Source organism: Marmota monax, unplaced genomic scaffold (assembly GCF_021218885.2).
Source record: "Marmota monax isolate L192 unplaced genomic scaffold, Marmota_monax_Labrador192_F-V1.1 WCK01_AAM20220418_F8-fsc00009, whole genome shotgun sequence".
In the NCBI taxonomy this organism is placed as follows: domain Eukaryota; kingdom Metazoa; phylum Chordata; class Mammalia; order Rodentia; family Sciuridae; genus Marmota; species Marmota monax.
Genome location: NW_026694710.1, coordinates 18049444 through 18171339, shown reverse-complemented (window position 1 = coordinate 18171339; position 121896 = coordinate 18049444). Strand labels below are relative to the sequence as shown.

Sequence of the window (121896 nt, the reverse complement as noted above, 5' to 3'; positions counted from 1 at the left end):
GACTGTCCCTAGTTGTCTGGTACCTGGCCTTGGGGCCATTAGGACAGGGGACAGTGGCCCAGAGTGTGAGAGCTGGTAGAGGAGAGGATTGGGGGATGGGTCTGGTTTCTGTAAATGAAAGGCCACAGGCCAGACATTTGCTCCCCAAAATTGTTAGCTCAATCTGGAAGGGGCAGTCAGTCCCCCAGGGACAGTGGCCCTGAGATGTCAAAGCTCCTGGGCAACTTAACGAGACCCTGTCTGAAAATAAAATGAAAAGGGCTGGGGTGCAGCTCGGTGGTAGAGTGCCTGCCTAGCATGCCCTAGGCCCTGGCTTCAATCCCCAGTACAGAAGAAAGAAAGAGGGGAAAAAACCAACAAAACAAAAATACATTGTGAATGCCAAAAGGAGCCATCTCTTATCCCTGTGGAACCCACACATTAGGTGGGTACGGAGGGGTTTTACAGTACTCAGGATGGTGAGGAAGCTTCTGGGCTCCGGAGGGTTAGGCGACACACATGAACAGCTTGCAGGGTTAAAGTCTGGATGTCCTCAGTTTTCAGTGATGGTGGCTTCTGCTTTGGGGATGTTTTCAAGCCTGTAGCTTGGTACACATACAACGGTCACATTATTAGGTTTGCACTTACTGGTCTGAGACATCTGGAGCTTGGGAGCATCCATACAATGCTCCCCAGAAACGGAGGACTGATGGCACACAGCTGCCCTGAGGGGCTGAGTTCAACTGGGGCTCTGGGGCGCAGTTGGGATAAGGAAGCCAGGCTGCGCCTCTTCTCTTCTTAAGGGCTTGGGCTTTGCTTAGAGTTGATATTCTTATGAGGGGGGGAAAAAAACAACCATCTAGCTTCACTTGCTTTTAGTTGACTTAAAAATCACTAATTTGGGAGGTCGCACAGCTGGGCAGTACGTTATTAGGCCCTGGCTTTGCTGTAGATCACACCTCGGTCACGGAGGTTAGGACAATACAGCGGCCCAGGTCTCTCTTTCTTTTGCTGAAAACACTGACACCTCCCGTGGGCCTGAAGATGTCTGCTGGGTGACTGGAACAGGATGAAGAGACTCAGCACCTTTCTTTATACTGTCTGACTCTTTTGTTGCCTTAGCCTTCAGTTCAGATTCAGCCCACCTCTGCATATAGTGGACATGCTGATCACAAAGCCCCTGTGTCTCCCACAGACCCCACTAACTTCTGCAGATGGAACTGTGTTTTAATGCACTTTGGCTCATAGAAATCCCACCCAAGGGGGCTTTTGGCTTGTAATGTGTTTCGGTGACACACCTTTCACAATTTCTAAAGTGCGGCACTTCCATTAGGAACAGTCAGTGTATAAAACCCACCACCCCAGCCCTGAGGATGTCAGCCATAACAGGGAGCTCACGGCAGGCGTACGGAGGATGTGGAGCGAGTGGAGCCCAAACGCACCCACAGCGGAGGGTGCGGCTGCTTTGCAACACAGCTGGTCAGGTCCTCAGAAGGCTGAACAGTTACCACAGGGCTTGGCAAGTCTGCTCCTAGGGATGCAACCAGGAGAATGAGAATGGATGTCCTCTCTCCAAGAGGCTGTGCCTAGATGTTCATGGCACCTCTACCCATAACAGCCAACAAGTGCAACCACCCAAAGTCCTATAGAAAAAGGACTTTGAGTGGTTGCACTCATTGGCTGTGGTCCTATAGAAAAAGGACCATATTCATTCAGCAAATAGTATTCAAAAAGAAAAAAAAAAAGGATGATGTACTGATGGAAGCTACAACGTGGATAAAACCTTGAAAATACTATGCTAAGTGAAAGCGGTCAGTCACAAGACGATGTGCTATGTGATTTCACTGGGAGGAAATATCCAGAACAGGCAATGGATAGCTAGAGGGCAGAAGAGAGGTGGCCAAAGGCTGGGGCAGATGGGCTGAAGAAGGACTGCTAATAGGTACAGGGCTCCTTCTGGGGTTACTAAAGTGTTCTAATACTGAATATGGCAATGGTAATAAACTCTGTGAGTACTCTAGAAAACATTGAATTGCATAATTTAAATGGGTGACTTGTACACCATGTGAGTTATATACCAACAAAAATGTTTAAAAAATCATCAAAGTTCACCACGTGTATACTTATAGAAGTTTTATCAATAATTGTTAAAACACAGAAACAACCAAGAAGACCTTTAGTGGATGGATGGATAAACTGGCCCATCCATCTTATGGAATATTGTTCAATGCTACAAAGAAATCAGCCATGGAATCATGAAAAGGCACCATGAGCCTTATATGGGAAAGAAATCATTGAAAGACTGTGTGGTATACAACTCCAACTATGTGACATTCTGGAAAAGGCAAAAGTACGGAGATAGTAAAAAGATCAGAGTTGCCAGGAGTCAGGAGGGTGGGAAGGATGAGTAGCTGGAATAGAAGAGTTTTAGACAGTAAAAGTATTCCTTACAATGTTAGAATGGCATTATATACATAAATGTCAAAATCCAAAGAACGGACACCACCAAGAGTGGACCAATTGGAAATCATGGCTCTGTGATGCAACAATGCAGTCTCATGGACTGTGGTAAGTGGTCCACTCCGGTGGAGATGTGGCTGGTGTGGGAGGTGGTGTGTGTTCAGGGCAGGGCATGTGAGAACTCTTAGTACTCCATGCTTGATTTTGATGTTAACCTAAAACTAGACTAAAAATATAAAATCTGTTTTTTAAAAATTACATGATCACATGTGGTTCAACAGTTTGACTGATGTTCTTGGTATCTTGGTAAAGATTTTCTTTTCACATAAGTAGTTTCACATTATAGTCTCTTAGCCTGTTTTTTTCTTCACTTAACATATTGTGAACATTTCTCTATATCAATAAAGATTTTACTATATTTTAAAATATCTGCATGGAAATCATCGTGTGGCTGAACTATAATTTAAATAAACTCAGCATGTTTTAGACATCATCATCATTCGATTTGTTACAAAGAGGATTGTCAAAACAAGCCCTCTACGTTCTTAGACTAAATTCTTATAAACAATAAAAGAGTGATATTTATTGAGTGCTTACTACATGTGGGAATTGGAACCAAGTGCCTCATTCAATGCTCAGAGAACCTTAGGAAGCAGGTACTGTGATTAATCCCATTTTACAGATAAAGCAGCTGAGACTTGGAGGTGGCAAATGACTTGCCTCAGGTTAAACAGGCATTGACAGTAGAGGCTGTAACCAAATTTAGGTTTATCTGATTCTAAAACTTGAGCTATTAATCATTTTGGACCCCTAAATGTAATGAAGTAGTTTATGTTTCTTTTATTTATTTTTTGGTACTTTCTTTCAAATAACTCTCCAGAAAAGACATATTAATTTATCCTCCCTAGTAAAAATGCAGAGAAGTGCTCATAATCCTCATCAACACTGGTCCTATAGTTCTTTGTAATCTTTGTGCTAATTTGATAAGCAAAAGAAGTCTCAATTTCAATTTGTGCCTTTTAGTTTGCGTGAGATATTGCATATTTTGTTTATTGACTGTGAGCCTTTATGCTTTCAAGAATGAACTGGTGAACATGGCCCTGTACCACAGAAAGGCTCAGATGGAGGATACAGGGTAATGGGGCTGAGGGTCTACAGCTAGGTTACTTTAGACTTGCATCTTCTCTCTGATTCAATCTTATCTATAAAAGAGGGTAGATTTTTAACAGTACCCAGCTAAAGAAGCGTGTGTGCAGAATGAGTGCCCAATGCACTCAGAGGACTTCAGCAGACTCTGGTCACTGTAAGCCACACCCCAAACACACAAACTCATATCGTGTGCTGTAACTCCCTGGCTGCCCAAACACAATGAATGAGATCATGGGATTCAGGCTCTCTGTGAACCGTAAATGGCTATTTAAAAATAAGCCATTTATCATTTGATCTTAATAGCAGAAAGGAAAAATGGCCCAAGCTGGGGTGAACCTCAGGGTTGGGAAGTTGGCTTTGGTGATCTAGACCAAGGTCATCAAGGCATAGAAGGTTCTACTTCTCAGTTAGGATGCCACTTCCACATTGAGATAGAGCCTGGACTTTCAAATGGGGTTGGTTGGCAGCTTGCTAGGGGGTTATCCTGTGGCCTAATGAGATAGTGGAAAGTCAAAGGACTTTTGCAAAGTGGAGGAAAAGACTGGGTTGCCAGCAGTCATCTATGTCAGAGTGACAGAGCTAATTGTTGCTGTTTTAATTGGGAAATCACAGGATCTTAATTCCCAGTGGCCGAGAGGTCTTTTCTCATGGGCATCCCACGAGATAGATGCTTCATGAACAGGGTTTCTGGCTCCTCAGAGGTGGTGGGACCAACCTGGAGCCCTGGGCCAAAGACCTGCATTTGGGTGAGTCTGGCCTTGGTCACTGGTGTGGGAGGTGTGACCAGGGCAGGTCACCTCACCTTTCCAGGTCTTTTTCTCCTGATCTGAGAAATGAAAATAATCAAACCCATTTCACCTGTTAAGAACAACATCCAGAAAGTATTAGGCCCTAACAAAAATGCACAGATTTATCAGCCTCATCGTCACATTTTGATCATTTCTCTCAACTACTGGTCTAGGGAGCCCTACCTTAGCAGACAGTGGAGATTTGTTTCTTTGTTTGTTAATTATTGACCACTGTTTTCCAACAAGTCTTGGAGAGAGCATAGAGGAATAAATAGTACATCCTTATTTCCATAAATTCCACAGTGAGTTTTAGAGGGTGAATTTCGTAAAATGGCCCAAACATGAGACCATTTATCCCTTCGACTGGAGAAGGAGAGAGGAAAGGTACCTGCTAAGACACTTATTCCTTATTCCCTGTAACCATGCAGCAATCCTGGGAGGGTGATTTCCAGTGTACTCACAGAGGAGAGAGCTTCAGAGAGGTGGCACTGCTTGACAAAGTTTCCATGTTAGAGTAGAGTGATGCCTCCCTCCAAAGTCCACGCTTGTCCCACTACCTCCTGTGGTCTTCCAGAAAAGAGCCCATTTTGGAGAAAAGGAGATTGAGTTACCCAACATCTGAACTGTTCCTTAAAAAGTCGATCCCCAAGAGTTCTGAAATCTCCCAATAAAATGTAAATCAGGGAACAAATCTTCCTCGGGTTCACACGCTCAGTGACCCCAGGCAGAGTGACCATGGTTCACAGGATCCTGGGCTGTAGGAGGCAGCTGAGAGATCACCTGACCTCTCTGCTTCAGGAAGGTGCTGCTCAGGTCTGTGGCTGTCTCCCATCTTTATACCTTATTCCTTTGTTGTTGTTGTTCTTCTTCTTCTGAAATAGCTGCCGGGGAAGGGCTTGGTCTTTCGTACTTACTAGCCTGACACCTAAAAACAAAGACTACAGTAGAGTCCTCTGAAGTCCCAAGTCTAGCATGGATTCAAAGGACAAGACAATGGAAGAGAAGAGAGCACTGAAATTTACATTACCTCAGGACCACAGGATGTGTCAGTCACTAATTGGTGAATGTGTCCAAGCATCTGTTCTTAGGATATAAGCAGAGAAGGCAGAGGCCTAAAATAGTCGGGGAGCCTCTGATGCTCTATAGTTTTGCTCTACAGGAATTCAATTTTTCCGAGACCTAATCCAGAGCCCTCGAATATAATCTGTTATTTCTCCATCCACAGCAGTCTTTTCTCATGGGCATCCCACATGAGAGATGCTTATGAATCGGGTTTCTGGCTTCTTATCAAAGACCTTGTAAGTACTTAACATGCTAAAATTTCCTTTCTTCTTTCCTTCTTTGTAAATGGCATATTGCAAGAGTACAAATTGATTTCTGAGTTCCACTGAGGACTTGGCCTAATCTAGGGACAGCCAAGAATTTCTATTATTTTATGAACTCATTTGGATGCCCTAAAGATTGATTGAATTCCTTAAATTTTTTCAGTCATCAAGAAAAATACCAACATCAGAAAGGATACTTAGAGATATAAACATCACTAAATGATGTGAAAGAAATAAAAATTGCTAATATATAATAGCAAAAATATTTATTCATATTCTTACAACTAGGTACCTCTTTGCAAATTCCTGTCAAGTTGGCAAAACAAGGCAGACACGCATCCAACCCGGGGCTGGCAAGAGTGTGGGGCTTGGGGCACATTCAGACGCTAGTTGCCTCTGAAAGTCAATTAGGTAACATCCAGCAAAAGCCGCTTGGTCCAAGGAATTTCTGCTCTGGGAAATTATCCTAAGAAAATAATCAGAAAAGTGCCCAATGCAAAGGAATTGGTTAAACAAATTATGGTCTGGTCATACATGAAATTCTATGCAGAAAATATTTTAAATGATTGACAGGGAAGAATGCCCACCATGTGTAAAAGAAATGGAAGATGTTATAAGATGTCTTACCACATGCCTGTGTCTTCTAATCAGCATGATAGAGTCTCTCTGAAATACATTTGCACACGGATGCCTACATCTGTGTATATAATATCAAAAACTATTTGAAGGAACATGCACCAAATTAGATGGTGCATGAATGGGTATTCCTCTCAGAGCTGCCACCTTTTTCTTAACTATCTTCTGCCTTTTCTATAGAAAATGTGTATTACTTGGGGATCTAAATTGATAATTGCTTTTAAAATATGTGATACTTGCCATTGCTCTTCCCACCCTTCCCTCCTTAGCATGGACACTGCCATGCTGGGCGTATTCTACATGCCGACTGAGAGCTCTTTGTATTAAGCACTTGCTGACCTATGGTGACCCCCCCCTTTTTTTTGGTACCAGAGAACCCAGGGACACCTAACTACCAGGCCACATCACCAGTCCTTTTTACTTTTTGGAGACAGGCTCTTGCTAAATTGCTGAGACTGGCTTAGAACTCACAATCTTTCTATCTCAATCAGCCTCCCAAGCCACTGGATTACAGGGTGCCCCACCATGCCCATGGGGGCCCTCCATTTTGGCCCTAGCACTGCACCTGAACTATTGCAAAACCAGTTTGCAAAACTATTGTTTTTGTGGTAGGCACATGGGCATCACCAGTCCTGTTATGCCCACCTTTCAATCTTGAGTCAGGAGTCAAGGAGAGACTATTTGGAAAGTACCAGCCATCATAGAAGTCCTTGTTGTTCTGCCTCTTGCTTCATGGTTCCTTAAGAAGAAAGAAGATGGCTCAGTGATATAAGCAGGATAACCAGAGTAATCTATTCATAATCCAATTCTAAAAATAACTCTCAGCAAATCCCATCTATGTAGAATTAGAATCGTATGAGAGTCTGGAAAATGTGAACTGAAAGGAAGGCAGAAAGAATGGAAAATCTGTTAACTGTGCATGCTTTTGTTAGAAAACGTTTTAAGGGGAAAAAAAGTCTTATGGGTGTTGGTCGCAGCTCTCGTGCAGGGCGGTGCTGAGGTCCGTAGGCATATGGTGCTTAAGAAGCAGGGCTCTGTGATCAGATAGACCAGGGTTGAAATCTTGGCACTGTCACTGCCCATCTGGGTGACTTAGTTGAGAAAAGAGCCTCCCGAGTCTTAGTTTCCACATCTGTAAAACAGGGACTTTAAAGGGACACTGTGCAGATTAAGTGACACAATGAATTAAAAGGGCCTTTGTTATGGTTGGATCCTCTAAAGGCTCATGTGCTGAAGACTAGGTTCCCAGCTGGGGATGTTGATGGGAGCTGGCGGGAACCTTAGAAGTGGGGCCTGGTCGGAGGAAGTAGGCAGTGTGCCCCTCAGGGGCATCCTGAGATCCCTGCCCTTCTCTCTCTCTCTTTCCAGCCACCACTAGGTGAGCAGTTTTGCTCTGCCAAGCCCTCTCCTCCACGGTGTTCTTGCTTCAGGCCCAGGAAAAAAAAAAAAAAAGATCAGGGACTATGGATTAAAACCTCTGAAACTGTGAGCCAAGATAAACCTGTCCTCCTTTAAGTCGATTTATCTTTGGTGTTTTGTGGCAGAGCTGGAAAGCGATGAACACAGCCTTGTAGGATGGATTGTGGTCAATGTTTAATAAGTACTGATTTAAACATTAATAACACTATATCTTTTATTTCAAGACAAAGCTAGATGACAACTGGTGGTTAGGGGTGCAGGAGAAATGAAGCTTGCCCTAGGAGAGAGGGTAGATGCCTTTGTTGGAGCCCTTGGATACCCAGATTCCATCATCCTAGGACCTGCGCCAACTCGAGCCTCTCTTTGAAGGAGAAATGAGAATTGCATTCATGCCCATTGTATTTGCAAGGGAAGGTCATGTTCCTTCCTGCTATGACTTTTAACTGGAGAATGGTGCTAAAATTCAGATCTTAGATGTCTCTTAAAGGCCCTTCAAAGGCCAGGGTGGCACTCCTGGACCAACCTTCAGGAGGCAGAAGGCCTTTGGGTCATTAGGCTGTGCACTTGAAGGGGATCATGGGGCTCCAGTCTCTCCTCTTCCTCTCATTTTTTGCCTCCTGGCCATAGTTTTGCCCCTCCATGTGCTCCTATCATGATGTGCTGCCTCAGGACAGGCCCAAATGACCAGGGACTGAGACCTCCAAAACTATAAGCCAAAGAACCCTTTTCTCTTCATTGTCTCAGGTATTTGTTACAGTGACAGAAAGCTAACAGATGTAGAATCCAAACTCGCTTGGCATTAGTTCACCTCACCAACAGCTTCTCTTCCAGTCTCCAATTCTCTGTCCAGCCCTCCTTGACAGGTGAGCTCAGCCCAGTCTCCTGCTACTCAGCCCAGGGCTCACAGATGTGGCCCTTCCGCTTTCCCTTAGGGAAATGTAGTTTTCATTCTGCCCCCACCCCCAGCAAGGGCCAGCCTGACTCTAGGAATCATTCTGGAAGAATGACAGAGTTGAGGGGTGTTGGTCACCATGGTTATCCAGCAAGAAGCAAAATCCAACGAAAATCAGCTTTGCCTGCTAGGCAGCATCAGTATGGAAGAAGCAGAAGGAGGAGGCTGGGTTCCGAGGCTCTGTTCCGGGTCTGGATGGCTGAAGCATGCTGTGGCAAGGTGTCTGCAGAGGCTGGGCGGCTATGCCCCCGGCCGGGTGGTTCCTAACACTGCCCTGGTGTGACTTCAGGTCCACCGAGCCAGTTCACTTCTCACAAGCAGCCCCTCGCTGGCCTCCTGCATCCCATGACAGCTGCCTGCCTCCACTTGTTACTAGTCCCTGGACTCTTGGAGCTCCACTTCTCATTGCTACACTTCACATGGCGGCACATCATACCCAGGTCCCCAACTGCCTTGCATTTCTGTCTGCTGACTATAGCCCGCACACACCTGGGCAGCCGTGTGCTTGCAGGTCCTGTGTCTCCACCTGAATAAGTTTCCTTCTCTTTGTGCAGGTCTCAGCTCCCATGTCACCTTGAGAGGCTTTCTCTCATCACCCAGTGCCAAGGAAGCCTCAAGTCCTAATCACATTTCCTGTTCTCTTTGTAGCACAGATCACCTGAAATAACAGCTCACTCATGTCATCTGTGAGCTTCATTGGAATCCAAGCTTCTGGGACCCTGCCCACTGGACGGTCTCCTCCCAGAGTCCCCTGCAGAGCATCCTGGGCTCAGTTCTACTTAGTGGGAGTGTCTGTTCTCTGCGCAACTCCTTGGTGTTACAACTTTGGAATGCCCATGGCATCTTGACCCAGTGCATGTGATTTCTGTTGTCTTAACTGAAAACTTCTGTTTTCTGGGGATGGGGACAGAGCCCTGAGCGAGCAGCAGGAGGAGCAGAGCAGGTGGGGGGAAGATTTAGAAGCAACTCCTCATGGTCCTAACTCTATTCTGTCTCTGTCCAGCTGCCTGGTCCTGAGAGAATGATGGCAATGAAAGGTTTTAAGTCAAATGGAGGCATCTGCTAGAGGACTTCTGACCCTCGAATCCTATTTTAGTCTTCTCAGTCTCTCACTCTGGGAAAAGTAGACAGTGGTATGTTTGGACCCATAATTCTGAGGTCCAGACCCTGGGCAAGGACAGGGTTATCATGTTAGTGTGCCCCAGAATCACCTGGAGTTTCTGATTTGGCAGGTTTGGGTGGGACCCCGAGATCTGCATTTCCAACCTGTTCCAGATAGTGTGGTGTGGCAGCCCAGGGCCCACACCAAGAAGCCCTGACCTGGGCATCAGGCAATGGGGGTCAGCACTTTGTCACTCACCCCTGCACTTACCCGGTTTCAGGTGTGTTACCTCACCTGCTCCCCACAACCCTGAGAAGTGGAAACCATTAATCCTGGTTTACAGATGTGGAGACAGGCTTGCCCCACACTGAGCAAGTACCTGATGGCAACATCACAGCCAGCCGCCCTCCCTGAGCTGCCTAGAGGGGCACAGATCCTTGACATGGGTCATCCAGGTTACCCTGCCTGCATCCCTGACAGCCTCACCTCTCTGGTGCGGATGGCCCCAGATGCCTCCTCGGGGCCTCCATGTCCTCTTTTCCCTCTTCCAGAAAAGAGCTGATAGCATAGAGAGGGAAAGTGCACCAGCTTGGGGATGGGGCTGGCCTTTCTGCTCTGTTATTTACTACCTGCAAGTAAGTAAATGACAAATGGCTGAACCCTTCTAAGGTGCAGTTTCTTTTTTTTTTTTAACTTGTAGAATGAAATAAAGAGTGTACTTCACAGAGATCTAAAGATTAAGTGAAAGAACGCAGGTGAGCTTAGCACTGAACATGAAAACAGAAGCTATTAGATAATAACCCTTTATGAGGCCACCGGCCTGCCTTTTCCAACACATTGATCTGATCATAGCACTAAGTATCTTACAAAGATTTTTCATTCATTTGACAGTTGTAACAATCCAACTTAAAAATCCCACTTACAATTCCTCTCTGTCCTTTGCCTACAAAATCAGAGCTAAGATCCTGAACAACAGTTACCTTGCCAACATCTAGCCCCTGCCTGCATCTCCACCTTGCTGGACTGGAGCTTTCCTCCTCACGGTCTCAGCCCCAGGCTGGCAGTTACGCACCTGTGTTTACCAGCCAGTGGCTGAACCCATGCAGTTTTCCGCCTTCCTCCATACCAGCCTCACCCTTTCTCCCCTCCTCATTCACCCAATTCCTACTCCTTTTCCAAAGCAGTCAAAGTACACTTCCTCTACAATGGTGCCTGTTTTATTCACCCAATACTTATTGGCTGCCTTCAGGTGCTTGGGCTACAGCAATGATTGTGGCAGAACCTGTCTGAATGAGGCATTCTGCAGTCACAGAGGCCTCTGTTCATGATTGCACCCCAATTGCTGGGTTTGTTTAGCAAATGGTCCCCTGACTAGACCACAGATAAGCCACGTGATCACAGAGCATTGCTTATTTCTGTGCTTTGCAGAGATTGTGCAACTAATACATATGGTATAAGGAGTCCGACAAGAAGATATTTGTGCATTTTCCTTGTTATGCATTGCACTCGCCTGGTTAACCTTAACATCAGCTATTTCTGGCTTTCTCAGTTTACATTCTTATGTAGATGTATCTAAAGTGAAATGACAATGTGCTTCCTGAAAGGAGTTAGTTTCGAAATTAACCTTAAGCTCGCTGCTTTGCAGGTTGATCATCTGCAGGAGGTTATTCATTCTGTGATTCCTGCTCTAGTCACTCAACTAAAATGTCCAATGTGCTCTATCCCCGTTTTCTCACCTGCCAAAATGAAAGTTGCATGTTAAAAGCAAAATGCACAGCTACAGACGCCTGCCTTCCTTCACACTGCATGCCTTTACAAACAGCCTGAGTGCGGCTTCCCTGCAAGGTAGAAATGGGCCTTCCCCTCACTTGCCATATGTTTACCTAGCTTTTCTTCTTGTCATTTAGAAAGGCAATACCTTGTTTGCTCAGCGTGTCAGTATCAGCTGCTTCCTACAAGCCAGCTTCTCAGGCCACTGAGACCACCTTAGAACGTCTATTTCTTCTGAATGCCTCCCCTTCTCCATCACACACACATTCCTTGTGCCAGGCCACTCCAGAGCGGTCCCTTCACGATGGCTTGCAAAGGCCCAGTCTACCTGGGCAGGGAGACGTACTTTCCTGGCTTACTCAGCCCCTTTGCTCCTACTTCTCTGAGCCTGGGCTGCTCCCACAATTTGCTCTCTTACCGTGGACTTCCCTGAGAGATGAGCGACAAGGCGTGTCTTTAGTTAGGTAAGGGTGTATGAGCAAACACGGCTCTGCCACTTCTGAGCAAGTTCAGCGTTCAGTTCAAAGGTGTTGGAAGTCCGACCTCGGAAAAAGTGGGGCAGAATGACCTCCACCTTCTCCCCTACAGTACTTTCAGAAGCACATGTTGAGAGTTAGGTCTAACACCTCTTCTTTATGTGAGGATCTCGCAGAAGACCCTTTCACATTCCTCAGTGTACTAACCGGGGCTTCTTTGTGTTAACACTGACCCGCCACACTCAGTGGCTTCAAGCCAAAGGCATTTCCTGTTTCTCCCCTCTCACATACAGTCTGAGTTTTCTCAGGTGACCAGCAACTCTGCTCTTCACACGCAACAGGGACCCAGGCCCTTTCTCCTGAATGACTTGCCACCCGAAGTGCATGCTTTTATCTTAAGATCAGGGAGAGGTCACCACCTTCTCTAGGTTCCAGCTGGTAGGAAGGTGAAAAGGATCTGTCACTTAAGGTTTCTGCCCTGAGAATGGCATATATCCCTTTAACTGAACTCCCTGTCAACTAGTCACATGGCCACACGAGACAGCACAAGGGGCTGGGAAATAGCCCCTAACTAGGAGGCTCGAGGCCCAGCTATGACCCTATGCATATGTCCAGGAGAGATTCTGGGAACAGTTAGTAGTCTTTAGTGAAAAAGCACTTTTTAAAAATTTCTAACATTTATTTTTTTTCTACCTGTATTAAAAAAAATTATTTATTTACTTATTCTAATTAGGTATATATATGCATTCTGATTCATTGTATACTCTTTCTAACATTTCTAACTTTATATAATTATCTTACTTTAATAAGCAGACATAACAGGAAAAAAATCAGCTATATGTAAAAATGTTAACAAACTACATTTATCTTAGGGCTGAAACAAGCCTGGGAGGTCACTTGGTATTGCACTGACTTGTTGCTGTCAGTCTTCGCCAGGAGGCAGGGGCCTTGCTCGTTGCTGACCCTAATTCTCAATGGTTTCTGACACTTGGGTTTCTAAACAAATCTGTGTGGAAAAAATAAATATATGAAGTTGAAAATCAAACCATAGTGATTTTAAATTACATTGGAACTTATCACCTCTGCTGAGTTATTAGAAGTGGCAGGACAAATTCTGAGGAGCTAATTATAGCAAGTTTCTTTCATGCTTATGTATCACGAGTATAAAGTCTAAACAAGAAGCCTGGACAACTCATGAACAACATATGGTATTTGCACTTCCATTCCAAAAGAAAGGCTAAGAAGGGTCCAAATCATGCAGGGCCAAAAGCCCTATCCTGAATGTGGCTCCCAGATATGAAAAGCAGCACATGTGTGACATTCAGGACCCCTGCAAACATAGACACCTTTATGTGCTGAGAGGTATTACAGGGTCTTTGGCCAGGTCTAAAACTATCCTTTCAAAGACAAAAATGTAACATTTTGCCACCATCCAGGACAAAAGAATAATTAAGACAAATTAAGACTATCAAATTAAGACAGTCCTATCATTTGTAAATTAGGAAAAAATTCATATTGTGGAGTGAGTGGGAAATCTACTCCACCAACACAACTTAAGTAAACGTCATTAAAATAAATTCAGTGACCTTTTTAAAAAAGATTACAAAATTGAATTTATTGAGTTTCACACAAGATGCACTTATAAAATTAGTACTGAATGCCATTATGACAGAAGAAACGAGTATCATCCCACACTCCCAAGGGCATCTGCAAAGGAAACGAAAATCTGAAGATGACAGCACAGTAACAGTCATTCAGGCAGAACCGGCAGACCAAAGCCACACTCTTGCTCTGAGCCGGGCTGTGTTTGGCAAAAGCTCTCTCCAAACCATTCCTATTCACCATGAGCGCTGTTCCTTTTGTTGGTGAGAAGGAGATGGAAAAAAAGGTTTTAAAATGGGCTACACTGAAACATACACAAAGCAATTAAAATGTTCATTTTTAACTTAAAAATACATCTCGGTTTCACAAATGTATGTCTGTACAATCTCTTCAACATCAATCTTCAGATTTCTTTTGTTTAGTGCAAAACATTAAAATTCACTTTTGTACTTCAAATGAACAAGCCAAAGCATTAAAGCTTGCTTTATATTTTACCCAGGATAGACAAATCACCCCCAATTTGCCTTTTGCATAAATATACTTGAAACATTTGCATAAAACAATTTCAAAAATGAAACACCAATGGAAATAAAGTGATCAGTACCATCTTCTGGACAGTTCTGTAATCAGAAGTGGTCAAATTTTTATAGAAATGCTGAAAGGATTCTCAAGATAAAATGGGGTGGAAACAACCTGTCCTGTAATGTAGGCTGTGACAAGCAGTAAAGCAGAAGTGGAATCTTAATTTCCAACAAAACCAAAAAGCACCCTCTGATTGCTGTTCCCAACATCCACAAACGCCTCACACACACAGATGGGCGTCCACACCCAGACACCCCCATTCACTTTCACAAGGGGTCCTCTCCCAGCACAGGCTGGCCTACAGTGTAGGTTCGGCCCCTGGCACCTGCCCATGCAGAACCCAGACCCCGCCTGGGCACAGGTGCACTGCTGACGAATGAATGAAGAATGCATCTTATAAGCCCAAGCAAGAGGATGATGCCTGATCCACTTGGAATATTTACTTTGAAACTGTTACTTAAAAAAATCCAGTTAAAGTTGATAGTTTTGAATTTTGTACACTGACAATTTTTCAGCCTATTCAACACCGAATCCTTTAGCTGATGAAATGATTAGTTTTAAAGCAAAACCAGTTAACTATACCTTAAAGTTAACACTGCTCTGCCTTTTCAGTAAAAAAAAAAAAAAAAAAAAGTGCTTTTTTATAAGGAAATTTCTATTTTATCCTCTGCAATTAAATGAAACACAGCTCACATTTTGCTTTAAAGAGTAAACTGAAAAATTATAAAACATTTTCTCAGTGATGCATAACTTTCATTAATTAATTATTTTCTTTTAAATAAATGAACTGGCTTAGGGCGTTTTTTTTTTTTTCTCTATAAAACGCTACTATTCATCATGTCTTATTTAAGGTAGCCTTTTATTCTGATTAATTCAGATATATCTTCAAGGATTATTCTGGTGGTAAGAACATTTATCTTGACTTATGTTTAATAATTTTAATGCTTTGGCAGATGAAGTAAAGTCTGAGAACTGTCTATGAAAATGGTGCGGCTGGAGAGTCATCATGGTAAGAGCTCCACAGCTGTCCAGGTGTACATCTGCATTTTGAAGAGGCCTGGAGACAACGCCATACTCTAGGAGCCCAAGTGACAAGCCAAGAGCTCTTGCTCCTGGCCACACAGGGGAAGTGCTTGTCTCCGTCAAGTTTCCCAGAGTCGAGGCCGGAGGTTGCTGCTGTTCCGTGATCTGACCTTTGGCCAGACCACATTATTGGAGGAGAGATACTAAGATTTGCTTGCCATTAATAATTTAAGTTTTTAAATAAATATTCAAGTGCCATGTTTAGCATCCGTCTGTCCTGGCAGCTCAGCACTTGCTGCCCAGGGCCAGCATCCTCAGCACAAGCCACGGAATTCAGTCAATTCGGTTTCCACAAATTGTGAACCTGTCTATCTCTAACAAATCTTTCTTTGAGGATCTGTGTTTTAATTCAGAATTTTCCTGCGTTATGTCCTTTTCATCACCATCTGGAGTTGTCAGAAACTGATCAGAACTGCTGGTCACAAGTAGTGGTATGACATTTTCCTTCTGATGAGCAGGCTGGCTGGTGACTGAGGCAGACAGGTTTTCCTCTGTGGAAAGTCCTATGGAAAAGGAGAGCCATTGAATTAGAAAACAGGTTCCCCTCAATTCACAGTAACCATGAGCTCCTCAATACCTGTGTTTTCAATCGTGCTGAAAACAGTGTCCATCTGCCCTCTTTGGAAAAAACAAATGACCAAAGTGCACACTGGATAAGCAGCTGTGATTTACAATAAAACTCAGAAGCTGCCCTACTGCTCACTCAAGATTTTCTGGAAGGGTGCATTATTTTGATCACGTCACACAAAAAACACTGTAACCCTGTTCTGAAGAGACCCAACTCTGATACCAAGGCTATTTCCTAAATGGCCATATCCTAATGTGACTGTGGCCAGATCTGAAAAACCAGCCCTGGCTCCTCCACTCAGGCTGCTGTAGTCATTGTAGCTAGACAGAGGGCAGAAGCACTGCTCCAGAAGTCCAGGTCAGTGGGGAAACCCACCCATCACCCAGTCAAGTCCCCAGTGTTTGTTTTAAGCCACAGGGATCCCCGAGCGTGGCCCTGAGGACAGTGGGGCTGGGCTTGGGCATGAACATTTAATCCTTTTGAGATTGTCTTCTTTGGGCCAAAAAAGGAACTGCTCACAAACTGCACCTATTACAAGTGCGATGAGTTTTGCCATCTGCATACACCTGTTGAACCACGGCCATCAAGGAGGCAGTGTATGCACCCAGATGCCTCTTGGGGTACCCTCCCTCTAGCCCTGCTGTATTCTGTTTCTTTTAGAATGAACGGGGTTAACTCTGACCCTGTCTTGAGCATGGCCCCCATCTACCCTTTCCCTGCCTGACTTCATCGCCCTCCAGAATGGACTCTAAGTCTGTGGTCTCCTGACCTCTAGGACATTCTTTGCAGACACTGGTCTAATGTGTACTGCCCACATGAGCCCTGACCGACGGCCTCACATTTTATATGCTTCCAAGTTTTATCTTCCCCCGTTAGAATCCTCTTTAAACAAGACTGACACTTATTAATTTCTTACTATACATAAGAGAACGTGTGCAGACCCATTATGAGCTATCTAGTTAGGTGAAATAAATGCAATCTTACTAACAATACTCGATATATTCTTTTTTTTTTTTTGTATGTGGGGGTAGGGGATTAAACTCAGGGGCACTGAACCACTGAGCCACACCCCCAGCCCTATGTTGTATTTTATTTAGAGACAGGGTCGCACTAAGTTGCTTGGTGCCTCGTTTTTTGCTGAGGCTGGCTTTGAACTCTCCATCTTCCTGCCTCAGCCTCCTGAACAGCTGGAATTACAGGCATGCGCCATTGCGCCCGTTCAATATGTTCTTTATAATGGAAAAAATTAATTTCAACTTTCTATTCCAGCTGCTCAGCTCCCCATGAGGCACATGCAATGAGCACAGCCTTTGCCTCTGCCCAGACTCTGGCCCAGCTGTCTCCCCTGCCATCGAGAGCTCCCCAGTCGCAATACAGAGCTGCCAGCTCTCTGGAACCTCCTCAGGCCTCTGTGACTTCAGGTAACGCTGGCCCCTTCCCTCAGTGTCCTTCTCACCAGACCCCACATGGCCTATTTCCTCTCATCCTTCAAGATATAGTCCAGGCAAGGCCAGCTCCAGGAAGAATGTGCTCCCATGCCCACCAGTCCTCTCGCCCATCTGGTTCTCACTTGTGTCACCTCGCACTGGCGTGGAGGTTCACCTGCATTACCCCGCACTTGCTCCATGCATTTAAAAATAAATCATATAAACTCAAAGTCGTATGAGCTGACACCTATGTTAAGAGGGATGCCATCCAATGCAAACATTGAGCCTGGCCTCTGCCCTTCCTTGGAACCCTCAGGCAGATACCTGGAACCACCCTCGCTCTCCTCTCTTCCTCACACTGTACCATCTACTTACCAGAGTCCTTCCCTCATCTTCCAGACCTACCAGAATGCGGCCAGGCCTTCTGCTCATGCCACCAGACCCTGCTTTGCCAGGCAGCCTCCGCTCTGCAGCTGGCCTGGGTTACTCTCCTGAGTCTGCTGTCCACCAACTTGAGAATGATCCTCTGGGAACACCAGCTGCTCGTCCACCATGCTAAACCCTGCCTTGGCTCCTTCCCACTCTGAGACCAAGCTGAGGTCTCACAAAGGCCTGGCCTTTGTTGTCCTTGAATCCACCAAGCAGCTCTGCTCAGCGCCGTCCCCACAGCCACAGCTCTTCCCTTTGAGGGTCCACCTCAGCTCCCTGCAGCTTTCCACCGAGCCACCTGGCAAGGTGCACACTTTTTTCTCCCCACCCCCTCCCGACCATGTAGCATAAGCTCCACCAGAGAGGGGAGCTGCCATTCCCTGCAGATCCCCTGGACCTGGCATGTAACGGGCTCAGAGGTACCTACTGACAAATGAACGAACCAATGTAAAAACTCAGAGCTCTGTGTCAGTAGATCTGTGACGAGATCTAAAATACAACTGTTAAAAAACCCAACTATTTAAAGTGAAAAAATTCTTTAAAGTCTGCTACACGTTGTCAAACAGTGACTTTCATTAGAAAGAGTTCAGACAACTGGCTGAAAATGGTTCAGGGGTGATGAAAAGCAGCACATGTACCTTGTGAGGGTCTGCATTTGTTGTGTGGTTTGCTGGATGGTTTGCCCGGAGCGCTGGCTGGGGGAGGGTCGAACAGCTTGTCCTCCATTTTGGCCTCCTTCACATACTGGCAGGACTTCCCCAACAGCACGATGCTATTAAGTATTTTCAGGGATATCAACCTAACAATGGAAACAAAACAAATGACCGCTGTTAGAATTCATGGAAATACCACGCCTGCCATCTCCTACTGTTGCTAATAGGAAGGTGGGCCTGGTGAGAAGGGGTGGGCCCATGAGCCAGGACCTAGCAGAGGACACAAGTTCCTCAACCAACGCCCAGAGTCCCCAAAGCTTCTGTCACCAGGGAAAACTTTTGATAAAGTCCTTAGTTCTGTGCCATTAATCATTACCAGTTAGAGGTCTTCCCACTATTAAGTAATTTAACATTTATTCTCTTACTACAAAACAAATACATTTAATACATGCAGATGAATAAGAAAGAAAATTGAAAAATAACGTCAATCCCTGTGGCATCTGGTACCCTGTCCTTCAGTGTTTGCTCTGGGCACACATCCTCTTGTTCTTTCTCACTGTGCAGAAATGGGGCCCTCACAAAGCAGGAGGGGACTGGGAACCCCCAACAGGACCCAGAACACCAACATGGGGTCCTGCATGGATCTGAACTCTAGTTGGTGATTTCTGCACACACAATTCCAACTAACCAAAGGTTTTCAGGTATTTATACATATGCTTCACTTCTAGTTTTGTTTATGTGAAAAAAAAAAAAACCCATTAGAACAATTAACTTGTTAAACAAAGAGGAGAACAATTACAGCAAAACCACTTGATAAACTTGGCACATGCTGACTCTGAGGGGTGAGAATTTGTATGAGAACAGGAGGATCTCTTGTTTTTTAACGTCAAAAATCTGAAAAGAGTTAACTTAATAAAGTAATATTGTCCCCTCCAAGACTCATGCTGAAATGCATTCCCATTATGAGCTATTATGTGGTGGGACCAGGGGATTAGGGCTCTGCTCTCTTGAATGGGTTAATGGGATACCTCAAGAGGGAGTCTGCTATTAAAGCCACTTTGATTAGGTCTCATACTTGCTCCCAGTCTCTTGCCATGTGATGCTTGCATGGCCTCAGGACTCTGCCAGCAAGAAGGAATCATCAGATATGACCCCCAAAACTTGAACAAGAACTGTGTGACAAAATAAATCTCTTTTCTTTATAACTTACCCAGTCTGTGCTATCAGCAACAAAAAACAAACTAAGTAAAGCAGTTTTGTGTTCATTCAATAGTAAATGGTATGCAACCTGATCAGAATTATGTCTTGCTGTGGGCACCACCGCCACCAGCCATTTAGCCTCAACCCAGATCTGTAGGGTGAGGGCCCAGATGGGCACTGTAGGTGCTGGCACGCATATTTATTGCTCCAGGTGCATGGGGGAGAACTGACTGTTTCCTGGCTGCTTCGACAGAGTGTCTTGTGCTGCACCTGCCACAGACCAGCAGTATGTGGGTAGCAGGCAAATGCAGAAAACACTCAAACATGTAACTGAAACCTAGGGATGTCCCTGGAAAGCAGACTTCATCCTCGATGAGGCCCTTTGGGGATCTATAGCTGGGATGATCTTGCTCTGCTTATTCACCCCCCCACTCCTCTGGAGATGCTCAGATCTGAGCCCCCCAGACTAACACTCCTCAGCACTGGCTCCTATGCACCCTTCATAAGCCAGGGTGGGGACAGGCTGCTCAGTTTTCTTTTTGAGTACTACACCCTGATCCCAGGCTAGGCTACTTGTATCATCAGTTCACTTCTTGAGAAAACCGACAGCGACAAAACTGCCATTTCATATTGTTATTTTCTTCTTACCTTTTACGACTTATCTTAAACAGTGTGAGTTTCACTTTCTGTATATCTTCCCCAACAGAATATGAGCTACCTCAAACCAAGAGATCTGCAGGTAAGGTTCAGCCAGCAGATGAGAAATGCCATTCCTGCTTCACTCCTGAACTGATCTGACATGGCGCTAGAGTGTGCTAATAGTTAAATGTGGCAATACCAAAAGGTCAAAGATGTTTTTAAACATGGAAAAAAGTCAGACTACAAAGGTTGACTTTTTTTCATAAAAGAAAATATGGGGGAAACATACTCTTAAGCAAAAAGGGCTTAGAGTAAGCCTCCACTGAAGAGTAAAATAAAATCTAAAGCACACAGAGAACAAACGCATGATGTAGGCACTACTCACTTCCATTGCATCTTGCATTTATTTACACTTAAAATCATTTTCAGGAATAGGCCATCTTACCCAAAATAGAAGAGTATGACACAGGCATATGACAGGATTCCTTGCACTTTAATTGAGCTTGTTACAACTCTGATGAGCTAGCCAGAAACACAACAAAACACACAGAAAAAACACAGAAGGCTTATTAGTTAATGTTTAAATAGAAGATTTCAGCATGCTGATTTCAACACTGTAGGCACATGCCTGTGACCTTGGTCTAACTCCAAGGACAGCTTTAGATCTGCCAGTCCCTGTCAGGACCTGCCTGCGCATGACAGCTTCTGGTGGACTCAGTTTCTTCAGGCAAGTCTGGGATGTGGACTATCAACTCTCTAAAGGCAGACCTTAACCTCGCGCACTTGACTGATGCCTCTGCTTGTACCTGACAGATACGCTGATCAGCTGATTTTTATAACCACTTCTGGAAAGCCTAAATGAATTCATCTTCTCACCCTGGTTGCTACCAGAGCTGGATGGACCCACGTGGTGGGCACTTCCCTGTCTACCATCCTTAACTTCTTCAAGAATTCCCAATAACTTGCAGGGAACATGGAGAAAAGGGAACCTTCGGAAGTTCATACTGTTTAAAAAAATCTAAACACTATTAACAAATAAATTACTTAAAGGTTGGGAAAACTTCTCTTCTGGATAATTACAATTAAATACCTATTTTCTTACTTATCTTGCAGAAACACAGAAATAACAGCATTATCCTTGGAATTCTGATGAATAAATCTGGCTGCACCAGTCAAGGGGGAATGTTTACACATTTTAGATGTGCCCACAGATGAAGGCCCAGTGGGACGACTACATGGAAATTGAGAATCAGGAGAAAAACTGCTCATCCAGTAAAGTAGAGCTGTTTAATGGAAGAGTCTAGCAGGGTGTCTTAAATATCATCAACATACATTCTTAAAGATATTTTAAAACACAGGATTAGTTAGGGGGAATGGATGTGTTCAATAAAGTTTCACTATGAGGAAAAAAATGGAAGCCCTCCCCTGTAACAGCCTCTAACAGGAAAATGACTGTTGCCATTTAGTCCAACACATTCTGCAAAGTCAGGGAATCCACATTTACCCTCGCAACTGCATATATCATGTTCCCAATTGTAGAAAACAAATTAGAAAAAATATTCTATTCTGTCAATCTCTTAAACTTTGACCCAATATTTTTTCTTTAAAATCTTCCATTTTCCCCAAATTCTAAGAGTTCCTTTTCCTAAGCAAAAACCTCCTGCTTTGTAATGGAATAACAAGCTATTTATGTAATTAAAAATATTTAGAACGTGGTTATCTGGAAAGTCATATTGACATTTAAGTAACATAAAATCTATTCTTTAACCATCATCTGAAAAAGGATAGGCAAGCTGGTCTAAGATTCAGCTGGCTGCACCACAATTTGCTGATACATTTCCCAGTTGATTTGCCCAAGACTGTTTCTATAAGGGAACTTCAGATGCCTTTTGGCAAAAAGATGGTCAAGTTTGTTTTGACACAAGAACAGGTAGTCAAGAAGGAACATAATCAAATACAGGTACAGTCAGCAAATCTTAATTAACATTACAGTCCAATGTAGCTAGCAACTATTTATAAGACTGTGCTGAGAAGTTCATTAAAAGGATCAGAGGTGGCAACTTTTTTAGAGTTGATTTGAATTTCAGAACTATTTTTATTTTAAAAATGGTATTTCCTATGCATAACAGCAGGAATTTTCAATGAAATTAAAAAAAAAAAAAAAAAAAAAAAAAAAAACTTTAGAAGTGGTGATTACAGCTGGGTGTGGTGGTGCATGCCTGCAATCCCAGTGGCTCGGGAGGCAGGGAAAGGAGAATCTTCAGTTCAAAGCCAGCCTCTGCAAAAGCAAGGTGCTAAGCAACTCAGTGAGACTCTATTTAAATAAAATACAAAATGGGGCTTGGGATGTGGTTCAGTGGTCAGGTGCCCTTGAGTTTAATCCCAGTACAAAACAAAAACAAAAAACAAACAAAAAGAAGTGGTAATTACAGCAGATACCAAAATATGCCCTCATTGGGCACACTGTAGTTGGCTTCTAATGTTTTAATAACTACAAATACCATTGCAAGTGCTTAGCCTTGCCCATCAATCACTGCATGCCTTTCATAACTATCTCCTTAGGATAAATTCCTAGAACCAGAATAACTGCATCAAAGTTGAACACTGTCAAATTGCCCTCTAGCAATGTTGGATCAATTTATGTTGTAACCACTATGCATTCCAGTGGTCATGTCAATGTCCACCGCTAGAGATATCTGTTGAAAAAGAAAAATCTCTGCCAAAAGAACAAAAAAGAATATCCTCACTTTTAGAAAAGCCACTTACAAAAACAGTTCCTTCTTTACCACTTCATCTGAAAGAATAATGCCATTATTTAAAAAAAACAAACTTCTTTTCTTCCAAGTTATTTAATTTTTAGATCCTATCCCTCTGAAGCAAACTTACTGATAATTTATTAATGTTATATAATGATGACTATCTCATTTAAATACAGACACACATACTGAACTTACTAAAACAGCCAGTGGGAGAGGAATAAAGCCCATCCGTCGTGCTACCGAGTCACTGTAGTCAGTGTACGCCTGCAGAGAAAGGAGAGGAGGGTTCAGATTCTCTGGAATTTAACCAGCATTTAAAAAGTACTGTTCACTCATCCCAGCACATGTTATAAACAGGTGAGGCTATGGACAGGAAGAGAACCTAGTGCCTGTTCTGTAATTTAATAAGATGATGTGGAAATCTAATTGTTCACAAGAAGTTTTAAATGCAAAATTGTGTGTTACAGTGCTATAAAAATCACCCACTATGTAATATAAGCACTATTGCTGTGTAAATGCTTATGTACAGAACAGAGGTAAGCAGAAATGTGGTTTTCCTTTAACTAATATTTTGTGCTAAATTTAACCATTGTTGTTAAAGGGACTATGCCTTAGATAAAATGCTCACATTTTTCTGTCGGCTACTAACAAGGTCAAAAGCAAGGCTGGCTCTGTATTCACTGTAGACCTAAAGACAAATAAGAGAGAAATATTCAGTAATCTCATGCAAATATACCATGTGGAAAGATTTAGACTTTGTAAATAAAATGTTCAATAATTAACCAGGAACAGATGCTAATGACCAGACCTCTGAACACGGACTATTTGTCTTCCTGAAGTAAAGGTAAAACACAGCCTCGATTTCCCTGATCTACTATATGCATAGGCTTTTTAAAGGGTTCTTTTCAAAAAGGAATAAATATTCAATGATTTATGATCCAGAGAGTTTAGAATTTGGGGAAGCGAATATTTTAAAAGTAATGCATGTGTCAAAAAGAATTTTGAAATTTTAAATGAAATGAAGAATTTAAAATGAAAGTTTAAATGAAATGCTGAGTGTGGTGGAACATGCCTATAATCCCAAAGACTCAGGAGGCTGAGGCAAAAGGACTGCAAGTTTGAGGCCAGCCTCAGAAACTTAGTGAGACCCTGTCTCAAAATAAAAAACAAAAACAACAACAACAAAAAAAGGGGGGGGGGGCTGGGAATGTGGCTTAGTGGTTAAGTGCCCCTGGGTTTAATACCTGGTACAAAAAAAAAAAACAGTTATGATAATCACCTTCTTAGAAAAATGGATGCCAACATTAATATTGATAGGGAACAGAGTAGTGCTACAATTACAAGTGCACTATAAACTCGTTTCCACTAAAAATTGCACAAAATACCTGAAGCTTATTAAATTTGACTTCAGATGCAGAGAAAATGATCCTATGAAAATGGAATTATTCTCTACTGAGGCCAAGAAAGGAAATGGTAAAATCACTTCATCAGTAAAAAATTTCCTAACCATACTTTCTTCTAGTATATCAAATCCTTCAGAAACTCACGATCAAATCTTTGAACTGTAGCAACTGCATTCGATTTTAAGTCGTTAAACAATAAGTGTCAGAGTAAAAACTGTAAATTAAAAGTACAACTCAATAAAATCCAGAAAACTATTAAACTAATACTCATTTAGGACAAAGCCAGGAACGTCTCAGGAACCTCTTCTATGGTTTACTATTTATACAAATAAGCCTACAGCCCCTATTTCCGGAAATTCTACAGAATATGATTGCAATGTAAAACAAATTCTTTGAAGTTTCATCAAGTACTTTCACAAGAAAAATGTATGGTTTGAATTTAGGAACCAACTGATAATCACAGAAAAAAAATCAATTTTGAAATAGAAAATATTTTAAAAGCTACCCTGAGAGAAGTTCTGATGTCTTATTTTTAAAATAGACACAAAATGATTTTAAAACTGAAGTGGACAGATAGTGATAGTGGTAACAGTTTATGAAGATTTTGAGTTGGTGACATCTGAGCTCAATTCCTAGCTGAGCTGCACATTTCCAAGCATGGAATTAGGGCTGTTCAATACTGAAGCAAAACCATTCAGTAGTGTAATAATTTTTACAAACTTAAAATTACAATATTAACTTTAAAGTAGTAGTTATATCCTATAATCTCCGTAAACACAATAAACCTAAATTCATTAAGAACTTCATAATATTAAGCAGTAAACTCTGAACACTGAATTGCTTATAGAAATACATACATCTGCAGTAATGTCATTGAACTTGGTGATAAAGGCATGCTTTACAATGTCCACAGCAATTTCTGAGGCAATCACCATACAGACATCTGGAAACAGCACCCAGAGATGATCTATACAGTATAGAGAAAAGACAGATAAGTACATCTCTTAATATGAGCAGAATCCAACCTAAAATCTCTACAGGGCAAAACTTAGTATTTCAGTTAAACCTTTATCAAAAAACAAACAAACAAACAAAAAAACACAACATTTTACCAATTTTAAGGGCAATTCATCCAACACATAGTCACTCAGTATTTTCTGTGTTCCTAGCACTGCTTTGTCCGCAGGCCATGTTGCCTTTGAGGAGCTGACACCTGGGCATGACCAGGTTAGGCAGGTTCCTTAGGAAAGCCTTTTAATTCTGTAGTTGCCTCAGTTGACAGTAAAGAGCTCACAGAGATATGCTGGAGTCAACTGAGCACATCTTTTCCTTTTTGATTTAAAGATACTTAACGATCATTTATTTCACTGTCATATGGATGCAACTTCTTGTTATCTGCTAACATTTATGATATTTACTAAAATATCAATTCAGTACTAAGTAGCTGATAAAAATAATACCCACAGATAACCTCCTAAGACCTGGAGGAAGGACTTAAGAGTGGGACAGAACAAGAAAAGGATGGCTGGAAACGCTGGCGAAGACCCATGGAGACCAAGGACCTGGTGGCTGCAGCTGGCCACGCGCTGACGATGGACGCCAGGCACTGTTCCGAGTCTGGCATCATGGTGAGGCTCCAGAAACCAGGGGACCTCTTTCAACAAGAAACTCTGCAAGTTTCTTCTTCTTTATTTTCTGCAGGTCTGGTGACATCTGAACTCAACTCCTAGCTGCACTGAACACTTCCAAAGCATGGAACTAGGGCTGTTCAATACTGAACAGAGGCCTATACTACTGATACCTATCCCCAGTCATTTTTATTTTTGAGACAGGGTTTCTCTAGGTTCCTGGGCAAGCATTGAACTTGTGATCTTCCTGCCTCATCCTGAGTAGCTGAGTTCAAAGGCATGGGCCACAGTACCCAGTTGTTTTTAATTATATTTGTTCCAATTCCCTGATCTACAAAATAAGGATATTAGAAGTTGTCTACATTCCATTATGAGAATTAAATAAGATTAGAGTATATAGCAATGTTCCTGGCACACAAAATAGCTTGTTATTTTTTGGTTATTAATTATCCTGGGCACTTAGTAAAAGCTTCTACAAATGGTATTTTGGTTTTAAAAAAAGCTAAAATAAAAGAATGAAGGATCCACCAATAAGCACAGTGTCCCTTTGATCATTTTATCTTCACAGTACTGATGAAGGAAACTTAAGATAACCCGTTGAAAGTCACAGTACAAATGAGAACATTACTTCGAACATGGAGGTGTTAAGAAGCTTGAGTATTTGTCCTTTTGTGTAACAACTCTGTTCTGGGATTAATGACCCCACCTGGGGTCTGTGGGCTATACATATCCACTCTGTTTCATGAATACTGCTGACCTACTGATACTACCATTCATTAAAAGATTCCAGGTACACAAAGAATGTGTGTGTGTGTGTGTGTGTGTGTAGGACATTCCCTGCCACAAATTACGTGGCTTTTGGGTGTATTTAGATTAGAATGCATACCACTTAAGATCGATCATTTGAGGGGCTGGGAATATGGCTCAGTGGTAGAGCGTGCATGTAGCACATATGAGGCCCTGGGTTCAATCCTCAGCACCACATAAAATAAATAAAATTAAGGTATTGTGTCCAACTACAACTAAAAAATAACTATTAGAAAAATATTTTTAAAAATCTATCATTTGATGTTATAGTTTCTTTAAGAATGTAACTTCTGGAAACTTATTTCCAAGATCAAATGTATATTTTATTTTGTATTTCTTTCTGATTTTTCAAAGGTACCTGGAAATAAGCAATGAAATAAAATAAATTAATAAAAGGTACTGGATGCCTAGAACATCCATGATATTGGGAGTGATAAACAGAATGCAAAGCATGGCCAGCATCGTTAAAAACTGTTTGTTTTTTTTTTTCAGCACTGGGCGAAAAAATTCTCAATTACTTGAGATATCTGATTGTTTCCCACCCAGCCCACTTCAGTATCGTAACAGCCTATTTTTCTCCCCTACCTGAGTCCAGCATTAAATGTCTTTGCACTTCTGATATTTGCCACAGTCCCTTGCCTTGTGCCTGGCCCTCTGCACCTGCTTGGGTAGTGTCTGCTGAAGGAGGGTGAGAATTCATGGACTGTGTTAACTTCCTGTGAGCCTGAATTCAGAGATACATGAGGAACAAAATCTAGTGCTTTACATTATAATTCTTTATCCCTATTTGGCCTAAAAATTAATAGTGAACAGGTAAAACACAAATATTAAGGAAGAGCACAGAATCCTCCAGTCAACTGTGAAAATGTCAGTGTGTAGGTAACCACGGCTGAGTGAGGCCCAGGGCTGACTTCAGAGCAGGGTCTGCTCATCCACCACTATGTAGCTCCAGAGTCAGAGAGGCTTTTGGAAAAGATAGAATCCAACCACACCAGAAATCCCTGTCCATTTTCCTTTCTAATACCCAAACAAACAACGCCAGCCCTCCAAAATTCTCTGTAGTATTCATTTTATTCCATGTGAAAGAAAGATTTTGGTTTAAGAGTAAAATCACAAAACACTAAATTTGGTAAGAGCTAGTTACCTGGATTCCAAGAAAACTGCTCCATGTTCCTTAAACATACTATCAGCAAAAGCACATAATTTGTGAATCGTTCCTTGATATCTGAAAAACGAAAACAAACATAAGTACTATAATTCATATAGATAATAATACAGTACATATCTAAAATAGTTCTGTCAAAATCTGATGAAATTATTATGCTACATACAACTGTCTGCAAAACAAACAAAAAAACCAAAAATGAATCACAGAATCTGTGAGGCACTGGTTCCAGGAACCTGTATTTACAAAATCCAAGAAGCTCAAGTCTCTTATATGATAACAGTATAGTATTTGCATATAACCTACTCATATCCTTTCATATACTTATGTAAATGCTCTGTGAATATTTACACTGTATTATTTAGGGAATAACTACAAGAAAAAAACCCTATAATATTCCGACCAGATGTCATTTTTTGTTGCAGAATATTTTTAATCTGTGATTGGCTGAAACCTTGAGAGTAAAACTCAAATCGAGGGATGACTGCACAATATATACACACACACATAAACACACACACACAATGATGCAAAATTGGTAAGCATTTATTTCTTTTGGCAACATAATTCTTGTCTAAAAATTCAAGTTTTCTTTTTTTTTTTAACCTTTATTTTATTTATATGTGGTGCTAAAACTCAAACCCAGTGCCTCACACATGCTAGGTAAGCGCTCTACCACTGAGCTACAACCCAAACCCAGAAATTCAAGTTTTCTATAATACTCAAAAAATATTCAAACCATCAAACTGTTCAGACTTGGTCATTATTAAATCTTTCCAATGACCTCTGGGGACTTATGACAACTGTTTTCATTTTACGAAAGGAAAAAAGAAGCAGACAGTAAAACACAAGAATTTGAGTAACATAAAACCCTCATGTCCCAGACGACTAATCTGGCAAACAGTAAGTACATAAGTACTGCCCTGATGAATCCCTTAGCTAGGAGAACGCTGGCATCACAACAGCATTTCTCAGAGTATATGTAGAACTTTGGGAAAAAAAAAAAACCAATTAGATTTCACAATGATACTTACCATAAATTAGTATACTACCTACTAATACTACATACTAATTTATGATAAATATCATTGGTCAGAATGAATTTAATACAAGCAAATAATTAAATTCTTGTCAAATGCTGGTTTTCACATTTCATCTTTCAGCTGTTATTTTCTAAGATACTATGTAGTTGAGTGATGGACAAACTCGATCTGGCTGCAGTAGGTGTGCATGCCCATGTGGGTTTCTGTTTAATGGTGGGGGCTGTGGCCAGAAACATAAAGCAGCCCACCTGAAAAGCTCTAGTATATCCTTTAGTCATTTCCATCTATTCTGCCACCTTAGCAACATTGTACTCTGTATTTTAATACCAATTTCATGGCCTATCATTGGTGCCCTTTTCTTCCACAGCAGAACTCTGGGCTCTGGCCATTACTATCTGTGTCTTCCCTAAATCTTCAGAGTCTTCAGGAGGTTGCTGAGGCCTTCCTTTGCAGAGTAGCTCAGTTCTTTGAGATGGGCTGGAGTTGCACCTCTATTGCCTTGAAGCCAGTGGGCACAGACTGCTGTTCTCTTTAGGAATTCTAGTGTTGTTCCTTATGTGAGACCATGTTCTGGGTGTAAGCTCAGAGCAGTGAGTCTCAAGGTGCAGAGCATAGATGTGACTCTCAAAAGGCAGGATACAAATAGAAGGAAGCACATATGAGGTTTTTAAGTATGTGAGTTTTGCCTAGTTCTAGATCAACACATCCAGTTTATTTTGTGATTTCAAAGGGGCCATAGGTTTAACTAAAGTTTGCCCTAGAATAATTGCTATCAAAGTGTGACACAAAATATATTCTTTGTTATTTAACTACAGTTAATTTTAGATTTTAATTCATGGGATTAAATTCAAAGGTACATTGGAATTGGAATTCTGTACAATTAACTATTTACAAAGTTGTCTCTACCTATGTGCTATAAGGCCTTTCTAATTTTCATAAACAATATTAACAAAGAAATTTATTTATTTTTGACCTGTAGGATATGGCTTATTACATAATTCTCTGGAAAGAAACTGCCTTGAGAAATTTAGAACATCATTTGAAACAACCCAAAGGAACTTTTATGAACTCTAATAAAATAAAGCAAAAACAAGAACAACATTTAAATTAATTACATCTGATTCTTGAATACATCACACTACTGACATGGAGAAAATGTGCAGTCATTCCAATTCTAAGCATGCTGATGAAAGGACAAAACACATCTTACTAGGGGGATACTTAAGAGAAAAATGATTTTAGAAAAGCATATTTCAAAATGATAGACTTATAAAATTCTGGTAGACAAATGCGATTTTATAAAATGAAGAATATGCACGATGTTAAGTTTAAAGATTAAAAAGGAAAGAACCACCACAAATAAGTATATTTTGATTTCAAGAACTCATTTATTAGTGGATGTGTAACCGATGTGATGCTGCAATCTGTATACGGGGTAAAAATGGGAGTTCATAACCCACTTGAATCAAAGTGTGAAATATGATATGTCAAGAACTATGTAATGTTTTGAACAACCAACAATAAAAATTAAAGACAAAAAAAGAACTCATTTATTGCGCACAGCTCAAATGTTTTTTAAAAAAGTTTTTGTTTGTAATAAAATCTTATATAAACAATGAAATGAAAATATATTTATATACCATCTCATTTCCAGAACAGTAAGGTTTTCAGTAAGATTAAACTTACATAGATTAAAAATCACAGCTTCTATAATGGGAATGTCTTCTCTTGCCTTTACCAAGGAACTTAAAGCAGTGGAAAGCAACCCTTTTAGGACATTCCTGACATTCTAATCAGGCAGCTCCTTTGCCCGCTGGAGTACCACTAACAGATACACATCAACACACTTAGAGCTGCAGTCCAACTGGGAAATGAGTGACTACCCCTCCCCACAACAGCCTTCAAACTGATGGCAGCCTTCCAGGCTTGTTAAGAGGATTAACTCTCCTGAAGGATCATTCTGAATGCAGTTCACATTATTAACAGGCAAAATTTTTCATTTTAGGCTTTCAAATCGAAAAGCCCTAGGTCCCACATTCAGCTGGTGCTTAAAATGAAGTGAGAAAAAGGATTAACTGTTAAAAGTCTGGTTTTATTAATTAAACTCAATTTCACTTGTCCTCAGACAATTCCTATAAAGAAAATGTATGTTCAGCTAATGTTGGAGGAATAAAGTCATTTTAAAACTCCCAAAGTCTTCCACATTAACCCAGGGTAAGAGACAGAACCTTATGCTACATATCTGGTAACTCAACTTCTCAGGGAGAAAAAAAATAAATCACAGGAAAATGCACACACAAAGATACAGTGCTGGGCACACCTCATGGTATGGCCATGACCTAGTGCAGAGAGGGCAAGAGCTGCAAAGGGAGACTCCTCATCCTCCCCTTTAACACCCAGTACTATTTGCAGTATTAGCATGATTGCCTAGGGCAGATTCTTGGGGTTTTAAAACTACCTTAGTATAAAGTTAATTTCTTATAAGAAATGAAGGAGTACAATGCAGACACTTTGTACTATAACATTAAGTATTTTATTTAACAATAAAAAGCAAAACTTTTTGTCCTAATTACTAACCATTTTAATCTGTAATAAACTCCTGAATTTTTTCTGAGCTGATATGAATACCTGAACAATACGTCATTTTTTTTTCAGAATTTAAAAAAAACTGAAGTATTGAATTTCTAATCTCTCTATGCTAAGAGGTTGTAATTTGGGAGATCTGTTTATGAAAGAGAGAAAAGAGATACTAATGATACAAAATGCTAGTGGCCAGATTTAAAAACCATTCACAATTTCCTTATAATTTTAAAGCCCGGATATATGATGACTGAAAACTTTTAAAACTTAAAATCTATGTAAGGGCACATACTCAAAGCAGGCTATTGATATAAATTAATAAAAACATAATTTCTGCAAAAAATAAACTTCTTACAGTTCAATCGATATGTACTATGGTTAATTATAAGCTACTAATCTTGACAACAAAATGCCTCCCTTGAGCAGCCCCCTTCTCCTTCCCTTTCATTCAGAGTCACAGCACTTGGCCCCACATGTGAAAGGAAAGAAACATGAACATAGAGACAGCACCTTCTGTGCTCAGAGCTCTGAGGGCTAAGGCTCATTGTGGTCCATGAAATCATCTGGACTTGTTAATTTTCCATTTGCTCTTGTGATCCCTTGCCTAATTTTCTCCTACAATGCTAAACATTTTTTATTTTTTTGCTTTATTATCTTCATCTGCTATTATTTTACTTGTCAAATACAGAGCCAAAATTACATAGTGAAATACAGATCTTAAGTATACAATTTGCTGAGTTTTGAAAATGCTTAATCTGTGTTGCCAATCTTCTAATAAATATGCCAAAGAGTTCTCTTACCCAGAAAGTTCCCTTATACCCCCGCATCAGTGCCTGTTCCCAATCAGAAGCCAGTCTTATTTCTATCATAAACTGTGTCGGATCATAAACCTCAAATAAATGAAACCCAATAGTATGTACTGTGTGTGTGTGTGTGTGTGTGTGTGTGTCTGGTTTTATTTTCCTGAACACAATGCTTTTGAGATAGACATAATAGGATGTATAATTAGTTCATATTTTTTCTTTCACTGTTGAGTAGTATTCTATGGTCTATTTTCCTATTAATAGACATTTCGGTTTTTGGCTATTGTGAATAAAGCTGCCATAATAGTTTGCAATGCTGGAATTACAGCATTGCTGTTTAACTATATCAAGAAAGAAACTGCAAAGAAATTTTCCAGAGCAGTTGTAGTATTTTACATCCACACCATACTGCCTGAGTGTGTCAGGTAATCCATATCCTCATTAACTGCAGGCACTGTCTGGACACCAGGGATCCTGGTGGGTGTGCTGTGATCCTTTGCCTTTCCCTGGTGATGTTTTTTCTAATAATGGTAAATACCTTTTTATGGGCTTCTTGGCCATTTATACATCTTTTACAAAATGTCTGATCTAGTCTTTTGCCCATTTTAAAATTATTTTTTCATAACTGATTGGTAGAATTTGTAATATATTCAGAAAATAAAAAATACAGTTTGCTGTATAGATGTCACTCTTTCAATAGTTTTTCATTTTCTTAATTTTTTTTTCCTGGTACTGGAGTTGAACTCAGGCACTTTACCACTGAACCACATCCCCAGCACTGCCCCTACCCCATTTTTTCTGATTTTGAGACAGGGTCTTGCTAAATTGCTGAGGCTGGTCTTAACTTGCAATTCTTCTGCCTTAGCCTCCAAGTCACTGGAATTACAGTTGTGTGCTACAATGCCTGGAATTTTTTCTTAATTTTTTAATTGAGTGTAAGTCTTTAAAGTTCAATTTATTTCTTCATATGGTTAGTGCTTTTTGTGCATCCTCTAAAAATGTTTGTCTACACAAAGATTGAGAATATATTCTCCTAGATTCTGTTTTAGTGTTGATAATGTTCTAATGTTTTATAGCAATAAACCATATTAAATTAACTTTTTTAGGAGGGGGTAGGGTCAAAAATGTTTTTTAACCTTTATCCAAATCAGCTATATTTATGGCAGTCAACCACTTTGAATCAATTTTAATTAGAACTGCAAGTAGAATCTAATTGTACATACCACTATTTGACATTTGAAAGAGATTGTTCTTTTCAAACTTCTTGAAAACACTTCCTTTAATTTCAACAAACTGAAATGGAAAACAGAAATATCTTTATCATTGTAATAGTTTCAAAAATCGATTTGCTATATATAAATACTTCCTGGAGAATAAATATTATACAGAACAAAACACTTCATTTCATCTACAGTATCACCCCACAGTACTTTATAATCCCCAATGTAAAGTAGAACCTCATACTTACGTTATTAGACATCATGATAGTGAGCAGGGACTTGTTGTGTGAGTTGAAAGCTACATTTAGTGTTGTTGCCTGAACCATTATGAGAATCGCATGCAAAACTAATGGAATGTCAAGGAAAAACCCAAAATTTATTTCCATATTATTGATAGATAACACTAGAAAATTCTGAAAGTGAATAATGGAGAAATGACCATGCTTCCTAAACCAAATATATGTATTTTATTTTCTTCATAATTTCCCTGTCTGTTGTAGTTGACAAAAATTTGATAGGAGAAAAGGAATGCAATCCACATGAAAGAAGCCAAAGCAGAAAGGAGCTTCTGTGTATCCGTTTACTTAGACCCCAGTCCTCCTAACCAGTACGGTTCTGCTTTTTCTTCATCCCTGGAACGTGGCACAATGCTTGTGAAACATAACCTCAAAACAGCTGGAAAAATAAATTTATGGAATAAATTATCATAAATACTGAAAGAAGAGACTTAGAATATACATTCTGAATTAAGGTAATTTGAATTTAATAAGAAAAGAACATAAAAGCTGGTCTGGAAGTGATTGTCTTCTCTTTTCTTCAGGTAACATGGATTGTTAAGATAGCAAGAAATGTCTAAAAATTAATATGCTTTTTCATCTGTCATGCAGAATTCTATTCATATTACATATGGAACAGTTAATATGTTATCTAAAATGGTAACTGCTTTACTCCACTAAAGCTGGAACAAGCTTCTGCCCTAACAGGTATCTTTCCACTTAGCCCTTAACTTCTCAAATATGAACCCAATTTCTTCTAAGTGTCACTCTTTGACACTAAGAAAGACTGTGAGTGAGTCCTAACTTCACATGGAACTCCAGAGTAGGCATGCTTGGTGCGTGAATATGTGTGGGTACATGCACACACACAGACTTTAAACCAGGGATACAAACACACACACATACATTCTTATAAAGAATTCACGCCATAAAGAATATTACTCAGCCATAAAGAAGAATGAAATTATGGCATTTGCTGGTGAATGAATGGAACTGGAGACTATCATGCTAAGTGAAATAAGCCAACCCAAAACCCAAATGTTCTCTCTGATATACAGATGCTGACTCGCAATAAGTGGGGTAGGGAAGAAGGGAGAAGGGGAGGCTCACTGACTGCAGAAGATGGAATGGGGGAAGGAAGAGGGGATGGGAATGTGAAAGATAGTAGAATGAATCAAACTTAACTTTCCTATGTTCACATATGAATACATGAACAGTGTAACTCTACATCACGTACAACCACAAAAATGGAACGTCATACTTCATGTATGTATGTCAAAATGCATTCTACTCTCATGTATAACTAAAAAGAACAAATAAAAAATAAAATTAAAAAAAAAAGAATTCACAGACTTAAAAATAACGCCAACAGCCAGGGCCGGTGGTGCACACCTGCAATCCCTATGACGGGAGGCTGAAGCAGAACGATGGCAAGTTAGAAGTCAGCCTCAGCAATTCAGTGAGATCCTGTCTCAAAACAAAAAATAAAAAGAGGTGGGGATGTGGTTCAGTGGCACAGCACCCCTGGATTCAGTTATACCACGAATAGTAATTTTCCAAAAGTTCAAAGGGTCGTTGTAAACATGAGGCTCTTTAAACTCATTTCCAATTTCTATTAAACCAATTTCTCAAAAGGAAGCAGGTATTTTAACTTAATCTTCTGGATACACACATATATCTTTAAATCTATGAAACAACAATCCAAAAAAAAAAGGTAGAATACGTGCTGACTGCTGGAATTTTCAACAAATTTAAAAGGATACAGACATAAAGAACTGCCATGAAAAAATGAGGGATCACCCCGATGTGGGCTCTCTTTCTCTCCTTAGGCTCTGTTGCTGTCCAGTAGAGGGCATCCAGGATATCTTGTCCAAATGATGAAAACAGGCGGTCAGCAACCTACAGAGAAACGGCAAAAGACACTTCTTCACATGCCCTAAAACATGGTACAATTCAGTGTCACGAATCATCTGTGGGCTGTACGTGGGTCACCATGCATAGAAGCTGATGAATAGAGACATCTGGTATCTGGGAATGGTCAGTGGACATTTCCTCTGGTCAATTGCCCAGGGACAATGTGAATCTCTTTCCCACTCTGCCACGGCCCACACAGCACCTGAGATGGGTGTGACCTGCCAAGATGTCAATCAATCTGCTGACTGCAAGAGATCACAATGCAAGACTCCACCCTTGAAACCTTATCCCTGCCTTAAATAAACCACTTATCCCCTTAAATAAACCACTAAAGATATTTTCCTTTTGTCTAGTTCCAGAACCCATGTGGACTAGATCTATCAGGGGCTTTATAGTCTGTAAATATATTTCTGAGTATATGTGTTTTGTTACTTGCTAATTACCTGAGATTGTAGGTGGCTTGGATTCCCCTGGGCAGAAAGAACCCCACAAAGAGACATTGGCCATCATCCTCTGCCCTGAAAATTCAGATGCAACTCGAATACTCAAGACCTGCCTAATGATTTTTTTTTAAATACTAGTACTAGGTAAAGTAAAGAAAGGGGATCTTTATTTACTTATTCATTCATAATTCTTTATTCTCTGGCACATAGTAAGTACTCAAATATTTTTAGGACTTGAATTAGAATTTGTTCAATTTGCTGTTCATAACAAGAAAAGTCTTATATAGTGTCAATAATGAAAGTGGACAGGCACATCAAAATCATGGTGCCTCTGGTTTTACACTTTAAACTCAGCTTCAAACTTAAATTTAAGGACAACTATATCAGCTAACTCACTCTATGCACACCTAATATTTGTAAACAATGCAGTTGTATTTTGCTTGACATTTACTATATGGAATTTAAAATCTACAGATTTACTTCCTAAAGACATTTCAGGTATTGCTCTTCTTGAACTCAATGTTAACGCAGACACATGAGAAGAGGGAAGAACGGTATCACGCCACCTGGGAGTCAGCCAAGTGCCACCTCCTACGAGAGGCCCTTCCCAGACTGCCCCATCTTCTTGTGGCCCCCACGGCCTCCACGCATTACCTTGGTCTTTCTCATCAGTCTTCATGATTTTCTCACATTTCCTTGTTCACTGGCCCTCTCCCACCATACAGCATAAGCTCCAGAGAACAGGCTCCGCCCACCCCCATCTGAGAGGCCGAAGACTGCACAGCATGCAGGCCCTGCAGCTGAAAGTACTTGCTGACAAACACTCCTGAGGGAGCTCTCACCACATGCCAGACTCTATGCTAAACTCTTTGTATTGTCTCATCCAGTCCCATAACTTCCCTAATATCTCTACTCTACAGATGAAAAGTTGATTATAGATAATCGGCAATCAGTAACCAAGCCCAGAATAACCAGGTAATAAGAGAAAGCATCAGGAATAGATCAGGAGGGAGTTTGTCTCTAGACCTAGAACCTGGACTCTTACCTGCTACACTTAAGCCATATCATCAGGTAAGGTTACAAAGTTAACTATTTAAGCCATTTAAATTGGCAATTTGTGCATCCTTTTCCATGACTCACTTTCTAATAACAGCAACAACACTACCCTGGAAAGGGCTCTGTTGAGTGAGGAGATGCACACATGAAGTTTGGTGGCAGGAGAAGCCCTTATTTATGCCCTGCAGTCGCTATGAGGCTGGGCAGTATGGGAGGTCAGCAGGGCACTGGCAGGAGAGCAGATCAGCAGTAGCAGAAGAAGGGCAAGGCTCAGGCCTATGTTTCCATGAGAGGGTGGGGAGAGGCTGGGCAGCCCTGCTTCACAGACTTCACTCATACCCAGCTTTCAGCAACCTTTGCCCCTAAGGGGGCAAAGCAAGTGCACAGGCAACCAGCCTACAAACAGGAAGCTGGGTGTACACAAGGACAGCAAGGCTTCCATGGCTTCTGGAGAGACATGGGAAGCCCTCACCTGCATAGTAAGGCATCAGGAAGGCCTGCTGCCCCATGTCACTCCACCTGTCTATTTGTCAGGGGAAATGTCCTCATAGTAAGTTAAAAGACAGACCTTATAATGGTCTAAAAACCCCAGGTGGCTGGGGATGTAGGTAAGTGGCAGAGCATATGAGACCCTGGATCCCCACTGAAGAAAACAAAAGGTATAGGAAAATGTAATTTAAATTCCAAAATTATTATATAACCTAGTATAGCTATTTTTAAAAAGCTGATTAAGAGTCTGACTACAAAACAAAGTAAATTTTTGTAAAGTAAATGTGTAACTTCAATATTTTTGTTATAAATGTAGGTTTTTTTACTTTAAACTGTATAAAGTGAAATATCTTTTGTATTAAAAATATGAAGTTTTTACAGAAATTGGAAAACTATAAATTTCAAAGCAACTTAAAGTGTAAATCTAGTAGAGCAGAAATACATGTAATCACAGAATTTATTTATAGTCTTTAAAAAGTTCTAGTAAAAAAACACAACATGGATATCCAATGAACTTGCAGAACAAATTTCCCTGGCTTTTGACAGTATACATTCTCTAAGTGTGCTGACTCAGAAACATCCACAGTAGGAAAATTCCTGCATGCTGGAGGATACATCACACCCCAGCCTGCTGCCCCAAGTGTGTCACACAGCCAGTAGCTCAGGCATCCCCTCATTAGAAGCACAGATTCTCCAGGCCCACCCCAGATCTACCAAAGCAGAATTCAACTTAACAGAGCCCCAAGTGACTATCACATGTTAAAGGCCAGAAGCACCTTTACTAGACTCTCAGGCACGTTCTACACTGGGAGACTTGAGTCATGTGCAGTGGCCACACCTGTGCAGACAGCAGGCTAGACTGACCCTGCAGGGTCACAAGCACTCTCACCTCAAGCATGTTGTAGATGATGTAGAGCTTGATGACAGACTGCCCCCTTATCAGGTGGTACATCATAGAGTAGTCGACATAGTGCATCATGAAATAACAGATCACCAAAATGACGCCCTTCAAAATGTCACACACCTGGGCTGGCTGAAGCAAACGTCTGTCCCTGAAACATACAAGAAGTAATGAAATATGAGTCTTACTTTATGTGTTCTCAAAATACACAATCTTTACTGGACATATACTAGCAAAGGCAATGAGAATTAGGCTGACCTTTTAAAAACTTCAAGCTCACAAGAAAAGTCATACTAAATGACTACCTGACAGTATAAATTTTTCTGTCTACAGAATACAAAGATGTTAAGCCAGAATTACAATGAGAAGTTAGAAGTCTTCTTCACAAGTGAACAGAGGGCAGGTACCTGCTGACAGAGAGCCTTTAAGCAACCGTTTTCCATGATGACATAAGCCTTCCACCTACTGAAGCACCATCCTGCTGGGCCAGTCCTCTCTACAATGTGAGCATTCTGTGCGCACCAGTCTGCACCTTGTACTTTTTATTCAAAAGCATAACAGGTTTCTCCATTTCAGTTCACAAGGAACTCCTATTTCCACGGCAGCACAGCGTTCCCTAGGCAGATATACTATCACTTATTTAACACATCCTTGACAGATTTCCAATCTTTCCCAAGACAAACTATGGCACAATGCACATGTTATGTCTCATAAATATATCTAAATATATTCTTGAAGTTGGAGTTTTAGGGCTACATTCACTTGATATTTTGATAGAATCAGCTGACGTGCCCTCTGTGGGGTGTGCCCATGTACTCCTCTGCTGGCGATGTGAGGAGGAAGCCTGCAGTCTGTGTGCATCCAACAGTGTGAGACAGGCTTCTGAGTCTGCCAATCTTGGGGGTGAAAAACAGTATCCAGTGTAGTTTCAAAGTTAATTTCTCCCAGTAGGAGAATGAACATCATATAGAGTTATTTACCTTGCCTGTGAATTCTCTACTATTTTTTTTGTACTAGTTTATAGGGCAGTTCTTATACTAAGGAAGTTCTCTGTGATGTGAATTGAAATGAATTATGAAACTTTTCATAACTAATGAGAAGAATCACTTCTTAATTCTCGGGTCAGAGTATGAAAATCTAAACCTAATCTAACATGTCCAAGTAAAACATTTAAATAAGAGAGAACAAAACATAAATTAAAAAAGAAGAGATTTAAGGTCTCTTTCATTGGATACAGAATTCCTCTGACGAGGGTGTGAAAGATACTTTCTACATGTCTACTGTAGGCTTATTCCTCAAGATGAAAGATTCCTTGGACTCCCTTATTGGCAGCTTTTATTGTATAGTACACTCAATAAAAAGGCCTGAGTATTTCCCTCAGGAGCTGCACAGCCTTTTATTTCTAATTTTGGCAACATTCCAAGCAACAATACCAACCAGGGTGAGCTAATTTATTGACCAGTCTCTGGCCTCTGAACCACCTGATTACATCTTGGCATTCCTTGCTACCTGCACTCTGGGGCTCTTTCCTAACCGCTGTCCACCTCCACACCAGGGGCTCTTTCTTAAGTGTTGGCGAGGAATCTTTAAATCTTCCAAACTATCACCTGGAATACTACTTTACAAGACCATGTGATGGGTTCCAATTCTGTGAGCAGTTGTTACAGAACCTGTTTTCTACAATGTGAACTAAAGTTAAGAATGACCTTGGCTGATCTGTTTACATACAAAACATGGGATACTGCAAGTCCTGAAGAGGCGCAAATCCAGGATGGGTTACAAGTGGCTAGGAAGACATTCCAATGAGCCTACATGAGAGAAGGGTCAGAATGTGTCTAAGTCAGTTCATACGTCTTCAAACAGGCATGAAAAACCTAGTGAGATGATTCCTGGTAGTCAAAGTCGGGGCCCTGGGTAAAAGCACATCAAGGACGCTGAATCAATCCCTGTCATAGATTGGGATACCTAGGCCATACCCTTTCTTTTCCCCAATGTTGCCCCTTTCTCCCACACAGATTCCAACCCTTGTTGTCTTGTAGACCCCCAAATGAACTCCATCTCCCATATTCTACACACCCAACCCAGAGCACAGATCTCTGCCAAGGGTTACCTGATAGCTCAGGGAATTTCCTGCCCCTACCCACACAAGACTGAGAAAGAAAGAACTACTTCTGTCCAGAGTAAACACATTTTCAGTTCAAACGCTGAGAGAAGGAGAACTGTGAACACTCTTAAGTTCCCTGGCTCATGTGTGCCCATCTCCACTCTGATGGCCAGGAGACGAAGTGAGAGGTGTCAGCGCAGGTGGCACCCAGACCTCCTCAGAAACGCCTGTGCTGCTCCTCCTCCTGTGACTCATGCACGGCTCAGCACATGCTCAGCACATGGCACCAAGCATAAGGCCTTTGGATTTAAGGACTACAGGTCTTATGTTATAATTAAGAAAATGATGGGAACTAAAAGTAGGCTAATATTATTTAAATTTCGCTGATGACCAAAATGATTTTGTTTACTAACGAAAGTAGAAAACTACAGTTAGATAGAAGTCTCTTTTGGTATATGCCCAGTTGCATTTTTTTTATAAACATATTTGCAACTAAGAAACAATTTGGTAGCATACCTAAGAAGGAAGATCATTGGTGGAACTGAGATCCACCAAATATTGGAAATATATATCAAAATAATGTAAAACCACACTTTTTGAAACAAGATAAGTTAAAATTAATAGTAAACAACTTTAATTTAGTTTTATCTTACCTAGGATTAAACCAGGCTGTCAAGACAAAAGAAAGTTGTAAAAACGCTTTATGCTACAATTCAGTTACGACAGGGCACGCACCATTGCAGGCACTCCGCAGAGACCCCTGTGAGTGCTCACAATAGTCCACCACTATCCCAGTTATACAGATGGGTCAGAGGCAACTGAGCAGATGCCTGTGGCTCACGGTGAACAGGGTGCTCTGTGGTGGGGCAGGGCCAGAAGCTTGGCAGCCCTGTCCTAGAAGGCATGCTCTTCACAACCATCTATATTCACATCTTTTTACAAAAGAACTTTTAAGTTTATAGGAACCAACAACTCAGTGCTTTCTCTCTCACTAAAATTTAACACTATGCAACTTACCATCTGGAAAAACTGATATACCTCTCATTTTATTCTTTATTTCTAAAAATACAGGTAAAACCCTAAGATGATGTGTTTCCACTCAAACTCCTTTCCTTGCTCTAAAGAAAATCTTCCACTGCTAACACTGTAACTGGCTGCTATAGAGATGACCATGATTTTCAAAATTAAGGAATAGTATTCAAATAAAGAACAAAAGAAGTAGAACCCTTAGGAAACAAGGGTCTTGTATTCACCCAAATATCCTGGTTTTTGAAATGGAAAAGTTGCAAAAATAAAACACTGTTTCAAGATACCTATATGTATCATAGCCTAATAAGAAACCTGACCTCACAAATAAGTTTACTAAGTTACTACTTAAACCAATCACAGTATTTGTTCCTTCTTTGCCAAGATATTTTTAGATGACTATCTGGAAACATTTCAAACTCTGTAAGAAGCTTATCTACAGCCCTGCCAATCAACTTGGAATTGGTCTTTGAATACTGCAGGCTAACCAACATTTTTTGTTATAAATGGCTGTTAAATGGTATTTACTGGCAATTCCTTTTGCAAATATAGAAAATCCTAAGTGAAACATGTTAGGCAAAGTAAAACTCACTAATCTAATTTATGGGTTTGGCTGCATGTAATCAAGCAACATTAATAAGTTGTTCACCAGAACCTTAAAACATTTTCAAAATAAAGACATTCAATAGAAGTTTAATTTTCTATGTTCCTAAATTTTACCTTTTATTCCTACAATACTTCCATTGCTCTCTTACTAATTATTACAATTTACCATTTTATATTGCAGAATTTACCATCTTAAACACCTTCAGTTGTTGTGGAGGGCTCACAGGTATATGGGGACACAGCTACAGGTGGAGAAGATGATTTAGGTCAGGCTGTTCCTCCCTCTCTAGAGTCTACTACTAAAGTAACACTGGTAACGGATGGAAAGATCAAGAAGGAAGAGGCAGTGACAAAAATGAGCAAGGAGAATGGGAGAATCCTATTAATTTAAATCATTGTTGAAACAGGCCAGGGTATCAGCATGAGTTATTTCATTATAAAATACACAAACTGGATCTAGCTTTTTTTCAACATTTCAAAACATTTGTGGTATAATTGAAGAAGTGAAGAAATATAAGCACTATTAAAATAAAAAATTGAAAATATTTAAAATGGTTCATATTTTTGAAAGATAAGTCCCTTTATAATTTTAAAGTAAATTGGAATAAAGTACTAGGAACAAGATGTTTCCCTTAACTAGGAAACTGAGTTATTTTCAATATTAAGCATGACTGATATATAGGATTACTTAGCACTTTCACTGAATGATTAAAATCTGTATTTGGACCTTAAAATAATTTCAACCTATATTAGAAAACAATAATGGATTTTATAAAGCTATGTTCAGTAATTTGAAGTAATGTAAAACAAAGTGTTTACATGGAAGCCCTGAAGGTGTGTCACCCACTCTGGTGTTGGGGATGAAGGTATCTGCTGTCCAAACTAGATCAGCACGTGCAATTAAGAGCGTTTCACCACGCAATTTTCATGTTGGGAGAAATTATGGTCAAATTCTTCATTAACAAACATGGTCAAAGCTATGAGACCAAGTAAGGATGCTATTAAATGACAGGGAACCCCTTTCTGCAGCATGTTTCTGCGCCCAGATGGTTATGTGTACCTATGCTGTTACTTCTGCATCACAATTATAATTCATTGTACTGATGTCGAGTTGGCCAAGAGTATAGAAGGAAAAATCAGGGTTTACTCACCACAAGGAGTCCCTGTGCCACCACCTTCCATCCTATAAAGGAAGTGAAAGTGCTCCTCCCTTCGGTCTGATTTACGAAAGAGAAAGAAAGAGAGAAGGTTGTAATGTTGCTACGCTACTTAGAGCGTCATGGTGAGGAAATGGGACAACAAAACCTGAGGTTAGAAAGACTCTAGTATAACACACTGCTCTCCACCGGCAAGCCCTGCAGACCAGCCCTGGTCAGAGGAAGCAGCAGGCGTACTTCCTCCCCAGAGAGACACAATGCTCCCTACATGTGCTCTCCTGGTGGTGCCAATCACTTAGGCCAGAACCAAGGCTTAATTTTGCCTGAAAAGAGAAAACCTATTTATAATGCATATGTGAAGTTAATTTGGGGCAGAACTATCCTGAAGGAGGTAAGGCACATGGATCTCATTAAGAAACTCAAGCATTTGAAGTTCACAGTTTTCTTGGAGAAAAGTGCTTTTCTATGGGGTCAACTCTCAAAAGCAAAGACATTCTTGTCTCTTAAAACAAAGAAAGAAAATTTTAAAAAAAAGAGTCACTGAAGCCTCAAACAAGAGTTTGTGCCTAAAACTGGGGTGAGGGATCAGAAAATTTGCTTGTACATGTTTTATTTGTTCTAAGTAAAAGTTTCCTTTTACTGCAGCACTTGTTACTTAACCCTACCCAACTCACCACTAAGATGCTCTAGTAAAATGTTTTCAACAATAACTATACCTCCTGGCACCAAATTTTGTCATTTCCTTTATAATCTCCATCAACTTTCAACTCAAATGTGACTGATAATTTGATAAACAAAATAACATCACAAATTTTAGAAGGAAATGGGGCCCACAAAAATGCCAGGTAAATTAAAAATACTTACATAGTTGGCTAGTTTTTATTTGCTCTACAAGTAAATTTGGAAAAATGATGGTTGATATCTCATTAGCATAATACAGACCAGTCTGTTTTTCTGAAAAATAAAATCCTATCATTCTCCCTAGAAACAGACACCTCACATAATGAATCACAACTCATCACAAATTATTTGTTTTCCATGTCCTCAACCATTAAAAGATCACCTTAATTCAAAAAGTTTTGAAATATTGCTTTTAAAATGATACTACCCTATCTAGGAAAGGGAAGAAATATGTAAATGAATCTGCTTTTAAAGAATCTAGATGTATTTTTCTTCTCTATTTTTTTTTAAGTCTACTAGAAAACATTTGGGGGCAAAAATTTTCCAAGATCACTAATTCATTAGAAACAGATTCAACTAATTATTTTTGAGATCACCAAGGACAGATGTATACTTTTTATAGAGGCCTTCCTATAAACAAGACACACGGCTACAGACTCAAGATAATTATCCTGTCAACTCAAAATGGACAAAACTGACAGGGTCAGAAGCTGGCAGAAGGCACTGTGGTTGAGCAACTATGATGAAGGCTGTCTTACTAAAGGGGCTGCAGACTTCGCCTGGTCCTCTCCCTGGGTCAAAGTCAGAGGCTTTGCTCACTTGGTTGTCACCTCTGACAAAAAAAAAACTAAAAGCAAAACCAAAGCCAGAGCCCAAAACCATGGCAATTTTTCAGAAGATGTGGAAACAGATTTAAAGATTAAATTAAAAGATTAAAAAAGCCTTTCCCAAATGCCATACCAGACAGAACTCTAAGCCGAGGCAGCAGGAACCTCAACTAGGCAAAGGCAACACTATATCTCTACTATGGGTGTGCTATGGAAATAGTACTATAGGCTGTAGATAGCTAGTTATCATGTCACCATTTGATGAGTTTGACAAATACACTTTCCCCTCTCTTTTGAAATAATTTAAAAGAACTAAGAGACTAGGAAGATAATTTTTATGGTAAGAAGATTGGAATATGAGTGAGAAAAAGAAAACATTAGTTAGAAAAAAGTACACAAATAACTCCTTTGCTGGTTTCTTTAATTTCTTCTTTTCCCTTTGAAATAAAAGTCAGACTGAAGGAAAGAGCACTTTTGCTTGCTGAAAAAGATGGAACATAACATAGCTATAGGCAAGACAAGTCAAATAATCTATAACAGAAGTGGAGCACATTGGAAGGAAAGCTATAAGAAGGAAGAATTTGGCTTTCTACATAATCATTTTGTAAAAGTAAAATTTATTTTTATACTCCTAAAATATTTGAAAAGTCTTAGACTTAATATTAACAGTAGCTTTGTTTAATATAACTTTACACATTATCATGTAATTTTTGTGTTTTTAAAAATAATGCTCATTAATTCACATTCTCCTATGCATATGCCATGGAAAACAGATGTATGCTCGTGTTATAAACTGGGCATGTGTAATTCTCACATACTTCAATGCTAAGAAAACTAAGTCCAAATCAGATACTGATCATTATTTATCTCTTAATTTTTACTCTGATCTTTCATACACATATTTAGCTATGCAGTAATACTAATTGTGTAAATAAAATTTATTTTTAGTGCTATGAAAAAACATAATGCTCAGAGAATTGTTTTCTAAATTGCTCAAAGGAGATAAAATTGTAACACGTATTACTATAAGTACATACTTCTTTTGATATAGCTTCCTAAAGGCATTGAGATTTTAAGGTAGTATTTTCATATTCTGTGTCATCTAGCCTACCCTCACACAGATTACTCAAGAGTGCTGAAATTTTGTTACATAATTTTAACCAAATTTCATATTTCATCTGTATCATATAAATATTAATAAGTGACAGCATTAAATGTAATCTTTTAGTTAATCCCAATTGCATAGTGGAATCTTAAGTGAGTAACAGACTGCCCTCTAGCGTCCTTTCAGCTGTTAAACCTTGGAAACAAATGTGATTCAAACTAATTTAGATTGTAAAGTCTTTCAAACTAATATAAAAAAACAATCATTTTTATGTGCTAAAATATTAAAATATAATAAGGTTGGATCTAGGAGGCATTAGTCACTCAACAAATAGGAGCAGAAGAGTTAAGATTCCTATTCCTTGCAATACCTCTTTTAGTATTCAGAACAAACAAGACTTTTCTAGTGCTACTTAAGTGCCCTGCTTCCCTAAGTGACAAGGGACACACAGAAATGAGCCCGAATGTGGCACAGAGTAGATGACTGAACACAATGAGGTTTCAAATTAATGTTCCAAAAGAGACCCTTGGGAATACTGGCAAATCACTGTCACTCCATGTGGTCACCTGTGTGCTAACGGACGCAAGAAAGGAACCCGCTCTAGGAGGAGGAGTTGATTAAGCTCTTCCCATGCTTCATCTCATCATGCTAATAATCATCTAGAACATTCTAAGTCTCTAAATGCCATTCATAAGAAGGTGGCTAGAACACAAACTGGCTGATCTTGTCCACCAGAGGATAGTGAAGAAGTCATCTAGTTCATAACATAGATGTGAAAATCCCCACGTATTATTTTGTCAGGTAGTTTCATCTGATTATATCCAAATTTCCACAGATTTATCCTCTTTATGTAGCCATAGGTGAAGATTTTGCTAGATTTTGTTCTGGCTTTCTGACAAGGTTAGTAAAACATCATGAATTTATTGAGCTCACAACAGTAATAAACAATGAACTGAGGTGAGGTTTCGTTACTATAAAAGCACCATGCCACAACTGTCTTATAAAAGGTGCACTCATAAGAACAAGGCCTTCTCAAAAAATAAATAATCTATTAGAAATATCTTAAAGCTAACAGTTAAATTCCTAAGATGATTCTCACATCTGATTAACTTATGGTTAATAAAATATGTAACATCATTCACTATTTTTCTGGAAGGTGAGACAGATGAATATGTAAAGTATCATACATACCACAAACACAAGCTGAATTCTTATAACTTTTTAGTCCAAGCAATCTTACAAAGAATAAATTTTATTCTTGTCCCAATATGATCACCATGATCATTAAATCATTCCTATTTACAATGCAAGGATTTTCATATCAAAACTCTTAATTTTTGAAGAAACTATATATGTTAAGTTTATGCTTGTTTTCTCCTTTGAAGATTTTAGAGATCATAGTTCAAAAAAAATGTATATATATATGAAATTTTGTACAGACAAATATTTTTATAACTCAATTTCCATGGTTAATCCATTTTATTAATTATATATACAAAGAAAGAGTCACTACAGTAAATAAGTTTCATAAATTATTGTCCATTTTAGCAATCTTAAAACTTTTTTCAAAGTGAAATGCATTTAGTAAAGTGATGCAAGTTGGAAATGTAACTCAGAAACTACACTAAAAACCAAATAATAATGTTAATGAAGAGTAACTAAACAGAGTGGAGGCATGTTGACATAACTACACAAAGAAAAAAACCTGCAAAATCAAAGTTGCCTTCCAGCCTTAAGACCAGTAAGCACTAAGCTTCACACGGGCTCAACACTTTCACCCTACTCTGATTTGGTAGAGAAGAAAGGGAGAGAAGTTGGTATTTGTCTCCTATGAAACAGGCATTATGCTAGGGTCTCTTTACATCTCCCAGTCTTTGTGGTAAAGATACTGAGCTTTCAATATCCCTTTTTAAGCAATGAGAAAACAGGCTTAGAGAAGTCAGAATGTTTGCTATAACTAACCAGCTAACTAATGTTGGGTTGGGCTGTCCGACTCTTCCCATGAAGACAGTATCCTGAATGAATTTTTCTGCTGTCACAAATCAGGGGGGGAGTCTCACCTGTAATCAATAACTAAGACTCCACAGGCCACTAACATAGTGATTCTTAGATCAATAGGAGGAGGAACCCTGCAGTAAGAGCTCCTTAGAAGATTCTGGAATCACCCGCCTCCTACCACCCTAACCTAGAACCCAACCCTCTTTCCAAAAGGATGCCTAGCACGCCCAGGGACTTGGAGAAAAGAAAGGCAGAAGCAAATCTTTAACTCTCATTCTGGGCCTTGATAAAGTCTCTTGTAATAACGTTTTATTGGCTACAGCAAAAGTTTTGTTTCTGGGAAAAAATATGCATATAAAATGTATGATATTATATAAACATATAATACTCATTCAAAAGATAAACAATTTATGCACTAAGGGCTAAGGTGTGAATAAAACCATAAACTATCCTTATTCTAAAAATCCTATAACTAGTAAAAAATAATGAAATAATTTAGACACTTAAGATACTTAAGGATCTTAAACTTACCTTAAGCCGTAGCAAGGCAGAGTAAGGAGCCTGAACAGTGCCAGGAAAACTCTCAAAGGAAGCAGAGTGAACACATACAGAAATGCATCCAGGCACAGGAAGATGCCAAAAAACATGAGCTGCATTTTAAAAGGAGAAAAGGAAAAATAAGTCAAATATTCTTCAAACAGCTATAGATAAAAATTTCAAATAATCAGAAAATTTCTAAACTTGATAAGAAATTAATTTCTTACAACTTAGCTCAGGATACAGGAAATTAATAATTCCACTTGGGCACATGAACTACATTTTAATGACAGTACCTTTTCAAAGTCAGGTTTGTATTTCTCCAGAGTCATTGGTTTACTACCTATAAGAAGTCACTCACTCAAGACAAGTTGCCCTGGCCATGGCTATGCCGCGTCTGATGGAGCTTTCTGGGTACCTCCTCCCACTTTAAAGACATTACAGAAAACTTTTTAGGTAAAACTTCTTACCTCTTACTTAAATTTGTTATTTTCTATTTACTGGAGTGCTTTATAAAAGATTGAAAGAGTTAAAATACTATTTATGTTAAAAATGTGAACTGATTATTAACTTAAACACAATTTCATATACACTGAAAGCTGCTATATTGGGACGGTCTTATTCTTGTTAACTTAGGAACTATCAGCTAACTTTTTTTTTTTTTTAACTGTACCACTGCTCTTTTTTTTTTTTTAATCTTTAATTTGAACTGGCTTAGTTTTTTAACAGGAGCACATGTTAATTTTTTTATTGATTTTATTATTTTTTTTAAATACACAACAACAGTGGAATGCATTACAATCCTTATTACATATATAGAGCACAATTTTTCGTATCTCTGTATATGAAGTATGATCATGTCAATTTATGCCATTATACATGTACTCTTCCACTGTTCTTAGTCACCTGTCAAGTCCTTTCTAATTTTTTGGTAACATTATATATTTTTACCTGTTAAATCTGGGACTATATTTTACAGGAGTATAGAGTCTTGGTGGTTTGCTGAAGAAGACAGCCCAGACTAGTAAACTCTGTGTTCTAGGTGGTAGCTTTCGTCAGGCCTAACACACGAATGGAGTCTGCTTTACCAACCCTCATCGTCAGACTCTGCATCCCCAGAGTCAATACACAGTCCTACCTACAAATGATAGCTAAACTTCACACTGCAGCAGGCTACACCAGCCCCACTCAATTCATCTGTTAACACTCTAGCCTCCAGGAGACGGTCTTTAAAGAGGTAGCATGAGGTTAAAACTTTGTTAGTATGGGCCCAAAGGGAAGACCATGTGAGGACGCAGGAGAGGTGGCCATCAGTCAGCCAATGAGAGGGGCCTCTGAGGGGACCAAACCCACTGCACCTTGACCTCACCTTTCTATTGTCTAGGCCACTCAATCTGTGGTACTTTATTATGGTAGTCCAGACAAACTAATACACACATCTTTAAATAAAGGCATACGTTTTACTAATTTTTGGTAAGTGTCTCAAAAATATATTACACAAATATGTGTAAACTTCTTAAGCTGAATATGTAGATCCTAATAGTTTTTGTTCTGTTTTCAACAATTCAGACTCATATGAACAACAATGAAAGTACAATGTTAACCCAACAAGTCACATGCCACAGCGCAGGGGAGAGTCCTTGTTTTGCATCTGTATCCCTGATTTACCTACAAAGGAGAGGTGCACAAGACTGAGTAGTGGTTCTTATTTATTTTTCTCCTGTCAATGAGAAGCCTTTCCCTATCTTCAGGTGGACTGCCTGGTGGAGCACCCAAAGCAGAAACTTCTGGAACCTGCGTTCCCAGAAGGCCCTGTGGTGTGTGCGCAGGACACAGTACATGGGAAAGGGAGCAGGTAGCTGTCTCCATGGCTCTTGCTGGGCCAACACCCACTAGCTGCTGTTGTGGGCCTAGTAATGTGAAAGCCCGTGGGTACAGACAGTCAGCTAGCGGTCTGCATGGTGCTAAAGGCCGTGAGGACAAACTGTGTGTGCTGAGCACAGGGTGGTCGACAGCCAAACCAACGTAGGGAGACTGAGAAAAACTCCACAGAAGAGGAGACCCTGAAATGACATCTGAGGAGACAAGAGCATGTGCCCCACAGCTAAGAAGATGAGGCCTGTGGGGAGCGGGCCTCCTAGGGCACAAGGCATGGACACGCACACAAAGGGGACAAAAAAGATTTAAAATGTACTGTCACCTTTTGCTGTCTTAGAGGAACCTGAACTGGAATCATCCATGGTTGGCACAGGGACACAAGTCAGAGGACCACCCTTCCACATTAAAATCTTGTATAAACCCTGGACAGGCAAGTGTGCCCATACTGTGCTGGACCTGAAACTGGACCTCCAAGAGCCCTGAGCACAGTACACCACAACATGAAGTTGGAGGAAACAAGTGGCTCAACCTGAAGAAGTCATTGATGCACACAGGAACACACGACAGGAAGAAGAGCACGAGCCTTTTAGGGTCTGGTGAAATAGAAATGTGCCGCAACTCCAATACCTGCTGTTCTGATGTTACATATTCTCAGAAAACAGCACTTTTTAAAATTTTAGGCAAAACTTTCCTAAAAAAGCAAGCAAGATATAATTCTGAAAATATTCATCTGTGAAGGACATGAAGCCGCACTGTGTACCATGAGCCACTCTATGCAGGGTGGTGTCTGTGCCTGCTTCTCACTTAGCACGCAGAGACCCAGAAAGCCAACAAGTCATGCGTGGAAGGTGTCGGGTGCCGCAGGTGTTCTGGGGGGTGGCAGGTGCTCACTGCTTAATCCTCTAACACTCCTGAGGTCAATGTCACCCCTGACAACTCACCAGGAGCTCCTAAGGTGGAACACCTGCCCCAGGACATGCAAGGGTGACAGGAATCAGCTCAAGCTTGATGCCTGACCCCAGGCAGGCCCCAGGCCCTCCCTAAAGTAGTCTGAGCAGAGCAAAAGCTCTTACTATTTCCATTGGCTATAGAGGCTAAGGCAGTTTTCTTTCTGCTAACTGGTCTTGCCCATTGCTTGGTATCATACAAAATAAGAAATAATAGAAATTTAATGAGTCAATTTTATACAGGGCTAGTGATTTTACATATTTAGGTTTGCAGCTAGCTTTGTTATTAAGAATTAAAAGCTTTGAGAACATATTAATAATAACAATGTGCACTTCCATACCGTCAGCTAATTTGTATGGCGTCTTGATAAAATAGGTAACTACTATTTCCTTTTCATTTGGACAAATAACCATAAATAGGTTATTCTTCAGTAATGGCTAAAGAAAATTTTTCAGTAATGGCTAAAGAAAATTCCTCTCAAACATACAAGGTGTGACTTTAAGTTAATGAAATGAGCACATATGCCTTTGCTTCCCTTTTGAGAAGCACAAAAGTCTCCTGTTCTCCTTTAAATGCCATTTGAAACTTCAAAATAAATACAACATTGATGCTAAAATGCAAGAAGTACAATTACAATGATTTTGGAATACACCTCTTTAAACCCCGGGCCCCCTAAGTGGTGGTCACTCTCCTCCCAGGCCCCGCTTCTTCAGGTGAGCTGCACAGCCTCACCTCAGCTACCTGGTAGAGGGCTGTGCTCACTTGACTTGTTTTTCACCTTTACAGGGAAGGCCTTATAATGAGCGTGTCATCTGTGAATTAGCAAGTGCATGTCTAACAAAAAGCAGAAAACCAAAAATATGGCAAAGAACCAAAGCATAATGAAACACTCCAAGGAGAAATAGCAAGCTGGGCTTTTTGCATTCTGTGGTAGACACACACCCTATCTCAGGGATGGAAGACAAAATGCTACACAAGATCTTTTGTGAAGACCTTCCTAGGGCTGGCTCATTCTTTGATTTGTCCCTTTACCTCTCCCCTCACCATTTATTGTACAGCTCTGACAATGCAGACTGAAAGCTGAATAAATACATATTCACTACTTTAAGAAGGTCAAAGTTCTACAAAGGAACTTATTGCCCAAAGAAGAGGATTCAACTTTTAAAAACAACACACAGTCAGAAATGCATTTATATTGCAATTCACTATGCACCCAAAATATCAAAAGAAAAGCTTCACAAAGATAATACTATTATCCTAAGAAATACAGATTGATGTTTCCTCTCCCTTTTTAAAATTCATGACCCAATAAAGGTGGTAAACCAGTCTGAAAATCGGGTCCCCAAAAAGAAGCAGGTTGAGATTTAGTTCCCTGCCTGAGAAGCTATCACAAGCACTGGAGATGGCTCAAGCTGGCTCCAGGGAGCTTTGCAGAGGGCAGGGAGCTGGAACACTTTGGCATATTCTTTGAACAAAACTGAATTAAAAGCTCTGAGTTACAAATCACAGGCACACGATTTAAAAATCTCTTAAAATCCACTCTCAGAGTAGAGATTTATCAAATATATATGCATATGAAAAAATAATTATTTCAACATAATTGTCTGCTGATGAATGAGGGTGATTCTTGCTGTTCCTATAAGTGAAAACAATCAAAGGACAGAAACGTTCATGGGCCTCTATCTCTTGGAGGCCTTGTCTGGCAGGACCAGGACTTCAGGAGCCTCTGCAGCTGCTGGGCTGCAGTCTGCCTGTGCACGTGGCCTCAGTCACACTTCATCTCTGCTCTTAGAGGCAGAAAGCAGCACCCCACTGCCTACAGTGAGACTCAGGAGTCTGCCCAAGTTCTTGAGCAGCGCCGGCAGGGCCAGGGCGCCAGGCTGCAGAAAACGGAAGCACTACTGTTACTACTGACAATTGTCATTCAAGCCTTCCAGACTCAAACTCACAATGGATTTGCCATTCAATACATATTTTTAAAAGACTTCACATAAGTTTTTAACATCTGATCTTCGATGTTGAGAAAATGACAAAGTGGAAGTGCTTCGGTGATACACAGGTCAACAAAACATTGTGTGCCAGTAAAAATTTCTACATCTTGTTTTTATCACATTTATTTTAAATCAACTACTGTTGCTCTTACCCACTTGAAAAACCCTGCCTCAAAAGAAATAAACAAAAATACCAGTCTGTCCCCATAGAAAATGGATTTTTTTTAAAAAAGTCTTTATTTTCCCTTTTGAAAAATCTGTCTCCTTTAAATAGCATTTGAAATTTCAAAATAAATAAAACATTATGTCTAAAATGAAAGAAGCAAAATGGTTTTGAAATTCACAACCTATCTCTTCAGAGCGCATAGATCATCTTCTGAAAATTCTCAACGCCAACTCTCCCACCATGACTGCCACCACCCTGACTGAGGACCACAGGTCTGTGTGTGGTAAGAGAGGAGAAAAGAGTCTCAGAAAGAGGTCCCCTCTCCTGCCCCTAGTCTCTCTCTTTATAGAGCTCGAGTGTGTGCCACAGGATCCAGACCATATCTTGCTCAATCCTATACTGGGGAACAAAAGGTCTTTAGGAAAGGCCTTCCCCTGGAGCTGACTAGCTGTATAGTAAGTGCCAGTGAAGGAAGCAGTCACACTACTCTGGAAACCAGCTGAAGAGATCAGGTCTGTGCAGTCTGTCTGTTGTGTGGGGGGAGTGGGGCTCTGCGCAACAGGTATGAGGAGCAAGAGCTAGGAAAGCTCTCCCACGGAGGAGACAGGATGGGCACTAGATTCTGCCAGGCACAGTAAAGAGGACCAGAATTCCCAGGCAAAGAGAAGAGCATGCAAGGTGCAGTGTATTACAGGCTGTGAGGCTAGAACGTTAATTATTATGTAAGAGGGATGAAATGATCTTCTGTTAATTGCTAAGGAGCTCAAACTTTTATCCTATGCTCCAGAAATCTTCAACACACCAACAGACAGGGATCCATTATTAGAGAATGTCAAGCAGAATGGGCTGTCAACAAGAAAGTTTACAAACCACTGACTTTGAAAGCAATCGCTTCCAGATTTAAGGACATTCCTATCTAGAGTCATTTTCATTCACCTGAATTTAAAATATCCAGGCCTCCGGGAGATCTACACTCTAGGAGACAGCCAACAAAAGGACTAACAGCCAGACTCTTCTATGATAGGCAAGGCTACATAAACCTCTGTAACTATGGGAAACCAAGCAGTCTTGATAAAGGACTTCCTACTAATCACAATCTGCATCTGCACACATTTAACAGGATAGATTTCATAAGAGGAAAATAAAAAAACTTTTTTTTAATTTAGAAAGAACATGCATATAAAATTTTCCTACTTCTCTTATCTCCAATCCATGTTGAAGACTTACTTACTCCTCTGTGACAACCCACCAAGCTGAGCTATTTATTACAGGGGACAGACAGGGTAGTGAAGCTCCTGGGGAGGGCTGGGGTAATGGGGGAGCCTTCATGCCCCATAGCAGGCTGAGTCAATAAGCAGGGTCCTCAGAGCTGCAGAGTAAAAGGAAGCCGCTGCAGGTAGTGATCACACATTTCCCAGATTCACACACCTCCATTCTTGGGCAGTGATCAGCGGCATCACAGAAGGTGAGAGCAAACAGATGGACAGGTAAGAAGGGAAGTATCAGTTGGAATAAAGGATCATAGTGGTCTGGCAGAGCACAAAGCAAAGAAAGACAGAGGTTCAAGATTGTTTCCAAAGCTAACATGACAGAAATAAGTTACTAACAAACACAGCCCCACAGTGCCAAGTTCCCACATGGTCTTTAAATACCTCAGTGAAAGGGGCCCTGGAATTTTTCTTCGCTGGCTTGTCCAACATGCTCAAGAGCAAGCAGGGCTTCCCCATGCTGCAGAGGGCTTCACCCGGGCTGTTCCTCCCTCTCACTGGAGTTTCTGGAAGGGGCTGGGGCACTGTTAAGAGAGCTAAGACAACTGCAGCAGGAGCCTGGAAGCTGCTGCCACCACTGTCACAGCAGGAGGTGACACACCTTGGTGCCAAGGAGAAATCCAGCCATGGCTGCTGAAATTCTGTGACATCTGCACTGATTTTCTTCTGTTTCTAAGCAGCCATGCAGGGGGACATCTAGCAAGGCTAGGTTACAAACAATGGCTGCGTCATGAGAAGAATTTACAGGAATGATACTCCAACAAGTTTTCATGAAATTAGAAACCAAGCAGGTGCCTAAGAAACCACTGCCATAAACATGGGTGTCAGTAAGCAGGCTCTACTCGTTTCACAGTGAGCTCCAGGACTTCTATGCTGAAACAGAGGTAAAACGACAGACATTCCTACGTTTTCTTACAGGGTACCTCCATCTGACTAACAAGAAGGCAGCTCCATGTGATACTCTGATTAAGTTCATTATTTTGAAAGTCTCTGGGATCATTTTCCCTGGATGTTGACCTCTCTGACCCTCATAAAAAACGGCACTGAGTTCTCCCACTTGAGATTCTCTTCCTGGGAATACTTCCATGTGCAGGCAGCCCTCAATGTGCACAAGGGAAGGACTGCTGCGGACTTCAACCTCCTATAAGGTCCACCATGGAGAAGACACCCACTGAGATCCCCAGGCTCAGAAGGTTTTGTGAGCTGCTCAAGGACTCACAGCTAATCAACTATAAGCCTAGATCCCAAGCCAGGCAACCTGGCTTAGAGGACATTCTCTTAACCACTTCTCCTCCCAGTTCTCCATTAACAGTGTGGGGAAGGGTCATTCCATCTCCTTGGATATAAAGACATAAAGACATAAAGATATAAAGTTCACCAAGTGAACCAAGAGGTATTAGCAGCAGATCTGGGATAAGATGCTAAAAATGTGTGTGAGGAAGAGAGATCGGGGAGAAAAAGAAGTGCCCCCCTCAAATAAGAAGTTCAAGCATGAAAACAAAAATATATGAAAAGTTGGAAATACTACTTCAAACTAGTTGCCTTTACTAGATGTCACAGATGAGTTGTTAGTCCAGAGATGAAAGCACACAAAAATTTTCGGAGTTCTTTTCTTTTACACTAATAAACAGGTTTGGTAGGAGATACTGAGTTGATCTTTCTCTTGACCTTAAAGGACAAACATTAATTAGATGTTTTGTTGTATTTACAACCTTTAAAAAAACAAAGCTCTCTAATTTTCAAGTTTCTCTTCCTGAAAATATCATAGCATTTTCCAAAAAAAGATAGATATATTATATATTAGAATAGACAATGTAAACTAAAAGGAGACCAATAAAATAGAGTTAAAATTAATATTTATAATAAGAATATTAAATGAGAGCTTGCTTATATAAAATAAAAGTCTTAAAGATACCAGAGTAAATTCATGCTATTATGCAAGACATTTTAGCCTAGAATTAAAACCTAACTCTGCTTTGTTCTAAATTTCACTTGGCCTTAGAAGTTAAGGAGACCAATGAATGGATAAAGAAAATGTGCTACATATATACACAATGGCATATTACTCAACCATAAAGAATAATGACATTATGGTATCTGCTGGTAAATGGATGGAACTGGAGACTATTATGCTAAGCTAAATAAGCCAGTCCCCAAATATCAAAGGACAAATGTTTCTCTGATATGTGGAAGGTAATCCAAAATAAAGTGGTAGTGGGAGAAGGGAGATTAAAAAAAGAAGAAGAAAGAGAAGTTTTTAAAAAAGGGAGAGGGAATTTTATCACAATATAGGAAAGAACAGTAGAGGATGAAGGGGATGGAGGAGGGGGGAAGAAGGGATAGGAAATAGGAAGAACAGTGAAATGATTCTAGCCAAACTTTCCTATGTGTATGCATGGATGTGGTATGATGGGTCCCAGCATTAGGTGTATACACAGGACACTCATTAAAAACCAAACAAACAACAACTTCCCCCCAAAACTGTAAATGGATTTTAGAGAGCTTGGTGGAGTGCAGGGAGGGGAGTGAGGAAGGTGGGAAGTGCTGGAAACTGAATTGGATCGGGCTACGTTCCATGCTTTTGAGATTATGTCAGGGTGTATCCTGGTGTTGTATATAACTAAAAATAATTTTTAAAAAGTTTAGGAGAAATTGCTCTAAACTGACAAATGTAACAGCCTTTGGTCCATTTAAGCTTTAAATCTTCTTAATTGTTATAAGAAAACAAATTTTCCAAATATGCCTAAAACAAAACCCTTTTTCAGAAGAAAGAAATGATTTAGAAAATTACGACAATTGAATGTTAAGTGTTAATTCAACTTGTCTGATGCTATATATTTTACATTCATATAAATGAAATAAAAGTTTCCTAGACAATAGTAACCCTTAGAATGTTCTCTAATACTTTTCCTATTTTCTTCTAAATAAAAAAGGAAAAGGAAATCCTGATGGGCACTAATCATACAGATCACATGACCCAATAGGGTCTGGAGATGGACCCTGTTTAAAACACCTGCGGATGCTTAAGTCTCATCAAGACCTGGGGGGCATTTCCTCACAAGGCAGTTGAACTTCACTTGCCCCTGGGAGGCCTCAGAATCATGACTGGATGCTGCCACTGCTCACTAGTTTTGCCACGGGATGGGCAACCAAAGGGGTTGCTCCTTGAGGCAATGCTCTGGCTGTGTTGCTGAAGACTGAGGGCTGCAGGCAAATCCCTCTCTGTCCTCTCCAGAGAAAATGGGAGTTGGCACTGCTCAGATGGGTGGAGAAAACTCCCTGGGCTTTGGGGGTAAGTCCAGCCAGGTAAAGGCTGAATGTGCTGGCCTTGTCCTGCATGAACATAGGCGTGGGCAGACTGTCCCTGCCCCTACCTCTGCTATGCCCTCACACTTTCACCTCATGGCTTATCTCTCACTTCAAAGGATGTAAGAACTGATTTCACCTTTAATTTTCTTACAAGCAGAAGAAACTTTGCTCTCCCCTGACTTCCACCCCCAGACAAAATCTTAGACAAACCCAGTACATAAAATGCAGCTGGAAGGATGTGGCAGAGTCTCATGTGACCCTCCATCTCCTGGCTCACCCTTCAGTCCCTTGGATTCAAGTAGCCTCTACCAGACCCTCTGCCTCCCTAGAAAAGCAGCAGGAACTAGTATAGTGCCCGAGGCTCTCAAAGGCCATCAGACCACTGTGACATCTGTGTTCTCGCCAACCCTCCCTTGCTCACTTCACTAAATCCCGCCACAATATAAAACTTCCTAAAACTGCAGCAAGTGGCACTCCAGCAGGAGCCCATGTAAAGAGATGCTTCTGAAACTCACTCTACCCTTAGTCACCCTCTACCACACTGATGAACTGTCAGAGAGAAAAGAACATCGGCCACACCGAGTAGGTCCTGCTTCCCACTGCCTACCATTCCCATACCTCAGTATTAGCCTGCACTGACAGAGCAGACCAACAAAGCTCCAGATAGCCACTGTTCACAGAAAACATGATTCCAAAAAAAAAACAACTAAATCATTACAAGCTTTATGTTACTGTAAAAGTATGAAAACAGGTTTCACTATAGCTAAGCTGGATTATTTCTTACTCCTTTCTTCTAGCAAGAAAACATGCAATTAATTATTCAGACTCAGCAATTCTAGCAGCACTTAGAAAAAAAAAAAAAAAAGAGCTCTAGTGTCCTCTCTTATCAGCCCTGAGGGGCTGAGACAGGCTAGGGATAAGGTGTGGGAAGTTTTCTGATGCTCTTACTAAGCTCACCCTCACCGTGACACTTTTTATGATCGTAAAGCAAATCATCTGTCACTTATATCTTACATATGGGGGCTTCTAAGGGAGTGAAACCTTAAAAAGGCTGAAATTAAGTGATTCATCATGTTGAGTGGAAAAAATACTGCTTCTAGTGAAAAAAAATGAAGAGATTATAAGAGTATAGAAGTGGAGAAAGTTATTTGGATAAACTACTTACGATAGTTTAGTAGGTAGCAAAGTTAAGATTTTGACAAAATTGATTATTAAACTATCACTGGTTCTAACATAACAATTTAACTTTTTAATGTCTCCTCCTATAAGGGAATTCCTACTTCCCCAATATACTTAATTACTTATCATGTCATTTCCAATATCTTAGAAACTCAACTGAAGATCTTCACATTTTTTTTCATAATTAATATTTGACATAAGTTTCAAAATGATGTCTGGAAATGAAAAATAAAAATGTACCTTTTCCAATTCTCTTGGTATTCGCATACAAGTGTACACTCTTTCTCTTCTTTCTGTATACTTGGCCTCGTTATGTTCGAGGAAGTACCCTCTTGTTAGTTCAGCACTGAGGAACCTCAACAATGAAAGCTCTACAGAAAAAAAAAAACAATGACACAAAACAAAAAGAACAGTGTTTATCAAGGAACATACAGGCTAGCTGGGGCCACAGTAATACATACATAAAACAAAAAGAGAACCAATTTATAATTCTGTTCCTAGAAGCGTCTACACATAGTGAGCAGCAACTGGTATTGAGAATGCTGTGTGTGGTGTGAACTGGAAACGCCATAGCCCATGGAAAGGACTGCTTCTTGAGAGCCAGGAGACTCTGAAAAGAGTTTCAAGAGCCTGGTCCTGGGTCTTAAGGGGGATACAGGACCTGGACTGATGGACAGATGGCAGAGGAAAAGAGCAGCTACCAAGAGTCTATCAGGTGAACATGCAGAGAGTCCACGGGAACCAGGCTTTCTGACAGGCACTGCCAGAGGCCAAGAGCCACAAGGTGTGAACCCCAGGAACACTGCACACGCCATCGCAGTCGCAGATCCGCCTCAGAGATCCTGCACAAGCAGCCAACCATGGCATTTCCTGTGTGAGGGCTTACAACAGGATGGTCACAGCAGCTAAACCAAGCCACTGGCATTCAGACAGGGGACACCTCCCTCTCCCAGAGTCTTCCTATCTACCCAGCTTCCTGTTCCTCAGAAGCAAATCCAGCCAACAGCCCCTAATCTCAGATGAGGAAAGCAAGGCCACGACAGGTTGAAGTCTCTCCCCCAACTACAACTGGAGGCTCAATATGGGGGTCCTAGGGGTATGCCTGGCCCTGACTCTACCCAGAGTTACCCTTCCCCGACAGCCCACCACCTCAGCAGCACTTCTTCCCACTCCTACTCTGCAGGAGACCAAACTCCTTTCCAGAACTCAGGATACCAAAAGGTTTCAAACTGCTCTCTGGCTATTCTTGTGCTCTCTTGCTACTAAATGGAGTAATGAAGTTTCCTCCCAAAATGACAGAGGAAGGTTGGTTTCATTTATGTGTATTTGCTTAAGGAGCTGCATCTTGCACTGAGTACCAGAAGCTAGGCTGCACGCGCAGGGAAAGCATTGATAGTCAAAAACACCCTTAGAAGAGGACTGAGCTGTGCCTGAACAGGGGGTCTGAAACAGCTCACTCCTCTGGGACTGGAAGAGATCCCTACTTCTACCAGCAACGTGTTAAGTGGCTTGTTTTATGTCCTCTGTAAGTATTCACACACACACCTTTAAACACTACATTCGTAATCTGTTTGAAGAGTTAGTGGCGCCATATTTAAAGATGATCTTATGAACACAAAAAGTAGAATTAATCAAAATGTCCAACCATTAGAACTGCTTCATAAATAACAATGTTATCAGTTTTTTTTTAAAAAAAGAGAATTGGAAATCTAATGGCAAAAGAAGAGAACACCAGATTCTTAGGAGAAGAGACCCCCGACTGGGACAACTGTTCTGAGACTGGGGAGGAGCTTCTGGTGCCCACTCAGCCAGCCCTGGTAGATACCCAGCCTCTACTCTGTTTGTGGGTCACAGTGATGGTAAAGGGTGGCCCAGCAGGTGCCTGAACCGCAGCTCCTGACAGAAGAGGTGCCATGGTGCAGTCACAGCCAGGAGGGCTCTAGGTGCTGCATACAGACGCACATAAGTACAAGGACAGAAGCTGGGCAGCCTCAGGGTCTGAGACAGAGGTACGGGCACTCACACAATAATTTTAAATTTAAAAAAGCAAATTAAGTAAAAAGGCTTAGATAGCTACCTAGTTTATTTGGAAAATGATCTTCCACAATGGTGTCTCCCTTGGTGCATGCAGAGGCCAGCTTTTACCATAATCCATTCTGTTATGACCCACAAGAAAAGCACGGAGTCAGCAACGAGAAGAAGGAGCTCCAGTCCGGCCCCCTCAATTTCACAGAAGAGAAAACTTATGCTCAGGCAGCTCTGTGACACCTGCTTCCTGCCTGCCTTCCACAGAGATCACTGAGGACTGACCATATCTGTATGGATGCATATGAAAGCCGCAAAGCCTGCCACAATGTCTTGAACCACTTATTGTTCATTTTACAAGTTCTACAGTGTTCACCACTTCTGGCTTGGCCGTTATCTAATGTTTACTGATGCTATTTCTGCAGTCCTGTTGGAAACACAAAAGTGTTTCAACTACATTATAAATACCTAACAGTAGTTGGAATTCATCTCCAGAAATAAGAATTTTTATTAAAACTAATTTTGCATCACAACAGAGAATGTTAAAACATCAAATGATAAAAACATAGTTTGACCCCCCCATAACTATGAAACAGGTTCTAGAGTTAAGCCCATTTTGCAGATGAAGAAACCAAGGCAGAGGGAAGCTAAGGAGGTCTCTACGAAGTCTATCCCTAAGCACGTGCCCTTCGTCACTATTTTATGCTGCCTATCACTGTCAGGTGCTGTGAACAGGAGCCAGTGTTCTTTCTGGAAAACTAGACACCCCCCCTTTCCCTGGGCTGCCACAGCACCTGGGCTGACTTCTGTGACACTGCACCACTAACCATTCAGCTGCCTTACAAGACCATGAATTTCTTGAGAGCAATAACATGTACAGCTATATTCCTAATGTCCAGCCTTGATCGAGCTCTGACAGAAGGGGTTATCTCTGAGCACAATAAATGCTCGGCTGATGGGATGGAGAACAGTTCTAGAAGACAGGATAACGTAACTCTAAGAAACAAACAAAACAACCCCAAGCCTCCAGGTATCAAATGTCTCAAGAGCTTTCCCTTATCTCCTCTCACCAACTCTTGGAGAAGAGGCCCTGTTTAAAGGATCCAGACACTTTACGTGGAGGCACAGAACAACTTACAAAGGCCTTGCATCCAGTACTTCAAGTAATTTTCACAACGATTAAGGGGGCTACAGGGAGCAATTAACGGCATTCACATTTTACAAATGAAGAAACAGAGAAAGCTGTGAAACTTGGTCAAAGTCACTGAAAAGTTAAGGGCAAAACTGGACCAGAACCTAGATCTGGACCATGTTTAGCATGCTGTCTCCCCTACATCCTAATCATCATCCATCTATCCAGCAAACATTGAGAGAACATGACCTAGTCCCGACTGGGTTTTGATTCCTGTGCAAGGAAGAGGACAGCACTGCCTGGTGCCCAGTTATCAGGCTGACCCATCCCTTTGCTCTCCCTCACCCTTGCAGAGGCTGTATTCTGCAGTATGTTACCACCATTGGCACACCTGCGACTTTGTTTTGCTTTGTTAAACATTGTTCTCTAGCATTCTGCATGCCTGTCTCAATTATCTGCCCTGTGATTTGGGGTATCACTTCCTGATCATTATTAAGGAGAGCTATTATTCTTCGCCTGTGGGTACCACCCTTCAAGAACTCTGCCAGAGGAGTACACCTCAACTTTTCCTGTGCCTGATGGCATTTCATTCTTTCTTAGCAAAGGAGTCGTTCTCATTTGTTATGCCATACATCTACTTTCCATTTTAAGAGCATTCTTTTCCAAAATAAAAGAATCCAAATATTTATTTTCTGAACTTTTTAGATGTCAAAAAAAATTGTCCATTTATCCAGATCTTATGAAGAAAAAACAACATTCAAAAAACTCTATTAAAAATAGGGATAGCTGGGCGCAGTGGTGAGGCTGAGGCAGGAGGATCCTGAGTTCAAAGCCAGTCTCAGCAACAGCGAGACCCTAAGAAATTCAGCGAGACCCTGTCTCTAAATAAAATATAAAACAGGGCTAGGGATGCGGCTCAGTGGTTGAGGGCCTGTGAGTTCAATCCCTGGTACCAAAAAAAAGCGGGGGGGATTTTAGTATTTAATTATAATGTAAGTGCTTCTACATTAGAGCTAAGGCTTGTCAATTGTGAATATTTAACATAAGAAAAGTAATATCAATCATAAATGCCAATCAATTCCTCCAGCATATTTTTAATCAATTCTTAGCTTTCCCCATAGAACTCCTCTATAATTCAGTTAAACTAAAAACAAATATAGTGTAAATTTTTTCTTCCTCACCCTTAAAAGAATTATTATGCTTAATTATTTTCCAAGACAGCTTAGAAATAAAAACCTAGGTAAAATAAATATTAAAAGCAATGAGTAATCATAAATATATTTATATATTCAGTAATATGTCTAAATATATCATTCTTAAAATAGCATTGCACAGTGAAAAAGTAAGTTGGAAAGTAATACTAGTTAACTGTTAAGAAAATATGAACCATGCAAATATCCAGTTTTTTTAGCTGAAATATTTTATAGACTCTATTATGGTTACATTAAATAGTAAATGTAAATTTATTACATAAATGCAGAGGCACACCCTATGAAAGGCAAACTAAAAACTCAGACTTTGGGGAATCAATATAATACCAATTCTGTCCTCTGAATTCAAATATAAGCAAAGGAAACATTTTTCATATTATACTCCAGTTACTATGCTCCTCAAAAAAAAATGTTTATAGTCTCATTTCAGAAAGTAAAGAAAAGGAAGAATATTCATGAATTTAGAGATGGAAAACAGGTACAAAATTAAAAAATAACTTTTCCAAGGACACAGATTACAAAGTAAAGGATTAAAAAAATGGAAACAGTATACCAATAATATGATTGTTAATGGTTTAAAACATATTTGCCACAATGAACCATAAATGAGCTACTAGGACTGAATTTTGAAGGATAAACTAAGTAAAAGTTAAATAATTTAAAAGAGATAATGAACTGATCAGAGACAAAAGAGAATAACTTTTCACTGTCTCTGGCTTATACATACTAATTAGTAAATCGAGTGAGGAGTTTAAAAGCAGAACAATAGGTTGTCAGAGAAAAGGAGTTAATTTTACTTATCTGTAGCTGGGTTGTGGTAATTTCTCAGCCATTTTCTAATTATTTTTATTTTCCTTTGTAAGTAAGAAATTATCTGCCTTTAAGTCACAATTTCAGAGTTAGTGGCCTTTAGTCATCCATTAGGATGAGTTGGGACCACAGGGATGATCATATAAATATTCTATGGAGGTTAAAGACTGGTTAAATGAAAACATATTTCAACAGGAAGAACTTACATTTTTCAATTACACAAGTAACAAGACATGAGGAATACCAACAGTTAAAACCTTTTTTCCACTGGAAATCTTCTGTGAGGATTCCTAATAAGGAGGTCCATTGGCTTTTCTGAGTTTCAATCTTTCCTCCTGCCTCTGCCCAACCTCTTACAGAGATAAAGCAAGAGGTCCAATGATGGGTAAAGCAAAGAAGAGAACCAAGGTCAGAAAACAGATCTGAGCTGCAGAAACAATAGTCACCATGGAAAAAGAAACAGCACGGGCCCCCTGGTACTGTTCTCATTAGAAACAGCACTCACTGTTCACCCAAACCCAATTCAGCCTTTTTGTTTACAAGGCAGACTGATCCCTATGAACCCGACAGTTGCCCAAGGAGGCTACTGCTTCAGCCTCACTGGCAGGTGTCACACTTATCTTACACTGAACCTTCTGTTAGGTCTCCACGGTGACTATGCCAACTTAGATAATTTAGGTACTATTTAGTAGTGACACTATGAAACAGAGCCAAATGGATTAGGCAAGCCATCTAAGCAAGCACTGGCTATAAAGCAATTCAAGGACTGAACCAAGCCAAGAACACAGATTGCCTAACTCTCAGTCCCAAGGTGACTTGTTGGATGCCAATACCCAAAGGTGAATATGGCTACCCTTCTCCCTCCCAGAACTTCTGTGGATGAATCAAAGGGGGGACAAGGCCAAATCCATGATGATATGTAGCACTCATTATCTGTTCTTATGTTAAAGAGCAAAATGGAAAAATACAGCATTTTTAAGAATAGGAAAAAAAGAAAACCAAAGAAGTGAGAATGCAGTTCTAGATGACCATCATCCCCAGAGTTCAAGGTGTGACCACTTTTAGGAAAGCTCAGTGGGTACCCTGTTGTAAGGTGTAAGTACTAGCATCAGAGACAATCTTTAACCTACTGCCAAGGTATCACAGTCAAAACGGAAGTTTTGAGAACTAAGTGAGAGAAGAGTTTGAAAAGAAACAATAAGAAAACCACACCTTATGTAGATAAATGCAGTTGGTATATACATAAATGTGTATATTTATTTTTCTAAACATATAAATCAAGATGATCAGGAACAAAACCAAAAACAAAACAAAAAAAAATGAAGCTTAAATTCTACATTTTGATTTATTTTACTCAGCTGGAGAATATGGATAAGCACTTAAATCATACATTCGCTTGGGGAATCCTAGGCTGTTAGGACTGATGGACAAATGTCTTATAATCAAAGCCCCAAATTCCCTGGAAGAAATGATAAAGGGGAGTTTGGAACTAAGCGATATTTAGGCCAACAAGACACTAAGATATGACTTTCGAAAAGGAAAAACGAAGGCTGACCCAACTTGCAGAGGGGCAACGGCACACTCACGGAGGACTTACTAGGAAGAATAGACTAGTGGTAACACCTTCAGTGTGACTGCCAACCTGGGAAGACTCCTTTGACTCAGGGAGAAATGCTTTATGTCCAACACTAGGTGGTGCCACTCAAAGGCCCTCTGGCCAGGAAAACAGTGTTCTAAATTCTGGAAAGGAAGGGAAGATTACAGAGCAGAGAAGGGGCTGTCCTGGCGGAGCAGAGTGAACAAGGAAGAATGGCTAACTGAATTTTAATCTAGGGGGAATCTTCCACCAATGCAGCGTCAGAGTTACATGTAGACATGAGCTGCAACAGGAGCAGACGCCAGGGGACAGAGGAAGGAGATCATGCCAAGGCCCACTACAACACTAGTGGCTGGGGCCTCCAGCTGACATGTTCTTGGGAACATGCTCACCTAACTCCTAATCCCTAAGGCTAGTGTGACCTAACAAAAAGGAGTGACCACTGTCATCTCTTCTCATAAAACTGATGGAATTGTGGAAACAAGGAGGACCATCCCAACAGCTAAAGCTCTAGTGAAGACTCTAACCATGGGTTAAGACCCAGTCAAACATCTTCAGTTCATCTTCAGTACACCAAGCTCAGGGAACCATGCTGGTGAAGAATGGGTGGAGTATGGGATGAAGTGTATGGAAATCCAGGTATCCAGACCCATCCCAGGTTTCCAGTTCCATCTCAGAAAGCCAGGGAAGGAGAATTATGTGCAATTCTACCAGCCCAAGGTCTGTGCTCATCAAAGGCTCTTAATAACTTCATTTTATCTTCATGCAAACAACAAACCAGCTTTTAAAATGTTGGCTTTCTTGAACTCAAAAAAATTTAAAGAAACTAAAGTGAAAACTGGTCAGATTTATTTCAATTTGAAGAGTGCTTTCAAAAGTCAAGTCTAAGCAAACAGGGAGCTGAAAGATTTAATGCTTTGTTTTATTTATATCCTACCAATTAATAGACTCTAGCAAGCAAGTGTTTAACTGACAACTAAACCAAATGAAGAATTGTTGAGAAATTTCAAATGGTTAACTAAAAAAGACCAAACAAGGCGCAGTCTGTGTTTAAGTTTTCAAAGATATGAACCTATTTAAAAATGTGTCCAGTTCAGAGAATTAGCAAATCAATTAGGATCTCATCTGATCAGCCTCTTGGTCTTTTAAGTACTCCTGTAATTTCAACACCCAAGAACAATCAATGATGCATCAGCTTTATAACTTAAGCACTTATGTGTGTGAACTGCAAGCTAAAGCTAACACAGCCTCTATTCGGCTGTGTCAGTCTAGAATCAAATTTTTAACTGGAAGAAATTTAATAGAGTTATGGTTCAGCTTGCTGTCCAAGACTTGGAATTATGTAAGAATTAAAACACTCTAATTACTCTATATTCCATGAAACAAATATCTCTAGATCTTTTCTTTTAAGCTTACTATCCAACTGCAATATGAATACAAATGCAATTAAAAAAAAAACCTAAAACGCACAGAAATTGTAATATGATAACAGGCTTAAATGCAATTACTGAAAATCAGGTTCAGAAGTGATGCAGATTTTCTCACGTGGCAAATACATATATATTCCAAGTTTTCAGTTCAGGAAAAGTTCACGTGAAACATTTTGAGGAGTGCTAAATATTTCTGTTCTGGGAAAAATAATAAACTACTGAACTTCACGGTCATTGCCACCCTGCTAGCTGCATGTGTGAAAAATCTATTTGGAGGGCAAGTTAACAGGTTTCTATGGCTCAAGTTCCTTTAAAATACGGAACAAAAAAGTCACCTTGGGTGAGCACGACTAGGAAAGCCCTGTGCTTCCCATTCCGGGCTCCTGGGGCGGCAATGCCCGCCGGCCTCCGGCTGGCCAGGCTGAGGGCGGGCAGCGCTCCCGCGGGGCACACCTGCCGGGCGCCGCCGCGGGGCCTCGGCCGCGCGCAGCCCGCCCGAGAGCTGTCAGCGGCCCCAGCAGCCTGGGACGCGGCCGCTCCGCGCGCCCACGGCCCGGCGGCCCCGGAGCAGCGACGCCCGGGAGGAGCGGGCCGCAGACCCCGCCGCCCGCGCCCCTCGCCCCGCCGCGGCCTACACGCCCGCCCGCCGGCTCACCTGCGCGGCCGCGGCGCTTCTCCCGCCTCCGGTCGCTCTCGTAGAAGCCCAGCGTCTCCGTGTGCTGGGGCGCTGGAGGAGGCCCGTGGCTGCCGCTCCCGCCCGGCTGCTCTGCTTCGCCTCGGCCGTCCCGCTCCTGGCCGTCCGCGCCGCCACCGCCACCTTCTCCCGGGGCGGCCGCGTCGCCGACGCCCGCCATGTTCCGAGCACAACAAACTGTCCCCACCGCCTCCCTCCAGCTGCCGGCCCGGCCTCCGCCTCCGGCCGGCCCCCTCCCCGACTCGCCCCGCCCCTCGCCGGAGCCCGGGCCGCCGCCGCCGCCGCCGCCATCCGTAGCCCGCCGGCTGGCGCGCGCCATTGGCGTCAGCGGTGCGTGCGAGGCCGCTGCCGCCGCCGCTGCCGCCACGGCCGCCGCCATCTTCTTCCTGCTTTCGCCGTGGCGAGCGGCGGTTTCCCTGGTCGCGGCGGGCTCGGCCGGCCGGGACGCTGGGCTGGGCTCCATGCAGCCGGGCCGCGCAGCCGGGGAGAGAGGGCGCCTCCGGGATTCGGGCCTGGGACCCGGCGGGAGCGGGGCGGGCGCGGCGACGGCGGCGCGCGGTGGGTCGGCTGCGGAGCCCGGGGGCGGTGGCCGCGGCGCCAGCTGCCCGCCGCCTGCGGGGTGTCCGGCTGCCCGCCCGGGGCCCCTTTTGCAGGCTTGGTGTCCGGAGTGCGCCGGCGCCGCCCGCCCGGCCTTGGCAGCGCTGGCGCGGGCGCGGCGGCCGGGGCCGGTCTCCAGGTCCTCGACTCCCGCGAGCGCTGGCCCCGTGTGTCTGCTATTTTGTCTGCATCTCTCCTGCATATTTATGGTCGCCTGTCACATTGCCTGGCGGTTGACAGTTTCCAAAGCACTTGGGCAAGGAGCTGGGGGGAGCTTCACTACAGGTGGGGCAGCGGAGGGAACGCCACCCGCGGGGGACTCGGCCCGACGTGCGGAGTGCCTTGTGCGTTTAGCGCGCTGCGGACGCGACTGTCGGGAACGGGGCTGGATGGCCCGTGCCCACCACGGCGTCCGAGCTCTGTCACCTGGGCGCTTGGTGGGGCTGGACCAGTTTTTCCCGGCTCGGGCGTGAGAAACCCCCTCCCGCCGCCGTGCTCCTGGGAGTGGAGTCGTCTCGGGCTCGGGACCTTTGCCACCCGCTTACCCTCTTAGGGCTGCGCGCCCCAGTCGTGGGTAGTGGCACCCGATATTTCCCGTATGCCACTTAGCAGCTCACCTGTGCTTTTGTAAACTTTGATTAGCAAAAGCAAAACTGATCCCTCCCAGACACCAAGCTGCCAGGAAATTTCTCTAAACCTGACAGTTCTGCGTAAAGCAAAGTCCAGCTCGAGTTGGTTCTCGAGAGCCGGAGGGTCCTGCTGTTGCAGGCCAAACACCACGTAGCGAACTCTAGCAAGTGTGAAAAAGGGGGCTGCTCTGGGGAGCGCGGGGCGGGGGGGTGCAGAGCCAGGCGGTCTGACCGCTGGGCTAGAGGCTGGGGTGAGGGATCAAGGCGGACTTTGAAAAGCCCGGCAGGTGAAAGCTGATCCTGGGAAGGAGATCCTCTGAAACCGATTACAAAATCCACACTTTACTCCTGCTGGCCCATTCCTCCATAAAATTCTGTGCTGGTTGTATTTGATTAAAACTGAACCTTAACTGAATCAATCGAAAACAAATGCCCTGTTCAGATCTTAATAATTGTTTTGAAAATGAAAAGGGACAACTTTTGTGGCCTTTAATTCTTTTCTGCTCAAATTTTTCTCTTAATTTTTTATGTGTAAAATCATCCCCTGTTCCATTACACCCTGACTGTCAAGAAGGAAATAGATTTTATTGCTGTTTATGTCAGATTCCATTTGGTGTCTCACCACATTTATTGGCTTGCTGCTCCTGACTTTAATTCTGACTGGAAGGGAAGGAATCCCAGTTTTTGTTTCCTAAGGCAGGTCGTTGTATGAATGGACATATCTCATTTTGTAGATCAGGCCTGGGGAAAGACATTGTGTCCCCAAACCTCTGCCTAATTTTTTAAAATAGTTAGCAAAGGGGAAGAGAGCAGCTGTGTCCAGGCTAAGTACTGCAGGTGTTCTGGGCAACAAGAGGAGCAAAATAGAATGTGGGGAAGTTGAGGGATTTGTAGCCTCTTTGCAATTGTGTCTTTTCTCTAGAGTACTGTTTTATCTGACATTTGGAACTGCACAATTTTAAAAACATAAAATGGCCACCATAATATTAAAAATTCTTAATATGCTGGGCACAGTGGCATATGCTTGTAATCTCAGTGGCTTTGGAGGCTGAGACAGGAGGAACACAGGTTCAAAGCCAGCCTTAGCAACTCAGTGAGGCCCTAGGCAACTTAGCAAGACTTTGCCTCAAAATAAAAAACAAAAAGGGCTGAGGATGTGGCACAGTGGTCAAGCACCCTTGAGTTCAACCCCCAATACTAAAAAAAATTAAAATGTAAGTAATTTTTCAATCAACACTACTCTTGTGTAGGTATGCAACTTACTCAAAATTCAAGAAAGGATATTTTCAAATATATATTCTGAATCTTTAAGTTACAAATAGCCTTAAGAATTTACACAACACAGAAGGACCAGCAAATCTCTGAGGAAGATAAATAGTTAACATCAGTTATAGAAAGAAAATACAGGCTTAGATTTATAACTCATTTAAAAAAGGAGTGTTTTTAAAACAGTAACCCTCCCCATTAAGGAAGCATCAACAATATTCTGTGGTTAGCTATAAGATAAAACTAGATTTAGATGACAATGAGGTACAAAAATTCAACTTGAACATTCTGCAAGTAATAAGCATAGTATTGTACTATCTGCTAGTGAAAGAAACACTTCATCCATGAGAAATTAATAGAGGAATATTGGATGTGAGTTCATAAATAAGTTGAGATTTGTCTCCTAGTTTCAATTATGTGGCTGTTGTTGTATTTTGAAAATTTCAAAATACAATTTTTAAAAGAATGGAAGCTAATGACTAGTATACACAATTTCCAAAAATAAATTGCATAAGCATAAATTAATTAAAGATTTAATAATTAGGATTTTCTGACTAAACAAAATATATTGAGTCCATTGTTTATGAGCCGGGGAGTCATACTCCAAAACACTATATTCATGGAGCATATAAACTCTTACCACTTACTGTCCAAATCATTATGCTCCACCATTTCGTAAAATAATGTTCAAAGAAAGATGTTTTTCAGCCTGTATGTGTGCATACTTTCCTCCCCAGGAATAGCACTGACAGACCAAGGAACACTGGGTTCATCATATGAGCACTGGAAAATATACCATCTCGTCCACATGTGTAATTACGTGACCCTGGAAAGACCCACTTGGGCCCTTGGTGTATTTCATTGGTAAATAGGGCAATATCTCTTCCATAATGGAAGCAAGAAAAAAAATACGATTTTTCTTTCCTCTTCACAATAACTTTTGAGTATTTCTTTTCATTTAGACTATGAAATTTTCATTTTTCAACTACAAAGGGGTTTTATCTCTTGATATATTGCCCCTAAAATGTGTTTGAAATTAGTTTCCTACACTTTAGCTGAGTAGCAAACCCTCAAATACTTCAATGAAAGACCTCAATCATGGAAAGGCCTGGGTTTTCTCTGACTTTCCAAATGAAGAGTCTTGACCAAATGAGCATAGATGACCCCTCTCTGCTTGGGTTTTCCAACTGAGAAGCATTGGACTAGACTCTGATGGCCTCTTCTAGTTCAAAAATTTTGTGTTAACATCTATACAAATCCTTTTTTAGATTCTCAGACACCTGCATTAAAAAATAGCTGGATAGGTTTAAACTATGGAGGATTATAGGAAAGTAGAAGTCATTTTGTATTTGGGTCTAAAATATGAATGCAGGAATTCAAATGCAGTAATTGTATCGATAACACATCAGAGTCATGTAAGTCTTTATGCATCTTCCTTATATTCTATGCATGAGTTTGCTATCCATTCACCTTAAGGGAATAAACTGTTGAATTCTCACTGACCTCTGGTCTCTAAGGCTGTAATTCTCATCCCACACCTCAGGGTTTCTGCATTTTGAAACAAGTTTTCCTGATCATAACAATGCACTCTTAAGAACACTGCTCTCAGGTGAGGTTTAATAGCACATGAAATAGTATTTGAGATGATCACAGTACTATGTAGTTCATTTTGGTAGTATAGATGGAAACAGTAAATTGAGTGGTTTTGGTTTCATCTGTATCAATTGAAACTGCATTTTGGTTGTACATTTTTCTATTTTCTGAACCATAAAACCACATGTCTAATTCACAAGCTGTAGTCCTGAATTTAATTCATTCACCATTTTATCTTCAAAGAGTAAAATAAGAGTTAAGGTTTATAAAAAATCTGAAAAGCTTTGCCACTGACATTCAATGGAAATAAAATATATTACTGGGCCCAGAGCAAGCAAGCCCTTGCACTAAATTTATGTAAGTTTATTTCATCTCTGGGTTTTAGTAATAATATTTTCTGTCTGATATTTCTGTCTGATAATATTTTTTGACTGATATTCATTATGTTTTATCTTTTCTGGGCTTTATTCCATGTATTTCTAAAGTACATCAGCTCAGTTTATTTCTTGAAGATATAACAAAATAATGTGCCTTTGATTCTAATGTACCTATTACCATTTAAATAAAACACTCATGAGTAAAAAGCATTTATCTGGTGAGAATGCGTGGCTGAAACCTTCATAAGTTAGATTTACTGAAAATATACTTTGTTAGAAGGGATGTTTTATAAGAGATTCTGGAGACCTATAAACAGGTTTGTTTTATGTAATAGAAGTATATGAAATAAGTTCATGTTCTTTTGGCTAATAGGACTTTAAATTCATGATGAAATATATGCTTATTTTGTATTGGGTTTTAAATTTCTGGGAAATTCAAAATATTAATGAAAAGGACTCTGGTGATGACAGCAAACTCTTTAATTCCAGGTTCCTCTCTTTGAGGAGATACAACATGGTTCATTTCTCATCATGATAAAAAAAGAAAAAGAAAAAACAGAATGTCATGTTGAGAACTGTCTTAGTTTGCAGAATAAAGTCAGATCTTCCAGTAAATTTGTTAAAAGTCAGCAATCCTCCTTTATCATTCCAGCTACCAAAGACTTCATTTTAAAATTCAGGAGGCAAAGGAGGTTTTATTTACCAGCCAGTTCATGTTGCTAGCCCTTTCAGAATATTTTATTATCTTGTTTCCATTATTCCCAGTGGTGAGTGATTTGTTGTTTCTTTTGACCACTCATCAAGTAATAATTGATAATCAGAAATCTTCATGTAATATTTAGGATAAATTTTTATCTTTTCCTAATTGAACACTCATGGATTTTGATAACTGAGTAAAATTTCTCTTTACTTCTCTGCCTTAAAGTTCTTTTGGATTGCAATCCTACTTTTATAATTAGCTTTCTTTCTGCTCATTGATCAGTGTTTCCATTATAATATTTTTCCATTTCTTTTTCCTGTTTCTGAGATAACTGAAAAGTGAATGCACTCTCTGGTTCTTATAAAATCTATTTAGGTATCATTTGCTCTTATGAAAACCTAAATATTTGTCTCTCTCCCTTTGTCTTGATTACCAAAATTATTGCAGATGCATAATAAATTTTCAAATTCTCAATCTCCTTGATTTCTCCTTTCCAGCTTTTAGAAATTTGTTTATCTAATTTCAAGGCTTTACATTTTTAAATTACTGATTTACATTCGTCTATTGTTTTTCCCTATTCCATTTTAAATTTATGTTTATATGTAAATGCTTCTATTGTTTCTGACACTTTCCAACTTAGTCTCATTTTCAAGTAATGAACAACTTTTACCTGCTTCGCTTCTATCTTCATGCTTAATAAATATTATAATTGTTAAATGTACAGTTTCATAGAGGAAAACAGTTCTGTGGTTTTTCCAACAATAAAATAAAACATATTGTGACTTTTTCAAGCATTATTTTCTTGAGACAGTTTTGTTCTCCTAATTATGTTCTGCCCAAGATGATACCAACATTAATTCACAATCCCCTGAGCAGTATGCCCACCAATGATAGATATATGCTGGTGTTAAAAGTTGAGCATGGGGCTGGGGTTGTGGCTCAGTGGTAGAGCACTTGCCTGGCAAGTGTGGGGCACTGGGTTCGATCCTCAGCACCACATATAAATAAATAAATAGATAGATAGATAAAGATTGTGTCCATCTACAACTAAAATATTTTTTTAAAAGTTGAACATGTATAACTCATGAATATTTGCAAAGAAAACTGAAGCTAACTAAGACACCTATCATTATTTACCATCACAACTTTTTGTCTGACCTTTCATCTATATATTTAGCTGGGTAATGACACTAATTGTATAAATTAAAATTTAATGCTATGAACAGTTTTTAAATATTCACTTTTTGTTTTTGTTTTAGTTCTGGTATTTTACAATCTGATGTAGTTGGTTCAATATTCCCTTATGAACAATACTGTTTTATGCAATTTGATTTTATTTTTTACAAACTTGATAAACACATAGTTTCTAAATTATCTTAATGTAGTCAGTAAAATCCGACTCATATTAAGAAACTAAAGGCTCAAAAATACACTTATTCTGTTGACTTTGGGCAACTTAATGTTCTCCTCAAATCTGCCGTTGGTTTCCCTCTAATATTTTAATAATGTCCCATAGAGGAAGCCTACTTGGTATGATTTTGTCTCTAGGCTGGTGTTTGAAGGACAGTGTTTTATGGATTGTGTAACTAGTTCTTTGAATGCATTTTTTTTGTATTAGGAATAGTTTTAAAAATAACTAAATTTTTTTTTTCTTCTGAATACACATTTATTTAAAATTTAAGATAGGCAGCATTGGTTAATCCTTCAGGGATATATATAAACACACAGGTGGATTCACTCATGCAAGCATTTGTTTTTAGCTAACTGATGGTTTTCTCAAAACAACCTATTATGTTGCTTTTGTGTCAAAGTAAAAATTTTTTTGAGACTGGAACGTACAGTGTAATTTCCTATGATGGTAATAGGCTAGAAAAGGTCTCCAGAGAGGGAATAGAGAGTAACAGAGAAAGCTATGAACTTGGGGTTGGGTTAGAAGGTCTACCACACAAGTCACAAAAACTAAATGTACTCTTGGCTTTGTCTAATCCATGCAGAAGAGGGTAAGCTAAATTGTTTTGTACTTTCCTTCTATTTTTTTAAATTATGTGATTTTTAGGTACCTTTTGGATTATTTTAGGCTGGCTTGGCATTCACTTGTGCTGTTCTTTCTCTTCTGAAGGACTCAAGTACCCTTTCTCAATTATAATGTTCATCTTAAATTTCATACCATCAATCTTTAGACTTTCATATTTCTTTTTTCAGTAAATATTTGTTGACCATATTTTGTGTGCCGGTACTGTACAAAACAAGAGAAGAGCAGAGATAGATGAGATGTGCTTCCTGTCCACAAGTAATTACATTGCAATGTGACAAGTGCTCCAATAAAGGAATGAGTGAAGTAGCATGATAGTTCAAATGAGAAACTCACTAATTCTGCTTTGAGGGAGCCAAAAGTATGGCGTAGAAGGAGGTGGCATTTGAGTGGGTCTAGGAAGATGCACATGGAAATGGGGCTGAGAAGGGAACTGAGGCACCTGTAGGCCCATGTTGGAGCATGTGCACAGTGAAACAGGTGGGAAGATGCGTGGTGTTTGACAGAATTCAGGAATGAGTTTCATTTTCCAGGACTAAATCTTGGGAAAAACATTGTGGAGCATGGCATTTCTAGACAGAAGAATAGGCAAGAATTGTCAGGAAGTGGAATGAGAGACTAGGGGATTAGGAGGTAGCCAATACTCCCCTGGTTTTCTTCGAAAGTTGAAGGATAACAGGTTGTTTTTGAACTCAAGTATATTGAAGTTTGCTTGCAGGTCTCCCAATAATAGTTGGGTAGAACAATTAGAACAATAGTCTGTGTTCATTGAGCATTTACTTTGTATTTGTTTATTTTAATGTCCAAGTCCAGTGTTTAGTTAGGAAATTTTACCAATATATATATATATTTTTTTTCCTGAGAACCTAGCGAAATCTGTATAGAACAAGCATTTTTCAAAAATTATTTTGTTTGGCTATAACATAGTTAATCAGTACTAAGGATTAAGTTTATGATAGGAACTCAGATATTTTTTAATAATAGGCAATGTACTCTTCACATATAAAATATCACATTTAACCTAGAAATTCCAAATCAAACCATTTTAGACAACTGAAAGAATAAAATGGGATGATGACTTAGGAAACTGCTTTTTGTAAACTTTTAAGTTCTAGGTTATTGTGAATAATTAAGAATACCAGGAAAAATACAGTTAAACTTTATGTCTGACTCTCGGCCTTCTCCCTGAACAATTACAGGGAAGGGGAAGAACTGTGTATCAACTTGGAATCAGATTCTCTGTTTTGTGCCATTTAATTTAGACACTTATTTTAATATAAGCACTTTTGCTTTTACTTTGGCAATCAGCATGCAATTTTAATTAGCACTTGGAACACAGCTGAATACATTGATGAGGCACAAGGCATGAAGAAATACGTTCCTAACGGCCTGCTTGAGGACTCTGGCAGCATTCAAAAAAGACACTCTCAATATAATGTTCGATGCTTCTGAGAAATCATCCTCATTGGCATTTATACTCATACGTTCAATCATTTCAGTGTTTTGAAATGTCAAAATATTGGCATTAGCAGCTTCGTCATCTATGCTACACTCAGAATATTAATTTCTCAAGTTTATTCTGATGCAACAACTGAGGTATAAGAAAACTTATTTCCTACATCTGCCCAGAATTCTTTCCAACTTTGCCAATCAATCTCTTATACCACCTTTAAGCCCTAGCTGCCTCACCCCATCACGGTCTTCCTTCACTTCCCTTTTTCCCAAGGCCATTCTCTTCAGAATATACCCATTGCCATGCAACTACAACTGCAGACTACCCTGTTGTAATTATTTCTTTAATCATTCTGTCTCCTGTTGACTCTCAGTGCTGTACTTGTAGGCACTGTGTCGCCATATCAGTGTTTTGGTTGAAAGGCACAGTGCAGTGGAATAGAAAGAGTATGCACTTATAGTAATGCTGATATAGACTGAATACGAACTGCTGCTTACTTGCTCTGGAGACTGGAGCAAATTACTTAACTTCTTTGAGCTTCTTTAAATAAGGATAATGATACCTATTATGTAGGATTATTGTGAAGATTAAATAAGCTTCGTGCAAAAACGTATAGAGATGTTCTATTAGTCATTGGTAATTACAAGTAGTACAGCCCTTGTTACTAGGGTTTTAAAGGTGAATAAGCCATGACCTCATCCTAAGGACTTCATAATTTAGTAGGAAAGAGGTCAGAAAATGGACAATTGCATTATAATTCTCTCTTTTTTTTTTTGCAATATAATTTTTGATGGCGATGACATGGTCCTTAGAGTAATCTTATGAGTGGAGAAAGACAGACTCAGCTGTATGTGCCCAAGAAGAGTGAGAAAGAAGCAAAGAAGTGGAGACAACACACCGACAACACAGGGTTGCTAGCAGGGAAGTTTGCCTGTGTGTTGACGGGCTTTTATTTTCTTTTAACATGGGAGAGGCTTGAGCGTGGCTAGGCACATGGTCCAAGGGGAGAGGATGAACATAGAGGAGAGTGGGAATGGGATCCCCAAGGAGCACAAGACCTCAGCCCCTTCCAACTGGGGGATCTGGCATTAGTCTTGCTGTGGACATTTCCATATCTAGTGAGTCCCCAGGAGCCACATGCCCAACAAGATGAAATTATGGATCAAACTGGCCCATCTAATTGGGATTTTTGCCTTGGCTTCCTTATTTGTCCTCTGATTCTTTATAGTAGGCCCAGAACTTTTTCCTGAACTGCAACTACTTGCTTAATACTTAAAACCTTCAGTCAAAGGGGTCTTATCTATTATCCCTAACCCCACAGTATTGTCACCTGCCACAACTCTTGAATATTACTACTTTTGAGAAAGTTATGTGACATCATGCCCTCAACATCAGATGTGCTTTAATATCCTTGCCATCTAACTGGGAGCAGTGAGTTGTGGGCTTACCACATCTACTAAGATTCACCCTCAGGTCAGATGAACCAAAAAACAAAGCCCTCTGCGATGACCCTGCCCACTTACTGCTCTTCTCATTTGTCCTGAGACTGCATAAGTCATGGCAAAATTTGAGTTTCTTCAAAAATAATGGGGCACTTGCCACCACATACATGGTTTGGGTGTCTGTCCAGTGAGGGCTCATCTAGCCATTTCTGCATGTCATCACTGAGTATTTGCTGGGCACTTCCCAGCACTAGTCATAGAGGTTATGACATGAAGAAACACAGTGCCTACCCTTGGGTTGGTCCTGGTCCAGCAGGCAAGATTGTCATCATTGCAATGTGGGCAGGGTAAAGAACCAGTCAGGCTAGGTAAGAAGGAACTGGTAGATTGCCTTTTTATTTATTTATTTATTTATTTGTTTATTTTGGGGGGTAGAATCTAGTGACAGTCTGGTGAAGTCAGTAGAACATAGGAAATGTGCTCTTCTTACCGTAATGTAATTGCTTCCCCTGCCAGATCACACAGCTCCAAAGGTTAGCTTTATTTTATGAGGCTGGAGAGGTTCCAGGACTGCAATAACCTTAAAAGAAGCTTGTCGGCTTGTGCAGTGGCCAAGATCAGCTGCCGAATCTCCGGGGCATGAAGAAAGGACCATCTCTTTCAGTCCTTCTTTGCTCTCAGCTAACGTTCCCCTTCCACCCTGTTCTGACCCTGTTTTTGTTCTTCTTGTTCTGCCTTCAGGATAAAGTGCAAGACAATTTTGTTGGCTGTTCTTAAGTCAAGTGTGTTTGTTTGACCTCTGAGGAAATGATTTCTGGGCACATGAATAAAATAAAGGTGGATTGAGCTGTTCTATCCTGCATCTTTCCCTGACAGGCTCTCCAAGCCTCTCTCTTCCTTTGCAGTGTCCTAATTGCTCTGATGGACCACCATCTCTGGATTTAGCCCTGGCACCCTGTGGGTGTGGGCCACTGGGGACAGTGAGGGTCTGGAGAGGCTGAGGAAAACCAGAGATGGCCTGCTTTTGTTTCCTGGCACCACATCTCTAACCTGTTTGAGTTGAAGTTATGTAAACTAGACTGAGGAAGAATCAGACATATTGTGTATAAATGTCATCCCCAAAGTTGAAGTGTACATTAAACACTACAGTAATATGACCCATCAGCCACTTTAAAATGAACTTTAATGTCCCATGGTGGTAGACTTTTGGAAAAAAGGAAAGGAAAAGAAATTCTCAACCCTTCCCCATGCTCTCCTTCTCTCTTTGACACTGTGTCCTTCAGTTCCTTGACCTAGTTCCCTGCCAGAGAATGGGGTGGGAGCCATCTGGTCTTGGTTCATGGTCCTCACAGGTCCTCCCTGCACAGCCCCGTCAGGCTGAGTGATTCTGTTTCCCCCCAAACTCCCTGGCTTGGAGCACAGGCTCATGCAGGGATGCTGATGGAGCCCGCTGCCTAGGGGATTATGGCCACCTGGCCATTCCTGGCCTGAGTCTTCTCTGCTCTACTGGAATGGCAGACACCCTAGTGTTTTTTCCCCCTTTTCCTCACATTCCTATAGGGCAAGGCAGGAGGGGAGCAGTGAATGTCAGATGGACAGGCTTTCATTTTCTGTTCTTCTCACCTGTCCCCTGTGTCAGTGAGCCCACATATGCATACAGGCCCCAGTGGGGGAACCCCTGGAGTGTCTTCAGGCAGCATCTGCCATACAAGCCAAGACATTCATGGAGAAGACAGTCTCCCCTGAAGACCTAGCACTGTGATAAAATATGTATAACTTAAATAAACAGTATTGGCTAATGACAAAGAATCCTGGCAAGACTAGGCCACTAGAGGTAGAATCTATTGGCAGTCTGGTGAAGTCAGTAGAACATAGGAAATGTGCTCTTCTTACCCTAATGTAATTGCTTCCCCTGCCAGATCACACAGCTTTTGGGGAAGTGGTGTCTTGTTTGTGCTTCCCTTTTCCTGTATGCTTATCACTTCCTCCTGGCCACTCCCTTCTTGAACTATATTGTATCCCCTTCTCTAGCCATTCCCTGTCTCTTCCCTGCCATCAATCAGGATTCTTTCCCATCATACCCCAGAACTGGGAAAGCAATTGGAGGTGGAGCAGACACTGGGAGGTTACTTTGCTTGGGGATTTGTTCCAAGGACCATACGTCATGGTCATTCCTTGCTTTGACTTCCTCCTGTGGCTTTGTCTTTGTAAAACATCGCCTTTGGATTTCTGCCAAACTGTTTTCATTGCTTTTTAAAATTTAATTTTATTAGGCTTTACTAACATTGATTGTAAACACTCCTTATTAGAAACTATACAAAAAAATAGCATCTATAACTAATCGGGAAGAAGGCTGGATTTGTGCCCATGTAGATGAAGAACCTGATATGACAGTTATATCCACTCAATACGTCAGTTTGGTATCAACCCACAGGAATATGAACACATCCCTAAAGCCTGACAAATCAATTCTTCCCAATTATATTTCTTATCCATCTTCAAAATGAAAGACAAATTCCCTCTCTGTATTTTTAGTAATCAGACTGATAATCTCTCTCTAGGATTTATTGTGCCTCAATGTGTTGAAACTATTTGGATTAGATTTTCCCAAGATAACCACATGAAATCCTCCTTTGCCTATACCCATTATCAATACTGAAATCCAAATAGATTCTCCCAGATCCTGCAGCAAACTCTCTACCTAAATTCTGTAATTAGGAGTGCTGCCTGCTCCCTAGTTTTTAAGGAACCTGAGGGGGCAAGAGGTCTGATACTTGCCCATGCCAAGAACCTCATAATTTAACCTTGTCCTTAAAAGAAACAGGAGTTTATTACCAAAGTGGCATGGCCTTTTTTAGTTGTAGATGGATACAATACCTTTGTTGTACAAGAATTGCCCCCAATCAGAATGGTCACTGTGGATTAGGACTGGTGACTCCTAATATTCACATACAAAACAAACAAAAAAACAAAACCTGCAAAACCACTAATTTGGTTCATTTGTCCATAAAATAATTCCACATCAGAGAAATCTAAGCAGTGTAGTGCTAACCCTCTTACTACATGCATTTCTGGGTTTCTCTCGTCAGAGCATCCATTCTTCCAATGTTAATTCTGAATTAGAAGAGGCTACTAAACATGTCTCTAAGACTTTAGAAAAAAACTCTAATGACTTTTCTCCAAGCTTTGCAAACTGAGTTCTCTAACCCTGCTTCAGTAATTTGCAAAATAACATGTCTTAGATACCCCATTGATTCAACAGAGTGGTTTGTGTGCAGTTATTAGGAAAAAAAAAAAAGTTGCTTCTGTGTTCATAAGTCAGGGATTGTTGTCAAAAATTTAAAAGAGCTTAAAGGACAGATACAAGTTTTTCATTAAATAGGGGATGTCACTTCCACTGATTTGTTGAAATTCGTGGGAATTTCTGCTCCAGGGAGGTTTCCAGTCATTCTCCTCCTAATCACTGTACTTCCTTCTAGCGTGCCTGGCATCCTCTCATGGGGTTTTAAATGCTTTCCAGCAGCCATTCCCACACCAGATGGTTACCATCAGGATCAACTACTTGAGGAACTTAGCCACCTGACCAGGGATGGCCATGGAGTTGCCGATGACAGTGACATCAACCTTTGTCCCAGTGCAACTATTGATGGTGATAATGTCAAAATGACTCTCGTCCCAGTATCTACATCCACTCCCTCAATGGTGGTCATTGATGGTAACGCTGTGCCATCTTGTCACACTCTCAGCTGGCTGAGAGAATAACCAAAATTGGGAGATTGTTAAAGCAAATAAAAATGGAGATAGTCCCGAAAAATTCCCCCCAGGCAAGCCCGGTTAGGCCTTCAAAATAACCTTAATCTTGCTTAAATTGTAAACATAGTCAAAACTTAACTTGGGTCATTATTTATAAATGTGAGTATTAGAGAAAAGCCAAACTTAAATGCAACCAGTCAGAAGTGGCCACCTAACTTAAATTATATAGCTAGGACTTTCCAGTGGGACAGACCAAATAAGGCAACTATAACTGTAACCAATCAAATATTTGCTTACTTTATGCCTTCACTCTATAGAAGCCTGTCTCTCGTAGTTCTTTGACAGAGCCAGACCTTTTTGGTTTGGATGCTTCCCGATTTGTGAATTGTTGTTTGCTCACATAAACTCTTTAATATTTTATTGGGCCTCGGTTTTTCTTTTAATGCTTCCCTTTAATAAAAACAAGTAGTAAGCCGGAAACAGTGGTGCACACCTGTAATCCCAGCAGCTCTGGAGTCTGAGGCAGGAGAATGGGGAGTTCAAAGCCAGCCTCAGCAAAGGCAACTCAGTGAGACCCTGTCTCTAAATAAAATACAAAATAGGGGTGGGGAAGTGGCTCAGTAGTTGAGGGCCCTGAGTTCAATCCCCAGTACCAACTCCACTTCGCAAATAAAAATATGTAGTAGCTGTGATATAGCTCTATAGCAGAACACATGCTTAGCAAAAACAACTAGGACTGAGGGAAGAAGGATAGAAGAGAAAAAAAGAGAAAGCAGGAGAGGGGGGGCATGCTTGAAAAAGAAGATAATCCCTCAAACAAAAACATTTTCCAAAGAAAGCCTGGATGCTCTAGGGAATTAGCTGGCACTCCCAATTGTCTCTATTCCCTATGGCTTTTGTGTCCAGTGAGAGGACTTTGAGAACCATCCAAGTCCAGTCCATAGCTATTGAGTTAATGAGAAACCCTCATCTGTTTCAGTCTGGTTTTGTCTCAGGAGAGAAAATTTTGGCAGGTAGGATCCTCTAGAGCCCCAGAAGCTTCCTTTCTATCATATTCTCTTTGATTTTTATGGATTCCTTCAATAAGGGCAAAACCTCTCTTTTAATATCAAAGCCATCCAGTGAGAAAGAACTCCTAGACATTACTGTGTGAACAGCATCTACACCAGACTTGGGGAATCGACTTCAACCAAGCAAACATGTTGGCACTGAGTTGTAGAAGATGGGAGAGGGTACCCCGCCACTGAGGGAGGACGGAAGGTGAGGATGGGAGGAAGACCGGCGTCAGAGATTTTACAGGGTATCTCCCAAACTCTGAAAATTTAACATGCCTCAAATAAGGGTATTATTTTCACCACCAAAGCTGCTGCCCACCTCTTGTCATTAATTCTAATCCCCTTTCCCTGGTTCACTGAAACTGGAAACCTCAGCTATTTTTACTTATCTCTTTGCCTCACCTATAATCACTCTGAAAGTGCTGTTGGTTTTGTTCCCTTTTCACTACTCCAACTTTACTGCTCTCGAATAGCCTCGGAGTGTTTCTGCCAGGTGATTTCAGAACAGGCAAGCAGGAAACCCTACAGACTCTGGAGCCAGTCTCCCTGGCTTTAACTTAGCAGCTTTGGCTCCCTGGGATGTTTAACCCCCTGTGCCTCAGTTTCCTCCAGTCATTTGAGATGATTAAGAACATTTGACACAGAGAGAGGATTAAGTGAAACAAAATGTGTGTACCAAGTGCCTGGCATGCTCTGGGTTCATGATAAACAGCAGGAATCCTTCCCAAAGCCCCATAACTGGTTTCACTGCCTTGTCTCTAATCTGCTCCTCACATGGTGGGCGGATTGGGCATTACAACGCACACTGACAAAGCGCTTCCTGATGGAACAAATTCCATGGTCCTCTGGACCCTGGAGAGTTGGTTCCAGGCTATTTACCTACCCAGCTCCTGCCACACTCCTGCAGGCCGCGTGTGTTTTCCAGGCCCTAGCTCTGCTGTCTGGGTCCACACCTCTGTGCTGTGGGGCTCTCTGCCTGAGGTTTTCCTTGTCTTCTTTTCTCCTTTGTAATCTACTTCTCGTCCTTCCAGCTGCGTTCAGGGAAACCTTTGCTGGTCTTCCCCTTCTCACCAGGTTATGTTGATTGCTTCCTTTTCTGTAGACCCACGGTCACTTGTCTATCATTCAAACTTAGCCCTATTGGCCACGTACCCTATGTCTCCCATATGCCACAGATGGGGAAGCTGTGCCCTTCTGGTACATCTTGGCTCCCCCAGGACTTCCTTGTTGACATGTCCCTTTATGCCCTTCCTCATGGCATCTTATTACAGTCCCTAAAATAATACAGCAAAATGTCCTGTAGCTTGGGCATGACAGTGGTCAAGTTTGGAGAAGAGTAAATCTATAAGGATTTAATTATCTAGTTCCTATGCTGCGTTTCTCTTTTAAAAGTTTTCAGAAAATTCTTAAGGCAAGTGACAAACTCTAGGAGGTTCCCACACCAAGGATTTTCTTTTCTTTTGGGGGGATGGGAGGGTCTTCCTTCCCTCTCTGGGAGGCAGTTAAGAAAGAACAGAATAAAAGTCCCAACATGTGATAATTGGTTAGATGTTTTCCTCTTGGGCTACAAACCCTGACATGGACAAGGGGGCCGTATAGCCTGCAGGCTGTCACTCTGATACTCCTTCATCTAGCAATGTAACACTGATAGTCAACTCCAAAGTGTTATCTTGGAGATATTGATGTGGAGATGGGAGAGTGGGTGCGAATGGCTTCTGTGGGGGTGAATCTATGTTGGGGGAAGACAGTCAGATTATTCACTAAGGTAATCTTACTAGGATATTTTAGGGATGATGGCTTGGGTATTGGATATTTAAGGGATGAAGACCCCAGGAGTTGGTGAGAGCAGGACTGAAGACATTTGTTTTTGGATAACTGAGTCTGTTTTCAGGCCCTAGCCATAGTATGTCTACCTAAGATCTAGTGACAGTTGATATGGTGATATGTATGATTTCTGCTTAATTTATTCATTTGGAATTTCTACCCTAGTTTTATGAAGTTTAGCCTTTATAAGTAAGATGCTCCCAAAAAGGACGTCCGATGGTGCCATGTCTTTAGTTGGGAGATACCTCAGGGAGCATTGACTTGAGGACAGTGTAAAGCTAACCAGAAGGAGGCTGAGCATTGGGTTGTTGGATTCTTGTCTTTGGGGAGGGGGAAGAAGAAAGAAACCACAACATGAAGAGGACCCTAAACCTTTCTTAATGTCTCTCGACCATCTTGAACCAAATGGGCAGGATTCCTCACATAATGTGAGGAGTACCTGGTTAGATATCTTCCAAACATGACTCCTTGGCCCTACCAGGGGTCCTAGCGTCACCAAATTTCCTTAAGTTCTTTGTCTGCTTCAGCTTGGATTTTTAAGAACGGATGACCTCAGAAAGTTGGAGGACTTGTAGGCAAAAACGTGGCTGATTTTGTATGTTTACACATTTAAGTATCTTTAGAAGGCCACACCTTACTAGTTGACTGGATGTCCGTGGGACCTGATGATATTTTTACTGCTACCAGAGGGTCCAACATTATAATCCAAAAGTGTTTTGCCATCTGTTCTTCAGTGGAAATTTCTATTTCTGTAGTCAATGTTTGCTGGCTGCCTGGGTAGAATTCTTCCAGAGATTAGGTTACATGTGGTAAAAGGGCTTGAATGAGCCAAATTTGAAAACCTTACCTTCTGAAGTATTCATAGGTCCTAAGAACTACAGGTATTCCTGTGTGTGTGTCTATCAATGCAGAAGAAAATAGTTTCTGACACATGGGCAATTATTAGCTTCTTCTTGCTTTTAGAAGTCTGGCACAAAAGAAACAATAATCAGTTAATTGAAGGGGTTTTGTTTAAAGTCAGGCAAGACTCTGATCTTAGTGCCATTGACCACAGGCAGTGATATATTAAGCCACATATAAAATACCATAACATTTTAAAAGGATGACAGAAAAGATATAAAGTAAAGATATGAACCTTTAAGACAAACATGTGTGTTTACTGAATTTTATACAAATCCAATTCCATGTGTGTGGTAGTGTGCCTGATGAGGTAGAAGTTTTTTATGTCGAAAGACATATTGGAGCAACATCCTTTATATATAAAATTGAAGCAAGTCTTGATTTTGGAAAATGTTGTACAATTGATCTTCTTGTTTTTTAATCTTGCAGTTTAGCAAAGACTTCTCTTCAGTTTGTAAAGGCTTGTGGGTATATTTGCATAAAGATCCCAAAATCCTTCTGAAAGGGGTTGAAAAGAGATACTAACCCCTTCCGCCAAATGTTAAAAATAGGAGAACTTGCCACAGTGGACTCTGGTGGTGCAGTAACAGAAGATGACACCAAGGTCCCCACAGGGAAACTCACCACAGGGGAAAGTGGAGTCTGGCAGTGATCTGAACCCCATACAACAACATAACTCCTGGGGAAAGGGCTCCACCCAGTGCCCTAAGTTTGAGTTGGGATGGTTCACAGGTAGGATCCAGGAAACCAACCATCCTGCATGCCATAGTAAAGAGTTGGGATATTCCAAGATGCTCTGAGCAAGGCAGTGACTTGGTGTTTGTAAGAGAACTCATTTTGGTGACTGGTGTCACTGGAGGATACACTTAAAGGGAACAAGAATAGAGGCTGGGAAGCTGTTGTCATGGTCCAGGAATAAAGACAGGAGGGCTTGGATGAGTTAGTGATGAAAGAAAAGACTCAAGAAATAGGAAGCCAAGTTGTCATAACTTGGTAATTGATTGGCTCAGGGGGAGCAGTGGTTAATTTGTTTGCTATTTGTGCCGTTTGTTACTATTATAAATCACGAGGATTAGACTAAGTGGCCAATTATTCCCTTTCTGATTCCATTTGTTTCAGCTACTCATCTCTAAAAAGAAAATTATGAAGATGGCGCTTTGATTAGCTTCACTTGCTCTCATAACGACAGTGGTTATCATTCTCTGTTTATTGAGTGGAGTCATTGTTTTAATTTGCATAAGTGGCTTTTGGATATGCAAAGATCCAATTACATTAAAAGCTAGATACCAATTGGAACAGGAGAACAATTCTCTAGATATGGCCAAGACATTAAAGAGAACAAACGTATGACTCGAGAGTTTGCCAAGATTTCCATTGAGTTAATTCTCACTGGCAAAGAACTATGGGAGGAGAAAATAAAGGAAAAAAAGGAGAAATACAGAGAGTCTTAGCCAAATAGTACTTCTGCAGATTAGAAGATTGGAGGGCATTTGTTATTTAACCAAAATTCTTAAAATTAGAAAAATCAATATTTCTTTTGTTATAAAAACAACAACCACAGCTACCACTATTACCACATAAAGCAGCCAAATGGTGTGTGCAGCAAAAATGGAAAAGCATCCCAACCATGACCTCTTCCTGACCAAGATGCTGATGGGGGCAGTGACCACTGTTAAAAGACTGGCAGAGATTCCTCCATTCAAAAATGGTCTTAAAGAGACCCTGTTCCTTGCACAGAATCTAAGGTGGTACACATTTCATCAAGGTGACCCTTGGCCTATTTCCTTATCTGACAGTCTATTCAGTGACTCAGCTCCTATCTTGCTAGTTGGCTGAGTGCTGGAATTGATGCTGGTGAGAGAAGTGGTCTTATGGAATGGAAGCCCCCCTCCTCTGCTTTCTCCCTTGCTGTAACCCTGATCACTGTTGAATTCACCCCCTGCCCTTTCCTACGTTATTCTCCCAGAGGTCACCAAGGGACCATTTGGTCATGACGCTTAATGAATTTTCTTTAACCTCTCTCTGTGTCTGACATTGCCAACTACAGTCTCCTTTATGTGTTCTTTTCTGTCCGAGGCTTTGGTGACAGTGTGCTCTAGTTCTTAAATGACCCTGGTTCTTCCCTTCCTGTGTTCTCCACAGCTCCTCCTCCCCCCAGTCCACTGTGGGCACTGCTTATGACTCTGTCCTTTTCTGCTTCTTTTTTGTCTACATTTTCCAATATTTGAATATTTAATTCATTTCTAGGACTTCAATCATGATCTTTATGAGGGAGACTTTGAAATACCATATATAAATAAAAATATAAATCCGGCCCTGAATTCTCTTATAGTTCTGACCTCTCATTTTCTTTACCTTCTAGACATGTTCCATTTGTCTTTCAAACTCAGCATTTCTAAAGCTCAATTTGTCTTCTTCCTCCAAAATCCTTGGTGTGGACTAAAGAGAACTTTCCCATTCTCCTCCCTTCCTACCTTTCCAGTCTCATCTCTTGGTCCTCTCCCGCAGGCTCCATCATCTCCAACCACATCTAAATAACAACAATTGCATGACTGTCTCATGTAGCTGTGTGTTTCGTGCTTTTGAACACCATGATCTCTTCCCCCGAAACGCCCTTCTCCTTGGGATTGGATTCCACCCTAACCCAGGCAGCCCTTCTTCAACATTCAAAGCTTTTCTTGAGTATCATTTTTCTTAGAAGAGATTCATTGAATTCCTAGATCTGGTGCCCTTCTGCTGCTATCTCCTGTAGTACTCCCTGGAAACCTCTGATATAGAACTGATAACCTTGTAGTTTAACTGGTTGTTTACTTGCTTGTATTCCCAATTTGACTGTGAACCTTTTGAAGAGAGGGACTGTCTTTGATTCTCCCATTAGTAAATTGCTTAACACAAAGTAAGTACTTAATACTGAAAAAGTATGTAAACTGCTTCTCTTTCCTGCTGTCTTGGTTTTTGTTGTTTGCTTGTTTTTCTTTTTCCCTCCCTCCCTTCCTTCCTTCCTTCCTTCCTTCCTTCCTTCCTTCCTTCCTTCCTTCCTTCCTTCCTTCCTTCCTTTCTTTCTTTCTTTCTTTCTTTCTTTCTTTCTTTCTTTCTTTCTTTCTTTCTTTCTTTCGATGTGGTCTCACAGTGTTATTAACCAAGCTGGCTTCAGACTCCTGGGCTCAATAGATTCTTCTCCTGAGTAGCTGGGGCTACAGGTCTGCACCACTGTACCCTCGTTTTTTTTGATGATGGTGCGGGCATCTCAAATTATACCTCTTACTCTGACTTTTTCCCCTAACTCCAGGTTCACCTCCTTCCTTTATAACTCCTAACTTGAATGTTCTTCAGGCTTATCGTATACAACAGGTCCCAAGCAAAGCTCTTGATTCTTAGCCCACTATTCCCCATCTCAGTAAGGGCTCTGCCATTGACCCATTTGCACAGAATACAAACCTTAATTTCTCTTTTTTTCTTTCACTGCACATCTAATACAATTAAACAGCCTGTGAACTACCTTATCATATATCTGGAATCTGGCCATTTTCCATCTTCTCTTGCAATCCACATTTGCCCAAGCCACCATCTTGCCTTGCTGGACTCCAGGGGTGCTTCTCACTGATCTCTGTAGGTATATTCTTGCCCCTGCACAAGTGATTCCACAGAAGGCTTATGAGGCGCTCCAGGACTTGGACTTTGACATTTTTTCTGGACTTTCCACCATCTCCCCTTCATTGGTTCTACAAAGACCTGCTTACTATTTCCTGAATGCACCAGACAAGCATCAGAGCAGGGTTTACCTCTTGCTGTTCTCTCTGCTCTGAATACTCTTGCTCCAGAAATTTCTGTGGCCTGCTCTCACTTCCTTCCAGCATCTGCTTAGGAGTCACTTATGGAAAGAGGGTTTCTTCAATCATACTATCTAAAAAGCAACTCTATGATCCTCTGATCTGCCCCCGATTTGTCTCTCCTTGACCACATACTGCTTGATATTTTCCTGTATCTATGTGTCCTTGCTTCTCCTTGGAATACGAGCTCCCTGAGGGGCATGTCTATTGTGTTCTTTGCTATAACCCCAGAATCTGGAACAGTTCCTAGAAGATCGTAAGAGCCTGATAAGTGCTTGATGTATGAATGAATTATTCCAGCTACTGCAGGTGGTAAGTCCTCCTTGACTCCCCACTCGGTCCCTTGTTATGTACAGTCACAGAGCCCTTTCGAGTCTTCCTTGTGTTTATTCAATTAGCGTTTGCTGAGTGCAAACTGTCTTACAGTGTGTTTATCATGGAGCTACTTACTTCCCATGAGTGCTGTATCACATGAGGTGATTAATACCACATGAACTTTGTAAACTCTACAGCACCACAGTAATGTCATTTGCCTTCCAGTCCCACTGCGATGACACTAATTAATAATGTTCCTTCCACTTCCAGCTTGTGCAGGAGCCTCTAACTAATCTTCCTGCTTCCAAACTCTCCCCAGATAATATATTCTGCACCCTGCTGCCCACTTAATCTTCTTAAAGCATTGCCGTAATTATGTTCCCTTCCTACTCAAAAACTTTGATTGCCTTCCAATTCCTGGCCAAATAATATACAAACTCCTTGGCTTGTTTCCAAGACCCTCCCCAACCTCGTCACTGTCTCCCACTGTTGCCCATCAAAGCCCTTGGTTTTCAAGTGAATGTAGCCACTTGCCTTTCTGCTCCTGTCTTTCCCTTATTTTCTTTCTCTAATAGATGCTTCCTGTATACTTTCTTTAAAAAATTCACTTTATAGGCTCAGTGCAAATGATGACCATAAAACTGCCTTCCCTGGGCTGTTCTACTTCTGTGTGATCTTTCTCTGCACTCTTTATTTATTTATTTATTATTAGTTGCACATGACAATACAATGATCTTGACATATCATACATTTGAATCAAATGGGGTATAATTTCTCATTTTTCTGAGTGTACAGGTTGCAGAATCACATTGGCTATACAGACACGTATATACATATAGCTATACTAGTGTCTATTTTATTCTGCTGCCCTTCCTATCCCCCCTTCCCCTCCCCTCCCCTCCCATCACCTTTCTCTACCCAATCTAATGTGACACATTTCTTCCCCCCACCTCACATCATCATATATGTATTCTGTAAAACGATGAGGGTCTCCTTCCATCTTCCGTGCAATTCCCCTTCTCCCTCCCACTCCCTCCCACCTCTCTTCCCTATCTAGAGGTAATTTTCTTCTCATGCTCTTCCTCCCTACCCCATTTTGAGTCACCCCCCTTATATCAGAGAAGACATTTGCCCTTTGTTTTTCAGGCATTGGCTAACTTCACTTAGCATCATCTGCTCTAATGCCATCCATTTCCCTGCAAATGCCATGCCTCTGCACTATTTTTATAGCATTTTGTTCTTCCCATGGAGGGAGTACACTTATCCTTCATTCTTCCTTTCCTTAGAAGAAGAAGGAAGAAAAAGGTGCAAGTAACTCGTTTAGCATCTGTCTCCTGTTTGCTATTCTGATTTGGAAGGCAGAGAAGGCTTGGCATCTGTTTGTTCAAGCTTCTCTGACTACTGGACCCTCTGTTTGGGTCAGGCCATGCGAGTCTCACCCCAGGATCTGCCTGCCGACACACATGCGTTCCCACCTCCGCTTGCTGGGGGCAAGGACAGGCTTTAATCTCACTGGATATGTGCCTGCCTTTCTGGGTGGGTGGTGGTGGGAAGCCTAGGTTTAGCACAGGATAAGCTGTGCTCTCCAGTCCGGCCCTTCTAAATTATAGGGCTGATGTCTTTACCCCTATGTATCTAACATAATTTCTTAATTAGTTTTGAACTCTGAAGAGAAGGAACAGTTAATTATCACCTTCCCCTAAACTCAAACACCACCCTGAAGACCCTTTTCATGAATGTCTCTGTAATACAGATTTTTGGAATGTCTTATTTGTATGTACTCAGCATCATGATCACATGGACAGAAGAGGCATAATTATACACCACCATTCACTCTAAATCTCTTTAGAATTCAGATTCACAGGCAGCGCTTTTCCTTTGCTGTTCTTCCAGAACTTTCTGTGGCTCACTGCCTCACTCCCTTCCAGTCTCTGCTCAGTGTAAGTTCTGGAAAGTTCTATTTATTTGCATGGAGTTAAGATGGGCTGATAAAGTTGATACTAAATATACACATATGTATAATGGGAAATGGAACATTTCCTGTTTCTTGGAATTTTGGTTCCAAAGCACAACAAATTCCCTACTGCTCTGGGTTGAATATGGGTAGTATCCTCCTAAAGTCATATGGGAAAGGCTTGGTGCCCAAGTGGCATTATTGAGAGGTGGTAGTGCCGCAGTCTGGCTGGGCACAATCAGGAGCCACTTGTCAAAAGAAACTAACTTTATTTTTAGAACCACACACGACAAACAAAATAGTCTCTCAGGAAAAACCCTCAGAGCCTCAACTGCCACCACCGGCTTCCCACAAGCCTCTCTCTCCCCCACAAGCTTCTCTCCACCTCCCACAATCCTCCTGCTCTTGAGGCCGATTGGCTGGGTCACGTGGGCGGAGCCAAAAAAGTCCCCCAATGAGCAGCTCCGTGGTCTGAAAGGGCAGGGAAACAGTCCAATGAGCATCACCGCAGAGGAGCCAATCAGCTAGATGTTGCTGGAGCCGCTGTGAGCCAATCATCAGCCAGCAGCTGGAAGTTTGCTGGCAGCTGGAAGTTTGCTGGGGCCCCTTTGGCTGTGGCTCTCAACATCTCCCCCTCTCTGTTTAAACAACAAGCATGTGGCTTAGGGACCGTGCCTGTTAGGCAGTCCAATTCAACATATGGTCCTTACCCGTCATCGGATGAACTGACCTCTAGGCGTCAGCCTCCTGTCTTAGGTTGGTACCACTGCAATTGGATCATACCCGTCACTGACTACCGGTCCAGCATACAGCCATACTTGTGGATAGGCCTTTGCACCTGTGGGGGGGTGAGGTTCTTTGCCTCACCTCTGTTGGCCCCCAAATTTTAGACCATCACTAGTAGAGGAGGATGCAAAATGCCATGACATTAAGCCAATTGAGGGCTCCTTTGAAAAATTGTACCACCGGTGACATCATCAGCAAAAATACCCCAACAAGTCGCTGCACCAACAGATAGTTCACAATGCATACAGGTGAGCTCACAATGTGTCCAGGCAAGTTCTGCAAGCAGTTCAGTGATGGCTATTGTAGAAGCTGTAGATTGGTTTTATCTTTGACTTCACCAGCACTGGGATGAAGATAGGAATTCTGGCAATAATGGCTAAAGAAAAAATTATGTAACATTCCAGAAGGCACTAAAAGAAAACAATTTTCTTAACAATTTACATTGTCTTCACCGGCACTGGGATGAAGATAGGAATTCTGGCAATAATGGCTAAAGAAAAAATTATGTAACACTACAGAAGGCACTAAAAGAAAACAATTTTCTTAACAATTTACATTATCTTTAAGAGAATTATTAAATATAATGAAAAGGAAAGGTGAAAGTAAACAAACAGATCTGTTAACCTTCTTTTTTGTTTACATATTAAAACAATCCTCAACAGTTGTTTACCCAATTTAAATTAAACCATATAAATCACGTGAAAAAAAAATATTTGGATCCATTTTATCATGAGCGCTCATCATATATGATATATGGACATACGTACATTCAAACATATAACACAAAACACAAGTGTGCACACATAATATAATACATACAACACATAACATTATAGTAAAGGCCTTATAACTTTTTACAGGTGAAATCTCCATTGCAATGCTTAAAAACTCTATAGTCAAAAAATAGAACTGATCAGCAAAACATTAACCTAGGTCTGTATGAGCTCAAAAAACAAAATAGCACTTCATGATATGGCAAAGGGCAATAATAAAATAGATATTGAAAAAAGCATCCTGGTTCTGTTGCAGATGTAAGAATAGCCAAACTGGAGTTTTGGATATCAGTTGTTATGGATTTGAGCCAAATCATCTTCTTTTTGGTCTGTAGAAATCGCTTTAGTTAATCTTTCTGGAATCCAAATCGGCTGCTGTTCTCCCTGTGGAAACACATAAACAGACCCCCGACTCCAGACAATCACTGGGTCAGGACCTTGGTTAATCTCTCTGGAATCCAAATCGGCTGCTGTTCTCCCTGTGGAAACACACAAACAGACCCCCGACTCCAGACAATTACTGGGTCAGGACCTTTCCATTGTCCTGTTAGAATATCCTTCCAAAGTACCTTGGGCTTATGTACATTTTTTGGACACATATGCCTTTCCGCAGCACTAAGTCCTGATGAATCCAAATTTAAAAAGTTTAGAGTAAAAAGGGTTATTTTAAGTTTATCTTTGGGGAATATATACCCCTTCCCAATTCCTTCTTTTTGCTTTAATAAGTACATTTTAATAGTTTGATGAGCTCTTTCAACTATGCCTTGTCCCTGTGGATTGTATGGGATTCCTGTTATATGAGTAATGCCAAATGTTGAGCAAAATTGTTTAAAAGAGGTAGAAGTATAACCAGGGGCATTATCTGTTTTTAACTGTTTTGGAACACCCACAGTGGCAAAATTTTGTAAGCAATGAGCTATAACATCTTTAGTTTTTTCTCCGGCATGAAGGGAGCCCATCAAAAATCCAGAAGAAGTATCAACTGTAACATGCAAATATTTTAATTTTCCAAATTCTGGCAAGTGTGTGACGTCCATCTGCCAAATATGGTTAGGTATCAATCCTCTAGGATTGACTCCAAGATTAACTTGTGGTAAAAAGGTCACACAATTTTGACATTGTTTTATTATTTGTCTAGCTTGTTCCTTAGTTATTTTAAAGTGCTTTTGTAAAGTATTAGCATTGACATGGAACTTTTTATGAAAATTTATAGCTTCTTCTAGTGTAGAGAAAATATGTATGTCATGTGTAGTTTTATCTGCTAAATCATTGCCCAAACTAAGGGCTCCAGGCAATCCTGTATGTGCCCTGATATGTCCTATAAAGAATGGATCTTTTCTGTCCCAGATTAGACTTTGTATAGTGGAAAGCAAAGAGAAAACAGTAGAAGAAGGGGAAATCCTACCAGCATCTTCAAGAGATACTATAGCATTAACTACATACTGACTATCAGAAAATAAATTAAATACAGAATCTTTAAACATCACAAAAGCTTGTAAAACTGCATTAAGCTCTACCTTTTGAGCTGATTGTTTGGGTACTAAAAATGTAAAAGTTTGATCAGGGGTAACGACTGCTGCTGTACCATTATTTGACCCATCAGTGAATATATTTGGAGCATTCATGATAGGTGTTTTTCTTGTCATTTTTGGAAAAATTACAGGATGCAATGACCAAAAAGACAATAAAGGATTAGATGGTAAGTGGTTATCAAATGAAACATTAGATTTACACATGATTATTGCCCAAGTATTTAACTCATTAGCTAACTCATCAATTTGATTCATAGTATATGGAGTAATAATTTTATTGGGAGAAATTCCAAACACTCCCTTTGCTGCTTTTATTCCTTTGAGTATTAATTGTCCTACAGCCTCAGGATACCTAGTAAGAATAGTGTTAGGAGAATAAGATAAATGTATCCATAATAATGGACCTTCTTGCCAAAATACTCCTGTAGGAATATTTTTTGTTGGTAGTACAATAAATAATAAAGGCAAACTTATATCAATTCTATCCAAATGCATATTTTCCATATATGTTTCAATGATTTTTAATGCCTTTCTTGCTTCAGGCGTTAACATTCGGGGTGAATTTGGATCTGATGGACCTTTTAGGATATCAAATAAAGGTCCCAACTCTCCTGTTGGTATACCTAAATAAGGCCTTATCCAATTTATGTCTCCTAATAACTTTTGAAAGTCATTAAGTGATTTGAGTTGATCTACTCGTATTTGAATTTTTGGTGGACGGACCATGGTTGAGGATAATAGAACTCCTAAATAATTAATTGGAAAATTTAATTGTACTTTATCTATTGCTATCTCTAGATTATAATTTTTTAATAAGTTTGTAAGTGTGGCATAACATTCTAGCAATGTGTTTTTATCTTTGTGTGCTAATAATACATCATCCATATAGTGAAATATTTGTAGTTCAGGATTTTGATTTCTAAGTGGCTGGATTACTTTGTTAACATAAATTTGACACATAGTTGGGCTGTTAGCCATCCCTTGAGGGAGTACTTTCCATTCATATCTCTGATCAGGACCTTCATGATTCAGTGCAGGGATAGTAAATGCAAAACGTGGACTATCCTCAGGATGAATTGGAATTGAAAAAAAACAATCTTTAATATCTATAACTAAAACATACCAGGTTTTTGGCAAAGCAGACAACTGAGGAATCCCTGATTGAGCAGGTCCCATAATAACCATCTCATTATTAATGGCTCTTAAATCTTGCAATAATCTCCATTTACCAGATTTCTTTTTGATGACAAAAATGGGAGTATTATGGGGAGATACAGAAGGTTGTATATGTCCTTCTGCTAATTGTTGTTTGACCAGGTCATGGGCTGCTTGTATCTTTTCTTTAGTCAGGGGCCACTGAGGAACCCATACTGGTCTTTCTGATTTCCAAGTAATTTTTATTGTCTCAGTGGCCCTTTCTGAAAATCCAACCCATGTCTGTCTGTTCCTTGATCTATTTGTATTGGTGCTGCTATACCTTGTTCTTGTTTTTCTAATCTTTTTCCTTTCCTAAAACCTTGTCTAGTCATAATAGTGGGTGCATTTTGGTTGATGTTATTTGTTAATGTCAAACCTAATTGATCTAGGACATCTCGTCCCCATAAATTTACGGGAAGATGATCCAATACATATGGCTGTATAGTTCCTTCACATCCTTCAGGATCCTTCCAATCTAATACCATTGCACTTCTATGGGGATTAGTCGCCACTCCTAGGCCTCGAAGCGTTTGAGTGGCTTGTTGTAATGGCCAATGTTTTGGCCATTCTTGACGAGAGATGATGCTAAGGTCTGCACCTGTATCCAGTAGCCCATTAAATTCATGTCCTTGAATATTTAGTTTTAGCATGGGGCGAGAATCTAAATTTAAAGAAAGCATAGCCCAATCTACACCTGTGGAGCCTAATCCCTTGGAACCTCTTTCTACAGTACGACTGGAAAATTTATCATGTAGGCTGGGTATTATTAGTAACTGTGCTATTCTATCTCCTGGTGAAATTACTGATATACCCTTTGGAGAACTGGCTATAATTTTTATTTCACCTTCATAATCGGGATCAATTACCCCAGGACTTATCATAAGTCCTTTTAGAGTAGAAGAGCTGCGTCCCAATAATAAGCCTACTGTTCCTTTGGGAAGAGGTCCTTTCACCCCTGTGGGAATGATTTGAACTCCCATCTCTGGAGTTAGTACTGCTCTGGCGGAGGCGCAGATGTCCAACCCTGCGCTCCCTCTGGTTTGTCTGATGAGGGATCTGATGGACAATGTGTCCTGGGCACTACCCTGATGGGGTTGCTGGGTTCCTCCAGTGCTCCATATATTTGTGGTTTTGGGCCCCGGAGCATTGGGCCCCCCTGTCCATTTTTTGGCAATGGAGCCCAATGCCTTTCTCCACGATATCGTGGATAAACACCTGGTCCTTGTTCGTTTTTTGATAATGGAGTACCCTCTATGGTGGTTTGAGAACGGCATTCATTAGCCCAATGTCTCCCTCTACAGCATCGTGGGCAAATACCTGGTATTCTACTCCTTTGATACCTAGTTTTGTTAAACCCTCCTCCAATAGGGCAATTCCTTTTAAAATGTCCTGTTTGTTCACAATTGTAGCATGTTCTTGGCCTGGCATCTAAAGTCTGTTTTACTGCAGCTGCCACGACTTGCTCTTGTTCATTAATGTCTCTACATAATTTAATATATGTGTTTAAATCTTCATGTTTCCATGGTCTAATGATATCTCTGCACCAACGATTCGCTTGCTCATAAGCCAGGTGTTTTAGTAATGGCATTGCTTGTTCTGTATTCCCAAAAACTCTGGTAGCTGTTTGAATAAGCCTATCTACAAATTCAGCATAAGGTTCATTAGCTCCTTGTATTACCTTAGATAATTGACCTTGTAAACCTCCATGTCCTTGTAAAGTCTTCCATGCCTTAATTGCATCTGCAGCAATTTGTGCATATACGCCAGGATCATATGCAATTTGTTGCTGCTGATCCTCATAAGGTCCCTTTCCTAACAACATATCTAGATTTCTCTGAGGATAACCAGCTGCTGCATTTCGCCTAGCCGTCTCCTTGCAAAATTCCTCATTGGCAACCTTCCATAACAGGTATTGTCCTCCATTTAGCACAGCTTTACACATATTAGCCCAATCTGCTGGCGTCATGTTCAAGTTGTTAATGGATTCGACCAAGCTTACAGTGAAGGGTGCTTGAGGACCATAGGTTGTTACAGCCTCTTTTAGCTGCTTCACTGTTTTGAAATTTAAAACTTGGTAAAATCGCTGCCCTCCTGCCTCAAATACAGGGCATGTTAATATTTGAGACCTTGTCTCAGGATCCCAACTATCAACTGCGGGGGTTGGGGGCCTCCCAGCATATGGAGGTGGCGCTGTTGGTTGGACACTTACGCCCTCTGGTGATAGAAAGGTGTTAGTAGCAGTCTCCTGTTGTAACTTTCCCCCTGATGGCTTTTTCTGTTTTACACTTTCTTTCTCTGTCTGACTAGCTTGAGAGGCCTTCTCTTTTACTTGAATCTTTTCCTCTGTCTGACTAACTTGAGAGACCTTCTCTTTTACTTGAATCATTATGTCTTCTCCTTCCTCTACCATTGTCTGAACTGAAGGCTTTGGACTAAGCAAACAAGATACGAATGTCCACAATGGCAATGTGCCAACTGGCAGAGTCCCTGGGCTTTTCTTTTCTACTCTTTTTAAATCTTCACCATGATGGTTCCATTGTGATATATTCAACAACTCCTCCTTAAAAAGCCATGGGCTACATTTTTGTATTGTATCAACGTATGCCCTGACTGCTCTTGATTTTACTGGGATGCCTCCTTCCTCTAACAATTTACTTAACACTCTTTCAGTTTGTTTTTTACTAATTTCTGATCCCATATTTCTACTATAATACAACCCAACAAGATGACGCCAAACAAAACCGAGACAGAATGAAATAAAAAGGGAACAACAAAAAGTCATTATAGCCTTTCTATCCTCCTGACATGTGCATCCGTCCTTTCTCCCTATCTGTTCCTCAGACGTAAATAGTTTTTCCTCAGATGTGAGCGGTTTTTCTTCCGTCTCACTCATCTCCAGGGACAGGCAACTTAAAACAAAAGTGAAGCAAAATAAAAGAGGAATCTTAATATGGCTACCCATCCTCTCGCCCTGCCCTCAGGGGCGAGCAGTTTCACTTACCCTCAGTCGCTCCCCGTGCGAGCCACCAAATGCCGCAGTCTGGCTGGGCACAATCAGGAGCCACTTATCAAAAGAAACTAACTTTATTTTTAGAACCACACACGACAAACAAAATAGTCTCTCAGGAAAAACCCTCAGAGCCTCAACTGCCACCACCGGCTTTCCACAAGCCTCTCTCTCCCCCACAAGCTTCTCTCCACCTCCCACAATCCTCCTGCTCTTGAGGCCGATTGGCTGGGTCACGTGGGCGGAGCCAAAAAAGTCCCCCAATGAGCAGCTCCGTGGTCTGAAAGGGCAGGGAAACAGTCCAATGAGCATCACCGCAGAGGAGCCAATCAGCTAGATGTTGCTGGGGCCGAGGAGCCAATCAGCTAGATGTTGCTGGAGCCGCTGTGAGCCAATCATCAGCCAGCAGCTGGAAGTTTGCTGGCAGCTGGAAGTTTGCTGGGGCCCCTTTGGCTGTGGCTCTCAACATGGTAGGACTTTTTAGAGCCTTCTGGGAGGTCCTCAGGCTATTAGGGTCATGACATTGAAGGGGATTGGGGGACCCCTGACCTCTTCCTCTTCTTTTTGATCCCTGGCTCATGAGGTGAGTTACTCTGCCATGTGCTCTCTGTCATCAGCATCTTGTATCCTCACCAGAGGCGCAGGACAACGGGAGAGAACCGAGTGCCAGATGCTGTACACTGGATACAGCCAAAGCATTCAATTATCTGACTTAGGACAATTCTATCTTTTGGGGGCCTCTAAATAGCACCACTTGTTAGTAGGTACGGTTTCTTCAGGGTTTGATAAAAATGTTCTAACGTCGACTATCGTGCTGATTGCATAACTCTGAGAAAATACTGAAAAACCAATGATTGTACACTTCAAATGGGTAAACTATATGGTAGGTGAATATCATAATAAAATTGTGATTAAAAATAGTAAAGAGCAGTTTGGAATGAATTTTCATAAAACAGAAAAAATAACCAGCACCATTTCTTGCCCATAGAAAGTTCTGTATTCAAACAATATTTTTTATTTTCTCACTTTCTAGGCACTAGGTTAGTGGATATGAACACAGTAAGATAGACCTGGTCCATGTCCTCAAAGCTTGGGCTCTAGCCTTCTCCACCAGACAACACTATGGTGGTGGGTAGAGAAGTGAGAATCAGGTCAAGTCTCCCTTCTGTTCTACAATGACCCTAGGAAGTTGAAGTGTCAATATTTAAATCATTTAAAAAATTGTTTTGTAGTTATAGATGGACAGCATGCCTTTATTTTATGTTTATTTTTATGCAGTGCTAAGGATCAAACCCAGTGCCTCACGCATGCTAGGCAAGCACTCTGCCACTGAGCTACAGCCCCAGCTCCCAATATTTAAATTTTAAACACAATCTACAAGAAAAACACAGAAAACATTCCTGTAGGATAGCCAAATGCCCATCATTAAAGATGAGATTTACGAAAGAGAAATTGGAGCAGAGATTCTTCTAGAAATCATGTAGTTTTCAGTGTGAAGTGGACACTTTTCTGATGTGAAAGACATGGGATGCTAACACTAAAGTTGGAAGTCAGAGCTTGGGGTACTTCTATGCGTGTAGAGATTGCAGTAGTGCTCTTAGTCAATACTTCTGCCCAAATCAACTTCTAGTTCAAGAGAACATGAAACATTGAAGAAAGTGGTGGAAACCTGGAATTAGAAAACTGATGAAAATCCTTGCTCTGTTCTCACCAGCTCTTCAGCCTTAAGGATGCAACTTTTCTAGTTCCAGTTGCTCATCTATATCTATCAGGGGTGATACAGATATTGTGGTGGACTAAATTAGCACAGTGCTTTGCAGAAGAACTGTCATCTGGCATACAGAATAATGTTAGCTAAGATCCATGTGGTTTTCAGTAAACATTACTACAGTGCCATGTAAGTCTCTGTCCTGAGGAATGGATGATGTGTATGCCTACGTGAGTCTGGGCTATGGTTTGAATGTTTGTGTCCTCTCCCAGACATATGCTGACATGTTTCCAGTGTAACAGAACTAAGAGGTGTGGCCTTCGGGAGGTAGTTAGCTCCTATATAAAAGGGCTCCTGGGTGAAGGAAGCACTTTCTTGTCCTCTGTCCTTACAAGCATGTGAGGGCACAGCATTTGTCCCCTCTGAAGGATGCAACACCAGGAACCATCTTGGAGGCCAACATGCAGCCTTCACCAGAGACCAATCCTTTTGTAACCTTGATTTTGAACTTCCCAACCTCTAGAGCCATGGGAAATAAATGTCTTGTTTATATATTACCTAGTCTGTGGGTTTTTTTTTTTTTTTTTTTGCAGATCAAAGAAAGAGAATGAATACATAGAACAGTGCTTAAAGCATGGTAGGGCTCCAACTTTCCATCATTGTCAGCTTAAGAATTGAATTCCTCAACAGGACTCCTAAAGCACAAGAAGTAAAATCAAGAATCAATAAATGGGATGGTTTCAAACTAAAAAGCTTCTTCACAGCAAAGAAAACAAGAGCATGAAGAGAGAGCTTATGGAATGGGAGAAAACTTTGCCACTTCACAGAAGAAGAAATATGATCAGTCAACAAATATATAAAAAAATGTTCAATATCTCTAGCAATTAGAGAAATGCAAATTAAAACTACACTGAGATTTCATCTCACTCCAGTCAGAATGGCAATTATCAAGAATACAAGTAACAATAAATGTTGGCGAGGATGTAAGGGAAAAGGTATACTCATACATTGCTGGTAGAACTGCAAATTGGTGCAACCACTCTGGAAAGCAGTATGGAGATTCCTCAGAAAACTTGGAATGAAACCACTGTTTGACCCAATTATCCTACTCCTGGGTTTATAATCAAAGGACTTAAAATTAGCATACTATAGTGACTCAGCCTCATCAATGTTTACAGCAGCTCAATTCACAATAGTTAAGCTTTGGAACCAACCTGGGTGCCCTTCAGCAGATGAATGGATAGAGAAACTGTGGTATATATACGCAATGGAATATTACTCAGCATTAAAAGAGAATAAAATTATGGCATTTGCAGGTAAATGGTTGGAACTGGAGACTCATGCTAAGTGAAATAAGCCAATCCCCCCAAAACAAAGGCCAAATGTTTTCTCTGATATGTTGATGCTGACTCACAATAGGGGAGTGGTGGGAAGGGGGAGATGGAGAAGGGGAGGTTCACTAGATTGGACAGGGTGGAGTGAGGGGAAAGGAGGGGGTGTGGGAATGGGAAAGACAGAATGAATTGGATATAAATTTCTTTTGTTTATATATGAATACACGAACAGTAACTCTATATCATGTACAAACATAAGAATGGGAAGTTATACTATATATATATATATATATATATATATATATATATGTCAAAATACATTCTTCTCTCATGGATAACTAAAAAGAACAAATTAAAAGAGAAAGGGGCTGGAATGTAGCTCAGTGACAAAGGATTTGTCTTGCATTAGCAAAGCCCTAGGTTCAACCTGCAGTTCCAAGAAGAAAAAAAAAAATTATTGACACTTAAAAATAAATAAAACATGATAGGTCTCAATAAATAATTGTTCCATAGGTTAATGTATTGGAAAAATTCAAAGTATAGATTGCTATGAAATGCTCTTGTTTCTTTTTTATTATTAATATTTTCAACAAAATACATTGATTAAAAGATTGTGTGTTTTAAAAAATAAAAAGTATCTTACCTGTTGATCAGAAAGATGATATATAGAATATTTAGCAACTGTGGGGCCTGGTGCTAACCAAATGGGATAAATGCTCAAGGGTAGTTTCTGGGGTCCCTGAATCTGCCATGCATTATCTCTTTGGTTAGAAATTATAGATAGATCTTGGGGGAGTCCCCAGGAAGGACCAGGGAAAATGAAGAAGATGTAGAGGGTTTAGCATAGTGGAACAGTCATTTTCCAAAAAGTGCAAGACAATTTCACTCTTAATAATTGAACTTCTGTGCAAGCATTTTCTATTTGAGGAGGCCTGCCCTCAACATGAAATCCTACAGAACTAGAGCAGCAAGGAGACAGAATATATCCTATGTGTACTGTTTCTCAATTCACTTCCAATCCTAAATAATAATGAGGACTAGTTGGCTTGAAAGTAATGACCTTCAATGAGCTGGGTCATCAAAAAGACCCTAAAAGCTCAGTGGGAGAAGAAGGTGGCTAGCATTACATCACAATCTATAAAAGGCAGGCTGTTTTTGGAAATACGTGGGTGAGTTGCCAATTGCATCAGCCTAGCTGTTATTGCTCTTGATAATACATTATTAGTCATCTTTGTTCCAGAAAAGTCCTGTTCATTTGCAATAGATTGGATGCTGAATTTCCAATCCACTTTTAAAATAATCTTTATTATTGGTGTGTTAGAAACCCTGCGGTATTTTAATAAAAGCAACTTATTTGAAGATCAGTGGAAAAGTTGGGGGATAATAAACTTCTGGTCACTAATTATCTTTAAAACTTCTATCATGAATTGAGGTTTAACATAGCTCCATGCAAATCATTTAAGACCTTTATCAACATACTAGATATCACAAAAATTCAATGGCCTTTGTAGGGAAAGCAATTTAGAAATTGTAGCTATTGAGAAGAAACAGGATTATATATAGGTAATGACTAGTTTTGCCACTTTTCAAGTGAAAGAAGTTTGAAAGCCTATAGAACTGACTAGCACAAATAGCTTTTATGATCTATTTACTGGAGAGCTTATGTGAAACATTTTTTAATAAATGTATGTATTAGTTGATTTTGTGCTGCTGTAATAGCATAATCCGAACTGGGTAATTTATTATGAACAGAAATGTACTGACTCACAATTCTGGAGCCTGGAAAGTCCAAAATCAAGGTACTAGCCTCTGGCAAGGGCCTTCATGCATGTGATCACATAACAGAAGGAGAAGGGCAAGTGTGCAAGAAAGCAAGCCTCCCCCCTTAAGGCCTGTTTATAAGGGCATTAATTTACTCAATAGAACAGAGTCCCAAAGACCTAACACCTCCCATTAGGCTCCATCTCTCAACATAGTCATATTGGGGATTAAATTTCCAATATATGAATTCTGCATGGTGGAGGCTTCTGCGTAGGCTCGGAAATCAAAGACCCAAGGAAGAATTGCAGTTTGAGTCCAGAGGCCTTCTGCAGTTTCCTTCTTGCTTGGTGAAGTTCAATTTTTGTTCTATTAAGACCTTCAGCTGATTGTGTGAGGCCTACTCACATTATGGAGGGCAGCAGCTTCACCCCAAGTCCACCAACTTAAATGTTATCTCATTGGAGAAGACCTTCACAGAAACACCCAGGATAACATTTGATGAACTATCTGGGCACTGTGGCCCAACCAGGTTGCTATATAGGCTAACCTTCAGAAGGTAATATGAAGCATTATGGTTTTTCATTTTTGTTGTTGTTGTTATTTATATTCATCCAAGAGAAAGCCGCCAAGGTGGCCAAATGACCACTCTTTGAGGGATAGTTGTAGATTAAGATGCTAAGCCTCAAAGGAGAAGAATATCTATAGTAAAAGAAAGATAGTAAAGGGGCTGGGGATGTGGCTCAAGCGGTAGCGCGCTCACCTGGCATGCGTGCGTCCCGGGTTCGATCCTCAGCACCACATACAAACAAAGATGTTGTGTCTGCCGAGAACTAAAAAATAAATATTAAAAAATTAAAAAAAAAAAAGAAACATAGTAAAGCCTGTACATTCTCAGAATCCAGAGACCTACAATGTCACACACACACACACACACACACACACACACACAACGTTCTGCAATTTCAAAATGTTCAAATCCCTACATGTGAAGGGCAAACAGCCAAAGCAAGACTCTCAGAGGAGACGTGTTTTGATGGTGCAGATGACACTACCCTAACCAGATGACTTCTGGTCATAGTCAGTCCTGAGCAGACCCAGTGTGGTCTTCTGTTGTGAGTTTGTGTTCAGTTCCTCACAGTGGTTGTTGCAGACTTTTCTCATTTCCTTGAAGCCCTGACCCTGACCAGTCCATGTTATTTCCAGATTCATAGCAAACCCCTCAAAACCCCTTCAGTTGTAGTCCTTCTTCCTTCCTATCACAATGAGCAGGGGTTCTTGAGTTTTACCCGGGGATAGTTTCCCTGTTTTTGTGCTTGCTCCTGTTCTTTCCACCTTCTCTTGGACCTTGCTCATTTGGTGAAAATATGACTCTTTAGGCATAAATATGTCATGGATTCTACATTAAATATTTTATGATAATTAAATTTTATAGCTTCAGTGTCTGCCATCCCAGGCTCATGGATGATGAGATTCTTCTCTAAACCCAATGAAGTTCTAAAAATAATGAAACAACTATATACAGACACACACACACACACACACACACACACTTATGAAACCTCACAGTGGTATCTTGTACTAGTGCAGTAGTCATGTTGATAGAAAGAAAAGCAGATGCGAAAACCAGAACATTTTTAGATTAAAAGTGACTAAAGTGTGAAGTATTTGTAGGTGGAGAGACTAAGAATTCTTTGCTATTTGTACTGAATCCTTCATGCGTCTTATGCAGAAATCATGGAACATGGCAAACAGAATCATGTACCATGAATAAAAGCAAATTGCAGACAACGTGTACATGGGTGCTATGACTAGGTCATCTCTTTTGTATATTGTCCCTGTCCCACTGATGGGCCCAATAACTTAACTAAGTTAGTTATTTTTTATTGTGGTACAGTTGTCTGTGTTTAAAACAATGCATTCATCTATGCAATCACCAGCACAGTCAACACATAATTTTGATTATATTGCCTAAAAAATTCTCTCCTGTCCCTTTGCATATAATATCCCCTATCCCCAATTTCAGGAATCCATTTTTAATGTTGACAAAGTCAAATTTGTCAATTTTTCTTTTATAGCATGTTCTTTCAAATTCTAGTCTAAGAAATCTTTGCCTATTTCCAAGTTTATAAGAATTGTTCTTTTGTGCATTCTTATAGAAACTATTCTCTATTTTCTAGAAGTTTTACAATTTATAGTTTAGTTCTCATTAATTTTGAGCTAATTATATAGTATAGTATGAGTTAAGAATTGAGGTTATTTTATTTATTTATTTATTTTTTGCAGATGAATAGTCAGTTTTTCAGTACCATTTACTAAAAAGACAATTATCATTGATTTATCTTGCCATTTTCAGCAAGTCATTGGACAATATATGCTTGAATCTATGTTTAAAATTTTTTTATTTGTTATTTTTTAGTTATACATGACAGTAGAATGTATTTTGACATATTTTACATACATGGAGTATAACCTCTCATTCTCATGGTTGTACACAACGTGGAATTACACTGGTTGTGTATTCACATATGAACATAGTAAAGTTATGTCCAAGTTTCATTCACTGTCTTTCCCATTACTCTGCTCTGTCGAATCTGGTGAAGCTCTCCACTCCCATCCAGGGCCTATTGTGGGTCAGTATCGTAATATCAGAGAGAACATTTGGCTTTGTTTTTTTTTTTTTTTTGATTGGCTTATTTCACTTAGTATGATAGTATCCAGTTCCATCCATTTACCTGCAAATGCCATATATGTACCACAGTTTCTCTATCTATTCATCTGCTGAAGGGCACTCATGTTGGTTCCATAGCTTAGCTATTGTGAATTGAGCTGCTATAAACATTGATGTGGCTGAGTTACTATAGTATGCTAATTTTAAGTCCTTTGGTTATAAACCCAGGAGTGGGATAGCTGGGTCAAATGGGTCAAACATTCCAAGTTTTCTAAGGAATCTCCATACTGCTTTCCAGAGTGGTTGCACCAATTTGCATTCCCACCAAGAATGTATGAGTGTAACTTTTCCCCTACATCCTCGCCAACATTTATTGTTACTTGCATTCTTGATAATTGCCATTCTGACTGGAGTGAGATGAAATCTCAGTGTAGTTTTAATTTGCATTTCTCTAATTGCTAGAGATATTGAACATTTTTTCATATACTTGTTGACTGAATATATTTCTTCTTCTGTGAAGTGTCTGTTCAGTTTTTTTGCCCATTTATTGATTGGGTTATTTGTTTTTTTGGTGTTAAGTTTTTTTGAGTTGTTTGTATATCCTGGAGATTAATGCTATATCTGAGGTTCAGTAGGTCAAGATTTCCTCCCATTCTTTAGGCTTGATTGTTTTCTTTGCTGTGAAAAAGCTTTTTAGTTTATTGATTCTTGATTTTACTTCTTGTGCTTTAGGAGTCTTGTTGAGGAGTTTGGTTCCTAAGCCAACATGATGAAGAGTTGGACTTATTTTTCTTCAAGTAGGTGCAAGGTCTCTATCTAATGCCTAGTTCCTTGATTCACTTTGAGTTGAGTTTTGTGTAGTGTGAGAGATAGGGGGCTAGTTTCATTTGTTACACATGGATTTTCAGTTTTTCCAGCGCCATTTGTTGAAGAGGGTGTCTTTTCTCCAATGTATGTTTACGGTGCCTTTGTCTAGTATGAGATAATTGTATTTATGTGGGTTTGTCTCTGTGTCATCTCTTCTGTACTGCTTATGTCTATTTCTAAACTCTTTATTCTTTTCAATTGATTTATATGTCTGCCTTTGTACCAGTACCACACTATCTTAGTTATTTGCAGCTTTAGAATAATTTGAAATTAGATATTTTAAGTTCTCCAACTTTGTTTTTCTTTTCTTTTTTTTTTCCAAAATAGTTTTGGTAATTCTATGTCATTTAGATTTACTAGTAAATTGTAGAATCAACATGTCAATCTTTACAAAACTGCCTGCTGGGATTTTGATTAGACTGAATTGACAGCTTAAAAATGTTGAGTCTCCTGATTCATGAATGAGACTCTCTGTCATTAAGCTCATCGTCTTATTTTTGTATAAATCAGTTTGAATTTGAATATGGCAATTCTTTTAAAAATGTTTTTATGGGTGAATTATAGCTATACATAATAAGTAGGGTTCATTTTGACACAATAACACTTATGTAGAATATAATTTGCTTCATTTCAGTCCCAAATACCTCTCCCACTTTCCCCTTCTCCCCACTGATTTCCCTTCCTCTACTTCACTGGACTTCACCCTGTTTCACTGTTCCTCCCCTTTATCATCCCTTCCCCCAACTCCCAATCCCCCTTCTCCATTCCACTGATTCTTTCCCATTTTCATGGTGTCCCTCCCCCCCTCCCTATTTTGCTCTAGCTTCTGCATATGAGAAAAAACATTCCACCCTTGACTGTCTGAGTCTGGCTTATTTCACTTAGTATGATGTTCTCCTGTTCCATCCATTTACCAGCAGAAGCCATAATTCCATTCTTCTTTATAGTTTAGGAAAAAATACATTGTGTATATATACCACATTTATTTTAGTCATTCATTTATTGATGGCCATCTGGGCTAGTTCCATAACTTGGCTATTGTGGATTGCACTGCTATAAAGTTAATGTGACTATATCACTACAGTATGATGATTTTAGGGTTTTTTTTTTGATAAATATGAAGGAATGGGATAGCTGGGTCATGTAGTAGTTCAATTGCTAGTTTTTTTTTTTTTTTGAATCTTTATATTGTTTTTCAGAGTGATTCTACTAATTTCAAGTCCCACCAATGATGTTAAGTGGTACCTTTCCCCACAGTTCCTTGCCTGTATTTATTATTATTTATATGTGAATAATTACCATTTTAACTGGAGTGAGATGAAATCTCATATAGTTTTGATTGCATTTCCTTGATTGTTAGGGATTTGAACATTATTTAATATATTTATTGGCCATTTGGGCTTCTTCTTTTGAGAAACCATCTATTTAGATTTACTAGTAAATTGTAGAATCTGCGTGTCAAATAACCTGATTGAGTTGTTTCTGTAGTGTTATTTTAGTTCTTTATTGATTCTGCATATTAATCCCCTGTCGGAGGAATAGCTGGCAAAGATTTTCTCCCATCCTGTGGGTTCTCTCTTCATGTTCTTTTTTCCTTTGTTTTACAGAAGCTTTTTAATTTGATGGCATACTACTTATTAATTCTTGAATTTATTTCTTGAGCTTTTGGGGCCTTGCTAGGGAAGTGGGTGCCTGTATGTTGAAGTATTGACCGTATGTTTTTTCTCTAGCAGCTGAAAAGTTTCTAGTGTAATTCTTAAGTCTTTGATCTACTTTGAGTTGACTTTGGTGGAGGGCAAGAGACAGGGATCTAGTTTCATTCTTCTACATATGGATATCCTCTTTTCCCAGTACCACTTGTTAAAAAAGATGTTTTTTTTTTTTTTTGTCCAACATGCATACATGTTTGTCACCTTTGTCAAGTATCAAATGACTGTACATTTTTGTGTTTATCTATGTCATCTATTCGATTTCATTGGTCTTCATGTCTATTTTGATGCCAAAATCATGATTATTGGTTTTATTTCTTGAGCTTTAGTGTCTTGTTAAGGAAGTTGGTCTTTGGATCAGTCTGTTGGTGTGTTGACCTTATGTTTTCTTTTAGCAGTTGCAGTTTATGGTCAATAGCTTTACTATATTCCAAAAATGAACTTGCTAAGAAAGAAATTAGGAAAATTATCCCATTCACAATGACCCACAAACAAACAAACAAACAACAACAGCAGCAGAAGCAAACTTGTAAATAAATCTAGCCAAGGAGATAAAAGACCTCTATAACGAAAACTACAGAACACTGCAGACATTGAAGATCTTAGGTGATGGAAAGACCTCCCATGTTCTTGGATAGGCAGAATAAATACTATCAAAATGGCCATACTCCCAAAAGCAGATACAGATTCAGTACAATCTCCATCAAATACCAATGGCATTTTCTTTTTAACAGAACTATATAAAAAAAAAAGAATCCTAAGACTCATTTGGTAAAATAAAAGCCCCAGAAGAGCCAAAACAATTCTGAGGATAAAGAGCAATGCTGGAGGTATCACAATACCTGATCTCAAATTATACTACAGAGCTATAGTTAAAAAAAATCAGCAAAACAGATACGAAGACCAATGAAATAGAAGATACAGAGATAAACCTGCATGAATACAGTCATGTGGTACTTGACAAAGGGGCCAAAAGCGTACCTTGGAGAAAAAAATAGTCTTTTTAACAATGGTGCTAGGAAAACTGGATATCCATACGTAGACGAATGAAACTAGATCACCATTTCTCACTCTGCACAAAAGTCAACTCAAATAGATCAAAGACCTAGGAATAAACCAGAACATGGGCAATTCTTAACACACACACACACACACACACACACATTCACATACACATTCAGGCCAAGCAAAATATGTCCATTTCCTAGATTTGTAGAATGCCAGTTTGCTATCTATGACCTTAAATGTCTCAGTTGCATTTGGTAATTTCTCCTAGGATTTGGTTTACTTTTTTAAGGTCATTAACTGCCAAATAAAATCCTAACCTTGCTACATAAGATCTGACCTTGATAAAGGCTTAATTATAACTGGTTTTGGTATCTATTAAATAAAACCTCTCTTTGCATAGAGATGAGTTTTCATGTACTTTATATAAATATAAAAGAAGAAAAGATGTTTTAGAGACTCCAATACTCCTATCCATTATGTTTTAGTCTCAAGAACTTTTGCTTAGAAGAGAATGTGTGAATGTGTAGATACCAAAAAACAAAACAAAACAAAACAAAAAACCCCCAAAACAAGCACCTCTGAGAGCCCCACCATCCTCTTAAGTGAAGCTGGAACAGGACTGAAAATCTTTCTGTTGTTTCAGGATCTTTCAAAGGCTGAGGTTGGTCTCAAAGTAGCTTTTCACAGTTATTATCCGTAAGCTTGCAATGTCATTATTTGTTATTACATGCTGCCATCTAGTGATTTCATGACTCGATGATAAGGAAGCAGAAGCACTGTGCTGGTGATTTCAGATTTATGTGTTTTGTATCAGAATTTTGGTAAAATTTACAATTCTCCTAAATTATGTAACATTTTAGGGTGAAAACACTCACATGTATTTTCTTAGAAAACAGGAGGTCTATGTAATAGATACTTAAAACATTTTCTTTAACCAATAGAAAGCTGTTTTGTGTTAGACTTTTTTTTTTAGTTTAAAGGAATGTTATATTTGAAAAATGTTTTTTATACATAGTATGTTCTTTATACATAGTATGCCTTGTTTTGAAAACTGTCATGCTTCTTTTCTCAGAGATGTGGAAGTTCAAAATAAAGAAAAGAACTTTCTGGAAAAAAAAATAGTCACCATTAGTCTGAGAGTTCCTTTGAAGAAATTTTCTCCTGCTCCTCCAAGCTGCACCCCTGTCAGTCCCTTCTATCACCCCGACATCTCTCGCCATTCCCCATCCCTGAGTCCTTTTATGACTAATTCTGGGAATTTGTTCAATTTCTTAGTAAAGGACTTAGGATTTGAAATTTCCAATAATGAAAAGTAGGCTCCCAGACTGCAAGCAGATCCATGGTCTCTTGACATTCTCTTCAGCTAGAAATGACCTCAAACTTCTTTAAAAATGTGCATTACTCACTTTATAGAGGAAACACACACCTAAACAGGCCCAGTAGTCTTTTGTTACTCCACAGCTTCTTTATACCAAGATTGAGAGTAGGCCCAGGTATCTCGATGGCCACTGAGTGTCCGAGGCACTAGGATGGGCTCCCTGTGCTGGGGAAGAGAGCTCAAGAAGGCTGAGCTGGGATGGAGAGGGGCTATAGTTCAATGGAAGGGGCAGGATGACCCTGACCAGAACAGGAGACTCCAGCGCTGGAGCTTCTAGGATGGTCTGTATCCAGTGAAGAAGTGTCCATTGACAGAGCCTTATCTGCTCAGCCTGTGGAGTCCCCCTTGTCCCTACAGGGCAAGGAGAGACATGATGGAAATTACATGGCTTGTTTCTGCTCTTTTACCAGAGAGGCAGGCTTAAGCAGAGGGATGCTGAGCTCACCGCCAGGAAGCCCAAGCCATTCCCCCCCACCCCCCAACTATAGAAACAAAGATTTTCCTATACAAGCCCTCCGTCCAACGCTGTGACAGCAATATTAATATCAGCTTAATTATTGCTATTAATGATTAATTATTAATATTAGCCTAATATTAGCATTTTCATAGCAGTAAAAGCAGTGTTATGATTAATAAGAGTCATTATATAAATAAGAAACTAATCAAGTTCTGACCCCAGCTGCACATAATAACATTGCCTTTCAAAATACTTAATCAAAACAAAACAAAACAAAACAAAAACCCAAAATACTTACTCCAACAAGAAAATCATTTCGAAGAGAAATAAATATATTCTTATTACCAATGGGAGGATTTAACATATATTTTCCAAAACCTGAAAAAACAGATGATTTAAAAAAATAGTTTAGAAAAATCAAATAGTAGAATAAAATAGTCATATTAGTAGTCATATTAGAACCCTGATCCCATCCATTCGAGGATGCCTATATACTAAGTCACTTAAATATCTTAGCAACTGCCTAAAATTTAATTCATTATGGATCAAAATGCAAGTAAGCTATCAATAGGTACTAAAACAATTTTCATAGCATAAGAAATAAAAATTGTGGTTTTCAACTAGTGATAGACATCTCAAGAAGAGATTATAATAAAAATTGTAAACTATTTAGAGCTTAATAATGATTAAATAACTAAAAATAAACAATAATGGAATTTAATTGTTGCAATACTTGAAATTTATGAACTTAATAAATTTGTTAGACAAAAGAAGATCTAAAATTTCCAAACAAAATACGTATTTAGTTCAGGAAGTTTAAAAAGAATAGCAGAAAACTCAAAGAAAGAATAGAAAGTGGTAATAAAAAGCAGAAATTAATTAAATAAGAACCAAAAATTAGACTATAAAATATTAAAACTAATTCTTTAAAAAAGCCTAACAAAATACACAAACTTCCATTGATGCTAATTAATACTAATATCAATGATAAATGATAATTATTATTAGGAATAAAAAAATTGCAATAGAGGAGTTTATAGATATTAACAAGTGGATATCATGAATAATTTTGTGCTGAAAGTTTTGGAAATACTTCATTAAATTTGTAGAAAAAAAATGTAAAGTACCAACTTAGAAGAATATAGAAAATCTCAAAAATTGTAATAACAGTAAAGAACTGAATTAATGTTCAAAAATACCCACTCACACACCTGCTCACTTGCTCACCTGGCACATAAAGTGCACTGTAATTGGTGCCCACGAAACTTCTGGCTTTAGAGACAACCAGTCTCTGAGGATGTAGAAAACAAAGGAGCTTTCAGCAAAGATCCTGACCAGTTGTGCTCTGAGCCATTTTAGAGACTAGGTCACAGTGAGTCAGAAGCCTCCACCTAGAATGCAGTTTCTGGAGGAGGACACCACCACTTGTGTCCACTAAAGGGCTAGGTGATCTGGGTCTCCTTTTGGAATCAGAACCTGAAGGACCAGATTCTACTCAATCACCACTGTTCCTCTGATTTCTGTGGGCTGGAAATGTGCCAGGGCCTTGGTTATGTCCACCACTATCACGCCTGCACTGAGGTCTGTGTAGATAGTAGGGATTCTAAACACAATACACAGTGTATGTGGGAGCGTGGGACTGAGACCCATAGGCTTTTTGATTTTCTGCTCTAATTGGCAACAAGGAGCTAGAACATCTCATTCCAAGTAACTGACTGACTGTGGCACCTTTTAAAAATTCTGAGCAGTACCTCTCTACAGACAGGTAAATCTTAGACAAGTGCTAAGTGTGCCCCCAAGTCTCCATGGGTTCCTGGGAATTGGTTCACATGAATCTCCCTCAGAAGCTATTTTTGAAAGAGAGAGACTAGGCTACCTATGGAGAGGTTAACAAAGTACATAGACAGGCTGGGGACAAGCCCACCCCATCCTTGGAGAAGGATCAAGAGGCAGCCATAGTAGGAGCTGACTGAGCCCTTCTAAAAGAATTGAGATGAAGGGGAGGGATAGGAAAGTCTTGTGAGACAGAGTCTTCCTTGGAAGCTCTCTGAGAGCCTGTTGGGTGAGGAGTCTTAGGGTCCTGGGCTCTACATATCCTTCCCAGTGAGCACTGGAGATGTTCCCCCAGCTAGAGAGGCCCATCTATGTATACAAATTTCCAGTTCCTCGCCTCTGCAGTTACCCACAGTGCCACTTTTTTGTGCAAGGCTTGGGGGAGCAAGTGGAAGAATGGTGATACACAGTTGGCATGTTCCAATAGTTACTTTCTTTTGGTGTTTCATAATTAAATCTTTTTTAAGGTGGAACAAGGGCAATAAAACCTACATATGTCAGAATCTAAATAAAGTTCCAAAGGAGACTTTCTGACAAAATCTTTAATGTTGACAATATCATGCATATTCTGTGTTATATAGTAACTACTTGTATTCAGGCATCAAGTAAATTTATTAAAGCATAGTTTAAAAAGTCTTCTTTGCTTGCTCACATGGACTCTTTTTCAGAAGTTTTAATCATCCAATTTTACATGCTTATCAATGCTTGCCGGTGTCAGGCTTTCTCTATGAATTCCACATGTATGATTCATTCATTCTCATAGAAATCGCCAGAGGAATGTATTCTTACTTTTTCCATTTGACTTTCAAGCAATTTTCCAAAGGTCATACAGCTATGCAGAGCAGGAGGTGAGGTTCAGACCCACAAGAGCTAGATCTGGAGCTTGTTTCTTTACCACAACCTCCACTGCCTCTGATCAGGTCATTTAATCACAGGATATTTTCAAATTTAAAATGACTACAGCAATCTTTAGAAATAGCTCCCATTTACCAGATAACTAGGAACCTTCCCATTTCTTAGGAGGTCTTCATGGGTTAGGCTTCCTCTTTGGAAATCAAGAAAAATAAACTCTAAGATCATATACAAAAAGGAATTTATTAGAGGGATTTTTTGTGAATCAGGAAATTGAAGGAAACTGCAGAATCTGGCTTAATAGAATGGGAGGAGCCACAATCAGAAATGGTGCTATTGTGAATGTGTGTTATAGTTTAGATTTGATGTGTCCCCCCCCAAAAAAAGTTTATGTGTGAGACAATGCAAGGATTTTCAGAGGTGAAATGATTGGGTTATGAGAGATGTAACCTAACCAGTGAATTAATCCATCCTACCTACCTACAGTGGCAACTGTAGGTAGGTAGGGTGATCTGGAGGTCATGGGGTGTGCTCTTAGGACTTGTATTTTGTCTCTGGTGAGTGGAGCTCTCTTTCTGCTTCCTGGCTGTCATGTCCTGAGCTGCCATCTTCCCCTATACTCTTTTGCCATGGAATGTCACTTTACCTTAGGCCCAGAGCTATGGAGTCAGCTGACCAAGAGCTGAACCTCAGAAACCGTGAGCCAAAATAAACTTTCCTTCTCTACATTGTCCTTGTCAGATCTTTTGGTTACATCGATAAAGAAAGCTGAGCAACACAGTGAGCCACAATAACTCAAAAAAGCACTCCCAGGGTGTACACACTGGAGCAATATACTCCATTGTGTACATTCTGGGAGTCTTGGGAGAATCAGTCAAATGGCCAAGGTGAGGTCGTATGCACTCCCCATGTGGGCAGAAGAGTGAGAGGCAGGTTCTGGTGGAAGGGCCTCAGGCATTCCACCTGAGGAGGGAAGTGGAGGGGCTTTAGCAGTGGCAGAGAAGGACCTGATTTTTTTTTTTTCTTAAGGATATGCTATAGAATGGAGAGAGAAGAGAACATGGATATGGAAGAGGAGGGAGTGAGAAGGAAACTGACCTGAAGCCATTCTAAAAGGCCAAGAAGGTGGCGGAAGAAGATTAAAAGTGGGGTGAGAGACTAGGTATAGAGGCTCTTACCTCAAAATAATGAATGCTATATAAAACAAACCCACTGCCAGCATCATTCTGAAAGGGAAAAATGAGAAAACATTCCTTCTAAAATTAGGAATGAGACAAGGATGTCCACTCTCACCATTCTTACTTAATATAATACTTGAAATTTTAGCCAGAACAATTAGGCAAGAGAAAGAAATAAGAGGGATACAAGTAGAAAAGGGAGAAGCTAAATTATCCCTATTTGCAGATTAGATCCTAACTTAGAAGACCCTAAAGACTCTACCAGAATAATTTTAAGTGTGCTAAACAAATTCAGCAAAGTAGCAGGATACAAAATTAACACACAAAAATCAACAGATTTTCTATACACGAATAACCAAACCCATTGAGAAAGAAATCAGGAAGACAATTCCATTCAATAGCCACCCCCCCCCCCCAAAAAAAAAAAAACTGTAAAATAAATCTAAACGAGCAGGTGAAAGACCTTTACAATGAACAGTATAAATACTTAAGAAAGAAATTGAAGAAGCCATTATGAGATAGAAAGACCTCCCATGTTCATGGATTGGCAGAATTAATGTTGTTAAGATACTCATACTAATGAGAGCAATTTATAGATTCAACATAATTCCCATCAAAATACTAAAGACACTCTTCACAAAACTAAAGAAAATCATCCTAAAATTCATATGGAAGCACAGAAGACCCAGAATGACTAAAGACTAAAGACCCAGAATGACTAATCATGAGCAAAAAAAGCAATGCTGGCGGATCACAATACCCAGTTTCAAAAGAGCCATAGTAACCAAAACAGCACAGTACCGAAGTAAAAAGAGACACACAGACCAATGGAACAGAGGACACAGAAGTAAACCCATGCAGCTGCGTCATCTGATTCTTAACAAAGGTGCCAGAAACATAAATTGGAGAAAAGACAGCCTCTGTAGCATATGGTTAACAGGAAGACAGGATGGCCATATGTAGAAGATTGAAAATGGATATCCCATCTCTCATTCTGCACAAAATCAATTCAAAATGAATCAAAGACCAAAGTATAAGACCTGAAACTTTGTCACTGCTATAAAGGGAAACACTTTGGGACATTAATACAGGTAATGGATTCCTGAATAGAACTCTAATAGCTAATGAAATAATAGCAAGAATCAACCAAGGAGGTTGCATCTAAATAAAAGGTTTCTGCACAGCAAAGGAAACAACAGGATGAAGAGACGGCTTACAGAGTGGAATAAAATATGTGTCGGCTACTTTTCTGACAGAGGATTAACATCCAGAATATATAAAGAACTCAAAAACTTAACACCAAATAACAAACAGCACCATCAATAACTGGGCAAATGAACTGAACAGACTTTTCTCAAAAGAAGTACAAATGATGACTAAAAAGTGTTCAGTATTTTAGCCATTAGGGAAATGCAAATCAAAACTCCACTGAGATTCTGTCTCACCCTTGTCAGATGGCTGTCATCAAGAATATGAGAAAACAATAAATGCTGGCCAGAATGCAGGGGAAAAGGAACTTGGTGGGAATGCAAATTTGTACAGCCACTATGGAAACCATTGTGGAGGTTTCTCAAAAAACTAAACAGAACTACCATGTGATCCAGCTATAGCATTCTTCTGTATATACCTGTGGGAACTCAAATCTGCATACCTGTGCTTATTGCAGCCCAATTCACAACAGCCAAGGTGCCCATCAATCGAGGAAGTGATGCGTGTGTGTGTGTGTGTGTGTGTATAAAATTAGGCCATAAATAAGCACAAAATTTTGCCATTTGCAGGAAAATGGATGGAACTGGAGATTATTATGCTAAGTGAAATAAGCCAAATAAGTAAAAAAGGACAAAGATAACGTTTCCTCTCATAGGTAGAACCCATTGGGGGAAGAAAAGATAATATGAAGTGGAAGGGAGAGTGTTAGAGAAAAGGAAGAGGATCAAGGGGACGGGGAAGGGAGGCTAAAAGAAGATAGCATGGGGGTGGATATGGTCAAGTTTTGTTAGTGTATGTACACATGGGCCACAATAAATCCCATTATTCTGTACGATGAATATGCATTTAAAAAGAATGAGGGTAGAGCAACAACTCATGTGTCCCTGAATAGCTTTGGCTTCCCTGTCTCTGTCTACTGGGTGGCCTTGACGTCCCATTTGTCCACAAGAGAGTAGAGGCTTTATGCAAAAACATCTGACTGGTGGCCCTGGCCATCTCAGGTCTGACCTTCCCATTTCATGCTTTAAAGTGGAGTCCTCTTGTCTTTGTTGCTTGGTTCTTATTTTCTTCTTCATTTACCCAAAATGTCCTTAGAGGTCAAGGCAGAAATAATTGAATTGGGGACTTGACTTTAAATGACAACAACAATAATAGCCACAACAACAATGGGTGTAAGGAAATAAAGAATGGGAGGAAAATGGGATTTAAGACAGTGACTTACCCGCCGTTTTTTTTTTTTCTCCCCTATTCTTTGAGTTCTTGACCATCACTTCCTGTCCCAAGTGTATCTGGGCAACTCTGGGAATGAAACGTTGTCTATTTCCCTGTCCAGCTTCTGTCTGAAGACCTTCACTTGCTGACCTCTTCTCTCGTATCCTAAATCTCATCCCAGTTTTGTTTTGTTCTCCAGGACTTTCATTCCAAATAATTTTCCTTATGCTAGAGACTGAAGCCAGAGTTGTTTGTCTCTGTAGTGTAAATGTAATTTCTGAAGGAGACCATTCCCCTTGATTATGAGCAAAGTCAAACCTAATATTAGTTTGGATTTATTTTACTGTTAATATTATTTACTCTCTGAAAACAGACTCACCCCAATTAACATTGTGAATTGTCTGCCCTGTAATGACCAGATATTCCATTCTGTTACATTATTGAAATCATTTGCATGGTAATTATGGTTTAGCTCTATTGGTAATTGGAGCTGTTTGCATTCTAGTAATGCTGTGCAGTGGTTGCTCATTAATCACCAGGAAAACCTTGCCAGATGGCAGTGTTAAGGAGGCAGGGTGGGACACCCCCCACTAAGCTCACGGTGTCTTAGGTTATAAATCAACATTCCTGTGTGTTCCATCTTCCTTCATCTGATGTTGTTTTAGTTTCTAAACCACTCATGCATCAGAAAAATAGTCTAAGGCCAAGTGATCATTCTAAGGAAATTTTATTTAAAAATCCCCAAGTGCCAATTACCCATCTTGTCCTCTTCCCTTCTCCTACGTTTCTCCTTCCTCCATTCTGACAAATGAAGCCTGAAAACAAATATTATAGGTTCTCAAGGTAATTGAGATATATATTTGTGTGTGTGTGTGTGATCTACTTTAAGTAAAACAAATATAGCACAGAAAAATCCATTTGCATTAAAAAGGAACCAAAACAAACAACCAGGGGCTTAGCCTTCATTTTACCAAAAGATTGTTTTTTAAAATGTTGCAAACCTCAGGTGCCTCTTGTGCAATTAAAATAGTATACAATCAGTAAATTTTTTTTTCAATAAAGTTAAGTCAATAACATGGCCAAAGTCCATGGATGCACCTGTGCATACTGTAGGAATGCGGTAGTCTTGGCCTTTCCGGTACTGGACTAACACTGGCGTGCCGAGGACTCTAGAAACAATTCCCCCCCCCCCCCCATGGTGGTGGCACCTTGGGACGTGATCACCTCTCAGGCCTTAAACATAAGTGAGCCCAGCACTTGCTCCCCTTGGCGCCCCCTAATTCCTGGAAGCAACTTCCTGTCTCCAGCCACAGCCCAGAGAGAGGAAATGAGGACACCTCTGTCTCTGGCGGCTTGCCTACCCTCACGTCTCCATGAGTTCCCTGGGGACCAGAATGGGGCTGATTTCTTATCTTTCCTCTGCTGAGTCCAGTCTAGGGGAGGCAGGCACTGGGCTTGAAACTTCCCTGAACATCACATTCTTTTTTTTTACTTTTTCTCTCTCTTTTTTCTTTTATCTTTTTTTGAGATAGGGTCATGCTATGTTGCCTAGGTTGATCTGTGATTCCTGGGCTCAAATGATCCTTCCACCTCAGCCTCCTGGGTAGCTGGGACTACTAGTGTGAACCATGGTGCCTGGCTCTCTTTTCTTTTCTTTCTTTTTTTTAAATTTTAATTTAATTTTTTTTTAGTCATACATGACAGCAGAATGTATTTTGACATATAATACATACATGGAATGTACATACATCAATCATATTGTCTGTTCTATTCTGCTGCCCTTCCTATCCCTCCTACTGCTCCCCTCCTCTCCCATCCTTTCTCTCTATCCAATCTAATGTGACACACTTTTTTTTTCTTTTTCTCATTACAACATCATATATGTATTCTGTATAACAATGGGCCGGGGATGTGGCTCAAGCGGTAGCACGCTTGCCTGGCATGCGTGTGTCCCGAGTTCGATCCTCATGCACCACATACAAACAAAGATGTCCTGTCTGCCGAAAACTAAATAAATAAATAAATAAATAAATATTAAAAAATTCTTTTTTCTTAATTCAGGTCCATATCTAAGTTTTAATCATGGGAAGAATTGATTATGAGTGGTTAGGCATATGAAATTTGGGCTAATTACTTGAAACCATGTTTTAAACTGAACTTAGTTTAGTTTAAAAAAATTCTATTAGAATTTTTTTCCTACTTTATATTGAGTGTAGTTTGATATTGAGGATAGGGATTAGACATAATAAAGTTTTTTTTTTTTTTTTCCCCTGTATATCTGAACCTAATGAGCAGATTTGTAGCTCTCATTACCCTTGTCTAAGGGGTCATCTCCGGCATCTGAAGAAAGACTGGTGATTGTTTCAAACTGGGATCAGGGATGCCTATGAACTTGGGGCCCCTTTGAGTGAGCCCAGACTCTCAGGAACACTTTAGGGTCATGCTGTGCCCATTTATTTATCTATTTGGTATGGGGGATTGAACTCAGGGACACTCAACCACTGAGCCACATCCCCAGCCCTATTTTGTATTTTATTTAGAGACAGGGTCTCACTGAGTTGCTTAGCACCTCACCATTGCCTGAGACTGGCTTTGAACTTGTGATCCTCCTGTCTCAGCCTCCCAAGCTGCTGGAATTACAGGCATGGGCCACTTCACCTGGCATGCAGATTTTAGAATCAAATAGCTTTGTTTCCTTTTGTGTTAAGTAGGAAGAATGGTTGCTGTCATAGTAATTAAATGATAATTCAGATGGAATTGTGTCCCTCTCTCCTTCACAGTTGTATGTTGAAGTCCTAACCTCCACTGTGGCTGTATTTGGAGATAGGGCCTATAGGATGTAATCAAGGCTAAATGAGGTCAGAAGGTGGGACCTAACCACTAAGACTGTGTCCTGATGAGGAAAGAGACACCAGAGACTCCCCCGCCCACCCATTGTGAGAACAGTGACGCAGAGCACACTATGGGATGCTGGGACGTAGCGAGCTCTCATTATACACTAGCTGCTGTCTGTAATGTTATTATTCACGGGTCTCTGGGGTTTTCACCACTTTGTCCAAATGAGAATTACCATCACGTCATCCTCAGTTTATGCATCTTTGGCCCTAAGGATCCTTTAGTTAAGTGCCTCTTTTGGAAAGGTGTATCAGTCAGCTCAAAAAACTGCACACTGGGTGACTTAGACAAAAGACATTTCTTTTGGAGGCTTCAAGTCCAAGATCAAGGTGCCAGCAGGGCTGGTGTCTGGTGAGGGTTCTTCTTGGCTGTTTCCTCTCACTTCGATCCCACACTTCTGACCTCATT

The 121896-nt window shown here is 40.3% G+C and overlaps 1 protein-coding gene across 1 annotated transcript; it reads right to left on the bottom strand.

The window, feature by feature from the left end:
• Nucleotides 1-13643: 13643 nt before the first annotated feature.
• On the bottom strand, nucleotides 13644-68589 carry Tapt1 (transmembrane anterior posterior transformation 1). The gene is made up of 14 exons (XM_046423736.2): nucleotides 68366-68589; nucleotides 59746-59876; nucleotides 48761-48879; nucleotides 38714-38876; nucleotides 35686-35821; nucleotides 33896-33993; nucleotides 33651-33720; nucleotides 27981-28061; nucleotides 25259-25368; nucleotides 23627-23686; nucleotides 23194-23262; nucleotides 20685-20761; nucleotides 18386-18546; nucleotides 13644-15826 (listed from the first exon to the last, which is right to left on the bottom strand). The coding sequence occupies exons 1-14, from the start codon at nucleotides 68562-68564 to the stop codon at nucleotides 15597-15599; spliced, it is 1704 nt and encodes a 567-aa protein (XP_046279692.1). The 5' UTR covers nucleotides 68565-68589; the 3' UTR covers nucleotides 13644-15596.
• Between the last annotated feature and the right edge of the window lie 53307 nt (nucleotides 68590-121896).

Excerpts from the sequence above, each read along its gene's own strand:
- Tapt1 (XM_046423736.2), bottom strand. The coding sequence starts at position 68,564 with ATGGCGGGCGTCGGCGACGCGGCCGCCCCGGGAGAAGGTGGCGGTGGC. Across the intron at positions 35,822-38,713 it reads TCATCTACAACATGCTTGAG|GTTGCTGACCGCCTGTTTTC; the intron begins GTGAGAGTGCTT and ends GTTTCTCTGTAG. Across the intron at positions 15,827-18,385 it reads CAAATGCAGACCCTCACAAG|GACTTTCCACAGAGGAAAAC; the intron begins GTACATGTGCTG and ends CCTTTTCCATAG.